Raw genomic sequence first — 144,179 nt, 5'->3', positions numbered from 1 at the left:
TCTCGGTGTCATACAAACTTGAAATTTGGCACGACCATTCTATAGGTCCTAAATAGAATTGAATAATCAAGTTGTCACCCCATTACTTTTCTTATTTATGACCTAAAGAATGGTCATGGCAAATTGAAGTTAGAGAATTAGATTAGGTACATTACATAGGAAGTCACTTACTTTTGCATCCTCGCTTTAAACTTTTGTCCTGTTTCTCCAATGTTAGCGCAAAATTCGCTATTCGATATACTGTGTGTTCCAAATTTGTTAATAATAATGTGCAGGCCTGGAGAGCCTTTCAAAGACCACAAGTCTACATCATGTGTCCCCAAAAGAGTCTGAAACTTTATTCACGCACGTAAAGTTTAAATAAAATCTCAACACAGGAAGTAAAGTAATTTAGGATACAGTTACATTATTTAGTGAGCTGATAGGTCATTCTCAGAGGGAGGTATTTGTGAGGTAGCTTGTGAGGTCATCCATCTGGGAGGAACTTCGGTGAGCACGCTCAGTTCATTCTTGAATTTGGTCTCAAGAGAAGAACATCCTGTTTCTCCTCTCTGCTTGTCGAAGACAAAGACATTTCTAGATAGGTTTCTGCCAGTTAGAACCGGTTTGACCAGTTCTTGGACACACAGCACTGCTCCTCCAATTCTTGTGGAGGTGGGGGGGGGGGCGATGTTCCCTTCCCCCAAAGGATTAGATCATACACAAAATACAGTATATTCACAGTTGACAACAGAAAATACATACAAAATGGTGAACCTATTGGAAATCTCCCACACCAACATAAAGGCCCCCAACAGGACATTTACTACACAGAATCAGGTACACAACATCAGACATTTGGTTGGGGTAACACAGCCTCACTACCCCTGGGGGGAAGGGAAGGTGTGTGTTTGCTCCCACAAGCACTGGGACACTATCTGCCACACAGCCTCACACCAGAACGATTCAATTAGGACATCACACAGCTCGGAACTACTGCAACCAGAGCGTGGCTGCCATTTTAAATCAGTCCACACCACAGCAATTTCAACCAAACTTGGGGACAAATTTGGTGAGGACAACACAGCCCCACTACCCCTGGGGGGAGGGGGGGTGTAGGATGTATGGATGTGTGCATGTGCCACCATAACTCATGAACGCCTGGAGCAAATTCAACCAAACTTGGTATATATATGACTCCTACCATGGGGACAAATTTGAAGGGATAAGACAGCCCCACTTTCCCTAGGGTGGAGTGGGGGGAATGCCAGAATTACAGACTACCTCCTCCTCATAATACACTAATCTATTACACAGACCTCCTGCTCCTCAGATAATAATATATTACACAGACAACCTCCTCCTCTGCTCCAACCACCACACAGCTTCCCACCAGCACTAAGCCACTATGTACCACACAGAAGTGAGCCAAGCACCCTCTCTTATGAAAGCTGTCCAAAAGGAAATCTGTGTTGCCCATAGCAACTAATCACAGCGCAGTTTTCATTTTACCTCAGCAGTATAATAAGTGAAAGCTGAGCTATGATTGGTTGCTATTGGTAACAAAAATTACAGGGCAAGTCAATGGGTTTTTGATTTTTAATTACGCCAGTATTACACAGACCCCCTGCTCCTCAGATAATATCTTACACAGACAACTTCCTCCTCCTCAAATACTAATATTACACAGATGACCTCCTTCTCACGCAGTAATATATTACACAGACGACCTTCACCTCATATACCAATATATTACACAGATGACCTCCTTCTCACGCAGTAATATATTACAGAGACGACCTCCTCCTCATATACCAATATATTACACAAATGACCTCTTCCTCATATACCAATATATTACAGAGACGACCTCCTCCTCATATACCAATATATTACATAGATGACCTCCTCCTCATATACTAATATATTACACAGACGACCTCCACCTCATATACCAATATATTACACAGATGACCTCCTTCTCACGCAGTAATATATTACAGAGACGACCTCCTCCTCATATACCAATATATTACACAGATTACCTCTTCCTCATATACCAATATATTACACAGATGACCTCTTCCTCATATACCAATATATTACACAGACGACCTCCTCCTCATATACCAAAATATTACACAGATGACCTCCTCCTCATATACTAATATATTACACAGACGACCTCCACCTCATATACCAATATATTACATAGATGACCTCCTTCTCACGCGGTAATATATTACACAGACGACCTCCTCCTCATATACCAATATATTACACAGACGACCTCCTCCTCATATACCAATGTACTACACAGATGACCTCCTCATATACCAATATATTACACAGATGACCTCCTTCTCACGCAGTAATATATTACAGAGACGACCTCCTCCTCATATACCAATATATTACACAGATGACCTCTTCCTCATATACCAATATATTACAGAGACGACCTCCTCCTCATATACCAATATATTACACAGATGACCTCCTCCTCATATACTAATATATTACACAGACGACCTCCACCTCATATACCAATATATTACACAGATGACCTCCTTCTCACGCAGTAATATATTACAGAGACGACCTCCTCCTCATATACCAATATATTACACAGATGACCTCTTCCTCATATACCAATATATGACACAGATGACCTCTTCCTCATATACCAATATATTACACAGACGACCTCCTCCTCATATACCAATATATTACACAGATGACCTCCTCCTCAAATACTAATATATTACACAGACGACCTCCACCTCATATACCAATATATTACACAGACGACCTCCTCCTCATATACCAATATATTACACAGACGACCTCCTCCTCATATACCAATATATTACACAGACGACCTTCTCCTCATATACCAATATATTACACAGATGACCTCCTTCTCACGCAGTAATATATTACACAGACGACCTCCACATATACCAATATATTACACAGACGACCTCCTCCTCATATACCAATATATTACACAGATGACCTCCTTCTCACGCAGTAATATATTACACAGACGACCTCCTCATATACCAATATATTACACAGACAACCTCCTCCTCATATACCAATATATTACACAGATGACCTCCTTCTCACGCAGTAATATATTACACGGACGACCTCCTCATATACCAATATATTACACAGATGACCTCCTCCTCATATACCAATATATTACACAGATGACCTCCTTCTCACACAGTAATATATTACATGGATGACCTCCTCATATACCAATATATTACACAGACGACCTCCTCCTCATATACCAATATATTACACAGATGACCTCTTCCTCCTCATATACTAATATGTTACACAGACGACCTCTTCCTCCTCATATATTAAATCAGTACACACACACACACACACACACACACATATATATATCTATATATATAAAATTGAATGTATGTCTGTCTGTGTGTGTGTCTGTTTGTCCTTTATGTGCTACTACACCATTCATCCGATCGCCATGAAACTTTGGGAAGTTGTTGAGTACACTCCTGGGAAGATTATAGGCATGGTACATCTATCCTATGATAAATGGCGCGCGTGCGAGTGTCGTCGACAGTTACGCCCCCCCACGTAGATCGTTCGATTTCCATCATTGCCACTAATTCTCTCTCTTCCCGATGTCGTAGAAACATGAAATTTGGCACGAGCACTGATTATGTCATAAATAGGAAAAATTAATGGGTCCCAGCTCGATTATTTAATTCTAAGCGCTAAAGAATTAGCGTCCAAATTTTACGTATTACGGAATCTAATTCTCTCACTTCACGATGTAATTTGGCATGGGCATTGATTATGTCATAAATAGGAAAAGTTAATGGGTCCCAACTCGATTATTCAATTCTAAGCGCAAGAAAATTAGCGTCCAAATTTTACGTACGGAATCTAATTCCATCACTTCCCAATGTCATAGAAACTTGAAACTTGGCACGAGCATTGATTATGTCATAAATAGGAAAAGCTAATGGGTCCCAACCCGATTATTTCATTCTAAGCACCAAAGAATTAGCGTCCAAATTTTACGTACGGAATCTAATTTTCTCACATCCCGATGTCATAGAAACTTAAAATTTGGCACGAGCATTGATTATGTCATAAATAGGAAAAGATAATAGGTCCCAACTCGATTATTCAATTCTAAGCGCCAAAGAATTAGCGTCCAAACTTTGCGTAGTACGGAATCTAATTCTCTCACTTCCCGATGTAATTTGGCACAGGCATTGATTATGTCATAAATAGGAAAAGTTAAAGGGTCCCAACTCGATTATTCAATTCTAAGCGCAAAAGAATTAGCGTCCAAATTTTACGTACGGAGTCTAATTCTCTCACTTCCTGATGTCATCTATATATATATAAATGAATGTCTGTCTGTCTGTCCCTTATGCATTACTATGCCATTCATCCAATCGCTATGAAATTTTGGGAAGTTGTTGAGTACACTCCTGGGAAGATTACTGGCATAGTACAACTATTCTACGATAGGTGACGCACGTGCGAGCATCATCGACAGTTATGCCCCCCAGACAAAGATCGTTTGATTTCCATCTCAAGCACGAAAGCAAAAGGCATTACGAGCAACGGGATGCGTGCTCAACTACAAAATGATGCATCCGCCGAATGTTTCGCAAGACAATTGCTGGATATTGAGAATGCTGAGGTAACATGAAAGCTGCGCTGTGATTGGTTGCTATTTCTTATACTGCTGAGGTAAAATGAAAGCTGTGCTGTGATTGGTTGCTACTTCTTATACTACTGAGGTTACATGACAGCTGTGCTGCAATTCGTTGTTATATATTATACCACTGAGGTAACATGAAAGCTGTGATGTGATTGGTTGTTAAATATTATACCGCTGAGGTAACTTGAAAGCTGCGCTGTGATTGGTTGTTATCTAGATATATAAAAACGAATGTATGTATGTATGTCTGTCTTCGCAGCAACGCGCGACGGGTAAGCTAGTCTATATATATAAAATTGAATGTATGTCTGTGTGTCTGTTTGTCCTTTATGCGCTACTACACCATTCATCCGATCGCCATGAAACTTTGGGAAGTTGTTGAGTACACTCTTGGGAAGATTACGGGCATAGTACATCTATTCTATGATAAATGGCGCGTGCGAGCGTCGTCAACAGTTACGCCCCCCCCCCCGCGTAGATCGTTCGATTTCCATCATTGCCACTAATTCTCTCACTTCCCGATGTCATAGAAACATGACATTTGGCACGAGCATTGATTATGTCATAAATAGGAAAAGTTAATGGTTCCCAACTCGATTATTCAATTCTAAGCGCCAAAGAATTAGCGTCCAAATTTTACGTACGGAATCTAATTTTCTCGCTTCCCAATGTCATAGAAGCTTGAAATTTGGCACGAGCAATGATTATGTAATAAAAAGGAAAAGCTAATCGGTCCCAACTCGATTATTTAATTCTAAGCGCAAAAAAGTTAGCGTCCAAATTTTACGTACGGAATCTAATTTTCTCGCTTCCCAATGTCATAGAAACTTGAAATTTGGCACAAGCATTGATTATGTCATAAATAGGAAAAGTTAATCGGTCCTCACTTGATTATTCAATTTTAAGCGCCAAAGAATTAGCGTCCAAATTTTACGTACGGAATCTAATTTTCTCACATCCCGATGTCATAGAAACATGAAATTTGGCATTACCATTGATTATGTCATAAATAGGAAAAGTTAATGGGTCCCAACTCGATTATTTAATTCTAAGCGCCAAAGAATTAGCGTCCAAATTTTATGTACGGAATCCAATTTTTTCGCTTCCCAATGTCATAGAAACTTGAAATTTGGCACGAGCATTGATTATGTCATAAATAGGAAAAGTTAATGGGTCCCATCTCGATTATTCAATTTTAAGCGCAAAAGAATTAGCGTCCAAATTTTACGTAGGGAATCTAATTCTCTCACTTCCCAATATCATAGAAAGTTGAAATTTGGCACGAGCATTGATTATGTCATAAATAGGAAAAGCTAATGGGTCCCAACTAGAGATGAGCGAACATGTCCGTTACGGACACATCCGCACCCGGACACCGGCTTTGCCGAACACTGCAGTGTTCGCGCGTAAAGGTCCGGGTGCCGCCGGGGGGCGGGGAGATGCGCGGCGGCGCGGGCGGCAGTAGCGGGGAACAGGGGGGAGCCCTCTCTCTCTCCCTCTCCCCCCCCCACTCCCCGCCGCACCCCCCCGCGCTGCCACGGCGGCCCCCGAACTTTTTTCGCCCGAACACTGAAGTGTTCGCAAAGTTCGGTGTTCGGGCGAAAAAGGGGCGGGGCCGAACGTGTTCGCTCATCTCTAGTCCCAACTTGATTATTTAATTCTAAGCGCTAAAGAATTAGCGTCCAAATTTTACATAGTACGGAATCTAATTTTCTCACTTCACGATGTAATTTGGCACGAGCATTGATTATGTCATAAATAGGATAAGTTAATGGGTCCCAACTCGATTATTCAATTCTAGCACCAAACAATTAGCGTCCAAATTTTACGTACGGAATCTAATTCTCTCACTTCCTGATGTCATCTATATATATATATATATAAATGAATGTCTGTCTGTCTGTCTTTTATGCATTACTACACCATTCATTCAATCGCCATGAAACTTTGGGAAGTTGTTGAGTACACTCCTGGGAAGATTATAGGCATAGTACATCTATCCTACGATAGGTGGCACGCGTGCGAGCATCGTCGACAGTTATGCCCCCCAGACAAAGATCGTTTGATTTCCATCTCAAGCACGAAAGCAAAAGGCATTACGAGCAACGGGATGAGTGTTCAACCAGAAAATGATGCATCCGCCGAACGTTTCGCAAGACAATTGCTGCATATTGAGAATGCTGAGGTAAAGCTGTGCTGTGATTGGTTGCTATATATTATACTGCAGAGGCAACATGAAAGCTGTGCTGTGATTGGTTGCTACTTCTTATACTACTGAGGTTACATGAAAGCTGCGCTGTGATTGGTTGTTATATATTATACTACTGAAGTAACATGAAAGCTGCACTGTGATTGGTTGTTATATATTATACCGCTGAGGTAACTTGAAAGCTGCGCTGTGATTGGTTGTTATCTAGATATATAAATAAAACAAATGTATAAATGTTTGTCTGTCTTCGCAGCAACGCGCGACGGGTAAGCTAGTATATATATATACACTTATTTAAATTCTTCTCATTTCTAAAAATAAAATACTGGCATCACCGGGTAATCAGCTAGTAATAAATAAGATGTGTGCTCCAATAATAAATACACTCCTAGAAGAATGCATATACCACCAGCAATGAGAAGATATGCCAGAACTTAAGAAACATAATATAAAGCCAGTGCCTTTTTATGTATTTTATTATGTAACGTTATAACATTTTCACATATTCTCTAGTAGGTTGTGGGATGCGCCATTCTTATAGCATTATAAAGTCACTAAATAATAGATATCACAAAATAAAGTTATTTACTATCCACAGGACAAAGATAGGTGTTACATGTGTTCACTACACCTACATCCATTTCAGTGGGATTGCAGGAAATAGCAACGTTCAAGCACTCGGCTCTGTGCAGAAGTCCCACTGACGTTCATTATGCACATGCGTAACCACTGCTTCATTCATATGGGCACCTTAGGAGGTTCTTGTGATTTGTGTGACTTCCTCAGATCAGATAGTTATCTCTTATTCTGAAGATAGGGAATATATTCATTTTATGGGAAAACCCCTTTATGTATGTTGGAGAGAAAATGCTGCATGCGCCATCCAATCAAAAGTAATTGGTATAAATGTATAAATATATTACAGCTGTTAAGATCAGCATAATATTTTGAATACAAATGTTTTACTGTTCAATAGTACTATGTCTGTAACCCTCCATTATTAATACCCATCTGTCTACGTTCATGATGCTGAAGATTCATGTGGCATGGGCCATAAACTTTTGGGGGGCTTGATTGACGTGATATATCATAATAAACAAGCTCTACTACAGGTTGTAGGACATCAATCAAACAAGAAAGGGTGCGTATTGGAGCCAGGCTGTATGACTCTTTAGCATCACAAACCGCCAAACTGATGTATACAAATTACAAAAGAACATCTGCATATCGAAGAACTAAACTGTGAAGGTACACAATAAGCTATGGCTTATTGGAATATCCCAGCGTGGCACACTGGCACTTACATCTGATTGGAAGCAGCGGGGCACAAATACTGCAGGCTTTCTCTTATCATACCCAATACCTTCAACTTCAATGCAGCACTGTCTATTACAAGTAGAGCCCCTTCATTCATAGAACCTCGACCTCTTCAACACTGTTGGAGCCATGTCCTTGGCACACAGAACACATTGATGCCATAGACCTCATTACTAGAGATGAGCGAGCATACTCGATAAGGCAAACTACTAGAGCGAGTAGTGCCTTATTCGAGTACCTGCCTGCTCGTCTCTAAAGATTTGTCTGCCAGCGCGAGTGACAGGTAAGTTGCGGCGGTGAGCAGGTGGGAGTGGGGGGAGAGAGGGAGAGAGAGATCTCTGCTCTGTTCCTCCCCACTCTCCCCCGCCGTTCCCCGCCCCCTGCCGGCACGCGAATCTTTAGAGATGAGCGGGTAGGTACTCGAATAAGGCACTACTCGCTCGAGTAGTTTGCCTTATCGAGTATGCTCACTCATCTCTACTCATTACCACTATGGTCACCGCCCAATATTCGTGGCTGAAATCCTACATCACATATGGCTACTAAATATTTCTCCTCACCCTTGCTGCATCATTACTCATCACATTATATCACACACATATCTGCATAATCACTTCATATTTTACATCCAGAACATATCAAACTGCAACCCCAAAACCCTTAACTAATTGCGCCAAACATAATTACATTAGTATTAATTCAGTCACAACGTGTCCATGACCACCCTGGCAAGGGATTTAAGTAATATAGTTCAGGGGGTATTATCACAAACAGTTCTTACAGCATGCTGCAGCTTCCAGCTGCACAGAAATATTTCTGTTGACACCGCTGCAGCCGTGTCACACATGGCAGAGAGGAAGACTCCCTCTTCTCCCACGCACTGCAGGGTTTTTCACACTGGTGGTCTGACCAGTCCACATCGGGTGTTGCCTCTTTGGCCCCCAAGTCATCAAGGTGCTTCCGATTCCGTATCTTCTGCCCTTGGTCATCAGGGCCCCTTTTTCTGGCACTGCAGCCTCAGCATGGGGTCAACACTGCTAAGACCACTTTCACTCACAGTTGCTGCCATCATGTTACTTGTCCTCTGAATGCCTGGCCCATCTCTGCTCCGACTCTCCTTGCTGCTGCATCCACCGCTCTGTTGCACAGCTTCTTTTCCTTTTATATCTGGACACAATGAATGCTGGCTGCATCACCATTGGTTAAGGTTTAGCCTCATCCATTAGCCTGCTTTCTGTCCTCTTTCTGAACCTCACAAATGAAATATCCTGCTTGTGCCCCCCAAAGAAAATGTTCCTTTAGGATCTCAACAAAGCAACAGCGTCCAAACAAAATAGTGCCCTTTCTGTGACCCTCATAAATTAATACCCCCTTAGTACCCCCATTATGTAATAGTACCCCCTCGTGTTCCCATCAAAGTAATAATTTCCCCCTAAAGCTCTTTTTGTTTTCCGACAGCTCATAATTTCCTCAGCCCGTCTCTGCACTTTTAAGTCTTTTTAATCAGCTGGCTCCTTTTTACCTCTGTGAGTTATATCAGCAATTTGATATCTTCAATCATCATCTTCTGTCTGCTCTACACCAGCTGATTAAAATATTTATGGTATAGATCATGTTAGTGTAGCAAAGAGGAATTGCTGCCCCCCTAGGCATAGGGGCCTAGTTGAAAGGGCAACTACTACAACTGTAGTGTCCCTGAACAACATCCTGGACTCCTCCATAATTGTCATACATGTGCGTCTTATGTAGATGCACTGTGCAAAACTGCCATGTCTATTTTCTGTATGTGTTGCATAGCTGCAGCGTCTGAAGGGTTAACTCCCCTAAAATCATTGCCTGTCAGCTCTGCTGCATGCTGAATGTATCTATCTTATAGTGTCATGTAGTACAAGTGAGGTTATAAAAGTGAGTGTCTGAGAGCGGGAAGAGGTCTTTTGTAGCAGGTAAGATGGAACCCTGCTCTATGTGTTGGAGCAGGGTTCCATCTTACCTGCTACAGAGTGCTAACATAGTACCTCATGGGAGCACAATCAGCTTCCATATTGGTGAAGATGGAAGAGGAGGAACGACATCCCATAGCGTATGAAGTGTGGATGTAGAGGAGTGAGCACCGTCCAGAGAGAGAGAGCACACGAAATCCAAATTGTTACTGAACCAGGTACCTGTTTTCATTGCGGCAGCTATTTTTCCTGTGTGACCGTCCACCAATGGGATCACCACACAGAAGTACATGATTTTCACTACCATGCAGAGAATGTGCGGTGTGTATTTAAACTAAGTCTTCTTCTAAGTAATTTTGTCTCGCCAGAGAGTATTTGGACATGATCTTGCCTTTTTACCTCCTCTGGAGTATATTTTGTGTCCAGGACCGGTGACATAGATAACGTGGGCTATAGGGCCGTATTGTTCCTGTGTATTTCTCCTCCCAACCTCTGATCTTCTGCTTGTAACTGCTGCCATCAATCTACCTGTAATTACCTGTATGCAAAGTTAAATTGAGTAAAGTTTTATCGGGCCTCAACTGTTCCTGAGGCCCCGAGGTACGACACACTTGTCCAGTGTTTATTAATCCGCATGTATGAATGCCGGTGCGTGAAACGGTGGCATCACAAACTGACAACTACTGCTCCCCCTCATCCTGAGGACTACTGGCTCTATCCTTTGCTGCGGTAACTCTCTCCGGGACCAGAAGTTGGTAAGTGCGACTGTGACAGGTCTACGCGCTATGCCCTTCCAGCTCCAGCCGGATGCTTGGGTGGCGAGTCATTTCTCTGCAGTATCCCATGCTTGGGTATTGCAAAAGTTTGGCGTCTCTAACAGGACGTTGCAAAGTTGGCCTCACGATCAGCTTACTACATAAGGTTGGCCTCCCGAACAGCCTATTACACAACCCCTATGGGTAAACCATTGGAAAACATAGATCATGTCTTTTTTGCATGACCCTGAGTCCCTCTGTACAAGCAATGCCTATGATTAATGATGTCACAGAGTTCCCGGGCAACCACTGAAGAAGCAGCACTTCTGCATTTGAAAGCACAATGCTCAGTATGAGTGCTGTGTTCTGGCAATTTTAGTGACAGGTAACTATCAGTGTGACAGCCCTTTCCTGCTGATGACACTGCAGGTAGGAGTACAAATTGCCAATTAAGTCAAGAAGCAAAATTAACAGGCTTCCAGCACAAGGTGGCTGTTTTATTAACCTGTTAATTTACATGTGATGGTTGGCAAGGGTCATAGGGGTGGTATGAGATAGAAAGTGCTAAAATGATAAAACACAAAAAAAGCTATTAAATTTACTTTTGTGAAATGTGAGTTGCTGTCTTTCTGAAATCAAAAAATGTGAAAGAATAAAAACATATGAAACGATTTGACTTGCATGTCAGAATTCCTTCTGCCTGCATGACGTTTTCATTGCAAATGCAGAAACAAATGAGACATTTTTTATTTTTTTGCATTATTTGTGTCCCCCAGTGACCGGTCTGTACACAGCGGTTACATTTGTGTTCTACTTTAGAGAAAAAAATTATGGTGAAAAGTTCTTCTGTGAGTTTCTAAGGTGCTTCCAGCCCATTGTTCAGAATCATTGTCAGGTTAAATTAAGGAGTACGGGCTACATGAGTGTAAAAAAATCAATACTTGATGGAAGATTGCTCCCCGGAAAATCTGTTTTGATTCCAGGATTAATTCGCGACCAAAGGCTTCAGCAAAATGACATGCCATTAGTCAGAAAATGAACACATTCTACCCTTGAAATTGGATGGAAATATGTCAGGTGCCTGACCTATTCATTTGCTTTGCTCTCTGGGCACAAGCTGTAGGTGTGGTTCAACATCCACAACAGCTCCATTTAAAGTAGGATATGAAAAGGAGAGGCCCACAGTGAATTCAAAGTATTCTCCAGGCCATTGTTGTAAAGCATTTTCAAATTCATTCCGTCAAGGTAAATGCATCTCTATACAAGGCCACACTCTCTAGTGTTTTCAAAATCTTAGAATAAACCATAATAACAATCTGAAAATAAAGCCTGGATTGTTTGTGCATCATAAGAGCATTTGCATTATTAATGACAATGCAATGTGTTTGTTATTATCAGAACAGCTTCTTTTCTTCCAACTTGCATCTATTGATTTTGTAAGGAAACTTTTTGAATACAGGAAAAAAGCAACATAATTTTACATACAGTATGGGTATTTCAGTGAATGATTCCATATTTAGACTTACCATATAGATAGATGAAATAAATTCTGATTAACAATAAAAAATGTTAAGCTTTCCAAGGAAACATTCATACCTTATCTCAGTTTTATAATAGTCAGAACATTTGAAACAGTCCACCTAACATTTTCCACAGATGTACACAACTGTATTCCTATACATTTGCATATGTTTGCTATAGAGTCCCATACAGTTGTACTGAAAAACATAGATTGCTACGTTACTCAATGTGCTTAAGGGAAAGATCTTGATTGAGTCATATGAAATAAAGGAAACACTCCAGGTTGAATTAGTCCTGTTTGTACTTGTAGAGGAGTGCATGTGAATAATCTGCGGAAATGTATGTAACACATTGTTAGATTGATCTGTGCTGGATTCATGTACATTCAATCTCATACTGTTAGATTTGTGTTTATTCAGTCAGTGGATTTGTTATAGAGTTATTGTAGATCAGAAAAAGGACTACCTGACTACTAGATTATTGTAACCAAAATCCAGAACTACTGCCTAATGGATTAAAAGACTTCAGGAGAGCTTCAATTAAGGCCCATTTACATGGCACGAATGTCGGGCAAACGATGCCTGACACTCGTCCCTGTGTGTACTCGCTCCTGTGCCATGCTAGCTTGCTCAGCAGAGAGCTGGAACGGCTGGAGATTTCACTCCTCACTCTCCCCCGCCCCTCTCCATTCACTTAACACAGAGGCCGTTCAAGACTGAATGGCTGCTGTTTACATTGAATGATCATCATTCAGGATTTTATGCAGCTTAACTCTCCTCCAGCCTCTCGCCTCCCTGCTGAGTGAGCCAGCGATACTCACGCCTGTGCAGCAGCACAGGAGCGAGTACACACAGGGATGAGTTTCGGGCATCATTTGCCCAACTTCGTCCTGTGCAAATGGGCCTTTAGTAATCATTCAGGGAATGACACTGTAGCATGGATTCCATTTTAGTGGATTAAAAGATTTCAGGGAAGTTTCTGTTAGTAGTCATTCAGGGAAGAACACTGCAGCTCATCCAGGATGGGCAATCAATATAGTAAATGATTGGGGGATCACAGTGAAGATCATGCTTAAGCATTCTGGCAAATGGGCACTACTGAAGTACCAAAAGATATTTAAGAAAACAGGTATAACAAAGGTGAGATGTCTGGATGTGGGAAAGAAGAAAAAGTTTGAGAGAGACTGTAAAGGTTAGATATCAGATAATGATTTAAAAAAAGAAGTAAATGAGTGAAATCACCACAGAAAGTGTGTGCTGGAGGTTACAAAGAAGTTGAATTAAAAGGATGTTTTGTGTACAGTGACTTGAATTTGACTGAGAAAGAGGAGAGAAGTGGAGATCAAAACAGTTTCAGTGAGTTTGACCTTGCCCCCTCCTCTACTGACTCCTTCTAACAATGTGATGATGCAGCAGGGCTGGACTTGTACTAACTGTGGCCAACAGGACCCTCCTACTGCTGACTATTGCATTAACTGTCATGGATCTCATCTAGAGGGACCAAGACTTCTAGTCCTTGCTTACCCTATGGTCACAACAACTAGAGGATTACGACGAGATGCAGGGGCAGATGGACAAAGATGAAATATAGTTTTAAGCCACACTACTTATAAACCCTGAATGCCAGCAGACCAAATGGCCCTGGATAAGGGATTGCCTAATCCCAGAATTAGCCCTATGGGATTTTCTAAGCAAATACAGACTATTGAAACAAGATACACTACTTAGGCCTCCTTCACTACAATAGGCCTCCTTCACACAGGCGACATGGCATCACAGTGAGAAAATCGCAACGATATCACATCACTGGTCAGTGAGATATCACTGCGATTTCTCACTGTGATACCACGATTTTGTAGCGCTATAAATAGCACCACATACAAGGGTTTTCGGGAGGAGGGGCTTGAAATATTAGGCCTGCTCCAAAAATATGCCATAGCTGCAGGGAGAAAAAAGGATACATGACCTAGAAGCACTTACCTGGGTTCCACCGTAGCTTCTTCTTGATCCCCGGCACTCTTCTAAGCTGAAGCTTAGATAATCACAGCCAGCGCTCAAAGAATGGCTGTGATTGGTTCCTCAAGCACTGACTGTGATTGGCTAAGCATCAGCCAATCACAGCCAGCGCTTCCAGGAGGAGGGGATTTTTCAATCCCCGGCCAAAAAATATGAAGAGAAACAATGCCAGGGACAGAGAGGAAGATGCAGCCGCATCGGACATCACATCCAAGGTAATGCATGTGTTTTTCTTTATTTTTGCCTTCAGTTAGCGCTTAGTTTAAGCTTTAGCATTAGCATTACCTACTGTCAAAGTTGGATCGCACCTCACAAAAATTGTGTTTTCGCGCGATGAGATGCAACAGAGAGGAAGGCTTCATAGGGAAACATGGGCTACAAAATCTTGTGATTTATAGCATTGTCGAAACTCAACAAAATTGTGCGACTTTGTTGCCCATGTGAGGGAGGCCTAAACCCCATGACTCTTGACCACATCACATGAAAAAAGGAGAATCTGTCACAGACTTTTACACCAGACTACAGATTGCCTGGCTGGGCATGGGGTTTAAATTAGACTCAACAGCAGCTGAAAAAATTCTCCACAGCTCATTTCTAGATGGACTTAATGAATCCATCTGGAAATCAGTGCTTGTAGCCAGACTGGGGGCTAAGACTATAAAGGTTAGTGACTTGCTGATTGTCTTCCGGCCTGCAGAATATACATGGAGACAGACAAAGACATCTGGAACATTTGCAGTACAAGATCCCAGATCACACTGTGGCCAGTTTACTAAATGTAATGGCCCTCCTCAGTAGAGCAGAGCTCCAACACAGTCCAAATGTTGCAATTGCCAGCAGATGGGCCACTGTGCTCGCAGTTGTCCAAAAGGCCATCCACAGGAGCCACATGGTGGTGCCCAAAGCCATTTGGAAATTGGCAATCTGAATGTATCGCACCCCCTTATTGCACCAACCTTCCTATAAGTGGAGAGACAATATATTACAACCACCCTCACCCTACAGGGAAGTGAACCCATCAGTTGCTTAGTGGTCACTGGAGCAGTCAGATCAGTTTTAAGGGATCTCATGTGCGAACAGAATTGCTTTCAGGGGTGGTGGCATATGGGATGGGACTAGAAGGAAAAAAGATGGAGCGACAAGAGATAAAACAATTAACTGATACCTAACATGATGCTCAAGACATTGTAGGTAGGTTTGTGGTGTCATAGACCTGCCCAGTTATTCTATTAAAGACAGACATACTTACAGCAATACAAGTGACTTGTATTGGTATCAAGGTGACTAGCCCTCTAATCAACCAAAAGTTAACTATTTGTGTTGTGCTTACTGTTATAGATTCTCAAGAAAATCTATCCGCCTATATGGAACAAGTTCTTGCATCGGTGCCAGAGCTACTGGGAGCTAAAGACAAAATAGATGTTTGATGACTGCCTGTCAGTCCAGTAGATGTAAATTTCAAACCTGGTGTGCAACCTCCCAATATCAGACAATACTCTTTTAATGCTGCCCAGTAAACCAGTATTCATGAGTAGGTCAGGCCTACCTCGAAAAAGGGATAATAAAAGGAATGTCATTTCTCTTACAACACTCCATTGTTTCCAGTCAAGAAAAAGGTTTCCAAAGGGCAAACTCAAATATTTTACATGTTCCATGACCTGCAAGCAATGAGTGCTGTCATGATTGTAAACACTCTATTGGTACCAAACCCACACACCTTGCTGTAGCACCTAAATTCAGAGTTACTCCCATAAAACTATATATCAATCTGCTCATCTCCTCCTGCTCTATAACATCATGCCTGCAGCTTGGATAGTATGTTCAATCTGACAGGCTCCCTTAAGGACTCACTCGCCTGCGTATTACATGGTGTTAAAAACCCATTGATTTCTACTGGGCCACCCTTACCTGCATTTTTTCATACTTGTATTGTGCAGCATGTAACATAGTATGTAAGGCTGAAAAAAGACATATGTCCATTCATTTCAGCCTATTACCCTAATGTTGATCCAGAGGAAGGCAAAACAATCCCAATGAGGTAGAAGCCAATTCTCCCCATGAAAGGGAAAAAAATGCCTTCCTGACTCCAATCGGAATAATCCCTGGATCATCAAGCCCTGAAGTTATTAAAGGGGTTGTCCCGTGCCGAAACGGGGTTGTTTTTTTTTCAATAGGCCCCCCGTTCGGCGCGAGACAAACCCAATGCATGTGTTAAAAAAAAAAACGTTTAGTACTTACCCGAATCCCCGCGCTGCGGCGACTTCTTCCTTACCTTAGCAAGATGGCCGCCGGGATCTTCACCCATGATGCACCGCGGGTCTTCTCCCATGGTGCACCGTGGGCTCTGTGCGGTCCATTGCCGATTCCAGCCTCCTGATTGGCTGGAATCGGCACACGTGACGGGGCGGAGCTACGAGGACCAGCTCTCCGGCACGAGCGGCCCCATTCACCAGGGAGAAGACAGGACTGCGCAAGCGCGTCTAATCGGGCGATCAGACGCTGAAATTAGACGGCACCATGGAGACGAGGACGCTAGCAACGGAACAGGTAAGTGAATAACTTCTGTATGGCTCATATTTAATGCACGATGTACATTACAAAGTGCATTAATCCGCACGACCCTGTGTCCACAGCGCACACAAAATTTTTTCCCTGGGCAGCGTTCAGCTGGCCTCATGCCACACGCTTGCTTCATAGCCACACCACCCTCATGTCGATTTATAAGTGCGTCTGCGATGAGGAGGAACCAGAGACACACACTGCAGAGGGTTGGCAGGGCCAGGCAGTGACCCGCTTTAAAAGTGTGGGTGATAGCCCACAATGCTGATGACAATTGATGATAAATTAACGTACGATCATCATTCCAATCCCGTGCCACCTCTGTCACAAAATTGTCAGGAACCGCAAACGTGGTACATAAAGGGGACTCAGGTGCCAGCACTTCTACACATCTCCACAATGCAGCAGCACATACTAACACCAAAGATTGGTTTGAAGCAGGAGGCATCGCAAAAGTAGCCACCGCAGATATACAGTGACCCTGTAAAAGTCTCATGAAATCACTGACGCTTCCTGTGAATGCTCCAATCAAGTATCTCGGATATCAGCCTCCACCTTGTGTGACCCAAGGTGCCGTGAGTTACATAGCAATGGAAAATCCATGTGTCCCCACACACTTCATTCTGTGTAGCTGTCAGATAGCTGCATAGGCGAGCCCATGAAACTCAAAGACTGTTTTACACATAAAGAAATCAGAGCGCCCAAACATGGCAGAGTTTCACCCCACCAAAGACCTCGGCTCACACCCTCAGTAATCGTGGGCATAAAGCGGACTCGGATGCTAGAACAGCTGTGAACGTCTCATTAATGCAGTAACGCTCCTTTTGTTTGGCCCAAACCACTGTCTCAGATAACTGTGGTAACACAAGAGCAAATATATGTTGCCCAGTGCTGATCCCCAGACTCCAAGCAGGAGGAGGAGGTGGCATAATAAGCCCGAGAAACCATGACCGAGGTAGGACCCGCAATACTCTGTGTGGGAAGTATGTGAACGGGCCCTGGGTCAGGCTCGGTCCCAGCCTCCACCTTGTGTGACCCAAGGTGCCGTGAGTTACATAGCTATGGGAAATCCACGTGTCCCCACACACTTCATTCTGTGCATGTGTCAGGCAGCTGAACATCGCTATGGGAAACCTTTGTGCACCCACAGTATAGGCAGACCACTGAAACTTTTCTGTTGCAAGAATATAGGCGAACCCCTCAAACCTTTCAGTAGCAAGTGTATAGGCAGACCCCAGTAACATTTCTGTAGCAAGAGTATAGGCGGACGCCTGTAACATTTCTGTACCAAGAGTATAGGCGAACCCCTCAAACCTTTCAGTAGCAAGTGTATAGGTGGACCCCTGTAACATTTATGTAGCAAGAGTATAGGCAGGACCCCTGTAACATTTCTGTACCAAGAGTATAGGCGAACCCCTCAAACCTTTCAGTAGCAAGTGTATAGGTGGACCCCTGTAACATTTATGTAGCAAGAGTATAGGAGGACCCCTGTAACATTTCTGTAGCAAGATTGTAGGCGAACCCCTTAAACATTGGTATACCAAGAGTATAGGCGAACACCTGAAAAAATGTGGTTACCAAGAGTGTAGACGAAGGCCGGAAAAATTAGTTAGATAAACAATATAGGCAAAGGGCCTGAAAAATTGGTGTACCAAGAGTACAAGTGTACCCCTGAAAAATTGCTCAACCGCGAGGGCAGGTGAAACCCATAAATATCTTTTAAAGATACAGCTTGCTGTTGCCTAATTTGTAACAGAGCCTGGAGGCAGCCGTCCGAAAAAATTAGCTTCAGTCAAAGTATAAAAACATTTGAAACTTTGAAAAATTGTAGAAATCTTTTAAACAGAGCCTTTTTGGCCACAGAAAAATTGGCAGTTCAGCGTGATGACATGCTGTTTTAGGAGGAGGAGTAGGAGGAGTAATAATATCCAAGAGTGATTGACGAAGCGAATTCCCCCTTTTTTTGTGGTGATAGAAGATGCATTTTTCTCCTGTTGCAGCGAAAAGAATCATTAGGTTCTGCTGCTTTCCGCCGGTGGAAAAGAGAAGTCTGGGGAAATCCAGCCTTTGTTCATCTTTATAAGTGTAAGCATGTCGACACTGGCAGTGATGATTGCCCCAGCTGTACTAAACACCCTCTTTGACAAGACGCTAGCAGCAGGGCAGGCCAGCACCTCCAGGGCGTACAGCGCAAGTTCATGCCACGTGTCCAGCTTTGACACCTAATAGTTGTATAGAGCAGAGGCATCACGGACGACGGTGGTACAATCAGCTACTTACTCCCTCACCATCTTTTTACAGTCCTCCCTCCGACTCCTTGGAGAGTGTTCCCCTGCCTGCTCTGGACATGCTGCCTGAACCCCGTGCCTCCCCTGCTAGTCAGAACTGCGTCTTCTGCTGCTAGTGCTGTCAGATGGGAACTTTAGCATCCCTTTTTCCACCAGGGCTCTGTGGTATTGCATCACTCTCGTACCCCTTTCCTCTTTGGGAATGAGACTGGAAAGGTTCTCCTTATTCTGTGGGTCGAGAAGGGTGTACACCTAGTAATCCGTGTTGGCCAGAATGCATCTAACGCAAGGGTCATGGGAAAGGCAGCATAACAAGAAGTCAGCCATGGGTTCCAGGGTCCCAGTACGCAACACATCGCTGTCCTCACTAGGAGGATGACTTTCAGGATCCTCCTCCTTCTCCTGTTCCAACCGCAAAGCGTCTGCCTTTATGCTTAGCAGTGAACTTCTCAGCAGGCAAAGCAGCGGGAGGGTAACGCTAATGATGGCCGCATCGCCGCTCACCATTTGGGTAGACTCCTCAAAGTTTCTGAGAACCTGGCAGGTGTCTGCCATCCATGCCCACTCCTCAGTAAAGAATTGCGGAGGCTGACTACCACTCCGCCGCCCATATTGTAGCTGGTATTCCACTATTGCTTTATGCTGCTCGTACAGCCTGGCCAACATGTGCAGCGTAGAATTCCAGTGTGTGGGCATATCACACAGCAGTCGGTGCTCTAGCAGCTGAAACCGACGTTGCAGGGTCCTCAGGGTGGCAGCGTCTGTGGTGGACTTGCGGAAATGTGTGCAGACGTGGCGCACCTTGCCGAGCAGGTCAGACAAGTGGGGTAGTTTTCCCGAAACCGCTGAACCACCAGATTGAAGACATGGGCCAGGCATGGCACGTGAGTGAGGCTGCCGAGCTGCCACCAGGTTACGGCCGTTGTCACACACGACCATGCCCGGTTGGAGGCTCAGCAGCGAAAGCCAGAGGTCAGTCTGCTCTGAAAGAACCTGCAACAGCTCGGGGCCACGTGCCTCTTGTCACCTAAGCTGATTAGTTTCAGCACAGTTTGCTGATGCTGTGCTGCCGCTGGCTACTGACTGCTGGTGACGTGCTCACCCTTCTTAATTGAGAGGTGGAGGTGGCGGAGGAGGAGGTTGCATAAAACGCTGCAGATGCCAGCACTGAGGTAGGACCTGCTATTCTTGATGTCGGTAGGATGTGAGCGGTTCAAGGCTCTGACTCGGTCCCAGCCTCCACCAAGTTCACCCAATGTGCCGTCAGGGAGATATAGTGTCCCTGCCTGCAAGTACTTATCCACATTTCCGTGGTTAAGTGGACCTTCCCAGTAATCACATTGGTGATGGCACGGTTTATGTTGCGGGAGACGTGCTGGTGTAGGGCGGGGACGGCATACTGGGAAAAATTGTGGCAACTGGGGACCAAGTAGCGTGGGACAGCCGCCGCCATCATGTTTTTGAAAGCCTCCGTTTCCACAAGCCTGTACGGCAGCATCTCCAGGCTGATCAATATGGCAGTGTTCACTTTTAAAGCTTGTGCATGCGGGTGGGTGGCAGCGTATTTCGGCTTTCGCTCCAACGCTTGTGTTAGTGACAGCTAAATGCTGCACTGAGAGACATTGCTGGATGGAGTGCAGGACTGTGGAGGTGAGGGTGTGGGTGCAGGCCGGGAGGCGCTCGTGCCTTCATCCTGGGAGGGGGATTGGATCTGTGTGGCAGGTTGTGGCACAGGGAAAGAGGGAGTGGTGTGACCCGGAGGCGGTGAATGGCCTTCGTCCCACCTCGTGGGGCGCTTGGCCATCATATGCCTGCGCATGCTGGTAGTGGTGGCTCCCCGGCTGATCTTGGTGCGACACAGGTTGCACACCGCTGTTCGTCGGTCATCCGCGCTCTCACTAAAAAACATTCACACCTTTGAACACCTAGCCCTCTGCACAGAGGCTTGCCACGAGGAGGTGCTTTGGGAAACAGTTGGGGGATTCTTTGCTCTGGCCCTGCCTCTACCCCTGGCCACCTGACTGCCTCTTCCAACCTGTCCTGCTGCTGCACTTGCCTCCCCCTCTGAAGACCTGTCCTGAGTAGGTGGGGTCAGTCACCTCATCGTCCAGCTGCTCTTCCTCCGAATCCTCTGTGCGCTCCTCCCTCGAACTTACTGCCCTTACTACTACCTCACTGACAGACAATTGTATTTGATCATCCTCATCCACAAAAAGCTCTTGAGACAGTTGCCGGAAGTCCCCAGCCTCATCAGCCGGACTCCGGGAACTTTCCAAAGGTTGGGCATCGGTTATGACAAACTCCTCAGGTGAGAGAGGAACCGTTTTTTCCCACTCAGGGCAGGGACCCAAGAACAGTTCCTGGGAGTCTGCCTGCTCAGAATATGTCATTTTCATGGAGTGAGGAGGCTGGGAGGAAGGAGGAGCAGCAGCCAAAGGATTTAGAGTTGCAGTCCCTAGACCGGGAGTAGTGGACTGCGTAAAAGACTGGGTGGTCGATACATTGCTGGACGCGTTTTCTGCCATCCACGACAGGTCCTGCTCACACTGCTCTGTTTGTAATAAAGGTCTACCACGTGGACCCGCAAATTGTGATATGAATCTGGGGAGCCCAGAAACTTGCCTCTCTCCTAATCCCTCAACAGCCGTCTGTGATTCAGCCCGCCCAGGAACTCGGTCTGTGCCCACACCCTCACTTGGACACCCACGTCCACGTCCTCGACCCTTACCACTACTCCTCATTATGGCGGATTAAGAATAGAGCAGGGCCCAAATAAATTACCCCACTTTACAGCACTGACAACTGGGGCTAATTAACCGCACACAGAGACTTCTAGATAGCAGAGGCTCTATGCTGTGACTTGAAAAAATTAATCCGCTGTCTTGCGCTGATACCTAGGAGTCATTTAGAGAAGACTCTAAAGCCAATGGATAGTGTTGGTAACTGCGGTTATCTCAACCCCCCCAAGGAAAGGATATTGTTAGATGCTCTGCACAGTGGCATAGCTGAAATACTTTGCAGTGGCCTAGAGAATATATGAGTACTGTTTCACAGTGAGACCTCTGTGTAATGCACTGCTGACATAGAACGGTATAACTGAAATTGTTTGCAGTGGCCCAGGAAATATTACAGTACTGTTTCACGGTGAGACCTCGGTCTAATGCACTGAAGACTGAGAATGCTATAACTGAAAGGCTGAGAACAGGCCTACATGCGTAAAAAAAAAAGGTGCACTACTGCTCCCAGCCAGTCACAACTGTAATGCACACGATAAGGAGTAGCATTAAGAAGGACCGTTGGGGTTCTTGAAGACAGGATAATACTCTAACACTATCCCTATATAAGCAGCTCTTTCCCTCAACTCTGCCTAATGCACTACAGACTGAGAATGCTATAACTGTAATGCTCTGCAGAGGCATAGATGTTTTAAAAAAAATGGTGCACTACTGCTCCAGCCAGCCACAACTGTAATGCACGCAATGAGGAGTAGCCCTAAGAAGGACCGTTGGGGATCTTGAAGACAGGATCCTACTCTAACACTATCCCTATATAAGCAGCAGCACTTTCCCTAACCTCTGCCAGCATGTGTCTGAGGCGAGCCGCGGGCGAGACCAGTTTAAGTATTTGGCGGTCACCTGATCGGCCCAGCCACTCACTGCTGTTTGCGGGCAGAGGGCTGGCACGTCATAGCAGGGTAATGGTAATGCCTTCCCCACATGTTTATTGGCTAGAAAATGGTGCTTAACATGCGGGGAAGGGGAATTCAATTGACTCGAGTGCCTTGTACTGGAGTAATAAGCATCTCGAGTACCCTAATACCCTAATGCTCGCTCATCTCTTATTCTAACATATAATATTATATTGCTCAAGAAAAGCGTGCAGGCCCCTCTTGAACTCTTATCGAATTTGCCATCACCACATCCTCAGGCAGAGAGTTCCATAGTCTCACTGCTCTTACAGTGAAGAACCCCCTTTTATGTCGGTGTAGAAACCTTCTTTCCTCTAGATGTAGAGGATGTCTCCTTGTTACAGTCACAGTCTTGGTTATAAACAGATCATGGGAGAGATCTCTGTACTGTTAAATGATATAGTGATACATAGTAAATAGGCCACCTTCCTTTTTCTAAACTAAATAATCCCAATTTTGATAACCTCTCTGGGTATTGTACCCTACCCATTCTGTTAAAGGGGTTGTCTCGCGAAAGAAAGTGGGGTTATACACTTCTGTATGGCCATATTAATGCACTTTGTAATGTACATCGTGCATTAAATATGAGCCATACAGAAGTTATTCACTTACCTGCTCCGTTGCTAGCGTCCACGTCTCCATGGTTCCGTCTAATTTCGCTGGCAGCTTGCTTTTTTAGACGCGCTTGCGCAGTCCGTTCTTCTGCTCTGAGCACGAGCCGCTTCAGCGTGCTCGCCGCTACAGCTCTTCTGCACATGCGCAGACGAGCTGTAACTTCTCGGGAGCGCGCTGGAGCGGCCATTCTGCTACCATCCTCTCTTAGAGGAAGGTGCAGAAACTTGAGCCACCCAGCAGTGCCGAGAAGCCGCCCAGCAGTGCCGAGAAGCCGCCCAGCCGCCCAGGTAAGTGATGGGTCGGGGGTGACGAGTGACTTACTGGCCTGGGCCCCACCGCTGGGCCCCGGGGCCTACCGCTGTGGCCCGGGGCCTACAGCTGTCGCGAGGGGACTGCCGCTGGGCCCCGGGGCCTACAGCTGTCGCGAGGGGACTGCCGCTGGGCCCCGGGGCCTACAGCTGTCGCGAGGGGACTGCCGCTGGGCCCCGGAGCCTACCGCTGTGGCCCGGGGCCTACATCTGTCGCGAGGGGACTGCCGCTGGGCCCCGGAGCCTACTGCTGTGGCCCGGGGCCTACAGCTGTCGCGAGGGAACTGCCACTGGGCCCCGTAGCCTACCGCTGTGGCCCGGGGCCTACAGCTGTCGCGAGGGGACTGCCGCTGGGCCCCGGAGCCTACTGCTGTGGCCCGGGGCCTACATCTGTCGCGAGGGGACTGCCGCTGGGCCCCGGGGCCTACAGCTGTCGTGAGGGGACTGCCGCTGGGCCCCGGGGCCTACTGCTGGGGCCAGGGGCCTAGCGCAGGGGAGCCGGGGCCTAGCACGGGGGAGCCGGGGCCTAGCACCGGTTACCTGCTGCCTGGCGGTGGGTGACTGTGGCCCAAGAGCGTGTGCCGTGGTCGGCCGCGTTCAATCCCGAGGCCCGGTCGGTGGCTGTGGGGTCTGGTCGGCGGCCACGGTGGGTCCGGTCGGTGGCTGCGGGGCGTCTGGTTGTCAGGGAGACACAGCTGGTAGCGTCTCGGGAGCGCGCACGTCGGGCTACAGCAAGCGCGGTGCACCATGGGAGAAACCCGCGGTGCACCTTGAGAAAAGAATCGGCGGCCATCTTTGGGAAACGTTTTATAAGTTGCTGAAACACAAGAACTGTGAGTAGAAACCGGCTTTAAAACCCATTTACACGTGTGCATAGTAATGTATGCTTAAGAAGGGGGACTGGGCAATAAAAAAATTACACCCTTGCCTCGAGACAACCCCTTTAATTACTTTAGCTGCCCGGCTTTGTACTCGCTTAAAGGGGTTGTCCCGAGGCAGCAAGTGGGTCTATACACTTCTGCATGGCCATAATAATGCACTTTGTAATGTACATTGTGCATTAATTATGAGCCATACAGAAGTTATAAAAAGTTTTATACTTACCTGCTCCGTTGCTAGCGTCCTCGTCTCCATGGTGCCGACTAATTTTCGCCCTCCGATGGCCAAATTAGCCGCGCTTGCGCAGTCCGGGTCTTCTCCTCTTCTCTATGGGGCTCCGTGTAGCTCCGTGTAGCTCCGCCCCGTCACGTGCCGATTCCAGCCAATCAGGAGGCTGGAATCGGCAATGGACCGCGCAGAAGCCCTGCGGTCCATGAAGACAGAGGATCCCGGCGGCCATCTTCAGCAGGTGAGTATGAAGACGCCGGACCGCCGGGATTCAGGTAAGCGCTGTGCGGGTGGTTTTTTTAACCCCTGCATCGGGGTTGTCTCGCGCCGAACGGGGGGGGGGGGGGGGGGTTTAAAAAAAAAAAAACCCGTTTCGGCGCGGGACATCTCCTTTAAGCTTGGATATGTCCTTTTTAAGTAGCTGTGCCCAAAACTGTATGCAATATTCCATATATGGTCTAACCAGTGACTTGTAAAGAGGAAGAACAATGCTCTCGTCATGTGCCCCTAGGCCTCTTTTGATGCACCCTGACATTAGTTGCTCCAGTAAAGCTCACAGTTAACTAAAATCGCCAAGTCCTTTTCCATAATAAAAATAGAGTAGTGCCACAGAGGTAAAGAAAATCAAATACTCAAAAGTATATAGGGAAATTAATAAGGGGACTTACCTGAGGTGGACAACTGGAACCCATATGATAGGGACCAGACCTCCACACCTGCAGTCCTAGGATTACGGATGACCAGTCCTCCTATGCCACCAGAGGCATCCAAAAACAAGAGAGCTGTAGAGGAATCCAATAAGCTCCCAAGGAGTTTTGAAACATGAAAACAAAAGTGAATAATGTAAAAAGAACTCCGCGCTCATAGGGTTACTGACATTTCTAAATTATGTTCAATTAAAAAGAATAATAGTTGTTACCACTTACTTTGAAGCGGGGGGTGTACAGAAGCCCCTCCTAGTAGTAGCAACCAGAAATCTTAAATGCTTGGTATCAATTGTAAAAACAGAAACAATAATTTTTACCACTTACTTGAAGAAGGGGTATGTGGTATTGAAAACTCTTAAAAAGGTGCGTTTGACATACAGAAACGCGTTGCCTGCCTGTTCTATCGTTGCTACTGTCACTTGTTTGTCTGTTTTGAAAATAAATTTATGGACCTGATGCCAAGTGTCTAAATCCTGTGGTTACTACTACTAGGAGGAGGCTTCTGAATACCACACCCCCCTTCTTCAAGTAAGTGGTAAAAATTATTAGTTCTGTTTTTACAATTGATGCCAAGCATTTAGGTTTTCTGGTTGCTATGACTAGGAGGGGCTTTTGTACATCACGCCCCCCTCCTTCAAAGTAAGTGGTAACAACTATTATTCCTATTCTTGTTAATTGAACACAATTTTGAAATGTCAGTAACCCTATGAGTGCGGAGTTCTTTTTACATTATTCTCTTTTCTTTCCAAGTCCTTTTCCATGTCAGTGTTTCCTATTGTTTTCCCATTTAGTATGTAATCGTGACACGTATTTCCTCTGACCATGTGCATAACTTTACATTTATCAGTATTAAACCTCATTTGCCACATTCCTACCCCCAACTTATCCAGATCGTCTTGCAACCGCCTTGCGTCTTCTCCTTTGTTAATATCGTTACATAATTTTGTGTCATCTGTAGAGATGAGCGAACACCAAAATGTTCGGGTGTTCGTTGTTCGGAACGAACTTCCCGCGATGCTCGAGGGTTCGTTTCGAACAACGAACCCCATTGAAGTCAATGGGCGACCAGAACATTTTTGTATTTCGCCGATGCTCGCTAAGGTTTTCATGTGTGAAAATCTGGGCAATTCAAGAAAGTGATGGGAATGACACAGAAACGGATAGGGCAGGCGAGGGGCTACATGTTGGGCTGCATCTCAAGTTCACAGGTCCCACTATTAAGCCACAATACCGGCAAGAGTGCCCCCCCCCCCCCTCCCAACAACTTTTACTTCTGAAAAGCCCTCATTAGCATGGCATACCTTTGCTAAGCACCACACTACCTCCAACAAAGCACAATCACTGCCTGCATGACACTCCACTGACACTTCTCCTGGGTTACATGCTGCCCAACCGCACCCCCTCCCCCCCCACAGCGCACACCAAAGTGTCCCTGGGCAGCCTTCAGCTGCCCTCATGCCACACCACGCTCATGTCTATTTAGAATTGCGTCTGCCATGACGAGGGACCGCAGGCACACACTGCAGAGGTTGGCACGGCTAGGCAGCGACCCTCTTTAAAAGTGGCGGAGCGATAGCCCACAATGCTGTACAGAAGCAATGAGAAATAGAATCCTGTGCCACCGCCATCAGGAGCTGCACACGTGGGCATAGCAATGGGGAACCTATGTGCCACACACTATTCATTCTGTCAAGGTGTCTGCATGCCCCAGTCAGACCGGGCTTTTTAATTCATAGACACAGGCAGGTACAACTCCCTATTGTGAAGTCCCTGTCGACCCACAGCATGGGTGGCTCCCTGGAACCCACCGGCGGTACACAAAAATATCCCATTGCATTGCCCAACACAGCTGAGGTAGTAATGTCGTGCTTAATGCAGGTGGGCTTCGGCCCACACTGCATGCCCCAGTCTGACTGGGGTTCTTTATAAGTGTACAGATGTAGTAAAAACTCCGTGTGCACATACAGCATGGGTGGGTGCCAGGAAGCCACCGGCGGTACATAGAAATATCCCATTGCATTGCCCAACACAGCTGAGGTAGTAATGTTGTGCTTAACCCTTTCCAATCCAATTTGTATATGGTTTTCCTAGGGGGCTTACTCTTTTTCTGCCGTTATACAACGGCGCTATATGCTGGCTAAAGCCAGTACTGCATGAGCTGACACGTAGGATAGGCTCCGACAGCAGAGAGGCTGGCAATATACAGTAAGAGAACCCCGACGGACGTCTACCAACAACGGAGCTGTACAGCCTTAAACCCTAATGTTTTCACAGGTCACACAGTGGACTGGAAAGGGTTAATGCAGGTGGGTTTCGGCCCACACTGCATGCCCCAGTCAGACTGGGTTTCTTTATAAGTGGAAACAGATGCATTTATAATTCCCTGTGGACCCACAGCATGGGTGGGTGCCAGGAAGCCACCGGCGGTACATAGAAATATCCCATTGCATTGCCCAACACAGCTGAGGTAGTAATGTCGTGCGTAATACAGGTGGGCTTCGGCCCACACTGCATGCCCCAGTCAGACTGGGGTTCTTTAGAAGTGGACAGATGTATTAAAAACTTCGTGTGCACCTACAGCATGGGTGGCTCCCTGGAACCCACCGGCGGTACATAAAAATATCCCATTGCATTGCCCAACACAGCTGAGGTAACGTCAGCTGTAATGCAGGTGGGCTAAAAATTAATTTGATTACACTGTAGGCGAGGGCCCACAAAAATTGCTGTATCAACAGTACTAATGTACATCCCAAAAATTGGCCATGGCCAGCCAAGAGGGCGGGTGAAACCCATTAACCGCTTTGGTTAATGTGGCTTAAGTGGTAACTAGGCCTGGAGGCAGCCCAGTGTAACGAAAAATTGGTTCAAGTTAAAGTTCCAACGCTTTTAAGCGCATTGAAACTTATAAAAATTGTTCAGAAAAATTATTTGAGTGAGCCTTGTGGCCCTAAGAAAAATTGCCCGTTCAGCGTGATTACGTGAGGTTTCAGGAGGAGGAGCAGGAGGAGGAGGAGGAATATTAGACACAGATTGATGAAGCAGAAATGTCCCCGTTTTGGATGGTGAGAGAGAACGTAGCTTCCATCCGCGGGTGCAGCCTACGTATTGCTTACGTATCGCTGCTGTCCGCTGGTGGAGAACAGAAGTCTGGCGAAATCCAGCCTTTGTTCATCTTGATGAGTGTTAGCCTGTCGGCACTGTCGGTTGACAAGCGGCTACGCTTATCTGTGATGATTCCCCCAGCCGCACTAAACACCCTCTCCGACAAGACGCTAGCCGCAGGACAAGCAAGCACCTCCAGGGCATACAGCGCTAGTTCAGGCCACGTGTCCAGCTTCGACACCCAGTAGTTGTAGGGGGCAGAGGCGTCACCAAGGATGGTCATGCGATCCGCTACGTACTCCCTCACCATCCTTTTACAGTGCTCCCGCCGACTCAGCCGTGACTGGGGAGCGGTGACACAGTCTTGGTGGGGAGCCATAAAGCTGGCCAGGCCCTTAAAGACTGTTGCACTGCCTGGGATGTACATGCTGCTCGATCTACGCACATCCCCTGCTACCTTGCCCTCGGTACTGCGCCTTCTGCCACTAGCGCTGTCGGCTGGGAATTTTACCATCAGCTTGTCCGCAAGGGTCCTGTGGTATAGCAACACTCTCGAACCCCTTTCCTCTTCGGGAATCAGAGTGGGCAGGTTCTCCTTATACCGTGGATCGAGCAGTGTGTACACCCAGTAATCCGTCGTGGCCAGAATGCGTGCAACGCGAGGGTCACGAGAAAGGCATCCTAACATGAAGTCAGCCATGTGTGCCAGAGTACCTGTACGCAACACATGGCTGTCGTCACTAGGAAGATCACTTTCAGGATCCTCCTCCTCCTCCTCCTCCTCCTCCTCCTCCTCCTCAGGCCATACACGCTGAAAGGGAGACAGGCAATCAGCCGGTGTACCGTCAGCAGCGGCCCAAGCTGTCTCTTCCCCCTCCTCCTCATCCTCCTCATGCTCCTCCTCCTCCTGTACGCGCTGAGAAATAGACAGGAGGGTGCCCTGACTATCCAGCGGCATACTGTCTTCCCCCGCCCCCGTTTCCGAGCGCAAAGCAGCTGCCTTTATGGTTTGCAGGGAATTTCTCAAGATGCATAGCAGAGGAATGGTGACGCTAATGATTGTAGCATCGCCGCTCACCACCTGGGTAGACTCCTCAAAATTACCAAGGACATGGCAGATGTCTGCCAACCAGGCCCACTCTTCTGAAAGGAATTGAGGAGGCTGACTCCCACTGCGCCGCCCATGTTGGAGTTGGTATTCGACTATAGCTCTACGTTGTTCATAGAGCCTGGCCAACATGTGGAGCGTAGAGTTCCACCGTGTGGGCACGTCGCACAGCAGTCGGTGCACTGGCAGCTTAAAGTGATGTTGCAGGGTGCGCAGGGTGGCAGCGTCCGTGTGGGACTTGCGAAAATGTGCACAGAGCCGGCGCGCCTTTACGAGCAGGTCTGACAAGCGTGGGTAGCTTTTCAGAAAGCGCTGAACCACCAAATTAAAGACGTGGGCCAGGCATGGCACGTGCGTGAGGCTGCCGAGCTGCAGAGCCACCACCAGGTTACGGCCGTTGTCACACACGACCATGCCCGGTTGGAGGCTCAGCGGCGCAAGTCAGCGGTCGGTCTGCTGTGTCAGACCCTGCAGCAGTTCGTGGGCCGTGTGCCTCTTATCGCCTAAGCTGAGTAGTTTCAGCACGGCCTGCTGACGCTTGCCCACCGCTGTGCTGCCACACCGCGCGACACCGACTGCTGGCGACATGCTGCTGCTAACACATCTTGATTGCGAGACAGAGGAGGAGGAGGAGGAGGAGGGTGCTTTAGTGGAGGAAGCATACACCTCCGCAGATACCACCACCGAGCTGGGGCCCGCAATTCTTGGGGTGGGTAGGACGTGAGCGGTCCCAGGCTCTGACTCTGTCCCAGCCTCCACTAAATTCACCCAATGTGCCGTCAGGGAGATGTAGTGGCCCTGCCCGCCTGTGCTTGTCCACGTGTCCGTAGTTAAGTGGACCGTGGCAGTAACCGCGTTGGTGAGGGCGCGTACAATGTTGCGGGAGACGTGGTCGTGCAGGGCTGGGACGGCACATCAGGAAAAGTAGTGGCGACTGGGAACTGAGTAGCGCGGGGCCGCCGCCTCCATGATACTTTTGAAGGACTCCGTTTCCACAACCCTATACGGCAGCATCTCAAGGCTGATGAATTTTGCTATGCGGACGGTTAACGTTTGAGCGTGCGGGTGCGTGGCGGCGTACTTGCGCTTGCGCTCCAACAGTTGCGCAAGCGACGGCTGGACGGTGCGCTGAACTACACTGCTGGATGGGGCCGAGGACAGCGGAGGTGAGGGTGTGGGTGCAGGCCAGGAGATGGTCGTGCCTGTGTCCTGAGAGGGGGGTTGCATCTCAGTGGCAGGTTGGGGCACAGGGAGAGAGGCAGGGGTGCAAACCGGAGGCGCTGAACGGCCTTCGTCCCACCTTGCGGGGTGCTTGGCCATCATATGTCTGCGCATGGTGGTGGTGGTGAGGCTGTTGGTGTTGGCTCCCCGGCTGAGCTTTGCGCGACAAAGGTTGCACACCACTGTTCGTCGGTCGTCAGGCGTCTCTGTGAAAAACTGCCAGACCTTAGAGCACCTCGGCCTCTGCAGGGTGGCATGGCGCGAGGGGGCCCTTTGGGAAACAGTTGGTGGATTATTCGGTCTGGCCCTGCCTCTACCCCTGGCCACCGCACTGCCTCTTGCAACCTGCCCTGCTGATGCCCTTGACTCCCCCTCTGAAGACCTGTCCTCCTGAGTAAGCGTTGCACACCAGGTGGGGTCAGTCACCTCATCGTCCTGCTGCTCTTCCTCCGAATCCTCTGTGCGCTGCTCCCTCGGACTTACTGCCCTTACTACTACCTCACTGCAAGACAACTGTGTCTGATCGTCATCGTCCTCCTCACCCACAGAAAGTTGTTGAGACAGTTGGCGGAAGTCCCCAGCCTCTTCCCCCGGACCCCGGGAACTTTCGAATGGTTGGGCATCAGTGACGATAAACTCCTCTGGTGGGAGAGGAACCGCTGCTGCCCAATCTAAGCAGGGGCCCGAGAACAGTTCCTGGGAGTGCTCCCGCTCCTGAGCAGGTGTTATTGTAGTGGAGTGAGGAGGCTGGGAGGAAGGAGGAGCAGCAGACAGAGGATTCGGATTGGCAGCAGTGGACGGCGCAGAACTGCGGGTAGACGATAGGTTGCTCAAAGCACTTTCTGCCATCCAGGACAGGACCTGCTCACACTGCTCATTTTCTAATAACCGTCTCCCGCGTGGACCCATTAATTGGGCGATGAATGTGGGGACGCCAGAAACGTGCCTCTCTCCTAATCGCGCAGCAGTCGGCTGCGACACACCTGGATCAGGAGCTTGGCCTGTGCCCACACCCTGACTTGGCCCTCCGCGTCCTCGGCCGCGTCCACGTCCTCTAGGCCTACCCCTACCCCTCAGCATGCTGTATTACCAGTGATTTGATTTCACAGGCAGGAAATAAATTGGCGCAAGACTGCAGGCCAAATATAATTTTTGCCCTTTTTTGAAAACGAAAGGCCCCACTGCCTCTAGTGAATGAATAATCTAAGTTTAATAACTGTGCTGTTTTCCTGCTAATGTGTCACAGAACGTGAGGGTAGCAGAGTTATTAACTGTGGCAGAGCAGGTATTTTTTTTCCCAATTAAGGAAAGCAAATGGCGAAGCCAGGAGTAAAACGTAGCTGGGTGTGTATGATTTTTAAAGGTGTCACACGCAGCCGACACGTGTCCACCGCCCTTAGGACGGACAGAGGCCGGACAAATAGAATTATTTTCCGTTTTTTGGCACCAAAAGGCAGCACTGCGTATATTCCATGAACATGAGAAGTTTAATAACTGTGCTGTGTCCCTGCTAATGTGTCACAGAACGTGAGGGTAGCAGAGTTATTAACTGTGGCAGAGCAGGTATTTTTTTTCCCAATTAAGGAAAGCAAATGGCGAAGCCAGGAGTAAAACGTAGCTGGGTGCGTATGATTTTTAAAGGTGTCACACGCAGCCGACACGTGTCCACCGCCCTTAGGACGGACAGAGGCCGGACAAATAGAATTATTTTCCGTTTTTTGGCACCAAAAGGCAGCACTGCGTATATTCTATGAACATGAGAAGTTTAATAACTGTGCTGTGTCCCTGCTAATGTGTCACAGAACGTGAGGGTAGCAGAGTTATTAACTGTGGCAGAGCAGGTATTTTTTTTCCCAATTAAGGAAAGCAAATGGCGAAGCCAGGAGTAAAACGTAGCTGGGTGCGTATGATTTTTAAAGGTGTCACACGCAGCCGACACGTGTCCACCGCCCTTAGGACGGACAGAGGCCGGACAAATAGAATTATTTTCCGTTTTTTGGCACCAAAAGGCAGCACTGCGTATATTCTATGAACATGAGAAGTTTAATAACTGTGCTGTGTCCCTGCTAATGTGTCACAGAACGTGAGGGTAGCAGAGTTATTAACTGTGGCAGAGCAGGTATTTTTTTTCCCAATTAAGGAAAGCAAATGGCGAAGCCAGGAGTAAAACGTAGCTGGGTGCGTATGATTTTTAAAGGTGTCACACGCAGCCGACACGTGTCCACCGCCCTTAGGACGGACAGAGGCCGGACAAATAGAATTATTTTCACTTGTTTTACAAGCAAAAGGCAGCACTGCATATATTCAATGAATAATAACTGTGTTGTGGCCCTGCCTATACAATTCTTTCCCTGCAGTATCAATGGAGGGTGCAATGCTCTGCAGAAGCGATTTTGAGAAGCAAAAAAAAATGCAGCACAGCTAACAGCAGCCTGGACAGTACTGCACACGGATAAATATGGCCCTAGAAAGGACCGTTGAGGTTCTTGAAGGCTACACTCACTCCTAACACTCTCCCTGCCTATGCAGCACTTCTGTCCCTAATGCCAGGTGCAACGGTCTGCAGAGGCGATTTTGAGAAAAAAAAATTGCCACTGCTAACAGCAGCCAACACACAGCTATCAGTGGCCCTAATAAGGACCTTTGGGGGGTCTTGAAGCCTACACTAACTACCAATTCTTTCCCTACAGCAGCTCCGGTACAAACAGCACTGTCCCTCATCTAAATCACACGGCATCTGAGGCGAACCGCGGGAGGGGCCGACTTTTATGTTCGGGTGACACCTGATCTTCCCAGCCACTCACAGCAGGGGGGTGGTATAGGGCTTGAACGTCACAGGGGGAAGTTATAATGCCTTCCCTGTCTTTCAATTGGCCAGAAAAGCGCGCTAACGTCTCAGGGAAGGAAGTGAAAATAACCAGAACACCGCATGGTGTTCGTTACGAATAACGAACATCCCGAACACCCTAATATTCGCACGAATATCAAGCTCGGAAGAACACGTTCGCTCATCTCTAGTCATCTGCAAATATTTATATTTTACTGCACAATCCTTCTACCAGGCCTTTAATATATTAAAAAGGTTAGGGCCCAAAACAGACCCCTGTGGTACCCTACTAGTAACGATGACCTAATCAGAGTGTGTACCATTTATAACCACCCTCTGCTTTCTATCACTGACCAGTTACTCACCGACTTACACACATTCCCACCCAGACCAAGCATTCTCATTTTATATACTAGCACTTCATGTGGCACAGTATCAAATGCTTTGGAAAAGTCCAGATACCGAAGATCCAGTGACTCCCCGATCCAATCTAGAACTTACCTCCTCGTAGAAGCTGATCAGGTTGGTTTGACAGGAGCGATCTCTCATAAACCCATGCTGATACGGAGTTATATAGTTGTTTTCCTTGAGGTCCTCCAGGATGGCATCTCTCAGAAACCCTTCACACATTTTACCCACAATAGAAGTAAGACTTACCGGCCTGTAGTTTCCAGGTTCACTTTTTGACCCCTTCGGGAATATCGGCATCATATTGGCTACACGTCAATCCAGTGGAACAGACCCCATCACTATAGAGTTGTTAAAAATAAGAAAGCATGGTCTGTGTACCACATTACTTGATTCCCTTAAAACCCGGGGGTGTATGCCATCGGGACCTGGCGATAGGTTAATTTTAATCTTTTTAAGACGGCTGTGTACTTCTTTCTGGGTTAGACTATGAACAGTTAGTGAAGTTTACTTTATCACTCTGTATGTCATCTGACATTTCATTTTCCTGTATGAATACACTGGGGAAAAAAACTATTTAATATGTTTGCTTTCTCCTCAACACCCCTTATTATATCTCCTACATTATTTATTAAAAGTCCAACACTTTCAGTATTAATCTTTTTACTATTTCTATAGTTAAAGATCAGTTTAGGGTTAGTTTTACTCTTTGGCAATAAGTCTTTCGTCTCCATCTTTGTCTCTGTTTATCTAATTTTTACATTATTTATTTTTTCCTTATAGGTTTTTAGTGCTTCTTCGCTGCCTTTTCGTTGTTTTAGTAGTTTAAACACTTTATTTGTTGCTGTTTATTACCCCCTTAACATCTTTATTGAGCCGCATTGGTTTTCTTCTATTACCAAGCCTTTTATTCCTGTAAGGTATGAACCGCTCACAGTAAGTAATTAGGATGCTTTTAAAACGTTTCCCATTTATTGTTTGTACTCTTATTTTTGCGGACATTATCCTAGTCAATAAGGTTAAGGGCATCAGTAAGTTGAATGAATTTGGCCTTCCTAAAGTTTAGTATTTTTGTAGCTGTCCTTTAAACTCATTCTTGAAGCACAAGTTGAAATTAGAGATGAGCGAGCACCAAAATGCTCGGGTGCTCGTTACTCGAGACGAACTTTTCGCGATGCTCGAAGGTTCGTTTCGAGTAATGAACCCCATTGAAGTCAATGGGCGACTCGAGCATTTTTGTATATCGCCGATGCTCTCTAAGGTTTTCATTGGTGAAAATCTGCAAAACCCAAGAAAGTGCTGGAAACGACACAGAAACAGATAGGGCAGGAGAGGGGCAACATGTTGGGCTGCATCTCAAGTTCCCAGGTCCCACTATTCAGCCACAATAGCGGCAAGAGTGCCCCCCCCCCCACCAATTTTTACTTCGGACAAATCCTCAATAGTAAGCCACACCTTAGCTAAGCACCACACTACCTCCAACAAAGCACAAGCACTGCCTGCGGGACACACCGCTGCCTCTTCTCCTGGGTTACATGCTGCCCAACCCCCCCCCCCCCCCCCTGCACGACCCAGTGTCCACAGCGCACAACAAAGTGTCCCTGCGCAGCCTTCAGCTGCCCTCATACCACACACTGGCCTTACAGCCACACCACCCTCATGTCTATTTATAAGCGCGTCAGCCATGAGGAGGAACCGGAGGCACACACTGCAGAGGGTTGGCAGGGCCAGGCAGCGTCCCTCTTTAAAAGGGGCAGGACGATAGCCCACAATGCTGTACAGAAGCAATGAGACATCCAATCCTGTGCCACCTCCGTCAGGAGCTGCAAACGTGGGCATAGCAATGGGGAATCCATGTGCCACACAGTATTCATTCTGTCAAGGTGTCACATAGCTCAATCCACACTGCAAGGGGAAAGCTGTCAGCGCTCTGCCCTCTACCCAAGTCAGTCAGTGTCTTTGTGCCAGACAGGTCAAACACCGCGATGGGAACTAAGTTTGCACCAACAACATAGGGGGGTCCTAGGAAGCCCAAGACATAAGCAAAAAATTGATCTGAGCGGCCAAACATGGCAGACTTGCACCGCGCCCACGACATAGGCCTCGGCCCACAGCTTCAGCAGTCCTAGGCAGGAAGCGGAATTTCACTGCACCCAGGACATAGGCCTCTGCACAAACCCTCAGCAATCGCAGGCCTACAGCGGACTCCAATGCTAGCGTAGCTGTGCACGTCTTATTAGCGCTGTATTGCTCCTGTAGGTTGTCCCAATGCAGTGCCATGGATAGTAGAGCTAACGTCAGATTAAATACAGGTGGGCTTCGGCCCACACTGCATGCCCCAGTTAGACGGGGAGTTTTTATAAATAGTCACAGGCAGGTACAACTCCGCAATGGGAATTCTGTGTGCACTGATAGCATGGGTGGCTCCCTGGAACCCACCGGGGGTACATAAATATATCCCATTGCAGTGCCCTGGACAGCAGAGCTAACATCAGATTAAATGCAGGTGGGCTTCGGCCCACACTGCATGTCCCAGTCAGACTGGGGTTTTTTATAAGTAGACACAGGCAGGTACAACTCCCTATTGTGAAATCCGTGTGGACCGACAGCATGGGAGGGTCCCAGGAAGCCACCGGCGGTACATAAATAAATCCCATTGCATTGCCCAGCACAGCTGAGGTAACGTCAGATTAAATGCAGGTGGGCTTCGGCCCACACTGCATGCCCAACCTGACCGGGGTTTTTAATACATAGACACAGGCAGGTACAAATCCCCTATGCGAAGTCCCCGTGGACCGACAGCATGGGTGGCCCCCTGGAACCCATCGGCGGTACATAAATATATCCCATTTCAGTGCCCAGCACAGCTGAGGTAACGTCAGATTTAATGCAGGTGGGCTTCGGCCCACACTGCATTCCCCAGTCAGACCGGGGTTTTTAATACATAGACACAGGCAGGTACAACTCACTAATGTGAAGTCCGTGTGGACCGACAGCATGGGTGGCTCCCTGGAACCCACCAGCGGTACATAAATATATCCCACTGCAGTGCCCAGCACAGCTGAGGTAACATCAGATTAAGTGCAGGTGGGCTTCGGCCAAGAATGTTTTCATAGTTGGAGGAGGAGGACGGGAAAGTTTGTGAGGCAGTACGTGTCCTGTCCCAGTGTCCGTGGTTATATGCACCTTCCCAGTGACCGCGTCGCTGAAAAGTTGTCGCGCCTGTGGAACCTAGTAGCATGGCCTCGCCACCATCATGTCTTTAGGAAGCCCCCGTTTCCACTACCCTGTAACATTGCAGTAGCAGCAGTATAGGCAGATCCGAGAATTAGTAACATTTCAGCGGTAAGAGTATGCACAAACCCCTGTAACATTTCATTGGCAGCAGTGAGGACAGACCCCACTAACATTTCATTTGCAGCAGTATACACAGACCCCAGTAACATTTCAGTAGTATCAGTATAGACAGACCCCAGTAACAGTAACATAGAAGCAGTATGGGCGAAGCAGCAGATTCACATTTCCCTGGCAGCAGTGTAGGGAGAGCGTAGTATTGGTAAGATTTCAGTAGTAGGAGTATAGACAGGCCCCAGTAACATTAACGTAGAAGCAGTATGGGCAAAGCCCACTATTAGTTACATTTCTGTTATAGCAGTATAGACCTGCCCCAGTAAGATTTCCGCTGAAGCATTATGGGCAGAGCCCAGTATTAGTAAAATTACAGTAGTAACAGTATACACCAACCAAGGTAACATTTCAGGAGCAGAAGTATCGGCAGACCGAAGTAACATTTCTGTTGCTGAAGTATAGTCAGACCCCTGTAGCATTACTGTGGCAGAAGTATAGGTAGGCAGAACAGAGTTGGGAAGTTTACCATCAGTTTGTCCACCAGGGCCCTGTGGTATGGCATCACTCTCAAACCCCTTTCCTCTTCGGGAATGAGAGTGGAAAGGTTCTCCTTATACCTGGGGTCAAGCAGTGTGTACACCCAGTAATCCGTAGTGGCCAGAATGCGTCTAACATGAGGGTAGTGAGAAAGGCATGCTAACATAAAGTCAGCCATGTGTGCCAGGGTACTTGGACGCAACATATGGCTGTCCTCACTAGGACGATCACTTTGAGTATCCTCCTCCTCCTCAGGCCATACACGCTGAATGGATGAGAGGCAAGCTGCATGGGCACCCTCTGCAGTGGGCCCAGCTGTCTCTTCCTCCTCAGGCTCCTCCCCCTCCTCCTCCACGCGCTGAGATATAGACATGAGGGTGCTCTGACTATCCAGCGATATACTGTCTTCCCCCGCCTCCGTTTCCACCCGCAAAGCATGAGCATTTATGCTTTGCAGGGAACTTCTCAAGAGCCATAGCAGAGGAATGGTGACGCTAATGATTGCAGCATCGCCGCTCACTATCAGGGTGGACTCCTCAAAGTTTCCAAGCACCTGGCAGATATCTGCCATCCAGGCCCACTCCTCTGTAAAGAATGGAGGAGGCTGACTCCTACTTCGCCGCCCATGTTGGAGTTGGTATTCCACTATAACTCTACGCTGCTCATACAGCCAGGACAACATGTGAAGCGTAGAGTTCCACCGTGTGGGCACATCGCACAGCAGTCGGTGCACTGGCAGATTAAACCGATGTTGCAGGGTGCGCAGGGTGGCAGCGTCCGTGTTGGACTTGCGGAAATGTGCGATGACCCGGCGCACCTTGCCGAGGAGGTCTGACAAGTGTGGGTAGCCTTTCAGAAACCGCTGAACCACCAAATTAAAGACGTGGGCCAGGCATGGCACGTGCGTGTGGCTGCCGAGCTGCAGAGCCGCCACCAGGTTACGGCCGTTGTCACACACGACCATGCCCGGTTGGAGGCTCAGTGGCGAAAGCCAGCGGTCGGTCTGCTCTGTCAGACCGTGCAACAGTTCGTGGGCCGTTTGCCTCTTCTCTCCTAAGCTGAGTAGCTTCAGCACGGCCTGCTGACGCTTGCCCACCGCTGTGCTGCCGCGCCGCGCGACACCGACTGCTGGCGACAAGTCTTGATTGTGAGGTAGAGGTTGCGTTGAAGGAGGAGGAGGAGGAAGGTTTAGTGGAGGTGGCATACACCACCGCAGATACCAGCACCGATCTGGGGCCCACAATTCTGGGGGTGGGTAGTACATGAGCGGTCCCAGGCTCTGACTCTGTCCCAGCCTCCACTAAATTCACCCAATGTGCCGTCAGGGAGATACAGTGGCCCTGCCCGCCTGTGCTTGTCCACGTGTCCATTGTTAAATGGACCTTGGCAGTAACCGAGTTGGTGAGGGCGCGTACGATGTTGCGTGAGACGTGGTCGAGCAGGGCTGGGACGGCACACCGTGAAAAATAGTGGCGACTGGGGACTGAGTAACGCGGGGCTGCCGCCACCATCATTTTTTTGAGCGCCTCAGTTTCGACCAGCCTGTAGGGGAGCATCTCCAGGCTGATCAATTTGGCTATGTGGACATTTAAAGCTTGAGCGTGCGGGTGCGTGGCGGCGTATTTGCGCTTGCGCTCCAACGATTCTCTTAGTGACAGCTGGACGCTGCGTTGAGAGACATTGCTGGATGGGGCCGAGGACAGCGGAGGTGAGGGTATGGGTCCAGGCCAGGAGATGGTCGTGCCTGTGTCCTGAGAGGGCGGTTGGATCTCAGTGGCAGGTTGGGGCCCAGGGGGAGAGGCAGTGGCGCAAGCTGGAGGCGGTGAACGGCCTTCGTCCCACCTTGTGGGGTGCTTTGCCATCATATGCCTGCGCATGCTGGTGGTGGTGAGGCTGGTGGTGGTGGCTCCCCGGCTGATCTTGGCACGACAAAGGTTGCACACCACTGTTCGTTGGTCATCCGCCGTCTCAGTGAAAAACTGCCACACCTTAGAGCACCTTGGCCTCTGCACGGTGGCTTGGTGTGAGGGGGTGCTTTGGGAAACAGCTGGTGGATTATTCGCTCGTGCCCTGCCTCTACCCCTGGCCACCCCACTGCCTCTTCCAACCTGTCCTGCGGCTGCAATTGCCTCCCCCTCTGAAGACCGGCTCTCAGTTGGCTTATCACACCAGGTGGGGTCAGTCACCTCATCGTCCAACGGCTCTTCATCCGAATCCTCTGTGCGCTCCTCCCTCGGACTTACTGCCCTTACTACTACCTCACTGATAGACAACTGTGTCTCATCATCATCGTCCTCCTCACCCACTGAAAGCTCTTGAGACAGTTGCCGGAAGTCCCCCGCCTCATCCCCCGGACCCGGGAACTTTCCAAAGGTTGGGCATCAGTCACGACAAACTCCTCCGGTGGGAGAGGAACCATTGCTGCCCAATCTGGGCAGGGGCCCGAGAACAGTTCCTGGGAGTCTGCCTGCTCCTCAGAATGTGTCATTTTCATGGAGGAGGCTGGGAGGAGGGAGAAGCAGCAGCCAAAGGATTCAGAGCTGCAGCAGTGGACGGCGTAGAAGACTGGGTGGTCGATAGATTGCTGGATGCACTTTCTGCCATCCACGACAGGACCTGCTCACACTGCTCGGTTTTTAATAAAGGTCTACGACGTGGACCCAAAAATTGTGATATGAAGCGGGGGACCCCAGAAACTGTCCTCTCTCCTATTCCCGCAGCAGCCGGCTGCGATTCACCTGGACCAGGAACTCGGCCTATGCCCACACCCTCACTTGGGACTCAGCGTCCTCGACTGCGTCCACGTCCTCTGCCCCTACCCCTCAGCATGCTGGATTAAGAATCGAGCAGAGACAGAGCGGTGTAAAAATGTTTGTGAATTATTGCCGCGTAGTTGCTGGCTGCCAGCGGTAATATAACCCTAAATGAAGCCAGAGATAAATTATAAGGAAGGATGCAAGCAGGACTAGCAGTGTACTATGCAGTTGAGATTCACCTCCAGTCCCACAGGCCACGCAGTAATGTGCAGTGGGTTACTAGCAAACGTAAAAAAGGAGTCCTTTTTTAAAATTAGTTTTTTTCCAATGCGATGCAGGCAATGGAACGTGTATTGGACTCTTCCTCTATGACTGTCTGGCACCGTACACTGCGCCGGCAGCTGTCTGGTAATACAGAGCGGAGAAAAATATTAGTGCTTTTTAAACGTGCACTTGGATGCAGAGAGCGCTTACGTTACACTAACTGCCCCCAGCAAAAAATGACACTGAAGGCTGAACTGATGCCTTGCAGTGCAATGCTGAGGTACTACAACTCCCAGAAACCATGGAGTAAATGCACAGGTAGACAGGATTCCACACTACCACTGTCCCTGCCTCACCATGCTTCCCCTATACTACTTAGTACAGACTGCAGCCTGAGAACGCTATAGCTGTAATGGGGCTACATGCCCGATATACCAAAAAAAAAAAGGCAAACTGCTCACAGCAGCCATAACAGTAATGTACTAGGTGAGCTGTGGCCCTAAGAAGGACCGTTGGGGTTCTTGTAGACGCTAACACTGTCCCTATAGCAGCAGCAGCAGCAGCAGCACTTTCCTTGATCTCTCCCAGTGTGTGTCTGTGGTGAGCTGTGGGCGGGGCTAATTTAAATACTCGGGGGTCACTTGATCTCCCCAGCCACTCACTGCAGGGGGGTGGGATAGGGCTGGAACGTCACAGGAGGAATTTGTAATGCCTTCCCTGTGTTTCTATTGGCCAGAAAAGGGCGCAAATTACTCAGGGAAGGAAATGTAATTGAGTCGAGTGCCGTGTGGTGCTCGTCTCGAGTAACGAGCATCTCGAACACCCTAATACTCGAACGAGCATCAAGCTCGGATGAGTGCGCTCGCTCATCTCTCGTTGAAATGTATTATATTATGGTCACTATTTTCCAGGTGCCCCCCCCCCCCCCAACCTGTCCCCCTGTTATTCTGCCAGATTTGTTGGTTAGTATTAAGTCCAAAATGGCCGTCCCTCTAGTCGGGTCCTGTACAAGTTGGGTAGGGCAATTATCTTTAGTAATTGACAGAAAGTTGTTACCTTTATGGGATCCGCAGGTTTCATCTTCCCAGTTTATATCTGGATAGTTTAAGTCCTCCATAATAATTACCTCATTGTGGTTTGCTGCTTCATCTATTTGCTTTAATAATATATTTTCAGTGGCTTCTGTTATATTTGGTGGTCTCTAGAAAACCCCTACAAGGATGTTATTGTTGTTTTCCCCTCCATGTATTTCCACCCATAGAGATTCCATATGTTCAGCTCCCTCCCATATAAATTGCCGCAATGTGGGCTTTAAACAGACTTTTACATAAAGACAAACCCCTACACAGTTTTTACAATCCCTTTTGAACAGACTATAACCCTGCCCAGTCACAGCTTCCATCAAACCAGGTGTCGGTTATTCCCACTATGTTGTAGTTTTCCTTAGACATTATTACTTCTAGTTCATCTACTTTATTGGTCAGACTTCTAGCATTAGTCACCATACAGTTTAGAAGGGTTTGGTTATTCTTTATATTAAGTGTATCCCTATTAACTGTTCAGCCTGTTCTAACCCCTCCCACCTTTCCACCTCCATTTTCATTACTTAGAGGGGCAGGTAGTATACACAATGATCTGGGACTATCTCTCTGGTTGCTCTCCCCCCAGTCTCTAGTTTAAACTCTCCTCCAGCCATCTTCTCCCCCAGCACAGCTGCATCCTCCCCATTGAGGTGCAGCCTATCCTTACAGTAGAACCTGTAGCCAACAGCAAAGTTAGCCCAGTTTCTCAGAAACTCAAAATCCCTCCTTCCTAACAGCAACTTGTTTACCTCCCTAATCTCCCGCTGCCTTTCTATTGTGGTATGAGGTATAGGTAGTATTTCAGAAATCACTACTTTGGAGTTCCTTACCCTAAACTTACATCCTAGTTTCCAGAAATTGTTTTTAAGGACGTCCAACCTACCTCTAACTTTGTCAGTGATGCCAATGTGTACAATGACCACTGGACCCTCACCAGCCCCTCCCAGTAATCTGTCTATCCGACCCATGATGTGTCGAACTCTAGTGCCAGGAAAACAACACATCGTTCGACGATCCAAGTTTTTGTGGCAGATTGCTCTGTCTGTCCCCCTAATAATTGAGTCCCCCACTACCAGGACCTGTCTAGCCTACCCTGCACTCTTATTCCCCTTCTTACTGGAGCAGACATCCCTCTAGTGGTCAGAAGGCATGTCGTTCTGCATCAGTGCTAATCCTGTAATGGCATCCCTCTCATCTGCCAACTGTGCAAACCTGTTGGGGTGTTCCGGTTCAGGACTAGCCTCCCTGGATCTCTTCTCTCTACCCCTCCTTCTGTCACCCAGCTAGTTGCCTGATCATCCTGCCCTCCTGAACTACCATTCACCCCCACATCTACCCCAGCAAGTGCCAGCTTAGTTACCAGTAAACTCCTATCCATATTGCCAATGGATTTCAGTGTTGCAAGCTGTTCATTTAGATCCAGGATCTGGGCTTCCAAATGCAGAACACGCTCACATCTCGTACAGCAGCATGCGCCCGGTTGTTCAAGGACGTCATACATGGCACAAGATGCACACTGGACGGCATTGTCAATCATGGCGCGCATTCTAAATGGGGATCGTACAGATAGATTCGATGAGAGTAGTAAATGCAAAAATCCAAATAAACAGTAATTTTATTAGTAAATGTGTTACTTTTTTAAAGTCCCTGAATCCAAAGCCCCTAATCCCAAGTCACACTTATGACACAGTACAATTTGACCACAGTACAGCTGTCAGACACTCACTCATTCAGCTCGCACGCTCACTTAGAGATGGATCGAAATAGCACTTTAGCGCTTCTGTTGCTGCTATTTCGGTGTGTATCACGCATCTAATACGCACCAATATAGGTTAAGATTTAAAATACACTGCAAATATGTATGTACATGCATATTTGCTGAGTACTGTATATTTTATGCACATGAATTCGTGGGATAAATATGCCCGTGTGAGTGAGCCCTAAACACATACTACTTTGTAAAATTGTCTGTCACATTGTATGTGGATGCAAATAGATAATTTGAGTTTGGGTTTTTCAAGAGGGTGATGACATTTTGGTGGCATCCAGTTAGAGGTCTCAGAATATAGGAATATTTATTTCGTTCATGTTTAGATGGTGCAGTTGGTCTAGAGTTTAAAAAACTTAGCAAAGAAAAAAAGTAATTCAAAGCTCTTAGTAGTGATTATCAATAAGCAGGGGTGGCTTCACACGAGCGTGTTTTTGTGCGTACATACACTACCGTTCAAAAGTTTGGGGTCACATTGAAATGTCCTTATTTTTGAAGGAAAAGCACTGTACTTTTCAATGAAGATAACTTTAAACTAGTCCTAACTTTAAACAAATGCACTCTATACATTGCTAATGTGGTAAATGACTATTCTAGCTGCAAATGTCTGGTTTTTTGTGCAAAATCTACAAAGGTGAATAGAGGCCCATTTCCAGCAACTATCACTCCAGTGTTCTAATGGTACAATGTGTTTGCTCATTGGCTCAGAAGGCTAATTGATGATTAGAAAACCCTTGTGCAATCATGTTCACACATCTGAAAACAGTCTAGCTCGTTACAGAAGCTACAAAACTGACCTTCCTGTGAGCAGATTGAGTTTCTGGAGCATCACATTTGTGGGGTCAATTAAACGCTCAAAATGGCCAGAAAAAGAGAACTTTCATCTGAAACTCGACAGTCTATTCTTGTTCTTAGAAATTAAGGCTATTCCATGCGAGAAATTGCTAAGAAATTGAAGATTTCCTACAACGGTGTGTACTACTCCCTTCAGAGGACAGCACAAACAGGCTCTAACCAGAGTAGAAAAAGAAGTGGGAGGCCGCGTTGCACAACTAAGCAAGAAGATAAGCACATTAGAGTCTCTAGTTTGAGAAACAGACGCCTCACAGGTACCCAACTGGCATCTTCATTAAATAGTACCCGCAAAACACCAGTGTCAACATCTACAGTGAAGAGGCGGCTGCGGGATTTTGGGCTTCAGGGCAGAGTGGCAAAGAAAAAGCCATATCTGAGACTGGCCAATAAAAGAAAAAGATTAAGATGGGCAAAAGAACACAGACATTGGACAGAGGAAGACTGGAAAAAAGTGTTGTGGACGGATGAATCCAAGTTTGAGGTGTTTGGATCACAAAGAAGAACGTTTGTGAGACGCAGAACAAATGAAAAGATGCTGGAAGAATGCCTGATGCCATCTGTTAAGCATGGTGGAGGTAATGTGATGGTCTGGGGTTGCTTTGGTGCTGGTAAGGTGGGAGATTTGTACAGGGTAAAAGGGATTCTGAATAAGGAAGGCTATCACTCCATTTTGCAACGCCATGCCATACCCAGTGGACAGCGCTTGATTGGAACCAATTTCATCCTACAACAGGACAATGACCCTAAACACACCTCCAAATTGTGCAAGAACTATTTACAGCAGAAGCAGGCAGCTGGTATTCTATCGGTAATGGAGTGGCCAGCGCAGTCACCAGATCTGAACCCCATTGAGCTGTTGTGGGAGCAGCTTGACCGTATGGTACGCCAGAAGTGCCCATCCAACCAATCCAACTTGTGGGAGATGCTTCTAGAAGCATGGGGTGCAATTTCACAAGCTTACCTCAACAAATTAACAGCTAGAATGTCAAAGGTGTGCAATGCTGTAATTGCTGCAAAAGGAGGATTCTTTGACGAAAGCAAAGTTTGATGTAAAAACAATGTTATTTCAAATACAAATCATTATTTCTAACCTTGTCAATGTCTTGACTCTATTTTCTATTCATTTCACAACGCATTGTGGTGAATAAGTGTGACTTTTCATGGAAAACACAAAATTGTTTGGGTGACCCCAAACTTTTGAACGGTAGTGTACGTGCGCACCTATGTACGCGCAAAAACACGCGTGTATGCAGGTCCATGCACCGCCTTCAATGGAGCGGCGGCTGCTGCCGGCGGCTCCATTGAAGACAGTAGTCTGCCGGCACCCCTGAATTGTTTTTCAGGTAAGGGCTTTACATATAAGCTCTTCCCTGAAAAACAAGAATTTAAGTGTAAAAAATAAGAAAAAAACGTACCTGTCCAGTGCTGCTGTGTCCCCGCGGGGATGAAGAACACATCTGCTGCATGCGGCAGATGTTTCCTTCATTCGCGCAAGGAAAAAGAATTCCCTGCTGCACCTGCCACATCTGTGACAGATGCCGCAAAGGAATTCTTCATCCCTGCGAGGAATAAAGAATTCCCTACCACAGCTGTCACAGATGACAGCTGCAGTAGGGGATCCAGCTGCTGGCATCCTGTAATTATTTTTCCGGGAAGGGCTTTAAATATAAGCCCTTCCCTGAAAAACAAGAAAAAATGGTGATAAAAATAAAAAAATACTCACCTTTCTTTAGCTGCTGGTGCTCAGCCCCGTCCAGCCGGATCTTCTCCTGCACTGCTCGGAGGAGTATTTAGCTGAATGGGCTGCTCCTGATTGGCTGAGCACTGTGACCAATCAGAGGCAGCTCTCAGCTATTAAATGACAGCTGAGAGCTGCCTCTGATTGGTCCCTGCGCTCAGCCAATCAGAGGCAACACTCACACATTCATGAATTCAGCTGGGGTATGAATTCTTTATTTCCCGCAGTGATGAAGAATTTTTTTGCTGCATCTGTAATAGATGTGGCAGATGCAGCAGAAAATTCTTTTTGCGTCACGGTAGGAACACAGCAGCGGCGGACAGGTAAATTTTTTTTTTTTTTACACCAAAATTCTTGTTTTTCAGGGAAGAGATTATAGGAAAAACAATTCAGGGGTGCCAGCAGATCATTGTTTTCAATGGAGCCGCCGGCAGCAGCAACGGTTCCATTGAAGACAAAGCGTGCATTCCTTATGGTGCACACATATCATATCTTTGCAGGCACGCACCTGTAAAGTACGGACATGTGCACACACCATAGGGAATGCATTGGTTCTAATAAAATCGCGCCTTAGTGCGCGTATGCACCTCAAAAACACGCCTGTGTGAATACACCCTAAAAGTGTGTTTTCAATGCTATAAAACTAGTTTTAAGATATTCAGTTTTTCTTTTGAGTTTTTTTCTGTTTTATTGACCTAATCATGAGGAACCCTTTTTCCTGTTCGCTAAATAGTAATTTTGTGCAGTTAGTTTTTATTTTCGCAGCAGGAGCTTTTAGTATTGTGTGCCCTTTAATCCAGAATTTTGCTGAGGAAGAACAGAAGGAGTCTTAAGTGCTAAAAAAACGTTTGACAACTATCCTTTAAAACAACAGGTCAAAGCTCTACAGTCACCTTTAAGCCTTGCACAATATATACGTATTAGGAGAAATTCCCCATTTTACTCAGAATCTAAAACAAAGCTTTTGGTTGTAAGTGAAAGAAAGAAAACCATAAACTCCTGAAATGAACATCAGCTACTGGAATGCATGTATAATCTGACAATCACAAGCACAATATGTTGTTCTGGAAGTCTCCTCCGATGGCTGCAAACCTCAAAACGGTTATGTTAAAAGGGGTTTACAGGGTTACAAAAGCTTAGCTACTTTCTTCCAAAAACAGTGCCAATGTCCACAGCTTTTGTGGCATTGCAGTGCAGTCCCATTAAGGCCCCATTCATATCATGTTTTTGCCATATAGCACGTGCATCGGGAAAGCTCTCGAAGGACATGCTAAAGGTAGCATTAGGTCCATAAATCAAATGGAGGCAAAAATGGTGTCCTTATGGTCATATTTATCAGTATATCACAAAAAAGAGAGAACAGAACTACCGGAATTCAGTAAAAAGAAAAAGTATACTGCGCGGTATGGTTTTTAAACATGGAGGCCTATGGGCGAAGGACTCCAATGTATAGCATCTGTCATAGGTATGTGTTAGACACACATGCTTTCAGTTTTTCCTGATGTATACATTTAACGGATGCCTTAATAATGGGTGGGTGAAAGATGCCATAGAGTTGCATCAGTCACCCCAGGCTATTATGGCACCTGTTTAATATGCGAGTCAGGAAAAGCTCATAATGAATACGTTACATAGATGCAATAATAGTATATGAGTGACTTTTAGGCTTGCCCCAATGTGTACCTGGAAACAAAAATTAGTTGTGAATGAGGCTTCACTTCACAACAGTAGATACAGCTCACAGGACAGCTAGAAGAAAGCAGTCCTGTTTACTAATCATATGCAAGCCTAGGAAGAAAAGTCCTTAGAATCACCCATGTCCACCAAGCCACTCTGACACTGGATGAGCTACTAATGATTACCTATAAATACCTGAGGAGTAGAGATGAGTGAGTATATTCGCTAAGGCACATTACTCGAGCGAGTAATACCTTAGCCAAGTATCTCCCCGCTTGTCTCTAAAGATTCGGGGGCTCACCTGTCACCCGCTGTCCCCCGAATCTTTAGAGACGAGCGGGGAGATACTTGGCTAAGGCACTACTCGCTCGAGTAATGTGCCTTAGCGAGTATACTCGCTCATCTCTACTGAGGAGTAAACTGCCAAAGCATTGGAATGCATGAAGAGGTTTTTACATTTCTGAAATGCATTACCCAATGTGGTTTCCATGGAACAATTTCCTTAAACTTCTCTTAAAAAGTCACCAATGCAAGTTTTATATATTGAGAAGATATTTATGCAATCGGTACACTACACATATGTAGGTTTTTTGTCCAGACTCAGCCAGTCTATAACACAAACTTTTCAACTCTGAATTTAGAATTCCACTCATTAGTTCTTACATTTGGATAAGACAGCAGGACAAAGACTGAACACTTCCTGTTGTGGGGTCATCATAATAAAGACAGGTACTGAGAAGGTACAGGTCCATAAAATGGAAGAATCTGTCTCAAAATGGCCGATAGATACAAAATGGAGCATTATAAGATGTAAATAAGCTTGTGTGTAGTGAAACAATAATTAAATCAGAGATAACTTGCAGAGCATGGCTTTCGGTGCAATGTCTAATGATTTGGGGGGTTTTTTCTATTCATCCGAGAACATTTGCCTGGTACAGTCGCTATCAAAAGAAACTCCCCCACTCCTGAGCTATGGGAAAGGAGCAAATCGTGCTGATAACACGCTGCGATCATCCAAGCACCAGAAGGGAGGATGGGAAAACGTCCGGGAGGAGTAATCATTTGAAGGACATTTCACATATTTATTCTCACTGCGCTGATAGTTAAACAAAGCACAATTCTTGATGTTTTTTCTAACCCCATGACTAATGATGACGTATTGCTTTCCTGTATTTAGAATTATACTCAGTCAATAAACGCTCAGAGTACGTTCGCCTTAAGCAGAGCGAGCTATATACTTGCCGTGGCTCTCTCTCCGTATCTGAGGAGAACTGGAAACCGACTCTTGTGTGGTTCTTGGCCTCCGTGCTGCAGCGGATACGAATTGATTTGGAACCCAAGACTTGAAAGGTTAATGTGACCTAGCGGTCCTTAACAGTACGATTGCAAGAAAAAGTATTTGAACCCTTTTTGCATTAATTATAAAATGTGGTATGACTGTAATCCACAAACTGTTGTACTGTTCCTGTCTTTCATTGGGAACTTTAAGTACACCTCCAAAGTGTATGGATAAATTTGAAGCTGTGCTAATGACTTCTCCAAGAGCTAATTGGCAAAAAGGCATTCAAATTAAAAACATTAAATCAACATTGTGGATTTCACAGGTACCTTGTCCATTCAATAAAGTCACACAAAGCCTGGCTACTGACAAATCTGTTCTTCTCAGGAATGATTGTTTATTGTGAACCGTGTCTTGATGCAAACTACCTACAGAAAACATCTGAAGATGTGCAATAGAGATGCATGGAGCAGGAAAAAGCTATAAAAACATTGAAGAAGACCGGGGTGTATATCAATCCATGCTTACAAAAATTATCTACAAATGGAAAAAAAATACAGGAATGTTTCTACAATTCCTATGAGTGGGTGTCCTCTTAAGATCACTACAGTGTGCATTTCTGAAAGAGGTAAGAAAGAACCCAAGGGTAGCAGAATAAGGCTCTTTAAAAGACTCTACAAACTACAATAACCTCTGTTGATGTGTCCACTATTAGAAAAACAATGAAGAAGAATGATGTTCATGGAAGGACATCCCATTGAAAACCTCTGCTTCAAAAACATATTTATATATATTTGGATGTGGAAATCCAGAGTCCCGCAATGAATTTCAATGCTTTTGCAGTTTACTTTCCAGGTATTTCTAGGTAATCATTAGTAACTCATCCAGTAACAGAGTGGCTTGGTGGACACGGGGTGATCATAGCAGAGTAACCAAGTTTCATCAACAGTCACAAGTCATTGCAAAAAAGTAGCGCTGGATTCCTCAAAACGCTTCAAAATCATCTTCAAAACATGCTCCCTCGTGTGCGCTTCTGGTAAGCGGTCAAACATTTCTGGCACCCACTTGGCTGAAAGCTGGTACATATCCAATTGCTCATGAATTCAAACTTCAAACATCTGGATATCTGCAATGTCTCGGCTGTTGTTTTCAGTGAGATTTGGCTAATTTCCTTTGGTGTTTTATTCTATGTGAACAGGAACTCCATGATGCCTCGCAGTTCAGTGCTGGAGAATCCCACATTTTTCTCTGTAACGCTTCTTTAAGTGATGTGAAAAAAAAAAAGAAAAAATTGTACTATTATCTTGAAAATTGGCATGTAAGCCTATAAAAGAACACAGTTTATAGCAAAGGTACAATTGAAGTGCTGACCACAAGGCCTCCATACTCAAACACGACCATCAACTGCTCCCAAACAGAGCCTGGATTCGTCGTTAGAGAGGCCCCTGGGTCAATATTTTGCAGCACAATGCGGTCCCGCGACAAGGCCAGGAATTACTGACACCTCTATGGTTGTGCCAATCTGGTTTAATTGTTGACACCAGGGGCCTGTTCTCCATCAATGAACATAGCTTGAAAAAACAAAATAGTATCTCAGCGCCTCACATATCAAACCAATAAAAAATTATTGTAAATAGTGAGTATCCAGTCACCTGGTGCACAGTGAACTCCTCTGCATAGAGGAGTCACCGGCACCCGAAGTCCACGATCACTTGCAAATATTCCTGGTCCACTATCCTAAATCCTTCGGAGAGACGTCCCGGGGTGAAAGCCCTCAAAGGGCTTTAGATATCCAAATCGGTATATAACAAGAAAAAGTACCCCCGCGCTCCGGAACCAGGATACAAAGTTTTATATTAATATTAACAATTTATTTTTGCCATGCCTTATCACAGCGATGGGCAGTACTGTGGGGGGACACAAGTTGTGTAAAAAAAAGATTAAAAAATGAATTAAAAAAAAATTTTAAAAACAGGAAAAAAACCTTTTTTATGCTTTTTCTCATATTAGCATAAAAACAGGTTAAAAAAATGAAAACCCCACATATTTGGTATTGTCGCGTCCGTATCCTAAAAACGCAATAAAAGTGATCAAAAAAGCCGTATGGACCCCAAAATGGTACCAATAAAAACTACAGCTTGTCTCGCAAATAATAAGCCCTCACAGAGCTCTGTACAAAAAAAATTAAAAAGTTACAGGACTTTGAATGCAGCGATAGAGAAAAAAAAAGATTTCCAAAAAAAGGGTTCTTATTGCAGAAAAGTGGAAAAAGCTAAAAAAAAACGTAAGAATTTTGGTATTGTTGTAACCGTACCGGTCCGCAGAAAAAATGGATTGTGTCATTTATGCTGCATGATTAACGCTGTAAAAAAAAAAATCTATGGCAGAATTGATGCGTTTTCTCTCCCTGCGATCATAAAATAAAAAAAAAGTTTTAGAATATAGTTAATGTACCCAAAAATGGTACCAATAAAAACTACAGCTCGCCACGCAAAAAACAATCCCTTATACTCCCGCGTCGACGGAAAAATAAAAAAGTTATGACTTTTGATAAATGGAGAAGAAAATCCGCCAAAAATCATTGCGTCCTAAAGCCCAAAATAGGCCGTGTCATGAAGAGGTTGAGGTTCACTATGGACACAAGTCCCTTGAGCTTACTATAGCTATAGCCTGACATCTAGCGATAAATCTGTCATGACATCCTGTTTTGATGGAGTTCCAGCCAATATTGCTCCTGTTTCTAGACCCAACAAGGCAGAGATGCTGAATACGTTTCGTAATTGCTTCTAATTCATTATTTCAGTACAGTTCACGCACACTTGCTGTTTTGTTTTTATAAGTTTGCCTCTGTATATGAAAAAATTGGGAGGTACAATAATCTACGGTTAGCTAAGTTTTGGAATTACCTATAAAGAAGAGTTAAAGTTTCACTTGCTAGTAAGAGAAATATTACAAAAAAAATGTGATATCTGCGTTGTCTCATCTGAATGATTTTTTCTAAACAGAAATTAAAAATGTTCTTTTAAAATTGTGTAGTAGCCCAGAGTTAACAGGGCCCCTCCATAATGTTAAAAGTTTGTCCTGTGCATTGTCAGTGTCTTCTACGTTGTATGTATTTGATGTGTATTGCACCTCTGCAGCACTGAATGGGTTAACGTCTGGGTTATGTCTGGGAAATGTATCTTGTTGTATTTCACGTGACTGTGTTTTACATATATGTTGGTGAGGATGCTAAGTCAGCAGTCTTGCAAGAGTTTTCCAGTTAGTAAGTTAGGAAGAGACACAGACGCTGTCTGTGTGGTACAGAATGGAAGAGGCCGAGCAATGGTCTGAAGCCTGTCCTGGGCCCACACTACCAAGGATGCGCCAGTGCTGCTATCCGCACTGAGAGTGAGAGAGAAGGACACCAGAAGCGTGAATGATGACAGATAGAGAGTAAGAGAGAAAGAGAGTTTGCCAGGAGCAGGATCTCACAGATAACTGGGACTGTGGATTATCTGGACTACCCCAAGAAATCCTCCCTGTCACACCACCTTCTGAACATGGGAAGTGTTTCTGAACTGTTACTATTCTTTGTTGGAATTAAAGGGGTTGTCCTGCGATAGCAAGTGGGGTTAAGGCAGAAGACCTCTGCGGCGCGAGCACGCCGGAGCGGCCCCTTCAGCGCAAGTGCGTCTAATCCAGGGAGAAGGCAGCTTTGGTCGGCGCCATGGAGACGGGGACGCCAGCACCGGAGGGGGTAAGTGTATAACTTCTGTATGGCCAATATTTAATGCACGATGTATATTACAAAGTGCATTAATATGGCCATACAGAAGTGCTTAACCCCACTTGCTATCGCGGGACCCCTTTAAGTAAACGGATATTACCGACTGTTCCCAGTTTGTCCAGAAAGTTAACTCTGTGAGTGGACTACTTTATTTTCACTACAAGATTCACCGCAGAGGAAGGAACGGTGGCATCACAAGTAACAACGGACTTTAAGGTAACCGCTAGTTACCCTTTTCCTGCAACCTCCCCCAGCAGTAACTTGGATGGTCCTGAGCTACTCTCAGGGGAGGAGATGGTAGAGCCACAGTGACAGTAATACTTTATCTACCCTGTCATCTCCTCGGCTGTGGGCCTGCTCTTCAGAAGCTGGAATTGTCTTATTTGCACTGGTTGTACAGTGTTTTAAAATTTACAGTGAGCTGTAAATTACTATAAAAAAACTATAAAAACTTCAGACTACGAATATTTATCTTTAATTTAAAAAAAAAAAAAAAAAAGTGATATGTTTAAGGTCAAAAGGAGAAGAGTTGTGGCCAACCCCCAGCTACATCTATACAGGAGTTAAAGCTTTATAATATTCACTGAAGCTTGTGTCGGCTGTAAATGTGCACGGAAATTACAGCTGATGAGTGAAGTGGAAGTTAATTATAGATTAAAGAGGTTCACAGTTACAGAGCGTTTTCCACTAAACGTAAGTGGAAAATGTAAAAATGATGATTTTCAAACAACTGTAAATACCACTTGTAAGTCTGCCAAAAAAGGGGTTTTGTAGGAATAAAAAAAATGAATAAAACGGCTTAAACTTAATAAAAAAAAAAAATCCACACTTATCTTGGTGGCATCCAGTCCAGTACTGCAGCCCCAATGCCCACCGTATGGAACCCGGTAGAAGTGGCAGGCGGTCAATGTGGTGTTCATGGTGCACGTGACCACTCAGCCACTGACAGGCTTCAGCGGTGATTCTTCTAGGGCCATTTCTTCTAGGTTCTGTGGAGCAGGCACTGGGTCTGCAGCGCCGGAACAGGAGGTTTTAAGCCTTTAATTCTTATTTTTTTCAAGTTATGGAAAACCCCTTTAAAAGAGAAGCTGAAATCTTGTGAGGAAGGGGTAATATTATAAAGATTGAAATAAAATCAGGCAATTGATTATATATTTGATTTAAAAAGGAGGGAACCACATTCAAGCAGCTGTTATAGGAAACTAATGCCCACAACCATGCCAAAATGCAAGACACAGAGTGACGGTTCTGTGTATGCTCTACTAATGTCCACAATGTAGGTATTATTGTATCTTGACACCACCAGGAAGTCCTGGTGGAGCCAGGATTGACAGGGGGTGACGCCCCTGTACGTGATTGGCTGCTGAGGTGATTCGGCTGTAGGTCCTGGAAGGGCACTGCAAGGGACTTCCCAGGCGGTGGACAACTATCGCGGACTGCAGCTTTCCCGGTGGACTAGAAGCGAGGATTGCGGCAGCATTGAAAGCAGTGAGGGGAAGAGCGGCCGTCAGGGAAGACACAGGTGGCACGCAGCTGACAGCCAGCTGCCGGGACGAAGCACAGAGCCAGCGGCCATCCGTATTTCCCAGCGGAGGACCAGAAGTTAGGAGTGTGGCAGCATTGGGAGCTGTAAACTGTGAGTGGGGAGCAGCCGTCAGGGAGCACAGAGGCGGCGGCCACCACGGAGCTGATCGCTGCAGCGTGTGTATTGCTTTGTGCCTGCCCTGCAGGCTTAGGGTAAGGGTTATTTTCTTCTTTGGCCTACATTATTAGATGTTCATGCTGCCATGTTACAGGAGTGCTTGGCAATCATATGCCTGCGCATGCTGGTTGTGGTGAAGCTGGTACTGGTGGCTCCCTGGCTGATCTTGGTGCGACACAAGTTGCACACCACTGTTCGTCGGTCGTCCACGCTCTCACTGAAAAACATCCACACCTTTGAAGACCTAGGCCTCTGCAGGGTGGCTTGGTGCGGGGGGGTGCTTTGGGAAACACTTCGTGGAGTCTTCGCTCTGCCCCTGCCTCTACCCCTGGCAAACGCACTGCCTCTTCCAACCTGTCCTGCTGCTGCACTTGCCTCCTCCTCTGAAGACCTCTCCTCAGTTGGCTTAGCGAACCAGGTGGGGTCAGTCACCTCATCGTCTAGCTGCTCTTCCTCCGAATCCTCTGTGCGCTCCTCCCTCGGACTTACTGCCCTTACTACTACCTCACAGATAGACAACTGTGTCTCAGCATCATCGACCTCCTCACCCACTGAAAGCTCTTGAGACAGTTGCCGGAAGTCCCCAGCATCATCACCCGCCCCCGGGAACTTTCCAAAGGTTGGGCATTGGTCACGACAAACTCCTCAGCTGAGAAAGGAACCATTTTTTCCCAATCAAGGCAGGGGCCCGAGAACAGTTCCTGGGAGTCTGTCTGCTCATCAGAATGTGTCATTTGCATGGAATGAGGAGGCTGGGAGGAAGGAGGAGCAGTAGCCAGAGGATTCAGAGTTGCAGCAGTGGACGGCGTGGAAGAATGGGTGGTCGATACATTGCTGGATCCATTTTCTGCTATCCACGACAGGACCTGCTCACACTGCTCAGTTTGTAATAAAGGTCTACGACGTGGACCCAAAAATTGTGATATGAAGCTGGGGACCCCAGAAACTTGCCTCTCTCCTAATCCCACATCAGCTGGCTGCGATTCTCCAGGACTAGGAACTCGGCCTGTGTCCACACCCTCACTTGGACCTCTGCGTCCTCGCCCGCGTCCACGTCCACGTCCTCTAGGCCTGCCCCTACCCCTCAGCATGGTGGATTACGAATAGAGCAGACACAGAGCGGTCTGAATAATTATGCAATTATTGGCGTGCAGTTGGAGGCTGACAGCGGTTATGTAACGCACACTGCAGTCCCCAAAAAATAATACACAAGGCTGCAAAAAGGCCTAGCTTGGTAATAGTGAGGCAACTCCCAGCAGCCACGCAGTATAATGCACACGGTCACAGGTAGACCTAAGAAGGAGCTTTTTTCAAATTTTTTTGAAAAAGCTAACAGCCTAGAGAGTGCGTATATGTCTTTCCCTCTATCAGGGGCTGTCGCCGCATGCTGTGCATGAATTTGCAGGCACACACAGAGCGGTGTAAAAAAATATGCAATTATTGGCCTGCAGTTGGAGGCTCACAGCGGTTATGTAACACACACTGCAGTCCCCAAAAAAATAATACGCAAGGCTGCAAAAAGGCCTAGCTGGGTAATAGTGAGGCAACTCCCAGCAGCCACGCAGTAAAATGCACACGGTCCCAGGTAGCCCTAAGAAGGAGCTTTTTTGGGGTGCTTGTTGACAGGATTCTACACTACCACTGTCCCTGCCTCACCAGTACTGCCCCTATACTCTGTATAATTGGCTGCAGACTGAGAACGCTATAGTCTGCACAGCCCAAGATGGAAAAAAAATTGTGCAAAACTGCTCCAAGCAGCCAAAACACTAATGCACACGGTCAGATGTGGCCCTAAGAAGGACCGTTGGGGTTCTTGAAGATGCAAACAGTAGCCTAACACTCTCCCTGTAGCAGAAACAGCATTCTCCCTAATCTTTTCCAGCGTGTGTCTGGAGCGAGCCGCGGGCGGGACCGCTTTAAGTACTCGGCGGTCACTTGATCTCACCAGCCACTCACTGCAGGGAGGTGGGAAAGGGCTGGAACGTCACAGGAGGAAGTTCGGCACATTCGCAGCACAGAAGGCCGCCTGCACACGAGACTTTGGACAAGTATGCAGGGGTCACCTCCGAGGCACAGGGTTGAATTCCACTACAGCAGGGGTGTCAAACTCATTTTCACCGAGGGCCACATCAGCCTTATGGCTGCCTTCAAAGGGCTGATTCTAATTGTAAGACTGTATAGTAAAACTGAACCCCAAAGCGGCCTGATTGGTAATAAGGCCCCCCATAGTGTCCAGTGGTGCACACTAATATATATATATATATATAGACAAACGCAAACTATTACACACGCACATGCACACACTATTACGCACACATGCGCACAGACGCACACTATTAAACACACATGCGCATAGACGCACACATGCGCACACTATTACGCACACACGCACACTATTACTCACACATGCGCACAGACGCACACTATTACGCACACATGCACACACTATTACGCACACTATTACGCACACATGCGCACAGACGCACACACATATGTGCACAGATGCACACTATTATGCACACATGCGCACAGACGCACACTATTACGCACAGACGCACACACACATTTTATATGTTTATATATATTTTTATATATTGTGAGACGGTGACCGGCAAGGTGCTGGAGGGCAGGTATATTTTGCCTAGGATGCTCTCCTATGCTGCTTTGGGGAGCGCTTGGGCAGATACGTGCCACCGAGCAGCCTGGGCTCGGTGGAGGAAGCCGGCAGTATAGTGTTAGTAGCATTAAGCTACTAACACGTTGTAGTAAGTAAGTGGCTCCAAGCCGCATAATCCGGGCCGGCTTTTCCTGGAGTGACCAAAGTGAAGGGTGGGATGGTCACTCCCACGTACCAGGTGGGGCTGGTACCAGGCCATATAAAGCCTGGGCCTACAGGAACTAAGGGGAGAGCTGAGACCTTTGCAGGTCTGAGAGTCCTGGCTGGCTGTGTGCAGGAGCCATTTGTTTACCAGTACGTAGACAGAGACGCTACATGTATAGTAAGTGCTCAGACGAGCAGGATTTACGTTATGTTTGCCTGATGTTAAGGCCTGTATTTTGCTTTTGTTTGCTTGGAAATAAACCCAGGCAAAGCCTGGACTAAAGACTTTATCCCGTGTGTCACTGACTCTGACTGCTTATGCCCAGGTTGCTACCGATCCTAAACGCTAATCCCTCACAATATATATATATATATATATATATATATATATATATATATATACACGCACACAAGGACACTTCTGTATACACATTTTTATACTTACCTGCATACAATATGGTCCCACTGGCAGGTGTACCGGCTGCTCTCAGTCCTTCTTGGACCCCTGATGTCTCCCAGGCCTGCGGCCATGAGCAGAGGAAGGGTCGGTGAGGGGAGGTCAGCACTGACCAGGCTCTCACCCTGCATCTGCTTCCTCCTCAGCGTCGCTCTCATGTTCTCTGCAGTCTTCTTCCCTCCTCCGCGGCCGTTGTCACTCTGCAATCAGCCCCCCTCCACTACTGTCTGCACTAGACAGTACAAGCCGATAGAAGATCACCTACTGACAGCAGCACAGAGGAGTGAGGGAAGTTACTGCACAGTCGGTGGGCCACTGCAAATGAGTCGGCGGGCCGGATTCGGCCCGCGGGCCTTGTGTTTGACACCTGGGCACTACAGCATCCCGAAGCCGGAATCCGACTCGTTCATGTGCAGGCGGTCTTAAATAGACTTTTCGAATTATGGCAATAAGTGGAAACATTAGGGAAGTGTTGAAAATTTTGCCCAATTTCCAGGGAAAATTCAAGGTAAGAATGGATATGTCTGTAGATCAAGGACACCCTGATAGGTTGTCATTAGCAGCCATATTGCAACATCATGGCCTACAAAAGCACATGATCAATTATTCAAATTAGGACTTCTTGCTACAAAATGTATACCACGCCCACTGCTGCCATTGTATCTGTTCTCTAAATAGAGGCATGACATTATTTTAGCATGTGGAGCAGTGAAGGAACTGAACCCGCTCTACATAAATAAAAGGCTGCATTCAAAGCATGCAATGCAGAACCTTCATTCTATATTTTATTAAGCCTTGCACATGACCCTGTATATACTAGCCTGACGTTATTGGTGAACTTTGCGGTTCAGTTTACTGTTATAGAGACACGGAACAAAGTAGAAATTAATATTAATTAAGCCAATAATTTTATTAAATTATACACAATTAAATATTTTATAAGGAAATGTCTGTATCAATATCCTCCGTGCTAAAAGAATATTGTTTCATTACAATTCTACTTCCCACAAACCTATGGAGACTCATACTTATACATATCTTAGTTATCATTCTGGTAGACATTTACAGTAAAAATGACTAGAAAAAATATAGCAAAAAATAAGCATTAAGTTTTTTTGAAGAAATGTGTTCATATCAAAATGAAAACCTGCAAGACTTGTATTAAATACATACTTGTTTCTAAAGAAATGCGGTAGTGCCATCTAGTGGATATTTTAAAGAAAGTCAAGTGATCTAGCAGAATTTAGACGTCCGGGACAAAAGAATATATATTGTACAGGGACATAAAAAATACATAACTATGCCTTATTTTGCCAGGATGTCAAAGAGTTTTCCAGCTTCCGTGGCCGGATATTGTAGCCTCCTGCATTCATTATGAAGGATACGGATTCAGAATGCAGCCAACTCTCCACTGAGAATGGGCACCAGAGAGTCTTGGCTTGAATCCCGTAAGTCAGACTGCTAGTAATCAAGGTTTATTGCCAATTTAGCTGCTGTAAAGTGAATCATAGAAAGCCCTCTTTGAAACGCTTTCCACTTTTATTCTCCTCTTTTCCAATACTTCACCCTAAAGTAATATTCGGACAAAAGCAGCTAAAACACATTGTATAAAACACGTCAGTCTTTTGCGGACTGCCCATAGAGGATAAACATTCGGACAGTCCCAAATCCTATCTCTGCACTAATGCCTCACAACGTCCGGCAGAGACTTCTCCCGCCACATCTCTACTCCAATGACAACTGGGGTCACAGGAGAGCAATCAGCTTAGACTCTGGACAGTCAGTCCCAGTGATCACAACTTACTGCCCCTTCCTCCTCTGAGCCCCTTTATTCTTTGCATTGTGATCCAGCTGTCCTAAACAAATGAGGTCACAGAGCCTTACCCGGGGACCCACGAAGACCAATCAGGGCGCTCTCTAGGCCTGTGATTTCTGTGACAGTAAATCACAGTGATCATAGAGTAGTTTATCTGTAAATTAAAAACAAAAACTTTAGAAAGTTTACACTATTTCCCTTGACTCACAGCCGGTCACAACTCTACAGGATACACATGACACGCATATACTGTCTTCTACACAATAACGCTATAGTCATGTGGTCAGAGATGCAGTGACGATCTTCAATATTGCAAAATAATGCAAGTCAATGCAATCACGTCGCAGCTGGCAAGTTTCCATGCCCATAATGCACGGATCTGAAGAAATCCAAAATGTCTGTTTTTTGCAATTGGTGTGCCATGGTTGTAGCAACTTACAAGCCGTAACACGAGCACATGGGCTTGCATTATGTTGTGCTGTCGCAGAGCTAGAGTTATCTTTGGCCACACAACCTTTTTCATATCTCATCTGTCTTAGGCTCCATTCATATTTCTGTTATTCTTTTCGGTTACGGAAAATAAGGAAGAAAAAAAAGGTCTCAGCTTACAGCATTTTACCATTTAAAAATATTGCAGTATGTTGCGCTATTTTTGTGATGGAGAGCCAGGAATGAAAGCATGTTCTTATACAGCTTTAGGGTAAATCCACACATGGTGAATTTAACTGGATTTTCAGTACATAAGCGATTCCAAAAATTTTTTAAATCCCAGTGTTAACTTGATTTTCTGGATATAAAGTAGGCACTTGATGGCCCTTATAGGGAGGGCTCATATGTGAAAATCCAATAATATGCTTTCTCTACCGCCACTTGTAAAAATGAAGAGTTTGGGGATAAAACTACAGTATGTGGGAAAAATTGTAATTTTAATTTTCACGGCACAATGTTACAAATTTCTCCGGACACCCGTGAGGTCCAAATGCTCAATGCACCCCTGGATAAAATTCCTTGAAGGGGTTAAGCTTCCAAAAAGCGGTCACTTTTGAGGGGTTTCCACTGTACTTCTATCTCAGGAGGCTTTGTCAGTGTGACATAGCAACCAGGCATTATTACAGCAAAATCTGTCCTCCAAAAACCAAATAAAAGCAGTTTAAGGCCTCAGTCAGACGGGCGTTTTATGTGCGCATGGTACCTGCGTTTGTGATCCTCATGTATTAAAAACCAGTGCTTTTCAATGGCAGCGGTCATATGCCCGATGTTTACCTGCGCACAAAAATGTGCCGCGGTAAGTATAAGGCAGCGGATTTTAAAACGCAAGTAACTGCGGCATCCGTCTTTTTTGGATGTGAAACCCCTGGATGCTGTCACATCCAGGGGTTTCACCTTGTGCTCAACGGAGCCAGCGGCAGCAGTGCAGACCCCATTGAGAACATACAGTGAAGATTGCAATCCTCTGGCACAGCTGTGGCATAGGAGTGCGATGTTCTCCCATTAAATTCAAAGGAGCCGGTGCTATAGCCGGCTCCATTGAAAACAATGGGCTGCTAGCAAGCCCTGCAGTGATTTTTAGGGAAAATCAGAGGCAGCACTCAGCTACTGAATGACAGCTGAGAGCTGCCTCTGATTAGTCACAGTGCTCAGCCAATCAGAGGCAGCAGGGCTTTTAAAACCCGGCCTGCGGAAAGCACTTCAGAGCAGTGCAGGGAGAGGACCTGGATGGATGCTTCTAAGCCCAGCAGCTGCAGAGAAGGGAATATATATATTTTTTTATTTTTTACACATTTTAGGGATGATTTTTCAGGGAAGGGTTTATATTTAAAGCCCTTCTTTGAAAATCACTGAAGGGCTTTCTGGCAGCCCATTGCTTTCAATGCAGCCGGCTGTAGCACCAGCTCCATTGAATTAAATGAAAGAACATCGCGACAGTGTTCAGTGACAAGGGGACTCCCCGTGGAGATGAAGAAATCCTCTTCCACAGCTATCACAGCAGTGGCATAGGATCGCAATGTTCTCTGTATGTCAATGGGGCCGCTGGCGCCACTGACCAAAGGTGAAACCCCTGGATGTGACAGCATCCAGGAGTTTCACATCCAAGGAATCCCCTGCTGCAACTGTCACAGCCGCAGCAGGATATAGCGGGCAGCGCACTTCATGTGCACAAAAACGAGGCCAAGTGCATTTTTTTCAGTGTGACGCCCGCTTCAGTCACATGAATTTTTTTAGTCATGCAAATTGCACACATAAAAACACCCGTCTGACTCAGCCCTAAGTCCACATTTGGGACTTTGGAGAAATTGGGCAGCAAGCCGTGAAGGGCTTTTTTCTCTTCCTGCCTCTCCTGAAAATGAAATATTTGAGACTAAAACCACATATTGTGGAATATAACCCAATGTTAAACTCCTCGAAACACCAGTGGGGTCAAAATGGTCACATTGGCCGTAGATGAAGTCATCGAGAGGTGGAGATTCCAAAATGTTTTTATTATGTGAGATTCCTTATGTTTTGTAACCTAATCGCCTCTGTAACCCTAAAATGTTGCCTAGAAAACACCATAATAATAAGGAGGAGTCCAACTCCACAAGGTGTTCCTTCAATTTTCAGACCTTTGTTTGAGTCATCTTGTGTACTTCTTTCACTTCAATGGGAACTCTGCCTCTTGTACCCCGTGTGATCACTGCAGGGGGAACAGAGTTTATGTTTGATCATTAAAGCTTGTTTCCGGAATGCATCCTACACTGCATGTACCTGGCACCGGATGTACCTGGCGCCGGATATACCTAGCACTGGATGTGCCTGGTGTGGGATGTACCTAGCACTGGATGTACCTGGCGCGGGATGTTCCTGGCGCCGGATATACCTAGCACTGGATGTACCTGGTGCGGGATGTACCTGGCGTCGGATGTATCTGGCGATGTATGTACCTGGCACTGGACGTACTTGGCACTGGATGTACCTGGCACGGCATGTACCTGGCACTGGATGTACCTGGCGTGGGATGTACCTGGCGCTGGATGTACCTGGCGCCGGATGTACCTGCCGCCGGATGTACCTGGTGCCGGATGTACCTGGCACCGGATGTACCTGGCACCGGATGTACCTGGCACTTGGCTTATGAACAGCTGGATAACTGAGCAACCTGCCTAAGAAATTGTTAAATTGCAGGGTTTCCATGACTGTGATTATAGCTTAGGACACCCTCCTCATCTGGGTGGTCGGCTGTCCCTATATGCTCATGTAACTGGTTACATCGCAGGCCTGTACACTCAGACGCCCAGGACAATTAGTAACGGCACCAGACAAGTGTCCCGCGTCCCACTAATATCTGTGCTAATAATGGCTACATTAGAACATCTTCAGACGTCTCCGTGATCCGTGTGGCACTAAAGAGCATCAAATAGCACTTTATGCTGATGGTTATTCTAGTTCTGACTCAGCCAATCACTTCCCTGTTAGCAAAGAACAGAAGTGAAACGTTTTCTGTGGTTTCTTCTTACAAGGTTAATACTTCTAAATCACAAATCCTTCATGTTGGTATTAAAAACTCCTAAATTATCGACCTCCAGCAGAAATGTTGTTCGGTTGAATGTAACCCCCCCCCCCCCCCCCCCCCTCATCTAAACAGTTTGATCCCAATTTTAACCCCCTCTCCTCATCTGTTATAATGAACTGAGCTCAGTAAGACGTGTGGGATCTCTGGGCTGGGGAAGATTCAGCCATCACAGCGATGATTCTCCCAAAGATACTTTACTTTATACTCAATCTTCTTTTTTCCTTACCAACTTCCTACCTCAAAAACATTCAAACCACTTGCATGAGTAGCCGAGAGCAGGGAGATGTCATATGTCATCGGGGCCGCAGTACGTGGTCACATGATCATCATTGTCCAATGGGTAACGGCAATCATGTAAAGTAAAAAAGAAAAGCTTAAGTTACATCTCCCCTCATGAATCGTATCCATGAGGGGAGATGAAGTTACGTACCTAAAGCCCCTGGATTTATCAGCGGACCTTACTCCGGCTTCTACGCATGCGCCTGTTAGCAAAATGGCGGACACATGCGCAAAAGCTGAGTATTGTTGGGGTAATTTAAATTCTTCCTGCTCCTACATAACGGAGAGCCTGGAGATTTCACGGGGGGGGCACGGAATGCGGTCCCTGGTCATGTGATCTCCGTTATCCAATGGATAACAGCAATGATGTAAAGGTAAAAAAAAAGTTTCACCTCTCGTCAAAGATTAGATCCATGAGGGGAGGTGAAATTACTTACCTAAAGCCTGCTGTGATGTCCCCGGACAGGATCTGCATCTGTAGACCTTTTCCCAGCTTCTGCGCATCCTCCCGTTGCAAAATGGCGGATGCAAGCGCAGAAGTGCAACAGGTCCAGGGCGGACTATAGAACGCCACTGCTGCAAGCCCACTTACCGTGGGTATGGCTGGAGGCCTAGTCCTTTGTCACGGAGTAACCGAGTGGTAACACAGGGGGAATATTTATGGAAGTCTATATGTATATCATGTCATGACGCCTCCGTTCCCACACCATTATTTTCCATGCAGCGCAGTAATAAACACTGGACAAGTGTGTCCTACCTCGGGTCCTCAGGAACCCGAGGTACGACTGCTGGGGTCCAGTAAAACTTTACCTGAATAAACTTAGCATACAGGTGATTACAGGTAGATTCACGGCAGCAGTTACAGGCAGAAGCTCAGAGGTTGGGAGGAGAAATACACAGGAACAATACGGCCCTATAGTCCACGTTATCTATAGGTCACCGGTCCTGGACATGAAATATACTCTGGAGGAGGTAAAAAGACAAGATCCTCTCCACATACTCTCTGGGAAGACAAAATTACGTAGAAGAAGACTTGGCTTAAATGCACCCCGCATATTCTTCGCGTGGCTGTCACAATCACGTACCTCTGTGTGGAGATCCTATTGGCGGACAGCCACACAGGAAAATAATGCCTGTAGTGTGAATGGGGACCTGATTTGTGTGAAGAAGAAGGTTGGGGGTTGTGCGTTTTCTCTTTCTCTCAAATGGACTCACTCCTTCTACATCCACTTTATATGCACTACGGGTAGTCGTCCCTCCTCTTCCATCTTCACCACCATGGAAGCTGAGGGTGCTCCCATGCAGCTCTGTTTTAGCTCCAAGTAGCAGCTAAGATTGAACCCTGCTCCAACACAGAAAGAAGAAGCCCCCTTCCTGCTCTCAGACACTGACTCATTAACCTCACTTGTACCACATGACACTGTAAGATAGATACATTCAGCAGCAGACAGAGCTGACAGGCAATGATTTTAAGGGAGTTACCCCTTCAGATGCTACAGCTGTGCAACACATACAGAAAATAGACATAACAGATTTGCACAGTGCATCCACATAAGACAATACATGTATGACAATTATGTAGGGGACCAGGATGTTGCCCTGGGACACTACAGAAGCTAGGGAGGGCATGGGAAATTTAAAATCTCCTTGCTCCTGGCTACTAAAGGTACAGATTAACATATTACAGTTGAAAATGTGGAAAAATTAGATTTTTTTCAAAACTTTCCTAATTTTAATAAAAGTACACAATATTCATCGGTCTATTTTTACCACCTGAATGAAGCACAATATGTGGCGAAAAAACAATGTCAGAATCACTTGGATATGCAAAACCTTTACAGTTATTCTATATTAAAGTGAAATGTCAGATTTCCAAAATTTGGCCCGGTCATTAAGGTGCAAATAGGCTTGGTTCCCAAGGGGTTGTCCAGGGTTAGAAAAACATAGCTGCTTTCTTCCAAACACAGAGCCACCCTTGACAGTAGGGTTGTGTGTGCTATTGCAGGTCAGCTCCATTGAAGAGAATGTGAGTTAAGCTGCAATACCAGACACAACCCACAAACAGAAGTGGCACTGACTTTAGAAGAAAGCAGACGTGTTTCTCTATCCCTGGAAAACCTCTTGAAAGGGGTTCTGCCAGCTTGCATTCCCTGTCCACATGCCGTAGATGTAATTCCAGGATTAAAGTCTGTGGGAAAAAAGTGCAAGAAATCTCACCAATGTTCTGCTGTTAAAAATGCTATAAAAACTGCATTATTTGACAAAATCCGCAACTGTGCTTCATCCCGCAGCCTAATTCTGCCAGTAAAAAGCATCCTAAAGGGATTAATATTCTGTCAGGCTCAAAAGTTTTCAGACTCAAACTTTGGTTTTCACAAAATTTCCTGCTTCAGTGTTTTCAGATCTTTAAGGCTACAATCACAAGGGTGAGAATCTCGCATGAGTTGTGTGTTGTGAGACGCACTAAACGCGCACAAATATGACCTCCATTCTTGTGAATGGACTTATTCACATGAGCGACATGTTCTATCTTGTGGCGCTCCCTCGGAATGCTTCACTCATTGTTTTCAGCAGGACCTTAAAAGACGTTCCATGCCGTGCGATGTGCATGCCAACGCAATGTTTCCAGTTATAACTATGGGAAACCCTTGTGATCCCCTGACGAGCAGGAAATATGTGCCTGAGGATCGCAACTCCACAGAAGCAACGCAAGGAGATTTTGAATGTAAAATGCCTCGCATCAGCATGAAAAATGCACATTGACAAGCGTGATACCCGACCTTGCTCAGATGTCTCTATGGCAGTGGTGGCGAACCTATTGCACGCGTGCCAGAGGTGCCATGGAGAGCCCTCCCTGCTGGCACGCACTGCCGTCGGCCACTCACCACTTTAGTGAATACCGGCAGGGGCCACGGTTCCATGAGAGGAGCAGAAGAGAAGTGGTGCTTCCACGAGGAGGAGGTAAGTATATGGGAGTCAGGGGGCACTATTACTGCTGGGGCTATTGTGGGATGTCACTATTGCTACTGGGGCCACTGTGAGGTGTTACTACTATTACTGGGGCCGCTGTCGGATGTCACTATTACACTGGGGCACTGTGGGGTGTCACTATTACTACTGGGGCTGCTGAGTGATGTCACTATTACTACTGGTGACTGCTGTGGGATGTCACTATTACTACTGGAGGCTGCTGTGGGATATCCCTATTAATACTGGGGCAGCTGTGGGGGTCACTATTACCATTGGGGTCGCTGTGGGAGGTAACTATTACTACTGGGGGCCACTGTGGGGGATTACTATTATTACTGGGGCCACTGTGGGGGGGGGTCACTATTACCGCTGGGGCCACTGTGGGGGGGTCACTATTACAGCATATTCTATTTTGTGCAGAAAATTCGCCTAGACAGATTACAGTGCAGTCAATGGAAGCGATCCGTCCCGCGATACTTCCACAGTGAGCACAACTGTGGCAGAGGTCTGCAAGGCTATCCCATTGCTTTCAATGGGGCCAGCGCTGCTGCCGCCCCAATGAGAGCAGTGGGTTGCAGACAAAGGGCTTGAAAATCATCCCTAGCTATGAAAAGAGATAAAAAAATAAATTTACTCACCTTGAAGAGCCGTGCAGCTCTTCACTGCGGCCCGGCAGTTGCCTTCTGGCTTTTGGAGGCCGGGAGTTGAAAAATTCCCAACTTCAAAAAGCGCTGCCTTTGATTGGCTGAGCGCTGTGACCAATCAGAGGCAGTGCACAGCAGTCATTGAATGACCGCTGAGCGCTGCCTGTGATTGGTCATAGCGCTCAGCCAATCATAAGCAGCACTCAGCCATTCATTGAATTCCCGCGGGGATGAAGGAATTCCCTGCCATTGCTGTCACAGATGTGTCAGGGGAACGCAGTGTATTCCCTATGATTTCAATGGGGCAGGCGCTGCTGCCTCTGGCCCCATTGAAAGGAATGGGTGATAGCACAGATTTTTCTTAGCGCTGCGAGGCTTGAATGCACAAATCGCAAATGAGTATGAAACCACTGAAAATCATTGGCTTCATAATCATGCATTTTCACTCGCTCTCGCATCGCAAGAAAACCCATCGCTAGTGGATTAGAGCCCTAAGTGTTGTGTGGCTTCTGCCAATAATGTACTGGAATTTACAGATAAGTAAAAGTCCACTTCTGGGGCTATAAATGTGTTAAACAAAAATAAATTAATACAAATAAAATTAGTGAAACAAGAATAATTTTTTAAGAAACTACTTTTATTAATTAAATAATTGGCACAAATATAAAAGCAAACAGTTGGAAACAAGGTCCGGCCTCCTCCACCCCTCAATAGCCGGCCAGCTCTCATCTTATTTGCCCGTCGCTGATGTCAATACCAAGAAATGCCATAGCAGAGGGGCAAATATAAAACTACGCTCACCGGTAATCGGTAAATGTAATTGTATTCCTAATATCTTATGAAGTATAGATATAGTGTGACACTATACATATAGTACCATAATATCGTATTCTAAGCATGTGGTGCGCCCGGTCCGGCACATCCTAATGCCAAACATTTATATTCCTGGAAACAAAATGTTATAGTAATTAAAAAAATAACATAAAAGGTCCGGCCTCCTCCACCCCTTAATAGCCGGCCAGCTCTCACCTTATTTCCCCGTCGCCGATGTCAATACCAAGAAATGTCATAGAAGAGGGAGAAATGTAAAATGACACTCACCAGTAATCACCGGTAAATGTAATTGTAACATTTGTAATATGTTATGAAGTATATGTATACGGTAACACTATACATATAGTATCACATCATCATCCTATTGGGCATGTGGTGCGTCTGACATGGTCAGGCACATCCTAATACCCCACATAAAAAAAAAAAAAAAAAAAGGTCCGGCCTCCTCCACCCCTTAATAGCCGGCCAGCTCTCACCTTATTTCCCCGTCGTCGATGATAATACTAATAGTTGTCATAGAGGAAGGGGAAATATAAAATTACACTCACCAGTAGCCACTGGTAAATGTAATTATATGTTTAGTAATTTATGCAGTATATATAAAGTGTAACACTGTATATATAGTACCATAATATCAATATACTCGGGGCATGCGTTGCGTCTGACATGGTCAGGCACATCCTCATGCCATACATATTAAAAGAAAGAAAGGTATACCACCTGTATGCCAGATATAGACACCCTGGCAGTTATCATCCAGCTTGATCTGATGGAATTGCTGGGCTGCTCCTGATGACGTTCTCGGCGTTCTTCTGCTTCTCTTGATGGTCTTCTTGGGGCTTCAGAGATCTGGCTCTGCTGATCTTAAAGAGCCGGTGTGCTGTCCGGGGTTTTCCAGTTAGTTCTGACAAATGAAAACCCTGTGAATAAGGCCTGGTGGTCTGCCGATATGGCGGAGTGGTGGGCTTCTGCTGCCTCCATCCTCTCGAGATTGAATGGTCTGGAGCCGCGCCGGATGTTGTTGGACTACAAGAAGAGGAAGCAGAGGGATTAGCTGGTATGGTAACTTCAAAAAGAAAAACTAATTCCAATATAATTGTATCACCCGAAGACTACCTGCACACGGACAAATGTAAACTTGTGCCTGAGATTCTTGGACGCAGCTCACATCAGACCGCACCCAGACATCATCCATGTACTGTCCGATGTGCGGGACATCACACATGTTTATGTGCTATTCTTGTTCAAAAATCAGACAAGATTAGGACATGCTGCAATTTTTTTTACCATGGACTATTTGTCCAAGTAGTAAACATCCCCTGTAAATATATCCATTCCCATGAATGGGCTTCACAATCGGTCTGAAAGTCAGATGAAAAAATCTTCTGTATGAAAGTGGCCTAAATAAGGTTACTGGAAGTTATCACTGATACAGAAATTCAAGTGCTTTTCCTCTTAGGAAAAGGATATCACATCCTAAACATTCAAGACATATACAGTATATAGACCAAGAAAGCTCATGGAGGTGGTATTAGGGTCACCGCCCATGTCTAACGCCACAGTGAGGCTTCGGCATCTGCTACTCAGCTTCGTTAGCACTACTATGGTGCTATAACATACAAAGCTGAACCAATACAATCTCCGCACTTCTACTTACTGGTACAGGGATGTGTGGTGGTCGCATCCTCAGGGATTCTACCAAATCCCAATTTATATGCTGGAAAAACTTCTGGGCTCTGATGTCACCGTGGATCCCTAAGCGCTTCGTAGGATCTTCCCGGAGGAGCTGAAAGGGAAACAAATTTAATCTAGTGGTTTGAAGTATTATTACTGCCGTGGTCTAGTATAACATGTATTACATAGAGAATATATTCACCTTCTTGATGATGTTCTTCGCCTCGATGTTGGAGGCATTAAATCGTCCTCGATGATACTTGGACCTGCTGGTAACCATGATATTTAGAATGATACCTAAAGCATACCAGTCGATGGCAGCATTGTACTCCTCCCCGCTCAGCATCTCAGGAGCCATGAAGCCCGGTGTTCCAGCATATCCGGAGGCTGTGCGGTCTCCATAGATGTCCTCGAGGGCCAACCCGAAGTCGGCGATCTTTAGATGGCCCGCTGAAGTCACCAGGATGTTATCCGGCTTGAGATCTCTGTGAAGTAGAGGAAAACAATGGCTTATTCCCATTCATACTGCTAAGAGGGAATCCGTCACATTAGCTGGTTTGCTTTATAAGTATATGAAGATGTTACCTAATGTTACCTAATGTGCGCACAAACACTCATAATTAATATACCTAAGTATGTTTTATATCAGATTCCAAACCAGCCTCTATAATATGATCTGGGATTACAGACCGGGCCTGAGTCTATTACACCTAAAGAAGACAACAAGAATATATTTACCGGTGGACGATGCCCTTCGCATGCAGGTGTTGGATACCGCATACAAGTTCCGCTGAGTAGAAACTGGCACGAAGGGAAGAGAAGATAATTAGTATCCGGAGGCTGACAGAAAGCTCTGAACAATACATAGTACAGAACAGAAGGGCAGAATATCTGAGCATGTGATGTATTACTATAGACTGGAGGGATCACACATCTCATTCTTCATGCTACATGTTCTCTAGTCCTATCTTATTCCACATACTAGAGACATGGGGTTAAGGACTCCTGCACAGGGCAGCGCCATATGTGTGACACCCTATAGAGCCTTGAGAAGATATAGTATCCACCGTATTTCCGGACGGCAAAACGCAGGCACTATAGGTGCGGACAAATCTCCGCACCTGCCAGAGAAAGAACATATTGCTGGCAATGGAGCTGGTCATGCGGAGATTCGTCTGCATGCGGTGCGGGCATTTTGCTGTCTGGCAATACGGGCGGATCGCCGCCTGTGTGACTAAGCCCTTAGGGCTTTTACCCACTAGCGATATTTTTCCCAGCGATGATTATGATTTTCAATGGTTTCATACACATTTGCGATTTTTCACTCTAGCTTCATATCTCAGAGAAGAAATCTGCAATATCGCTCAGTGTTTTCAACGTGTCCAGCGGCAGCAGCGCTAGCCCCATTGAAAACATAGGGAGTATATCGCTGACTTCTGCTACAGCTGTGGCAGGGGTTTCCTTCATCCCCACAGGGATCGGGGATGAAGTCAGCGATATTATACCATTGCTTTCAATGGGGTCGGCGCTGCTACTGACGACCCTATTGAAAGCTGTGGGTTGTAGGCAACCCCCACAGCTTGATTTTCGGGGGAAAGCTTGAAATATAAGCCTTTCCCTGAAAATCATTCCTAAGCGGTGAAAAAAAAAATTATATACTCACCTCTCTGCCGCTCAGGCACGTCCTCCAACTGGCTCCCCTGCACTGCTGTCAAGCTTAGACAATTACAGGCAGCGCTTAGCTATTCATTGATGAGCTATTCATTGATGAGTATAACACTGCATCATTGGACCTTGTACGTGGGCAGGAAGGCTAACAATCTAAAGGTTCCTTTACACGGGACTACTATAGGTTGCATAAGCACCCAACAGCCATTCCACGAACAGCCACCCAACTATCGCTCCTGTGCTTTACAAGGGGTGATAGTCGTTCTGTGAATGGAGATGGGGCAGTTGGAGATCATTCTATCCCGCCACCTCCATTCACAGTTCTGCTAAAAACCAAACGACTCTGACCAGTGAGCGATTTCTTGCTCAGTACCCAGTACACGGGGCGGCTATTGCCCAAATTTGTTGTTTCCAGAGATAATTGCCCCGTGTAAAGGTAACTTTACTCATGTCCTCGTTATGTATAAACTGTAGTGAGCTGTTAATTAGCCTACGACTACATTACCGTGCACAGGGGCTGTCGAGACACCCCTTCCGCTGTAGAAGTTCATCGAAGTCTCCGCAGTTGATGTACTCCATTCCGAGCAGCACCAGGTCCTGCCATACAGAACAAAGATACAAGAATGTTGATGTCTATCATCAAGTTAGTTCAGAAACTTTTTTTTAGCCATGAGGGCATTTTTTGCTAGAAAAGTTGCATTTTTAATGTTATCATTTAGTTTACTATATAATATATTGTAACATTTTTACACATTTAAGTGGGGCGGAATAGGAAAAACACAATGATGCCATTTTCTTGCAGATCTTACAATATTCATGGTGCTGTGAGAATGGCATAATGTTGTTCTATGGGTCGGTACGAAGATGGCGATTAGCAAGCTTATATTAGTTTTTATTAAGTTTTACCTTTTTTAACATGGAATACCAAACTTTCAAAATTCTTATCACCAGAGGGCTATTAATTAAATTTCTTTTATGACACCAAAACTGTATTGAGCTTTCATTGGCTGCCGTTGTCTCGTAATTTCCTGTGATATCATGTGTCACAACAATCACCTGGACCACAGCGGGCTGCAGCGCTGGATCCCGGAGGCTGCATAGGGGTAAGTATATCTTAATGCAGGGGGTCTTATTGAAGAGGGATTGTCCAATAACTGGACAACCCCTTTAATTTCAAGTGACACAGGCTGCCATTTAGAATGCTATGTGAGAGAAATACAATGAGAGCAGCCTGTATTGTGGAGAGGGGGGTCTGCAGACCCTCAGCTTAGGGGCCTCATCACAACAATTACATACTGTGCTTCCCCGAAAGTAGCACCTATCCCGATAAGACCTACTCCGGTTTTCGGGGGAGGCTTGAAATATATGCCTTCCCCCAAAAATAGGACCTAGCTAACCTGCTTTAAAAAAAATCAATACTCACCTGGTCTGCAGCGTCCTGATTCCTCGCGATGGTCTCCGGCGGCGCTGCGCCAAACTGCAGTGTCCTCTCCGTCTGACATCTCATCCATTGTGGATGTCAGTCAAGGTCAATGAGTGACGTCCACAGGAAAATCTGCACCAAAGTCTGCAAAATGTTTGGTGCAGATTTACTCCACGAAGTTTGCAAAAACCCTTAGGCTGCGGTTACATGGGGCGGATATCCCGCAGAATGTTAGCAGCGGGACCGCACAGAAACTTCGCAGCTTGAAGTCCCGCAGGTTATTAAGCAGCCTATTCCACTACATCCATAGAATGTCGACTCCCTTATCCCTGTACAGATATACTAGGACATTAATAAGCATAGCATTGTACACCTACAAACTGAATAGTGGGCATCCAATCTAATACAGTTATAGTATATTTAATGGCCCTCAATGCGGCGGGGCCCATCCTGACTATTGCTATGTCAGCCTCAGATCTCTGTGTATGGACATGTCTTATTGTTACACGCTCACAGATACTTTGTATCACTACAGCATCAGGTACATATACTGGTGGTTGTTCATTTGGAAGTAGTCATAGATGTACCTTGGTCTGGAAAGCAAATTGTCCATGTAGAAGAAAGGGGCTGCCAGATGCCAGTTGTAGCACCCGCCGCTCCACCATCACGCGGTCCTCTCCTTCGGTAAGCAGGCTTCTCTTGGCGATGACTTTCACAGCAAACTTCTGGTGAGTAGAGTTGTTTTCTGCCAGCACCACCTAGAAAAACAGTCATTTATAAGGAATCTTCATGACCTTAAAGAGGACAAATAGAGAAAAACCCCAACTAATATGAAGGCTGGATTCTCTCTGCAGCTTTGCAGTGCGGATTCTTCAGCACAGCTCCATAGCAATTTACAGCACAATGCGTTTGGATGGAGATCTATGTAAAAGCAGTGAATTACATTTGATGCAGTAGTGTTGTGGGCGGAGCAAAAAATATGGGAGAAAAGAAGCATTGTAGTTACATTTTACTAACAGTCTCAGACAGATCATGCAGCTTTGTCATAATTAACCTTTGTAATATTTTACTATAGTAGAAGTATCACACATGCTGTAGACTTTGTATTGTGGACCATGGGGGATGCCGCAGTACATAAACTCCTGCGTTAGAGCAATCACACAGAAGTGCTTGGATGCATCACTTGTCTTCATTGCACTCTTCTCCGATGCATCTTGTATATATAATTAGGTATACCTGATTGATAAGGCTAGGATACCCCTTGAGTATCATCTAAATTAAGTCATTATTTAAACAATCCACATATACTACAAAAAATCCATATGAAAAACTTAACAGGTTGTGGATTTTCAAATCCTCATTATTTCAAAACCTCAGAATTTTCTCTAGTTTTCACCCACTTAATGTACTGTATATAGGGTGGATTCAGCTGCAATTCCACAGCAAAACCTGTTTCAAAATCCAGACACCGTATATGTGTAGACACATCCTAATGCCATATATACATGTGAAAGTCAGTCCATCCAATAGCCCAATCTCCATATTTCGGCCTCACACTGATATTAAATGAGAATACCACCACAAATATAGTAAGTATGCTATAATACAAATATTTATTAACCCATTAAAAGGGTTGTCGGGGACTTTTACTATTAGTAAAAGCGCTGATAGCGCTGCCAACATTGTAGCAGCCTGGGTTGGTATTACAGACAGTGAATTCAGTGGGCGCTGTGCCTGCAGTACCAACCCAGGCCTCTGCATTATGGGCAGAGCTGTCTGCTTCCGGCACTGACAGCAGGTCCAGTTAATAGCTCTATTCACTGCACAGATGATTTTTGGCTTCATATTATGTCTATAAAACTTTTGATTCGTGTATTTTTTTGGGGGGTGGGACCCAGAAATGTCACCATTGTCCTTTGGGTTTTGTTTTTACAGAGTTTACCATGTAGTATAAAACATGTGAACACATTATACTCTGAATCAGCACAATTAGAGCAATACCAAATTTATATAGTTTAATGTTTTACGACTTTTGCAAAGAGGGGTATACATTGAACTCACAGGGCCGCACAGCAAAACTCAGAATGCTATTAGGGACCGCATATCTATAACAGCAGCTCAGCGCTAGTATACCTCTAAACAATACAGTCCTCATAATAACGAGATGCTAGATTCTACACAGTGATAGTGATTGCAGTGCTGTTACCTTCAGTGATCACATCTGACATCTCCTTTGATTGATGACTCCTGGTTTTGTTGTTCTTTGGGCCTAGACTGCCATGGAAATTTCATCTTGTCAAGATTCATCTCTGCCCACTCCCCATCCTACCACTAGCTTTCATTAATATGGCCCCAGAAGGTACTGTTGTCCCCTCTGTGGTACCTACAAACTACTGGTGTCCCCTCTGTGGTGCCACAAACTACTGATGTCCCCTCTGTGGTACATGTAAACTACTGTTGTCCCCTCTGTGGTGCCACAAACTACTGGTGTCCCCTCTGTGGTGCCACAAACTACTGGTGTCCCCTCTGTGTCCCTACAAACTACTGGTGTCCACTCTGTGGTGCCACAAACTACTGGTGTCCACTCTGTGGTACATACAAACTACTGGTGTCCTCTTTATGGTACATACAAACTACTGGTGTCCTCTCTTTGGTGCCACGAACTACTGGTGTCCTCTTTGTGGTACATACAAACTACTGGTGTCCACTCTGTGGTGCCACGAACTACTGGTGTTCTCTTTGTGGTACATGCAAACTACTGGTGTCCTCTTTGTGGTACATACAAACTACTGGTGTCCTCTTTGTGGTACATACAAACTACTGGTGTCCTCTCTTTGGTGCCACGAACTACTGGTGTCCTCTTTGTGGTACATACAAACTACTGGTGTCCACTCTGTGGTGCCACGAACTACTGGTGTTTTCTTTGTGGTACATGCAAACTACTGGTGTCCACTCTGTGGTACATACAAACTACTGGTGTCCTCTTTGTGGTACATACAAACTACTGGTGTCCACTCTGTGGTGCCACGAACTACTGGTGTTCTCTTTGTGGTACATGCAAACTACTGGTGTCCCCTCTGTGGTGCCACAAACTACTGGTGTCCACTCTGTGGTACATACAAACCACTGGTGTGCCCTCTGTGGTGCCACAAACTACTGGTGTCCCAGACCGCGTGGCAGAGGTGATGTATACTTTTTAAATTTTTTTCTTTCTTCAGTTACAGCTTATTTTCGCGGTTGGGCTTATATTTCTGCCCCCCCCCCCCAAAAAAAATCCTTGCATGTGATGCTACAAAGTCGCGTATTGCCACAAGAAGACACAGCGATATGGCATGGTGCAGCGATGCGATTTTCTCAGCGCTATGCCTTGTCGCCCGTGTGAAGGAGGCCTTACACTAAGTCTTCTTCTGAGTAATTTTGTCTTGCCAGAGAGTATGAGGACAGGATCTTGCTTTCTTCCCTCCTCCAGAGTATATATTGTGTCCAGGACCGGTGACATATAGATAACGTGGACTATAGGGACGTATTGTTCCTGTGTATTTTTGCCTCCCAACCTCTGAGTTTCTGCCTGTAACTGCTGTCGTGAATGTACCTGTAATTACCTGTTTTTGCAAAGTTAAACTAAGTAAAGTTGTACCGGGCCTCAACCGCTCCTGAGGCCCCGAGGTACGATACACTTGTCCAGTGTTTATTACTCCACCACAAAGAAAAAACGGTGTGGGAATGGTGGCGTAACAAACTAACAACTACTACCCCCCTCATCCTGAGGACTACTGGCCTTTCCTTTGCTCCAGGACCAGGAGTTGGTAAGTGCCACCATGACAGGTCCACGCACTACACCCTCCCAACTCCAGCCGTATGCGTGGGTAGCGAGTCATTCCCCTGCGGCATCCCACCATGGGTGTTGAAAAACCATTTCCATTTTTTTTCATTACCCATTTCTAGAGAAATAACTTTAATTTTTCCATCCACATAGCCGTATAAGGGCTTGTTTTTGAGGGACAGTTATATTTTTTAATAGTACCATTTTGTGGTAATATAATGTGTTGCATAACTTTTATTAACGTTTTTTGAGGGTAATTGAAAAAAAAAAAAGACATTTCGCCATTGTTTTTTAGATTTCACTTTTCAGCATGCAGGATAAATAATGTGATAACATTCTCTGGGTCGGCACGATTCTGACAATACCAGAATTTTATTGTGTTTTGCTATATTCGTACAGTAAAAAGACTTTTGCTTTTCTGTCGTCACCTTCCAAGAGCTAGAATGTTTTTAATTTACCACTAACGGAGCTAGGAGGAATAGCTAACACTGGGGAAGAGAGAGTATTCAAAAAGATCTAAAAAAGCCTGAACAGTGGGCGGTGAGTAACAGAATGGTATTTCTACATCCTACATCTGGGCAAGAAAAATGAAGAAAGCACATACAGAATGGGAGGAATTGGGCTAAGCAGCAGCACATGTGAAAAAGACTTGGGTATGCTAATAGATCATAGACTGAACATGAGTCAACAATGTGATGCAGCAGCCAAAAAGGCAAACACAATTCTGGGATGTATTAAGAGAAGCATAGAGTCTAGATCATGTGAGGTCATTATCCCCCTCTACTCTTACTTAGTCAGACCTCATCTGGAATACTGTGTCAAGTTCTGGGCACCCCACTTTAAAAAAGACATAACTGGAGCAAGGTCAGATAAGAGTTACCAAGATGGTGAGCGATCTGAAAATCATGTCCTATGAGGAACGTTTAAAGGATCTGGGAATGTTTAGCTTGCAGAAGAGAAGGCTGAGAGGAGACTTAATAGCAGTCTACAAATATCTGAAGGGCTGTCACACTGCAGAGGGATCAGCCCTATTCTCATTTGTATAAGGAAAGACTAGAAGCAATGGGATGAAACTGAAAGGGAGGAGACACAGATTATATATTAGACAGTGAAGGGGATCAATGAGTGGAACAGGTTGCCACGGGAGGTGGGGAGTTCTCCTTCAATGGAAGTGTTCACACAAAGGCTGGACAAGTATCTGTCTGGGATGATTTAGTAAATCCTGCACTGAGCAGGGGGTTGGACTAGATGACCCTGGAGGTCCCTTCCAACTCTACCATTCTAGGATTCTATGAGGGCTTATTTTTTTGCAGAATGAGCTTTAGTCTTCATTTATCCCCTTTTTTGAGAAATATAATATTTTGATCCCTTTTTATTCCACTTTTTCTATAATTTTAATAAAATCTGCAGTTCTGGCATGTCCTCTTTTTTCCAGCTGTTCACAATATGTCAACCCATTATATTGGGCAAAAATAGTGACATTTTCAATAAATCAAAATCTATAATTAGTTTATCGGCACATTATAGATAAAACAATATGTGTTTTTATTTATTGGTGCGAGTCAATAACTCACAAATCCACCAGACATATATAGAGGCGGCATACAATATCATGTTATTCAGACATATAGAATAAATAAAACACCACATAGCATAACAGCGCATCACAAATAGTGTATATTTACATGTCAACGCAGGAAAGCAGATACATTTGTAAATCTGTTTAGACATACGAGACTCATGACAACGTTTATTATTATACTAACCAAGCGTATATGTAATATGTCTGATGCAAATAAGGCATGTCATAATAAATGCATACAAAATGTGGATACCAATCATTCAATATGATAGTTGAACATGTATATAGTATAAATATCACGTGGGTACCGTACCATGTCATATTACATTATTGTACAGTGGAAAAACAAGATCATTCTCTCCATGGCGGCGAGCGCAGTTGCACATACCGCTGTGTGAAACCGCCCTAATAGGGCATCTCAAATCCATCCCACTAAGATCAAATATGCTTGAACACCACAAAGATGCTAATAAGCTCTAAAGGGCCCTAGGAAATCATGATAAAGCCATACCCTCCAGAGAGATTCCATTATAAGATCACGCGGCGGCATTAGGAGTCACATGACACAATCCAAATTACATAGATACACATTCCAAAAACACTAAATATGGCAAAACATTTACAGAGAGTCCAGAGAGGGGTAAATACAAAATGGTCATGCAAAATAAGATAATACAAATGGGAGGCCAAGACAGCAGAGAATACTTAGAATTTAACCCCCGCCCCTCCATCATCTCCCCACAGAGCAAAGTAGAGTCCAAACATGATCGTAGACAAAAGTTGGTCAGTTAATCCAAAAATCCTGAGGACCGTCATAGTCCAAGTCTGAACAGTCCAATTAAGACCAAGGAATTGTCTTCGGAGCCCATGAAGTCCAAGATCACAAAGTTCCTTCAGCTTAAGGGACAATCCACCAATGATTCCAAGACCTGACAAAGCAGGGCCAGAAAGAAAGCAGAACTCCAGCGGTCAAAGAGTATTACCGACGGATCCCAAAGAGGCGGAAAAAGCCCCAAATAGGTGACCTGAGGGAGAACAGAGAGGAGACCTATAACAAATATATATACAGATGTAAGTGCCAAAACAGATCTAACACAAGGGATCCTGGGAATAAGATCAATGAACAAATAGTCAGAAAAAGAAGAATCTGCGCTCAAAGATGGAGTGAGCTGAGGACGAATTCACATAGAAATAAATAGTGAGGTATGACACTTACTTGAAAGGAGGGGGGTATGATGCACAAATGCCCCCTCCACAGAGTGTCCTCAACAAAGTACAGAGCTATGCTCCAAGATGCATAGTAATAGTCCAGGAGTTTTCAAGTCAAAAGAAACTTTTTTAATAAGGCAACGCGTTTCAGTGCAACAAAGCACCTTTCTCAAGCCATACATATACAATAAAAGTACAGTGTATACAAGTATTTATACATTTCACAAAGACTCACCCTTCCCATGTTTGATAGTGCCGTGTGTTCAGCGTCCCTGGGAGTGGGCGTTTGTTGATGACGTCAGCAACATTGTGCAGTGTGCTGACGGAACTATATGACCTTTATATTGTTACGTTCCCTAAAAGGGAATAAGATCATCATGGATCCCCGATGGGACAACGATTGGCACCTAAAATATCCACCTGGATTCATAGTTTTTACGCGGGTCATTATGAATGCAGCAATAGTAAGGGGGAAGGTCTCACACGGGCGGATTCTAATGGCGGAATCTGCGATCGCCTTCCGTGCGGAGCCCATAGAACATGCTGAAATAGGATTGTAGAAATGGGAATATTCCTTTAAGAGGTCCGGTCTGTCGTATCAATTAGTTTAGAGGGTCTGAAGGAATTTGTATTCAAGGGCTTTGAGGTGGTCTGTATTTGTTTAGGGGGTTGTGCCTGGAGTTGTATAGATACATATATACTCGTTTTGGCAAATTCTCTGTACAAATACAACTACATGGATATATATTTGTTTGTTTTATTCTATCATTATTTGGACTGTTGACTAATTATTTTATGTTAGTAGATGATACAGAATACATTTTTTGGAGCAAAGCATATTTCCAAATACAAACTGGCGCAATTGTAGCACACATAGTAGTTTCATGCAGGAACTGACCCATTTTGTGGTGCAAAATAAACTATATGAATAGAGAAGTTTAAAAAAATGTTTTTGCCTTTATTTTATGTGTTCAGATGAATAATTTGACGGCGGACTCATTTGTATATATTAGTAAATAAAGCAGAATTTAATTTGTGGTGCAAACATTTCAGAATACAAATTGGCGCATACTTTGGCACATTTTTCCTATTTTGGTGCCTCGTAAATTGTGGCAATTTTACAAGTTTGTGCTTAACCTTTGTAAATTTGCCGCAATTTAGGACTGTCGAGTTCCATAAACAATTGGTGCAAATGCGCCAATAGTTTATAAATGAGGGCCGATGGATAAATCTGCACCAAAGGCCACAAGAATATCTGCCAGTTGACTTTGGTGCCCATTTCCTCCACAACATGTGACCGCACCCTGAGGGCGCTTTAGCAAGCAGATGATTTGCTGCAGATTTTCCGCAGCTAAAAAAAATGCAGCAATTCCACACCAAAATCCACGTCAAAATCTGCACCATGTGACATGGATTTTATGTGCATCCACAGCAGATTTCCTCCATTTGAAGGAGTGAAATCTGCTTCAATCCCCACCAACTAATTCTGCGCCTTTTGCCGCCTATTTTGGTGCAAATTTGCTGCAGACTTTTTTAGCAGCATAAAATCTGTAGCAAATCCCCCACATGAGAACTCATCTTAAGGCCTGATGTCCACGGGCCCGCACGGTTCCCCCATACAGAATCCTGCAGTGGATCCACCTGGCCCGTAGACATGAGGCCAAAAAATACATTATACTCACCTGTCCGGGTGAGTGTCGCTGTCACTTCAGTCCATATCAAGCATAGTGCCACACTTTGTATATTGGCTTTGCCTGGTATTGCAGTCTGATTTGCTCTTAGGCCATGTGACCGATGAACATAACATGACTGGCCTGGGAAGAGGCTGCAGCATTCACCCGAGTGCATGCCCTCTTCAATCAACTGATCGCTGGAGAGTCCAAGCAACAGACCCCACTCATCTGATATTGATAGGCTATCCTGGGGACAGGGCATCAATATTGTAGTCCCAGAAAAACAATTTAAATGTGTCGCCCCATTTGGAATATCCCTCAATGGTCATGACTCCATCATCGTAGTAGTTCTTGTGTTTGCCTGGGTGCCATGTACTACAGCATTCTCTGCAAGGACACACGAGCGGCCACAATAAGCATTATAAGCAATATCAGCTGACCATTGGCGCAGCAAAATTCTACACAAGAAATGTCCTGATGGGTGAATGTCATGTACTGCAGAGTCTCAGGGCTCAAACAGAGGAGCGTGATGGCCGCAAAACGCGACAAAACCAAACCATTGATGTCAATAGTTTAATTTTGACTAGAGTGATTCTGGCGTAATATTACTACAAGCGAGAAAAGATAGGTCTTCCCAATCATTCTCACACACACGGGGCGGGACCGATCATTCTCACACACACGGGGCAGGACCGATCATTCTCACACACACGGGGCAGGACCGATCATTCTCACACACACGGAGCGGGACCGATCATACTCACACACACGGAGCGGGACCGATCATTCTCACACACACGGGGCAGGACCGATCATTCTCACACACACGGGGCAGGACCGATCATTCTCACACACACGGGGCAGGACCGATGATTCTCTCACACACGGGGCAGGACCGATCATTCTCTCACACACGGGGCAGGACCGATCATTCTCTCACACACGGGGCGGGACCGATCATTCTCACACACACGGGGCGGGACCGGTCATTCTCTCACACACGGGGCAGGACCGATCACTCTCACACACGGGGCAGGACCGATCACTCTCACACACGGGGCAGGACCGATCACTCTCACACATTGAGCAGGACCGATCACTCTCACACATTGGGCAGGACCGATCATTCTCACGCATTGGGCAGGACCGATCAGTCTCACGCACTGGGCAGGACCAATCATTCTCACGCATTGGGCAGGACCGATCATTCTCACGCATTGGGCAGGACCGATCATTCTCACGCATTGGGCAGGACCGATCTTTCTGCTTTTCTTAACCACGTGCAGTAGGCCAAAATTTAAAGGGTAAAGGAAAAATAACTTTTTTACTGGTTCATGCGCAAAGATGCTCCGTGGCGGCACGTGTATTTGTGCATGCCCTTCTGTGTATTAAAGCCCTCAGAAGCAGTAACTGATATTTTGGTTCAGTACATGATTTCTAACCTGTCCGAAACTACCCCGGCCGAGCACATGATGGAAAGTGAGTCTTCTGATGTCATCCAAGGTTGTGCTGCCGGGGTGCGATGGCCGAGCACCGATGTCTCCTACAAGGAAGAGAAAAGGGAGACATTAGGAAGAATGGACAATTTGCAGGTAGCTACAATAATAATATCACCGATGTAGAAGCATTGTAAACCCACATTATTGAGGATAAAGTGCCGGTTTTAGGAGAATACTGAGATTTTGGATAAAAATACATAATACCTGTTATCGATAAAAATGTGATTGTTCCCAGCAAGAGAAACCAAGTAATTTTATAGATATGATACCTTGTAATGGCTAACAAAAATACATGATGTTACAGCGAGCTTCCAAACCAACGCAGGTTCTTCTTCAGGCTTAAATGGAATCAATCCAAAGAGCCATGAATATTACTGATGAGGGAGTGACAGATTTATGGTCCCTGAATTACTGTTGGGGGGTCACCAGGCTCACAAGATTACCTGGTTTCTCTTGCTGGGAACAATCACAGTTTGCTCTACTGGCAAACACCGGACCAAACCGTTGTTCTCACTTTTACTGATGGGGACACACTTTGTTTCACAGTTTTCTCATTTATATTTGGTGAATCCTTAACCCTTAAACGCCATGTAATCATGAAGGGTGTATAAAGTGGGATCAGAAGCAGAGTGCGCACCATACCTGACAGCTATCGGCTGTTTTGGACAGCTGTCAACCATCGGCAACTGTTTACACACACTCAACTTTCATGCGGCATCTAAATAGTTACCGTATATTCCGGCATATAAGACGATCTTTTAACCCCCAAAAAATCTGCTCTGCAGTCGGGGATCGTCTTACACGCCGGGTATACAGTTGTCCGGAAAAAGAAATGAATACTCACCTCCCGCGGCGCTGCTACAGGCTGTCTCTCCTCTGTGCACACCGGCAGAGCATTGCTTTCTGCAAGCGGGGCTTGAAATCAATGACATCATTGAATGGTTGTGATTGGCTAACGCAGCACCAGCTTTCGTTGGCTGACACCGCCTGAGTTAGCCATTCAGAGCATTAGCATTCTGCAAGCGGGCCATTCAAGCCCCGCTTGCAGAAAGCAATTCTCTGCCATTGTGTACGGGGGAGTGAGAGTCTGCAGCAACGCCGCCGGAGAAGAATATTCATTTTTTTTTCACACTGTATTCCCGGCATATAAGATGAAAAGTCGGGGGTCGTCTTATACGTCCCTTCGTCTTATATACCGGAATATACGGTAAATTACCAACATCCAGAAGGAGGCCAACGTCTTCCCTATCATACCCCCACTCCCACAGAATGCAATCATGGGTACCAATGGGCTAGCATTGCAACGTGGAGACTATTAGTATATATTGCAATACTCAACTGATCATGAGTTCAAGTTCCCCATGGGGACTATTATAAACATTTACTAAACTTTTTTTTTAATAGTTTTATAAACAGCAAAAGGTTCAAAAAACCACCAGATTTTTGGTCTTGCTGGGTTTGTAAAATTCCGAACTGTTAAAATATTGTACCATTCGCCCTGTGAACACTGTAAAAAAAGTACAGAATGCCAGAATTACTTTTTTTTTTGTTCAGCTTCCAAAAAATAGCGCTCACAAGATGTATGTACCCCAAAATGGGGCATTGGGATCGTTCGTAATCCCGTGACAAAGGATAAATATCTTTTAGTGGACACATTCGGTCCATCTCTGACTGTTCACGCATTAGAAAAGCTAATTAAACTATTCTCCCTCCTAAACCAAGGCCCTCTTGTTACTTTACCATTTTTGAAAAAAGCCAAAAGAAGCAGAGAAAGTGGAACTGCGGCTCAGAACCCCTAACAAATCTCTTCTCATCTATAACCCCATCGATGTACTGTTTATTACATGGGCCAGTTACAGCTTTTGATACAAAGTTTAAAGGATTTGTCCGTCCGCGCAGAGCGACATTTTTTAGAATAATAATACTTTCTCTTCACTAAGCATTGAAAAACCGCATACATGGGTTCAAAACGCCAGGCATATTACCAGTAATGTCTCTTACTTTGTAAACTGAGGTTGCAATCCCACAATGCCCTGCGCCTCCCCCCTCTGTGTGCGCGCTACCGCTGAAGGCAGGATGCGGTGAACAAAAAAAGCAGTCTCTCCTGGCCCCACCCACCTCCACTGAACTCATCCGTAGTGTCCTAGGCCCGCCCAGCTCCTACCAACCTCAATTGAACCCATCCGTAGTGTCCTGGGCCGTTTCGTGACCCCCCCCCCCATAATTGCCCCAGCGGTAATAGTGACCCCCCATAATTGCTCCAGCGGTAATAGTGACCCCCCATAATTGCCCCAGCAATAATAGAGACCCCCAATAATTGCTCCAGCAGTAATAGAGACCCCCAATAGTTGCCCCAGCAGTAATAGAGACCCCCAATAGTCGCTCCAGCAGTAATAGAAACCCCCAATAGTCGCCCCAGCAGTAATAGAGACCCTCAATAGTTGCCCCAGTAGTTATAGTGACACCTGACCCCATCCAACCCACTTATCCTTCAGCTGAGGACAGTCGGTCGGTGAACGCAGCTGTGAATCGGCTTCAGAGCTATTAGGAGGAGGAGGCAGACAAGAAAGAAGCTGCAATGAGGAAGCGATGGACTGCGCGTTCCTCAGAAGCCGACAAGCCGGCTCAGGTAAGTATATAGCTTCTGTATGGCTCGTTTACAAAGCACACATTATATTACAAGGTGCTTTGTAATGGCCATACAGAAGTGCTTACAGGCACTCATCAGGGCCGGACAACCCCTTTACCAAGACTGCATTCACCTGCATTAGGGCTCAGTTCAGGGTTTACATCCCTCCGCTCTGTTTTTGGAGGATAGAAACAGAAAAAAAGGATCTGATCTTTTTTTCCATTGAATTTATTGGAGTTTCAAAAAAAGAAGAAAAAAAAAAAGAAGGAACAGAAAGTAAACAGACAGTAAACAGACGTCTCCCATTTGTTTCCATTCCGGCAGGTTTGTTTTTTTAGCGGGAAAAATAACGCTGCAGAATGCACTATTTTTCTATCCAAAAAGCATTCTTTAAGTAACAGAATAGCTTCACCTTGTAGTTAGTCCCACTTGTGTATGAGCATCCATAGGTGTTCTGGCCCTCCATGCCCCCCAGCCTGTAGTTCCCTACCTGAGCTCCGGGGGTCTTCTGTCTTTTCCTCTTCTTTCTTGATTGCAGGGTTCTCCTCCTCACTTGAGTCCAAGATAAGGATCACCTCCGCTTCTCCACATCCTCCTCCTCTCTGGCCTTCATGATGTTCCTCCTGCCAGATCTGTCCTGAGCCAATCCTCCTCTTCCTCCCATGGCTCTTCTTCAGAGACATCTCCTCATCTTCCGATGAATCAATGACGTCTCTTCTCCGCTTCCCTCCTCTTCTTACAATCTCCTCCTCCATTTTTAGTCGCTGCTGCATAAAGCTGCTCTGCATCCAGTCTCTGACAACTGTCACCTGGACTGCCAACTGCCACTCAGGATTCAAACTGCCCGCATGCCGCTGGTCATGTGACTGATAACTGACCAATAGCAATCACTTATATGCGCTATATACTGTATACATGAAGCGTCATTTCATCTCTACAGGAATTCTTCACAGTCTTCATGTATCAATATAAACTCTAATGGTCTTCATTCCGATGTCTCCATCCATTTGGTCATCCTTTTATGTCATTGATTAAACCAGCTAGTCATAGCAGAGACAAAGGGTTTTACGTTTTTTCTCTGTGTTTTATGACCACATTACCCCTGATAACGTTTTTACTGCAGTGTTTTTCAGTTTTTTTTATTCTTTATTAAAAAATAGCCTTATGCAGCAAAAACTATTTTGGCAGGCAAGTAAAAAAAAAAAATAGGGCAATAAAACCACCAGAAGGGTAAAATCGCTTCGATGTGTTTGGTCCTTTAGAGGGTTGAAGGGGTTTCCAGGAAAATACTACTGATGGCCTATTTCCAGGATAAGTCATCAATAGCTGATCGGGTGGGCTGCACCACTGGGGATCTGGGCGATCAGCAGACTAGGCGCCCGCTGTCACAGGGATATAAAGCAGAAGCAGTTCGCTCCAACCGCTGTGTATTTGCCCAGAAAACCCCTTTAACCCCTTCGCTCTATAGGGCATAGATTTGCATCCTCTGGGGTCAGGGTATGTATGAAGGGAGATCGCGGGATGACTGCCCTTCATACAGTGCTGGTGGCGGCTGTTTATTATAGCCGACAACCGCTTTAGCCAGCCACATGGCTGAGCGGAGCCATTAACCCTTTAAATGCCGCTGTCAATTCTGACATTGGCATTTAAATCTCCCGAACGGCCCCGTGCAAAGAGATCATAGGGAGCAGTGCGGATGTCACGGCAGCTGAGGCCTTCTGAAAGGCCCCAGGGATATCTTAGCAGACTGCCTATCAAGCCATCTCTGTGGGGTTGGCTTGATAGACCGCCTGCCCGAATGCAATATGATGTGATGCTTTGTCATTTTTGCTGCACTTTCTGTACCGTAGAAACAAGAGGCACTGCAAGATGGCAGAATGTCGTTTTTTTCCCATTTTGCTCCACTTACAATTTTTTTAAAGTTTTTTTTAGTACATTATATGGTACATGAAATAGCACCATTGAAAAATACAACTCGTCCCACAAAAAGCCAGCTCTCAGATGGCGATGGATAAAGGAGTTATGATTTCTTAAAAGGGGGAGGGAAAAAAGAAAATGGAAAGAAAAACAAAGGGGCGCCTGGTTAGGGGTTAAAGCACTGCTCCGGTAGGTGCGCATACTGTATGTAGTACGGCTTTAATGCCCTTTATTGCCATTTTTGTCTAGATGTGTTTTGCTGCAGATCGAACTGACTGCTTAGCTGATAATTACGTATGTTCTTTCATATTTTACTTTAATCTCTATTAGTGTTTTACATGACGAGAAAGAGCGGCTTGAATCAGGAGATCTCTTCATTTATGAAAGAATGAAGGAGGGCAGACCTTCTGATGGTTTCTGCAGGGCTCGTTGCTGAACCTGAGGACCACAACTGGTTAATATGGAGAGGTGAGCGGACGGATTCCTCCTAAAAGGAAAATAAAAATAATTGCCGTAAAATGAAATGAAAACAACCACAAAACATAAAAATACTAATAAAACAGGATGCTACTAATCTCATGGTTTGTGTCCTTAAAGGGAACCTGACATCACGTTTGGGCCACAAACTACGTTATGGGGTCCAAAATTGACCGAAGTGGGGGGGATGTTGTTTTCGATCCACTGAACGCCCCGCTGCTGCGTTGTGTCTGATCTTTATTCATCTGGTGGGATTCTAATCATTTCAGACCGGTTCAGCAATAGGGGATACAGCTTTCATCACAATTCATGATTACATTTAATCTGCCTGAACAAGTATTCCATCTTCTCCATTACGCATCTCTCCCACCATCAATTGCTAAACTCACTCTGTATAAAAGCGGCGTACGTCTGGAAATCTCCTTCGGAGGGTGAACTTCTGCATACGCGGAGATGGGAGTCGCATCTGCAAATGTCCAGTGCTTACAGGTAATTTGTAGATTAACCCCCAGCAAGCTGGGTGCTAATTTTACCGACATTGGAAGGACGGAAGACCGAGTCAACGTTGAGCCGGCTTCCTGAACCATGCGGGGATTGAACCTGCAAGCTTGGGCCACCGCCTGGTATGATAGTCCTGCCCTCTCCTAGCTTCTATGGTGGCAGGTAATGTCCTTTATGGTCCCTGGTTATGGCTGGAGCTCTAATATATGAGATCTCATGGGGTGCACGGCATATATGGGGGTGCTGTCATTGTCCCAGGTCTGGTGTTAGTATAACCGGAGCAGTGATTGCAGGTCTGTCTCTGCTGGGTAGTCCGCCATAGAGTTGAATTCCTGGAAAGTGTATTGGTCATGGATGGAAACTACTTTAGTAACTTTAATAAGTGCAGACTATAAGTAAGGGTGGTTTCACATCTGTGGATTGTTTTGTTTTTTTTGCTCCGTTTAGGAAGCAGAAAAAGGGAATCCCGGACGGTTCCGTCCCTGGGCGTACCTCATTGACTATAGTGTGGTCCGCCTGCATTTCACACAGCTGCCTGGATGGAAGAAAAAGCGCAGCATGCATGGTTTGATAGGCAATCTTCAATCACAGCCCTAGGGCCTTTCAGAAGGGCCCCAGCTGCTATTGCAACAGCACATGGGGCAAGCCGGGAGTCCTGAACATCGGTCAAGTCATTTAAGGGGTTAACAGCTGCGATGAGCGGCGCAGCTTATCGGTGCTGTTGCAGGCTGGTGTCAGCTGTAAGAAACAGACAGCACCTGCATTGTATGGAGTGGGATCGACCCATAATCCTCCTCCATACACACCCCACCCCTGCAGGACGTAACTGTATGGCTTGTAGCGTTAAGTGATAACATGTACATCCTTCTGTAGAATATAACAGTATTAGGGGTCAGTGAGATGAAAACATCCCGCTTCTCACCTGAATCTCTGATAGACCGCTCCCTGGATTCCAGTTTCTCCATAGATTCATGTTCCCGGGTCACTCGTACTGCGAATCCCAGACCCTTGAAGACCCTCAGGGATTTGGACCTCACTGGAGACGCTGTAGTTTCCGTCAGGATTATCAGCCATTGATTCAGTAATGATACGTCGTCTTCTGATCCTCCCACTCCGCACTTCCATGTAATCTAAAAATTTCTCCAAACTGAGTGACTACTTCCTCTCTCCAGAGATAAGCAGACTTCTCATTACCACAGGGACAGCCTGGGCTTTACTGGAAGGTGAAGCACAGCCAAATGCACATGAGTTCTAGTAATAAACGGACTGGAGAGTCTATTGCGGAAGCGGAACATTCCCATTATTAGTAGACTCTTGCAGAGTGAAGGTTGTTTTTATGTTATACTTAAAGGGGTTGTCCCGCGCCGAAACGTTTTTTTTTTTTCAATAGCCCCCCCGTTCGGCGCGAGAAGATCCAATAGCTGTAGGTACAGGATAAAATAATCAGACATTACATGTACAACAACATGAAGCCGCAGTATGGATATCCATCTGATATATTGTCACATGGGCTCATCAGAAGGTTCTCCTACTCTCTCTACATTACCTTTCCTCCTCAGTTTTAGTTTCCACCACAGCGCGGCAGTAATAATCATCAGTATGGACACAATGATACGAGCAGCGCTGGTCCCGGCCGAGGACTCTACTGCGGAAATAACAGAAATGCAGAATTATAGAGAGCATAGACTTCTTCATAGTCAATATTAACTATTCTTCACCTATCTGTAATTTCTTCAATAACTTTGCCTTCATCAATTTGGAGACAGCAATTTGTAAGATTAGATGGACCCCATACACTTCCTTCAGATGCTAACAGATAATCTACACCCAAGTGATTCCGATATATTCCAGGGTGTAGCTGGTTATTCTGTTGTGCAAGCATCTTTAAAGCTTTTGCCCCTCCTGGGTCAAATCTCCAGACTCTGGGATCTCCGTGTCGGGCTATCACTGCAGTTTTCTTCCTGGACAATACCTGGCACTTTCCTAGCTGCCACCTCTCGCCCCCTCATCTCCTGCTACAACTCATCTTTCTCATTTCCGATCTGCTGTTGGTTCTTCAGTTGCTTCTCTACCGATCCTTGTGTGAAGTCTGCCTCTGCTGTTTGCCGGCGCAGATCCTTGCAGACCATTTTTCTCCTCCTCTTCTTGAGAAATAAGAAGCAGGAGGATGAAGATGGAAGAAGCTTGATGGCTCAGTGGCCAGCACTTCTGTATTGTCCTACTGGGGTTCTAGGTTCATGTCTGACTACAGACAACATATGCATGGAGTTTGTATGTTCTCGGTGTTTATTTCTTCTTTCTCTTCTCCTTATCCGCCTCTGGAGAAGGAAGGAGTGTGGTATCTCAGTTGTTAGCACTGTTGCCTTGCATCGCTGGAGTCCCAGTTTCAAGTCTGTCCAAGGACATCAACTGTGTTGAATTTTTATCTTCTCTTTGTAATCCTTATCCTGCTCTGAAGAAGCCTGGTGGCTCAGTTGTTAGCACTGCTGCCTTGCAGTGTTGCAGTTCTAGGATCAAATCTAAACAATGGCAAAATCAATGTAGAGGTTTCCAAGTCCATGCAGATGTTGTTCTTGACCTTGATGAGATTTGAACCTAGGATGATAGCACTGCAAGGCAACAGTGCTAACCCCTGAACCACATTAATTAAAGAGCCACCATAACATTCCAGCATGTTCCGTAGATGTGCGATTGTATTCCCATTCAATTTGGGGGCATATGGGACCTTCTGAAGGGCAAATGAGTGAATCTAACTTTTACTCCCATTGACTTTAATGGGAATTAGGATCAGGTCGTCCCGATTCCCTATTTTTGGAAAATCAGGCCGATCATTCCGGACTCAATTATTCCAATAACCGCTCATCACTACGTCTGACATTAGCAGTGATCACTTTTTATAACTATATGTATATACTCAGACATTAGTAACAAGCTGCCTTCATACACTGTGACCAGACGGAAGTCTTCCTGGAGAGGCTTTAGAGATTCATACTGGACTCTGCATGAAGTCCCGCTCTGTCCTCGGTGGATATTATGGTCACGATGCTGTCCATGCTGGACCTTCCATCTGAGTTCCTCCGGGGTTCATCCTCAGATATCTCGCTACCCCTGAACCATTTAATGCTGATGTCTACGGGGTAGAATCCAGTGATGGGGCGGTGCAGGGCGCTCTTCATTCAGCACAGCGGTCTCACCTATGGAGGAGCTGATAAACATGGGAAGACAGTTAGCATTTTCACACAGATACAATATTTGAAATATATTGTGGGACATGAAGAGGAAGATTTACTAAGACTGGTGTCTTATATGCTGGCGTTACTGCAATGCCTGTGGGTGTTAGATGGGACTAATTTATTAGGAGGCACCTGTAGAAGTCACAGCCAAAAACAGAACCCCAAATCCAGAGATTCAATGTAGAACCACGGTTGATATTGCTGTGCGGTTGTCAGCAGTGTGGCGCACTTCCACCCTGCACCATTATTGTGTCCGAGCTCCCGGGACAGATACATGTAAGACCCTGTACATAGTACAGCTTTCACTGCTGACCAAATATACACTAATCAGGTAAAATGTATTGTACTGCATATAGGAAACAATTCAGGCTCGGTGCTAGATAGGCTCAACTGTAGCAAGTTGTGCCAGGCAGCTGCTACTAAGCCCATAAGATCATGGGATGCAGATGACAAAAACATCACAATGGAGACTTCTGCTGCTATTTTACATTTTATAGTAGTAGCAGCAAAATTATCTGTCATGTGTAACTTCGCTTTACCGCTGAGGTCACGCGGTTCGGCACGGCACGCAGCCAAAGCCCCGCCCACCTGTGTTAGCCAAGGATTGTACAGTTTTACCACAAAATCGTTCATCCATTGGCTGCCACTGGTGGGTGTGGCTTAGCCACATGCGGACAAGTTGGACCGTGTCCTTGGCCTACTTCTTCTCTGCACCAGTTCTGACAGATCTCCTCATAGTTTTCATTACTTTTATGTAATTATCTGACCCGCAGATAAAACATTGTGTCCAGCGTTGGTCTCTGGGATCTAAAGGTAGTCTGGCAGCAGTTTTACCCCCCAAAACTTCTGAAAGTTGCCCCTGCCCCACGATCACAAGTGCCCCGGAGGCTGTCTCTTCATATGCAGGGCCTCGGCCCGCCGCCCCTTACCTCCGCGTCTCCTGATTGGATCTCACGGCCATGCACCCCTCATGATAATCACCTGAGGTCCCGATGTGCCCTCCATCACTTTAGCTCAGATTTGGTTCAGGACTGCAATCTCTTATAAAAATAAATACAATACAATAATATGACATGCCGGCACCAAGGCCTTCACTCACTGCAACGCACATCGCAGCCACTGGGTGGCAGCAACAGACACACATAGGATAGAGATCTTGTGACAAATTATTGCAAACTCATGTTGTTGCGACACACATAAGCAGACATGTCCAGTATGCACCCCGGATAGTTATGGTACGTGGTTTGTTTCATACATACTGATGGCCTCCATCATCCTTCTACAGGCCCTGGGGATCTGCTTACTCTGGATTAACCCCTTAACGACCAGCCCATAGTGTTTTACGTCCTCCCGAAGTGGGCTCTATTCTCTGAGGACGTAAAAACATGCTTCCTGCAGAGAATAATGCCCCTCGGGCTGTGGACGTGACAGCTCCATGCTGTCGGTGTCCGCAGGTAGCTGACAGCATGGAGCTGTCATCCCGGGCTGTTCGGACACCCCCCCGGCATTGCGATCGGCGCTATGCAATGGATAGCGCCGATCGCAAAAAAAGTAAATAAAAGTACACAAAAGTTAAAGATTCAGCTGCTCTGATGGATCGGATCCATCGGAGCAGCTGAAATTACTCACCCAGGTCCGGCACGCTGCTCCCCGCACTCCTGCCGCTCCGGGGCCCGAAGCCGGTCTTCTGCACATGCGCGCCAGGCGGCATTACGTCAGCCGCATGCGCAGAAGGCCCGGCGGCGCGGGAGATTTAAAATCTCCTGGCTCCCGGCTCCTGTAGGTAGCCGGGAGGCAGGAGATGTCAGCGGGGACTGCGGTGAGCGGTCCCCGGTACCGCGATCGCCGTTATCCAATAGTTAGCGGCGATCGCGAAAAAGTTAAAAAAAAGTTTTTAAAAAGTCAGTTTCACCTCCCCTCATGGATCGGATCCATGAGGGGAGGTGAAAATACTCACCCCCAGTCCTCAGCGGTGTCCCGATGTCCCGGGACCCGAATCCCCATCTGCGCATGGGCGCCCGATGATTGACATCGGGCGCGTGCACAGACGGGCTCGAGCCCCGGGGAATTTAAAATCCCTCTGCTCCTGGCTGCCATGTGTAGCTAGGAGCAGAGAGATTATACCAGGGACATGATCACTGTTATCCAATGGATGACAGTGATCATGTAAAGTGAAAAAAAAAGTGTAAAAAAGGAAAAAAAAGTTTTTAAAAGTGTAAAAAGCGTACGTTTCATCTCCCCTCATAGATCATATCCGTGAGGGAGGATGAAAGTACGTACCTAAGGCCCCCAGATTTATCCGCGGACCTTACCACAGCTTCTGCACCCGCACCCGTTGCCAAAATGGCGGGCGCATGCGCAAAAGCTATGGATTGCCAGGATAATTTAAATTCTCCCTGCTCCTGGCTACAAAACGTAGCTAAGAGCATGGAGATTTCACGGGGGGCCGCGGTGAGCAGTTCCTGATCACGTGTTCGCCATTATCCAATAATGCCGATCACGTAAAAGTAAAAAAAAAATTTGAAGTTTCATCTCCCCTCACTGATGCGATCGGTGAGAGGAGATAAAACTTTTTACCGGAGACCTCCGTATTTGAATCCCGACGCGATCTTCCTCCGTGGACCTTCCAGGATTCTGCACATGCGATTGCCGGCAAAAAGCCGGACACATGCGCAGGAGTCAGGGAGCCCAGGAAACTTAAAATCTCCTTGCTCCCAGCGACCAACGGTCACAGAGAGCCTGGAGCAGTGATGGGTGGCCTCGTTGAGCGGTCACCGGTCACGTGATAAAAAGGTAGCGATCCCCCTTAGGCCGGTCTCACATGACCGGATAGGAATTACGGATTCTGCATGTGTCTGATCCGCGCTAATACGCAGATCAATCGCATTGGATTACACAATTCCGCTCACATTAGTGGGTCGGAATTGCGTAATCCACTCGCAGAAAAGAGAACGCAGCAGGTTCTATTTTACTGCGGATATCGGCAACATAGAGCCCATTGTGCTCCATGGTCGCGGATATACCCGCAGCCCATACGCAACTACATTGTATACGGGCTGCGGGTACCCGCGTCATCGCTAAGCGATGGTGCGGGAAATACAAACAAAGGTGTACTGTGCATGACCGCCTGTGTGAGTAGGCAGTTATGCGCAGTACATTACGCAGCCGTACGCAGGGTCACAGCCGGGCTCACAGATGGGATCCGCTGTGGGCCTCCGCAAGCGGATTCCGCCTGCACCCGCGTGAGCCCGGCGTTATTCAGACCGCTACCTGTGATACGTATTTTACAAGAAGCCCCGGGAACGCTCGCCTTCCTGTAGTTCCAGGAGCAGCTTGTTGAGCGCCTGCTGTGTGAGACCGCCGCACCTCATCAAGCTTACGGAGACTCACGGAACGCCACTTTTTACACCCCATACCCACCACTGAGGTCATGAAATACCCCCAAAAAGCATGAGAGGAGGGGGGGGGGGATACCCGGTTTTATTGCCCCATGGGCCCATTCCAACCAGCCTCCGTGATTACACCTGTCTTCGGAAATACTACACAGTTCACATTTTTACTTTTATCTAAGATTTGCGAACGCCAAAAAGGGCGCGGAGGGGGGGGGGGGGAATTTTTAGGGAGTCAATCTTTATTCTGTACAAATAAGCAATGGGGCCTGGAATTTATTCAGTTGTGCCCTAAAATCCAACAGGTGTTCCGTCCTTTATAGGCCTTGCCATGCGTCCTGTAAGTAGATTAGGGCCACAATGGGTATGTTTCTGAACACGGGACAAACGGGGGTATCCATTTTGGGGTGAACGTCTTCATTCCAATGTGCACTGTACAAAAAAAATGTTTTTAAATTGAAAAAATTGCCAAAAAAATTGAAAATCGTAACTTTTTCCTTCTGCTTTGCTTAGATTCATTCAAATACTGTGGGGTCAAAATACGCAGTACACCCCTAGATGAATTCGTTAAGGGGTCTAGTTTTCAAAATGGGGTCATTTGAGGGGGTTCTTTATAGTTTTGGCCGCTCAATAGCTCTATAAGTGGGCAATGGGGCCTGAAATTTATTCAGTGGTACCCTGAAATCCAACGGGTATTCCTTTCATTGTAGGCCTAGCCATGGGTCCTGTAAGTCTATTAGGGCCACAATGGGTATGTTTCTGAACACGGGACAAACAGGGGTATCCATTTTGGGGTGAAAGCCTTCATTTATATGTGTGCTGTACAAAAAAAACTGTTTTTAAATTGACACAATAGCCCAAAAAATGAAAATCCTATTTTTTTCCTTTTGCTTTGCTTGAATTTATTCAAAAACTGTGGGGTCAAAATATGCAGTACATCCCTAGATAAATTCGTTAAGGGGTCTAGTTTTCAAAATGGGGTCATTTGTGGGGGTTCTATATGGTTTTGGGCGCTCAAGAACTCTACAAGTGGGCAATGGGGCCTAAAAGGACTTCAAGCAAAATCTATGTTCTGAAAGCCACCGATTACTCCTTTTATTTTGGGCCCCGTTGTGCATGCCGACATAAGATTAGGGCCACAATGGGTATATTTCTGAAAACAGCACAAACAGGGGTATCCATTTTGGGGTGTAAGTCTTCCTTCATATGTGTGCTGTACAAAAAAAGCTGTTTTTAAAATGACAGAATTGCCAAAAAAGCAAAAATCCAAATTTTTTCCTTTTGCTTTGCTTGAATTTATTCAAAAACTGTGGGGTCAAAATACGCAGTACACCCCTAGATAAATTCGTTAAGGAGTCTAGTTTTCAAAATGGGGTCATTTGTGGGGGTTCTCTATGGTTTTGGGTGCTCAAGAACTCTACAAGTGTGCAATGGGGCCTAAAAGGACTTCAAGCAAAATTTGTGTTCCGAAAGCCACCGGTTGCTCCTTTCATTTTGGGCTCCGTTGTGTATCCAGACATAAGATTAGGGCCACAATGGGTATGTCTCTGAACACGGGACAAACAGGGGTATCCATTTTTGGGTGCAAGTCTTCCTTCATATGTGTGCTGTACAAAAAAAGCTGTTTTTAAAATGACAGAATTGCCGAAAAAACGAAAATCACAATTTTTTCCTTTTGCTTGGTTTGAATTCATTCAAAAACTGTGGGGTCAAAATATGCAGTACACCCCTAGATAAATTCCTTAAGGGGTCTAGTTTTTAAAATGGGGTCATTTGTGGGGGTTTTCTATGGTTTTGGGCGCTCAAGAACTCTACATGTGTGCTATGGGGCCTAAAAGGACTTCAAGCAAAATTTCTGTTTTGAAAGACACTGACTACTCCTTTCATTTTGGGCCCCGTTGTGGACTCAGATATAACAATAGGGCCACAATGGGTATATTTCTGAACACGGGAGAAATAGGGGTATCCATTTTGGGGTGTAAATCCTGATTTTCATGTAAACTATAGGAAAAAAATATGTCTTTAAAATGACAGATTTGCAAAAATATGAAATTTTACTTTTTCTCCTCTAAATTGAATTAATTCCTGAAATAAAACTGTGGGGTCAAAATACTCATGACACCCCTCAGTGAATACATTAAGGGGTGTAGTTTTTAAAATGAGGTCATTTGGGGGGGTATCTATTATTCTGACACTCATGAGCCTTTCCAATCTCGGCTTGGTATAGGAAAACAAAGTGTTCCTCAAAATGCTAAAAAGTAATGTTAAATTTGTACGTCTCCTAAATAGTTTAAAAAAAACGAAAGTTTTTCCAATGTGCGCCCAAAATAAAGTAAACGGGTGGAAATATAAATCTTAGCAAAAATTTCTATATTATGTTTGCACATATTTAAGATATTGCAGTTGGAAATGTGAAAAAATGACGATTTTTTCAAAATTTTCCCAATTTTGGCGCTTTTAATAAATAAACACAATTTCTATCGGTCTATTTTTTCCGCCTAAATGAACCACAACATGTGGCGAAAAAACAACGTCAGAATCGCTTGGATATACAAAACCTTTCTGGTGTTTTTCCATGTTAAAGTGACACATGTCAGATTTGCAAAATTTGGCCTGGTCATTAAGGTGCAAACAGGCTTGGTCACTAAGGGGTTAAAGAGCGATCCCTGACAATCAGCTCATCGTCCGGCCCGCTGTCAGTGCAATGAGGCCAGACATAGTCATTGGTCCGGGGAGGAAGTGTAAGTGCTGCTTCGCTCCAATTTAAATCAATGGGGGCAATGCTTCATATAACACTTCTGGCTCCTGATTATGGACCGGACATTAGTCAGGACCAAAATGAGGAGCAGAAAGTGTAACAGAAGTGAAGCGATCCCGTTGAGTTCAACAGGACTGAAGCTAGCGCTTACACTTCCTCTCCTGACCACTGATGACGGGTCGGACGATGAGCTGATCAACTGGGATCCCAACGAAAAGAAAGAAGAAAAAAAAGGAGATTGTTTTTTATGCGCAGTTAGAATGTGAATAGCAGCAGAGCGATGTTCTGCATGTGGCTGCTTGGAATCGAGGAGAATTGGAAGGGCTTTCATGGATGCACAAGGAACAAGAAGGGATCTGGGGATAAAATAACCATAGGTGTGTCTGCGAATGAAATACTTCCATTCCCATTGTCACTGCCGCTCCCACTTAGCTGTATTGTTGACACGTTATTGAGAAAAAGTGCAGCAATCAGTCAAGGTCCAGCTTAGGCCAATAATTGTATATACTAAAAAAGTATAATATATTAAGGAAAACCTATAAAGAAGAGTCCAGTGAGGCGACACATAGTAGTGACCCGAGGGGCCTTAGTGGCATGCATGGGCTCAGACGTATCCTGCCTCTCTGACTACTCAGTAATACACAATAGCGTTTCTCTACTACGCACTCAATCAGGACAGGATGAGAACAGTGACGCAGTGACGTCTTATATGCGTCCATTATGAATAGAGGAGAGACGGAAAAGGCTTTTATGGCTGTAGAAGAAACAGGGGATTCAGTAAGGAGATATAATAAAAACAATCTCAAATAAACTATTAAAGCACAAAATGCTGCACTGTCTATAGTGAGCGGGGATATGTATGGGAACATAAGATGCCGCGATGTATCCCAATATCCTCCAGTGCTCCGTCATCCACTGCTCACATGAAACAATCCATTGCTGCGGCATCCAACAAGTAGATATGAGGTTTAATATGAGATTTAGGCCACCTGCACACAGGCGGAAATCCCGCGGCGGTATTTCCCGCGGGATTTCCGCCACTGAAAGTTTGCATAGGAGTGCATTACAATACGCACTCCTATGCAGACGGCCGCGGTTTGGCCGCGCGAAATCTCGCGCGGCAAACAAACCGCGTCATGTCCTATTTTTGTGCGGGGCACGCACTCACCCGGCCGCCGGCTCCGGTCTGCGCATGCGCCGGCTGCGCGGCAGCCGGCACATGAAAGAGCCGGGGCCGCCAGGCGCGGGTGAGTACGCGCTCGTCCCTGCAGGCTCTCGGGTCGGGTCCCGCGGCGAGAATTCTCGCTGCCGGATCCGACACGCTCGTCTGCAGGCGGCCTTAGGAATAGATATATTTTAACATATTTATTGAAGACCTGTAACTAACCCGGGCGTGAATGACTGGAGTGCGGATCCACCCACATCGCTGTTGGAAAGGCTGCAGAACGAGCCAAAACGCCTCCAGCTCCTTGTCTATCTGTCTATGTGGTGTGTCTTCCCTGAAATAAAGAAGATTTTAGACATTGAAGCGACCTTTTTTCTTCGTTTATAGATCAATTGTGGAGGACGTATCCAGAGGAGAGGTCACCAGTTGTAGAAGACCAGAATACTCCTTTAGCTATAGGTAGATGGTCATACACATTTATATTTCTTCAGCCTCTCTAACATATAGGATAAATCACTGAAAATAACTGACTTACCTCCAATGTCCGACCTGACCTCCTTCCTTTTACACTAAAACCCAAGTCCTTTTCCATATCAGTTTTCCCCAATGGTTTCCCATTTAGTGTGTAATGAAAGGGAAGGTGTCTTGAAATATAAGCCCTCCCCCAAAAATAAGCTGTACACTACATGAAAAAAAGAACAAAAGTCTTCAGAGTCGTCCCCGGCGCTGACTCAGCATCTCTTCCTCGGGCTCGAATGCCCCGCTTCCAGCAAGAGATTGTTCTGATTGGTTCATCAAGCGTCGTGCCTCAGGCAATCAGAGACCGGGCTCTAAACCAATCACAACCATTCAGTGATGTCTTTCTCTGAATGTCTTTGATCAGTTTAGACCCTTGGCTCCGATTGAGTCAGCCACGGTGCTCGATGAACCAATCACAGCACTCTCTTGTTGTAGGCAGGGTATTTATGCTCCGAGTACAATGAACCCTGCCGCAGCGCAGCAGCTCAGCGTGAGGGATCCAGACGCAGCCTGCTAAATAAGTATTTAGACCCCCCCAAAAAATAAGACACTGTACCTATTTTGAGGCAAAAATTAGTATAAGACAGTGTCTTATGTTTGGGGAAGCACGGTACCTGCCCATGTGCATAACCTTACATTTACCAGCGTTAAACCTAATTTATCACTTCTCTGCCCCAACTTATCCAGGTCCGTGTGCGGCTGCATTCTGTCCTCTCGTGTTAATTACTTTACATTGTTTTGTATCTGCTATTTTACTGTACAATCCCCCACAATGCAGTGAACGGTGACCCAATCAGAGCATGTACCATTAACCCTTTACAACCCAATTTCCCAGTGACCTGCACACTCCCCAACTCTCATTTAGGCCGGCTGCACACAGGTGTATTTGCATTGCAGAATCCGGAGTGGGCGTCCGCCTCCGCATCCCGCAGCAAAAACTGCCCATAAACATGCTAGTGAAAATCGCTTTTTCCTGTCTGCTCCGAGCAGTCTACCGGCTCCATGTAAAGTCTCTACAGTCTGCACTCCGCACCCGCACCACCACTCAGCCAAACTTTTGGCAAGTCACTGATTTCTGCATTGCGTCTGACCGCCGCGGCTCGCAGTCACTCATGTGCTGTACGGATTAATTCCCCCAATATTTATACTTCCCAAGCCGTCGCTTAGCGATGTCGTGGGTAACTGCGGCCCATATGCAATGTTAATTGCGCTGCGATTTATGCTCCACTCGCCAAATACGCAATTTGTATCTGCGAATGTGAGACAAAAAATGAAAGTACATGCCTTCAATGTGTGCGATTTGCTGTGGATCCTGCAAGCGGACGCCCATCGGGGATCCACAATAGGAATGCAGTAGTGTGAGGCCGGCCTTAGGCCGTCATACTGGAGACACATTTCTGTAGTCTACAGGTTTGGGCACTATATGGCCAGAAGCCCAACTACAGGGTGAACACTCCCAACTGATAGCATAGGGAGCAGAGGGGACATTTGGCGGGGTTTTCCCGATACTAATCCAATGGGAACATTTGCTGATAAGTTTCCGACTGCTAGGATCCCCAGCGATCCCAAGGAATGGGCTACTGAACATTCTGAAGTGACGCGCATGCGCACCGATGCTTATCGGGTCTGAACAGCTCCACCAGAAACAGTGCAGTGCTTGAAGTCTATTGCCTGCTGCAGTCCCATTGACATGCATGGAGCCGTGTTCACATCTGCAGCCACTGCTGCCTTCATGGCAAGATTCAGGTTCTCGGGATCAGACGCCATCCCAGGAGTCAAACTTATCAGCAAGTTACCCCCCATCCTGTGGAAATGGTATCACCTGTCTTCATGGAACCCCTAGAGGGTGTAGAACCCTTTTTATCATCTTGTCTGCAGTCGTTTCCTGCTCCGCACTAACAGACCTCTAAGGCCCAAGCTGTTTTTTTCCGCCACGGCCCATCGCGGTGTACGGCGGTGATATTGTACCGTATGGCAGTATCTCACACGCACCGCCATGCGCCGTCTTCCCGGTGTCACTTTACCACAGCACGTATACATGCTGCCGCACGCATTGTACTTGTTCGTGGGTGCTGTTGATTACGTGCCATAGAGAACAAGGGCGCTATCGCACAATCCGCAGCTAAACAGAACATACTGTGTTTTTGCATTAGCATAATGTGTAATTCCTACATGCAAATGTGAGCGAAACTGTGTGAGACAATGCATCTGATGGCCGGTGATTAGTGCCTATCACGCCGGCGTAATAAGTGGGAGCCCGGCCTACACTGCGATTTTCGAGCTCTGATGCTCTGTTTTCATGCATTCTGGCGCTTTTTAACACACACCTTCACCAGTCACAATGATGGGCTGCATGAGGAAACATGGTCAAGCGCTGTAACATGCGTTTTCGGATGTGGTGTTTTGCGCACGCATGTGTGGGAGGGGTTTAAGACTTGGATTTTGGTGCAGATTTGTCTGTGGCTGATTTTTTTCACGTCTTGGGCATCCTTGGGCTGAATGCCCACGGCCATATTTGCACTGCGGGATCCGGAGCGGGCGTCCGCCTGCAGATCGCGCAGCAAATACTGCCCATAGCATGCTACGGAAAATCGCTTTTCCCTGCCCACGAGTGGAAATCAACAGCGATTGTTACTGCTCGCGGGAAGAAGATCGCAGCATGTTCTATTCTGTGCAGATTCCTGCCTAGACGGCTTCTATTGAAGTCTATGAAAGCTGCCCATCCCGCAGCCCTTCTGTAGTGAGCACTGCGGGAGTATCGTGAGAATCCGCGTCATAGCCCATCGCAGCCACCTACTGGGAATGTGCGCCGGAGCGCCGGCCAGCACATCCGCAGCACAGAGCCCGCAGCGCCAGACAGGTATGCAGGGGTCAACGCCGGGGCACAGGGTTGGGTTCTGCTGCAAGATTTCGCAGTGGGAATACGACCCGTCCACGGGCAGGAGGCCTTAAAGGGAATATCAAGTAAAAAGTCTGATCTCAGGAAACACTAATTTCCAGAAGGAGAGTCTCTAGAGACCTCAAATACCTTGGAGACTCTTCTGTTAGCAACATGTTAGAATCCAAGCAATCCCTGAGTTTTGGTAAAAACCCTGCAGCATCCACTGCGACTCTCCGACTGCCCCGCACCTGGCAGTGCTGGCACTTACTGACAGCTTCACTTACTACCGGCAGCAGGCAAGAGCAGATACAAGCAGCACTACCCAGCAGATGTCCCTACAGACCCGCATGGCACAAGATACTGGTACTGTTGTATCTTGACACACCAGAAGTGGTGGGTGGAGACCACAGTTAGGCTGCTTGACAGCCAGGTGACGCCGCCAGTGCCTGATTGACCGGCTGCCGTGCCATGGTGCGTGGAGCGGGTGACTTCTCCTTGCTTCACCACTACCATATTTAGTGCACTTGTTGGCGTTGCCAGTGCAAATGATGTAGTCGGTGTGCAGCAGTCGGCGCCTTCCAAAATCCCCGCAGGAAAATAAAAGTCTAGTTGGCAGCAGAGGGGGCATGTATATTAGCCTCTTACTCCCCACTTCTACATGAGCCAAACCAAATAACCAATCACCATGAATGAGTAAATCCAAACAACCTATCAGGTTGCAAATGGTGTGCATTTGGGGAGTAATATAGATTTAGGCCCCCTGTCTACTGGCATTGCGGTATCCCGCAGTGAACCTTCGCCGCGGCAGCCGCCTGGTAGCAGGAGCCGCCACCGAATCTACCTCGGTCAGCCCTATCTGATAGATAGGCTGACTGCGGAGAATCGGGTCAATTTGCAGCACCTTCCAAAATCCCTGTGGTAAATGTAACTGTGTGAGATGTCATACGTAGTGCCAGCTCACACGGTGGTAGAACGTTACCTAATACACATACAGCCTGTGAGTGAGCCAGGAGGCTGTGGTCACACATTGCAGATCTTCCACAGAGCAAAACAACTCCCCCAGGTAAAACAATGACAACTAGAAAGCACCATAAGTGAGAAAGTCCTGCTGGGACCGCTAGTAAGTTGTGTCAGACATAAAATCAGACAATAGATGCCAAGCGGCACTTACTGTGAAGGAGGGGGCACTCCGCTTCCATCTTCACCGCAGGGAGGCTGATGGTGCCCTCATGGGGCTCTGTGTTCAGTGGCAGACCAGATGGGAGACCCTTCCCAGCTCTCACTCCCTTTTATACCCTCTCTCATACCACATGACAAGACAGACTGATACATTTACATGCAGGCTGTGGAGTTTATTAAACATTTAACCCTTCTAGCGCTGCAGCTGAGATGACAGGACAGGTTGGCACAGCGCACCCACATAAGACATACATGACATTTATGGGGGGACCAGGATGATGTGCCGGGCCTCTACAGGTTTTTATTGGTGCCACTTTTGAGTACATAAGACTATATTGTAAAACTTAATTTTTTTATGATAAGGGTGCCTGCACACGAGCAGAATTTCAAGCGCGTGATTTTAGGCACATAATCCGCCCCAGACCGCAGCCAATATACTCCTATGAGGATCCGCAGTTGTCCCCAGACGGACGGATGTGTATCGCGTTTTTTCACGCGAGTGAAAAAATCTGCGACCTGTTCTAATTTGGGTCGGATCATGCGCGTGAAGCCTCCAATACAAGTGAATGGGTGCGTTTTTTCACGCAGTACATCCGGAGTGCAGCTGCGGATGGAGTCACTGGTTGCTATGACTACAGGAAGTAGGCATGGTAGGAGGCGTCCCAACACACAGCACAGAGCTTCACAGGCACATTTCAACTGCAGATCTGTCCTTTCAGTCCCCTCATCTACCAGAGAGCAGCCAGCAGACACCAGCCAGGGTGCACCCAGTACCTCCTTTTTTTCCTGGGGGGCTCTTCCTCCTCCGTTACCGCAGTACGTCCGAAAAAAGTTACATGGATCAACCATGCCCACAAAGACATCTGCTCACCGGGTGAAAGCATGTTGCCAGAATAATTTAACGGTGCTCGCACAAAACAGAATCTGGGTGTTGGTTTTTAAGCTGTTTTCCAGGGAATGGGCAGTTCTCTAGGGGTTGGGTTTACAATAAGGGTGTCTTCCGGATTTTTCTGCGCGTTTTTTTCCGCAACACATCCGCGTATATCCGCACGTGATTTTTCACGCATCCGCACCTATCCGCAAGCACATTTAGGTACCATACGCGCGTGAAAATCCGCGAGTGGAATCCGGAACGCTCGTGTGCAGGCGGCCTAACAAGGAGAAAAAACGCATCAATTGTTTTTTGTTTTCAGCTCGTTAATCACGCAGCACAAATGACACAACACATCTTTTCTGCAGGTCGGTACGATTATGAAGATACCAAAATTCTTATTATTTTTAGGTCTTTCCACTTTTCCGCCTTACAAAAAGCCTTTTTTGGAAATGATTTTTTTTTAAGTCGCTGCATTCAAAGTCTTATAACTGTTTTATTTTTCCATGGGCGGAGCTCTGTGAGGGCTTATTTTTTGCAAGACGAGCTGTAGTTTTTATTGGTACCATTTTGTTGTCATGGCAACCCGTCAGGCTCTCCACGATTACATCACAAGAGTCCAATGACGTTAGATGCCTGCAGTTTGGACAGTGTGTTCTAACACAAAGACTCCCCGTAAGTTGTACAGCACATATATACCCCAAAACAGTACTAATAAAAACTGCAGCTCGCCATGCAAAGCACCAGCCCTCACATGGCGATGCCAGCAGAACAAATACAAAACGTTATGCTTTTGAAAAGTGAATATGAAATTTCAGAAACAAAAAAAATATTGCCAAGTCTTAAGGTCTAAATAGGCCCCATCATTAAAGGGGTTTTCCCATTTTGGCTTTTCATAGCCAGAAAGGGAAAACCTGGCCCCTCCATTCTGGCCCCAGAGCTGAGCGCAGCGCTGTTCCCGGAGCGCCCACTGAAAGTCAACAGAAGCTAAGAAAAACAAAGTGTTGCAGTGAGCTAGGCTGATTCTGTAACTTGGCCCGTTACACAAATGGTGCAGTGCGCTGTACTACACTGTTTCTGTAGCGCCCATTCACTTCAATGAGCACTACAGAAATAGCACTTGTCTCTGTCCGTAGTGAGGCGCCCCAAGGATGTCTAACAACCTCCTAACTAGTTACACCGAGGTAGTGAGGTGCCCCAAGGATGTCTAACAACCACCTGATTAGTTACACCGAGGTAGTGAGGCGCCCCAAGGATGTCTAAGACCACCTAATTAGTTACACCGAGGTAGTGAGGCACCCCAAGGATGTCTAACAACCACCTAACTAGTTACACCGAGATAGTAAGGCGCCCCAAGGATGTCTAAGACCACCTAACTAGTTACACCGAGGTAGTGAGGCGCCCCAAGGATGTCTAACAACCACCTAACTAGTTACACCGAGGTAGTGAGGCGCCCCCATGCCCAGCACCTTGTGAGCCAAAGCCAGGAGCAGAGAGAAAGTATAATGGAAAGATTAACATGTCTCCCCTATAATGGACCCGCTCCTGGCTCCGGACCGCCAAAAAAACCGAACACAAAAACCACCGTGCGAAATCGCTCCCAGCTGGTACACAAGCTAAATCCATCTATACACAGGTGCCAGTAACCAGGGGTACCACCTGGTTACCGGGGGTCTTACCATCCTGTAGAGCTTCACCTGTACCCTGCGCCGGCAGCAGCACAGGACTTGGTGTTGGCATCTGCTGGGCACTGTTCCTGCTGGCATGGCATCTGCTGGGCACTGTTCCTGCTGGCGTGGCATCTGCTGGGCACTGTTCCTGCTGCCGTGTCATCTGCTGGGCACTGTCCCCACTGCCAGGTTTCAGTTGCCTCCGATCGGATGAAGGTAAAGGCAGCCCCTGCGTTCGCTTCTCTGGTGGTTCTCTACTGACAAGTCCTCCTCTGATACAAGCGTTCACACGATGTCCTCTGCAGCTCCTCCTGGCTGGCGCTTCTGACAAGTCCTCGGCTGAAGCGCAGGGGATTCCAGACATCTCCCTATCTATTTACACCAAGGTAGTGAGGCGCCCCAAGGATGTCTAACAACCACCTGACTAGTTACACCGAGGAAGTGAGGCGCCCCAAGGATGTCTAACAACCAACTGACTAGTTTCAAAGAGGTAGTGCGGCCCCCAAAGATGTCTAACAACCACCTAACTAGTTACACTGAGGTAGTGAGGCGCCCTAAGTATGTCTAAGACCACCTAATTAGTTACACCGAGGTAGTGAGGCGCCCCAAGGATGTCTAAGACCACCTAATTAGTTACACCGAGGTAGTGAGGCGCCCCAAGGATGTCTAACAACCACCTAACTAGTTACACCGAGGTAGTGAGGCGCCCCAAGGATGTCTAACAACCACCTAACTAGTCACACCGAGGTAGTGTGGTGCCCCAAGGATGTCTAACAACCACCTAAATAGTTACACCGAGGTAGTGAGGCGCCTCAAGGATGTCTAACAACCACCCAACTAGCTACACCGAGGTAGTGAGGCGCCCCAAGGATGTCTAAGACCACCTAATTAGTTACACCGAGGTAGTGAGGCGCCCAAGGATGTCTAACAACCACCTAACTAGTTACACCGAGGTAGTGAGGCGCCCCAAGGATGTCTAAGACCACCTAAATAGTTACACTGAGGTAGTGATGCGCCCCAAGGATGTCTAAGACCACCTAATTAGTTACACCGAGGTAGTGAGGCGCCCCAAGGATGTCCAACAACCACCTAACTAGTTACACCGAGGTAGTGAGGCGCCCCAAGGATGTCTAACAACCACCTAACTAGTCACACCGAGGTAGTGTGGCGCCCCAAGGATGTCTAACAGCCACCTAACTAGTTACACCGATGTAGTGAGGCGCCCCAAGGATGTCTAACAACCACCTAACTAGTTACACCGAGGTAGTGAGTCGCCCCAAGGACGTCTAACAACCACTTGACTAGTCACACCGAGGAGGTGAGGCGCCCCAAGAATGTCTAACAACCTCCTAACTAGTTACACCAAGATAGGAAGGCGCCCAAAGAAGTGTCTAACAACCACATAACTAGTTACACCTAGGTAGTGAGGTGCCCCAAGAATGTCTAACAACCACTTGACTAGTCACACCGAGGAAGTGAGGCACCCCAAGAATGTCTAACAACCTCCTAACTAGTTACACCAAGGTAGTGAGGCGCCCCAAGGATGTCTAACAACCACATAACTAGTTACACCAAGGTAGTGAGGTACCCCAAGGATGTCTAACAACCTCCTAACTAGATACACCGAGGTAGTGAGGTGCCCCAACGATGTCTAAGACCACCTAATTAGTTACACCGAGGTAGTGAGGCGCCCTAAGGATGTCTAACAACCAGCTAACTAGTTACACCGAGGTAGTGAGGCGCCCCAAAGATGTCTAACAACCACCTAACTAGTTACACCGAGGCAGTGAGGCGCCCCAAGGATGTCTAACAACCACCTAACTAGTTACACCGAGGTAGTGAGTCGCCCCAAGGACGTCTAACAACCACTTGACTAGTCACACCGAGGAGGTGAGGCGTCCCAAGAATGTCTAACAACCTCCTAACTAGTTACACCAAGATAGGAAGGCGCCCCAAAGAAGTGTCTAACAACCACATAACTAGTTACACCGAGGTAGTGAGGTGCCCCAAGAATGTCTAACAACCACTTGACTAGTCACACCAAGGTAGTGAGGCGCCCCAAGGATGTCTAACAACCACATAACTAGTTACACCAAGGTAGTGAGGTACCCCAAGGATGTCTAACAACCTCCTAACTAGATACACCGAGGTAGTGAGGTGCCCCAAGGATGTCTAACAACCACCTAACTAGTTACACTGAGGTAGTGAGGCGCCCTCAAGGATGTCTGTCAACCACCCCACTAGTTACACCGAGGTAGTGAGGTGCCCCAAGGATGTCCACCAACCTCCTAACTAGTTGCACCGAGGTAGTGAGGCGCCCCAAGGATGTCTAGCAACCACCTAACTTGTTACACCGAGGTAGTGAGGTGCCCCAAGGATGTCTAACTACCACCTAACTAGTTACACTGAGGTAGTGAGGCGCCCCAAGGATGTCTAACAACCACCTAACTAGTTACACCGAGGTAGTGAGTTGCCCCAAGGATTTACAACAACCACCTAACTAGTTACACCGAGGTAGTGAGGCGCCCCAAGGATGTCTGACAACCACCTCACTAGTTACACCGAGGTAGTAAGGTGCCCCAAGGATGTCTAACAACCACCTAACTAGTTACACACAGGTAGTGAGGCGCCCCAAGGATGTCTAACAACCACCTCACTAGTTACACCGAGGTAGTGAGGTGCCCCAAGGATGTCCAACAACCACCTAACTAGTTACACTGAGGTAGTGAGGCGCCCCAAGGATGTCTAACAACCACCTAACTAGTTACACCGAGGTAGTGAGGTGCCCCAAGGATTTACAACAACCACCTAACTAGTTACACCGAGGTAGTGAGGCGCCCCAAGGATGTCTGACAACCACCTCACTAGTTACACCGAGGTAGTAAGGTGCCCCAAGGATGTCTAACAACCACCTAACTAGTTACACCGAGGTAGTGAGGCGCCCCAAGGATGTCTAACAACCACCTCACTAGTTACACCGAGGTAGTGAGGTGCCCCAAGGATGTCTAAGACCACCTAATTAGTTACACCGAGGTAGTGAGGCGCCCCAAGGATGTCTAACAACCAGCTAACTAGTTACACCGAGGTAGTGAGGCGCCCCAAAGATGTCTAACAACCACCTAACTAGTTACACCGAGGTAGTGAGTCGCCCCAAGGAAGTCTAACAACCACTTGACTAGTCACACCGAGGAGGTGAGGCGCCCCAAGAATGTCTAACAACCTCCTAACTAGTTACACCAAGATAGGAAGGCGCCCCAAAGAAGTGTCTAACAACCTCCTAACTAGTTACACCAAGGTAGTGAGGCGCCCCAAGGATGTCTAACAACCACATAACTAGTTACACCAAGGAAGTGAGGTACCCCAAGGATGTCTAACAACCTCCTAACTAGATACACCGAGGTAGTGAGGTGCCCCAAGGATGTCTAACAACCACCTAACTAGTTACACTGAGGTAGTGAGGCGCCCTCAAGGATGTCTGTCAACCACCCCACTAGTTACACCGAGGTAGTGAGGTGCCCCAAGGATGTCTAACAACCTCCTAACTAGTTACACCGAGGTAGTGAGGCGCCCCAAGGATGTCTAACAACCACCTAACTAGTTACACCGAGGTAGTGAGGTGCCCCAAGGATGTCTAACAACCACCTAACTAGTTACACTGAGGTAGTGAGGCGCCCCAAGGATGTCTAACAACCACCTAACTAGTTACACCGAGGTAGTGAGGTGCCCCAAGGATTTACAACAACCACCTAACTAGTTACACCGAGGTAGTGAGGCGCCCCAAGGATGTCTAACAACCACCTGACTAGTTACACCGAGGTAGTGAGGCGTCCCAAGGATGTCTGACAACCACCTCACTAGTTACACCGAGGTAGTAAGGTGCCCCAAGGATGTCTAACAACCTCCTAACTAGTTACACCGAGGTAGTGAGGCGCCCCAAGGATGTCTAACAACCACCTCACTAGTTACACCGAGGTAGTGAGGTGCCCCAAGGATGTCTAACAACCATCTCACTAGTTACACCGAGGTAGTGAGGCGCCCCAAGGATGTCTAAGACCACCTAATTCGTTACACCGAGGTAGTGAGCCACCCCAAGGATGTCTAACAACCACCTAACTAGTTACACCGAGATAGTAAGGCGCCCCAAGGATGTCTAAGACCACCTAACTAGTTACACCGAGGTAGTGAGGCGCCCCAAGGATGTCTAACAACCACCTAACTAGTTACACCGAGGTAGTGAGGCGCCCCCATGCCCAGCACCTTGTGAGCCAAAGCCAGGAGCAGAGAGAGTATAATGGAAAGATTAACATGTCTCCCCTATAATGGACCCGCTCCTGGCTCCGGACCGCCAAAAAAACCGAACACAAAAACCACCGTGCGAAATCGCTCCCAGCTGGTACACAAGCTAAATCCATCTATACACAGGTGCCAGTAACCAGGGGTACCACCTGGTTACCGGGGGTCTTACCATCCTGTAGAGCTTCACCTGTACCCTGTGCCGGCAGCAGCACAGAACTTGGTGTTGGCATCTGCTGGGCACTGTTCCTGCTGGCGTGGCATCTGCTGGGCACTGTTCCTGCTGGCGTGGCATCTGCTGGGCACTGTTCCTGTTGCCGTGTCATCTGCTGGGCACTGTCCCCACTGCCAGGTTTCAGTTGCCTCCGATCGGATGAAGGTAAAGGCAGCCCCTGCGTTCGCTTCCCTGGTGGTTCTCTACTGACAAGTCCTCCTCTGATACAAGCGTTCACACGATGTCCTCTGCAGCTCCTCCTGGCTGGCGCTTCTGACAAGTCCTCGGCTGAAGCGCAGGGGATTCCAGACATCTCCCTATCTATTTACACCAAGGTAGTGAGGCGCCCCAAGGATGTCTAACAACCACCTGACTAGTTACACCGAGGAAGTGAGGCGCCCCAAGGATATCTAACAACCACCTGACTAGTTTCAAAGAGGTAGTGAGGCCCCCAAGGATGTCTAACAACCACCTAACTAGTTACACTGAGGTAGTGAGGCGCCCTAAGTATGTCTAAGACCAACTAATTAGTTACACCGAGGTAGTGAGGCGCCCCAAGGATGTCTAAGACCACCTAATTAGTTACACCGAGGTAGTGAGGCGCCCCAAGGATGTCTTACAACCACCTAACTAGTTACACCGAGGTAGTTAGGCGCCCCAAGGATGTCTAACAACCACCTAACTAGTCACACCGAGGTAGTGTGGTGCCCCAAGGATGTCTAACAACCACCTAACTAGTTACACCGAGGTAGTGAGGCGCCTCAAGGATGTCTAACAACCACCCAACTAGCTACACCGAGGTAGTGAGGCGCCCCAAGGATGTCTAACAACCACCTGACTAGTTTCACCGAGGTAGTGAGGCGCTCCAAGGATGTCTAACAACCACCTGACTTGTTACACCGAGGTAGTGAGGCCCCCAAGGATGTCTAACAACCACCCAACTAGTTACACCGAGGTAGTGAGGCACCCCAAGTATGTCTAAGACCATCTAATTAGTTACACCGAGGTAGTGAGGCGCCCCAAGGATGTCTAAGACCACCTAATTAGTTACACCGAGGTAGTGAGGCGCCCCAAGGATGTCTAACAACCACCTAACTAGTCACACCGAGGTAGTGTGGCGCCCCAAGGATGTCTAACAACCACCTAACTAGTTACACCGATGTAGTGAGGCGCCCCAAGGATGTACAACAACCACCTAACTAGTTACACCGAGGTAGTGAGGCGCCTCAAGGATGTCTAACAACCACCTAACTAGTTACACCGAGGTAGTGAGGCGCCCCAAGGATGTCTAAGACCACCTAATTAGTTACACACGAGGTAGTGAGGCGCCCCAAGGATGTCTAACAACCACCTAACTAGTTACACCGAGGTAGTGAGGCGCCCCAAGGATGTCTAAGACCACCTAAATAGTTACACTGAGGTAGTGATGCACCCCAAGGATGTCTAACAACCACCTAAGATTTTACACCAAGGTAGTGATGCGCCCCAAGGATGTCTAACAACCACCTAACTATTTACACCAAGGTACTGAGGCGCCCTAAGGATGTCTAACAACCACCTGACGAGTTACACCGAGGTAGTGAGGTGCCCCAAGAATGTCTAACAACCACCTAACTAGTTACACCGAGGTAGTGAGGCCCCCAAGGATGTCTAACAACCACCCAACTAGTTACACCGAGGTAGTGAGGCGCCCCAAGTATGTCTAAGACCACCTAATTAGTTACACCGAGGTAGTGAGGCGCCCCAAGGATGTCTAACAACCAGCTAACTAGTTACACCGAGGTAGTGAGGCGCCCCAAAGATGTCTAACAACCACCTAACTAGTTACACCGAGGCAGTGAGGCACCCCAAGGATGTCTAACAACCACCTAACTAGTTACACCGAGGTAGTGAGTCGCCCCAAGGACGTCTAACAACCACTTGACTAGTCACACCGAGGCAGTGAGGCGCCCCAAGGATGTCTAACAACCACCTAACTAGTCACACCGAGGTAGTGTGGCGCCCCAAGGATGTCTAACAGCCACCTAACTAGTTACACCGATGTAGTGAGGCGCCCCAAGGATGTACAACAACCACCTAACTAGTTACACCGAGGTAGTGAGGCGCCTCAAGGATGTCTAACAACCACCTAACTAGTTACACCGAGGTAGTGAGGCGCCCCAAGAATGTCTAAGACCACCTAATTAGTTACACACGAGGTAGTGAGGCGCCCCAAGGATGTCTAACAACCACCTAACTAGTTACACCGAGATAGTGAGGCGCCCCAAGGATGTCTAACAACCACCTAACTTGTTACACCGAGGTAGTGAGTCGCCCCAAGGACGTCTAACAACCACTTGACTAGTCACACCGAGGAGGTGAGGCGCCCCAAGAATGTCTAACAACCTCCTAACTAGTTACACCAAGATAGGAAGGCGCCCCAAAGAAGTGTCTAACAACCACATAACTAGTTACACCGAGGTAGTGAGGTGCCCCAAGAATGTCTAACAACCACTTGACTAGTCACACCGAGGAAGTGAGGCGCCCCAAGAATGTCTAACAACCTCCTAACTAGTTACACCAAGGTAGTGAGGCGCCCCAAGGATGTCTAACAACCACATAACTAATTACACCAAGGTAGTGAGGTACCCCAAGGATGTCTAACAACCTCCTAACTAGATACACCGAGGTAGTGAGGTGCCCCAAGGATGTCTAACAACCACCTAACTAGTTACACTGAGGTAGTGAGGCGCCCTCAAGGATGTCTGTCAACCACCCCACTAGTTACACCGAGGTAGTGAGGTGCCCCAAGGATGTCTAGCAACCTCCTAACTAGTTACACCGAGGTAGTGAGACGCCCCAAGGAAGTCTAACAACCACCTAACTAGTTACACCGAGGTAGTGAGGTGCCCCAAGGATGTCTAACAACCACTTAACAAGTTACACTGAGGTAGTGAGGTGCCCCAAGGATGTCTAACAACCACCTAACTAGTTACACCGAGGTAGTGAGGTGCCCCAAGGATTTACAACAACCACCTAACTAGTTACACCGAGGTAGTGAGGCGCCCCAAGGATGTCTAACAACCACCTGACTAGTTACACCGAGGTAGTGAGGCGTCCCAAGGATGTCTGACAACCACCTCACTAGTTACACCGAGGTAGTAAGGTGCCCCAAGGATGTCTAACAACCACCTAACTAGTTACACCGAGGTTGTGAGGTGCCCCAAGGATGTACAACAACCACCTAACTAGTTACACCGAGGTAGTGAGGCACCCCAAGGATGTACAACAACCACCTAACTGGTTACACCGAGGTAGTTAGGCGCCCCAAGGACGTACAACAACCACCTAACTAGTTACACCGAGGGAACACCAGCATCCCGGTAACCATTATTAACCATCTCTGTTCCTCCGGTCATCATTAGATTCTGATTCTTTATATAAAAGTAACAGTTATAAAATAACAAGTAACTATAAACCAAATCTGATTAACAGCAGCCGCCTCAACCACAGACTGCATACAGTGGCTACCTCACAGCTGACAGACTGCATACAGTGGCCATTTACCTCACAGCTGACAGTCTACATGCAGTGCTCAGCTACCTCAGCGCAGCACTCAGTCACCTCAGAGCTCAGTTACCTCAGTGCAGCGCTCAGTTACCTCAGCGCAGCGCTCAGCCACCTCAGAGCTCAGTTACCTCAGAGCTCAGTTACCTCAGTGCAGCGCTCAGTTACCTCAGTGCAGCGCTCAGTTACCTCAGTGCAGCGCTCAGTTTCCTCAGTGCAGCGCTCAGCTACCTCAGTGCAGAGCTCAGTTACCTCAGTGCAGCGCTCAGTTACCTCAGTGCAGCTCTCAGTTACCTCAGTGCAGCGCTCAGTTACCTCAGTGCAGCGCTCAGTTAGCTCAGCTCAGACATGATACCATTAATAACACAAAATTGTTAAGCAGACATACATTCCCCATCATCACCCTGACCAGCCCTTTCTTTACAGCCTAGTAAGGGTTAACACTAACACATTTAAAACTGACCAATCTACCTTAGGGGGCACTCACACGATGGCCCCCATGGCCAGCCCCTTGTGAGCCAAAGCCAGGAGCAGAGAGAAAGTCTAATGGAAAGATTCACATGTCTCCCCTATAATGGACCCGCTCCTGGCTCCGGACCGCCAAAAAAACCGAACACAAAAACCACCGTGCGAAATCACTCCCAGCTGCTACACAAGCTAAATCCATCTATACACAGGTGCCAGTAACCAGGGGTACCACCTGGTTACCGGGGGTCTTACCATCCTGTAGAGCTTCACCTGTACGCTGCGCCGGCAGCATCACAGGACTTGGTGTTAGCATCTGCTGGGCACTGTTCCTGCTGCCATGGTTTCTGCTGGGCACTGTTCCTGCTGGCGTGGCATCTGCTGGGCACTGTTTCTGCTGCCGTGGCATCTGCTGGGCACTGTCCCCGCTGCCAGGTTTCAGTTGCCTCCGATCGGATGAAGGTAAAGGCAGCCCCTGCGTTCGCTTCCCTGGTGGTTCTCTACTGACAAGTCCTCCTCTGATACAAGCGTTCACACGATGTCCTCTGCAGCTCCTCCTGGCCGGCGCTTCTGACAAGTCCTAAGCTGAAGCGCAGGGGATTCCAGACATCTCCCCAGCTATTCCTCACTGCCACTTCATACACGCCGACGCTGCAGAAGGTCCTCCATCTTCACAGAGGATCTGAAGCTGTGACAGGAATGGTGAGGGAAGCTGACAGGAACAGGGATCTGTCACCGGGATGCTGCATGCTGCTTTCTTTCCAGATGATGATGGCCCACATCTCTGCACCTCCATATCTCCCTGTTGCTCCTCTCAGCTTGTTCCTCTGGACCAATCACCAGCCACTGTCAGGCCACCAGATTCTGCCTGACAACCACAGGCATTTCCCGCCATTTTTCTTTAGCCAATCAGCTGCTGCTGCCAGCCACTCCATCACTGGGCAGAACTCACTCTGTGCCATCTCATCTGACCCAGTAATGACCTTTGTAACATATCATGGTAAACCAGAAAACCTCCTCTATAGAAGGTGACATATCATCCATCCATCATGTACATAAAGCTCCCAGATCCCATGAGGCTCCACAGAAGGTGACATATCATCCATCCATCATGTACATAAAGCTCCCAGATCCCATGAGGCTCCATAGAGAGTGACATATCATCCATCCATCATGTACATAAAGCTCCCAGATCCCATGAGGCTCCATAGAGAGTGACATATCATCCATCCATCATGTACATAAAGCTCCCAGATCCCATGAGGCTCCATAGAGAGTGACATATCATCCATCCATCATGTACATAAAGCTCCCAGATCCCATGAGGCTCCATAGAGAGTGAAATATCATCCATCCATCATGTACATAAAGCTCCCAGATCCCAGAGGCTTTCCCTCTAGAGATGAGCAAACGTACTCGTCCGAGCTTGATACTCGTTCGAGTATTAGCGTGTTCGAGATGCTCGTTACTCGTAACGAGCACCACGCGGTGTTCAGGTTACTTTCACTTTCATCTCTGAGACGTTAGCGCGCTTTTCTGGCCAATAGAAAGACAGGGAAGGCATTACAACTTCCCCCTGCGACGTTCAAGCCCTATACCACCCCCCTGCAGTGAGTGGCTGGCGAGATCAGGTGTCACCCGAGTATAAAAATCGGCCCCTCCCGCGGCTCGCCTCAGATGCGTTGTGACATAGAGGAGGGAAAGTGCTATCTTGTTGGAGCTGCTATAGGGAGAGTGTTAGGAGTATTTTAGGCTTCAAGAACCCCAACGGTCCTTCTTAGGGTGACATCTAACCATGTGCAGTACTGTGGAGGCTGCTTTTTGCAGTGTTGCACTTTTTTTTTTTTTGGTATATCGGCCGTGCAGAGCATTGCGCCCTGCAGTACTACTCCAGGGCCAGAAGCGCTTAGGCAGGGACAGAAGACATATTGATTGAATATAGGCAGTGGGCCTTTGCAAAAAAATTTGGGGAAAAAAATCTATTTGGGCTGCCTGTGACTGTCCTCAGTGTTCTGGGTCTCTGCTGGGTGTAGTAGTTCTCCAAATTCATACGCAGCCAGCTAAGTGTTACAGCAGGCTTGCGCAAAATTATTTCCTGGCGTTCCGTAAGCGAAGTCCGCCTTCAACCACAGGCCAATAAGCGGCACATTTAATTACAGCGTTCTGTTTCTGCACTACTGGTAATACAGCATGCTGAGGGGTAGGGGTAGGCCTAGAGCAGTGTTGGCGAACCTATGGCACGCGTGCCGGAGAGGGCACGCCGAGCCCTTTCTGCCGGCACGCGTGCTGTTCGCTAGTATCACCCGCTCCTCCGCACTGCAGCTCAATAGGAGAGCTTCCTCCCCTGTCAGAAGTACAGGCGGGCAGTTCAAATCCAGAGCTGACGGCAGCCTGAGGTGAAGGGGATTGCCGGCACACGCTGTTATCTAGCAGCTCCTCGTTCCCCCCTCCCCTCCGCACAGCAGCCTAATCAGAGCGCTTCCTCCCCTGTCAGAACGAAGGCGGGCAATTCATATGCGGAGCCGACGGCAGCCTGCACTCAGTGTGATTGTCCTGTGAGCAGGGTGGAGCGGAGCTGGAGTGCAGCAGTAAGGAAAACCTGGGCGGAGGTTAAAAGGAAGACCAAGACGATAGCTGCCTGGGTAATGGAAGATAACAGCACGTACTGCAAAGATAAGGGCAGCATTAGTATAAGATCCTGTAAGAAACACCTGAATGTACAGAAGCTTGAGGAAGAAAGTAACTGACAGAAGGGTTTCACTTCTCAGCTCACCAACTGCCCGCTGCACACATGAGCACGGGCGGATTTGCACTGCGGAATCTGGAGCGGACATCCGCCTCCGGATTCCACAGCAAATACTGCGCAGACACGCTGTGGAAAATCACTTTTCCAAGTCCACGAGCGGAAGTCAATTGCGACTTTTCGCTCGCGGATGGAAAATCGCAGCATGTTCTATTTTGGCCAAACGCACACAGCGGATTTGCATTTCGGAGTCCACAGCGGGCGTCCACCTCCGGACTCCACAGCAAATACCGCCCCATAGCATGCCAGGGAAATACGTGGTTTCACTTCCATTAACAGAAATTGCAATTTTCTGCTCGCAGAGGATAAATCGCAGCATGCAGCAATTCTGTGAGGGCTACGCACGGACGGCTCCATTGAAGTCAATGGAAGCAGTTTGTCCTGCACCCATTTTGCAGTCATGATTGCAGAATGGCCACAGGACCCGTGTCGACGCGACATAATCTGTACTGCGCATACGTGCTGTCTGACACATCCGCTGTACAGATTATGAAGAATCCAGATAGGTACGCGGAGGTCACTGGCCAGGCACAGGGTTGGATTCCGCTGCGGGATCTGACCCAGCTGTGTGCAGGTGTCTCAAAGGTCACATTTAACCCCTTAATGACGCCGCCCCTTTTTTCCATTTTCGTTTTTTCCTCCCCCCCCTTTTAAAAAATCGTAACTCCTTTATTTATGCATCGACGTCACTGTATGAGGGCTTGTTTTTGTGGGACGAGTTGTGTTTTTCAAGAGTGCTATTTAACGCACCATATAATGTGCTGAAAAACTTTTAAAAAATTCTAAGTGAAGTAAATGAAAAAAAAAATACATTCCGTCATCTTTCGCTGCATTTTGATTCTACGGCGCACAAACTGCAACAAAAATGACCTGTTACCTTTATACTATGGATCAGTACAATTACTGCAATACCAAACTAATAGTTTATTTTTTCTGTATTTTTATTTTTTTTCAAACACATTAAATTTTTTAAAATTAAATAGCATTACATCATACTGTGATCTGACAGGCAGCCTATCAAGCCATCTCACACAGGAGGTGGGCGTACGGGACACCCAAACATCGTTAGCAGGAATTTAAAAGTTGCTGCCAATTGCATCTACTGCCCGTGGGATTCAGCTGTAGTAAACAGCTTTCACCCACGCTGTATGAAGTGAGGTCGCCCCGCAATCTCTCTTCATACATACCCCGCACCTGCGTGACCTAAATGTACGTTATATAGCAGGAAGGCGTTAATAAGCGAACTGTAAACATATCGGTGGGGTTCACCCGGAGTGGTATTCTGCAACATTTACAGTATTGGCAAAGTTGACAAGAAAATCTCGTCCACAAGCTGCGGAAATAACCCGGACAAAACATGTGCGAAACTGACTTGTGGTGCGGAATTTAATCTGCGACCTGTCAATTTTATCGCTGTCTTTGTTGCACAGTTCACCCCTCTCAATGAGGGCTCACACCCACTTGTGTTTTTTTTAACGCTGCGATATCGCTGAGATTGTCAATGGGACTTTCTAATGTTAAAAACACATCACAAGTTGGTGCTTTGTGATTTTAGTGCAATGCGCTTTTAACATTAGAAAGTCCCATTGACAATCGCGTTAAAAAAACACAGCGATATCACAGCATTAAAAAAACGCAAGTGGGTGTGGGCCCTAAGCCTACCTTATCTCTGCCTACACAACTGAGCTGAAGACCAGAGTAGGCCATTTAGGGTGAAAACAGATGGCCGTATGCGCACCCCCACTCACCAGTACAGGGCGTGGGTGCGCCTGAATGAGGGCAATTTCTTCCCTTTTGCTGGTCATTCACACTCTGCACCAGAGCGCAGGAGTTGGAAAAAAACTGTGGGAAATTAGGCATTGCCCGATCTTCCCCGCACAACCTATTTACTACAGAGCAGGGCTAATCTTTTCTCGGCCATAGTATTAAAGGGCAAGTAAAGAACTAGTTAAAACAAAACCACTGAAATCCATTGGCTTCAGTGGGTTTTTTGTCCCGTTATACGGCCGTGTATATTACAGCAGCATAAGGGGGGAAAGCATGTTCGCCTAAAAACTACCCCTAAGGGTTAAAACAGAAGGCCATATGTGTAATTATGTTCGCCACTACAGAGCATAGTTGCGCATGAACCGTTTGTTTTTTTTTAATCAGGCCATTCAAACTCCTCTGAAACCGCCCTTCTGGTTACATTGCCGTATTGGCACTTTGCAATAAATAAGTCGGTGTTGGGTTGCAAATTGGGCACTCAGTCTCTAAAAGGTTCGCCATCACTGGCCTAGAGGATGTGGATGCGGGCGAGGACGCGGAGGCCCAAGTCAGGGTGTGGGCACAGGCCGAGCCAGTGCGGTGGCCAGGGGTAGAGGCAGGGCCAGACCGAATAATCCACCAACTGTTTCCCAAAGCGCCCCCTCGCGCCATGCCACCCTGCAGAGGCCGAGGTGCTCTAAGGTCTGGCAGTTTTTCACAGAGACGCCTGACGACCGACGAACAGTGGTGTGCAACCTTTGTTGCGCCAAGATCAGCTGGGGAGCCAACACCACCAGCATGCGCAGGCATATGATGGCCAAGCACCCCACAAGGTGGGACGAAGGCCGTTCACCGCCTCCGGTTTGCACCACTGCCTCTCCCCCTGTACCCCAACCTGCCACTGAGATCCAACCCCCCTCTGAGGACACAGGCAGTACCGTCTCCTGGCCTGCACCCACACCCTCACCTCCGCTGTCCTCGGCCCCATCCAGCAATGTCTCTCAGCGCAGTGTCCAGACATCGCTAGCGCCACTGTTTGAGCGCAAGCGCAAGTACGCCGCCACACACCCGCACGCTCAAGCGTTAAACGTGCACATTGCCAAATTGATCAACCTGGAGATGCTGCCGTATAGGCTTGTGGAAATGGAGGCTTTCAAAAGCATGATGGCGGCGGCGGCCCCTCGCTACTCGGTTCCCAGTTGCCACTACATTTCCCGATGTGCCTTCCCAGCCCTGCACGACCACGTCTCCCGCAACATTGTACGCGCCCTCACCAACGCGGTTACTGCCAAGGTCCACTTAACAACAGACACGTGGACAAGCACAGGCGGGCAGGGCCACTATATCTCCCTGACGGCACATTGGGTGAATTTAGTGGAGGCTGGGACAGAGTCAGAGCCTGGGACCGCTCACGTCCTACCCACCCCCCGAATTGCGTGCCCCAGCTCGGTGGTGGTATCTGCGGCGGTGTATGCTTCCTCCACTAAACCACCCTCCTCCTCCTCCTACGCAACCTCTGTCTCGCAATCAACATGTGTCAGCAGCAGCACGTTGCCAGCAGTCGGTGTCGCGCGGCATGGCAGCACAGCGGTGGGCAAGCGTCAGCAGGCCGTGCTGAAACTACTCAGCTTAGGAGAGAAGAGGCAGACGGCCCACGAACTGCTGCAGGGTCTGACAGAGCAGACCGACCGCTGGCTTGCGCCGCTGAGCCTCCAACCGGGCATGGTCGTGTGTGACAACGGCCGTAACCTGGTGGCGGCTCTGCAGCTCGGCAGCCTCACGCACATGCTATGCCTGGCCCACGTCTTTAATTTGGTGGTTCAGCGCTTTCTGAAAAGCTACCCACACTTGTCATACGTGCTCGGAAAGGTGCGCCGGGTCAGCGCACATTTCCGCAACTCCAAGACGGACGCTGCCACCGTGCGGACCCTGCAACATCGGTTTCATCTGCCAGTGCACCGATTGCTGTGCGACGTGCCCACACAGTGGAACTCTACGCTCCACATGTTGGCCAGGCTCTATGAGCAGCGTAGAGCTATTGCGGAATACCAACTCCAACATGGGCGACGTAGTGGGAGTCAGCCTCCTCAATTATTTACAGAAGAGTGGGCCTGGTTGGCAGACATCTGCCAGGTCCTTGGAAACCTTGAGGAGTCTACCCAGGTGGTGAGCGGCGATGCTGCAATCATTAGCGTCACCATTCCTCTGCTATGCCTCTTGAGAAGTTCCCTGCAAAGCATAAAGGCAGGTGCTTTGCACTCGGAAACGGAGGCGGGGGAAGACAGTATGTCGCTGGATAGTCAGAGCACCCTCATGTCTATATCTCAGTGCGTTGAGGAGGAGGAGAAGGGGGAGGAGCATGAGGAGGAGGGGGAAGAGACAGCTTGGCCCACTGCTGAGGGTACACATGCTTCTTGCCTGTCATCCTTTCAGCGTGTATGGCCAGAGGAGGAGGAGGAGGAGGATCCTGAAAGTTATCTTCCGAGTGAGGACAGCCATGTGTTGCGTACAGGTACCCTGGCACACATGGCTGACTTCATGTTAGGATGCCTTACTCGTGACACTCGCGTTACACGCATTCTGGCCACTACGGATTACTGGGTGTATACACTGCTCGACCCACGGTATAAGGAGAGCCTTTCCACTCTCATTTCCGAAGAGGAAAGGGGTTCGAGAATGATGCTATACCACAGGGCGCTGGTGGACAAACTGATGGTAAACTTCCCATCCGACAGCGCTAGTGGCCGAAGGCGCATTTCCGCGGCCCAGGTAGCAGGGGAGGCGCAGAGATCAGGCAGCATGTACAGCGCAGGCAGGGGACCATTCTCCAAGGCCTTTGCCAGCTTTCTGGCTCCCCAGCAAGACTGTGTCATCGATCCCCAGTCAAGACTGAGTTGGCGGGAGCACTGTAAAAGGATGGTGAGGGAGTACGTAGCCGATCGCACGACCGTCCGCGGTGATGCCTCTGCCCCCTACAACTACTGGGTGTCGAAGCTGGACACGTGGCCTGAACTCGCGCTGTATGCCCTGGGGGTGCTTGCTTGTCCTGCGGCTAGCGTCTTGTCAGAGAGTGTGTTTAGTGTGGCTGGGGGAATCATCACAGATAAGCGTACCCGCCTGTCAACCGACAGTGCCGACAGGCTAACACTCATCAAGATGAACAAAGCCTGGATTTCCCCAGACTTCTCTTCTCCACCAGCGGACAGCAGCGATACCTAAGCAATACGTAGGCTGCACCCGCGGATGGAAGCATCGTTCTGTATCCCCATCAAAACGGGGACCTTTTCGCTTCATCAATCTGTGTATAATATTCCTCCTCCTGCTTCTCCTCCTGAAACCTCACATAATCATGCCGAATGGGCAATTTTTCTTAGGCCCACAAGGCTCAGTCATATAATTTTTCTAAGCAAGTTTTATACGTTTCAATGCTCATTAAAGCGTTGAAACTTTCACCTCAACCAATTTTTATTTTAACTGGGCTGCCTCCAGGCCTAGTTACCAATTAAGCCACATTAACCAAAGCGATTAATGGGTTTCACCTGCCCTCTTGGTTGGGCATGGGCAATTTTTCTCAGGTACATTAGTACTGTTGGTACACCAATTTTGGGGGGCCCTCGCCTACAGTGTAATCCAATTAATTTTTAGCCCACCTGCATTACAGCTGACGTTACATCAGCTGTGTTGGGCAAAGCAATGGGATATATTTATGTACCGCCGGTGGGTTCCTGGCACCCACCCATGCTGTGGGTCCACAGGGAGTTGTAAATGCATGTGTCCACTTCTAAAGAACCCCAGTCTGACTGGGGCATGCAGTGTGGGCCGAAGCCCACCTGCATTAAACATGACATTACCTCAGCTGTGATGGGCAATGCAATGGGATATATTTATGTACCGCCGGTGGCTTCCTGGCACCCACCCATGCTGTGGGTCCACAGGGACTTCACAATAGGGAGTTGTACCTGCCTGTGTCTATGAATTAAAAACCCCGGTCAGGTTGGGGCATGCAGTGTGGGCCGAAGCCCACCTGCATTTAACATGACATTACCTCAGCTGTGATGGGCAATGCAATGGGATATATTTATGTACAGCTGGTGGGTTCCAGGGAGCCACCCATGCTGTGGGTGCACACGGAATTCCCATTGCGGAGTTGTACCTGCCTGTGACTATTTATAAAAAAAAGCGGTCTGACTGGGGCATGCAGACACCTTGACAGAATGAATAGTGTGTGGCACATAGGTTCCCCATTGCTATGCCCACGTGTGCAGCTCCAGATGGAGGTGGCACAGGATTGGATTTCTCATTGCTTCTGTACAGCATTGTGGGCTATCGCCCCGCCCCTTTTAAAGAGGGTCGCTGCCTAGCCGTGCCAACCCTCTGCAGTGTGTGCCTGCTTCTCGGGTCGCCCATTGACTTCAATGGGGTTCGTTACTCGAAACGAACCCTCGAGCATCGCGAAAAGTTCGTCTCGAGTAACGAGCACCCGAGCATTTTGGTGCTCGCTCATCTCTATTTCCCTCCTAACTGTCCCTCAAGCCTTACATTACATCTATCACCAAAATTACATTAAAAACATTTTTTTAAATCTAAATAGCAGTTTTCTATTCATTTCACTTCCCCAAAAGAGAAATCAAGTTTATCAAGTTTTACATCCCTCAAAATGGCACCAATAAAATGGCACCTACAAGTTCTTCCACAAAAAAGCACTCACTTCTTCATTTACATATTATGGTACATTTTTTCTACAGCAATTACAGCACCAAAATAACATAATTTTTGCAAAATTGGGGCAAAACTGCGGCATTTCGATGCCTTTTAGGACTCCTTCACAGGAGCGTGCGGTAAATCGCCTGCAGATAGGGGGTCTCACCACTCACAGACCCACCGATGTCCTTCTGCCTGTCAGCTCTGGGGGGGAGGAAGGGGGGGGGGGCGGCTCCTGCCCCGCAGTGACACCATTGTGAATAGGATACCAGCCAAGAAAGTCCTCCATACATGTCAGTGGGGCAGATGGACAGACCCAGCTAACAGTAGCCCCATGTACAATGTGTGAAGTGTCAGCACCCCCGTGTGACTGGCTATCAGCAGCCCCATGTAAAATGCGTGGAGTGTTAGCGCCCCTGTGTTCCTGGCTATCAGCAGCCCCATGTGAAGTGTTAGTGCCCCCGTGTGAGTGGATCTCCAGCATCCCAATGTAAAGAGTGTGGAGTTTTAGCACCCCTGTGTGATCGGCTATCAGCAGTCCCATGTAAAGTGTGTGAAATGTTAGCACCCCTGTGCTCCCAGCTATCTGCAGCCCAATGTAAAGTGCAAGGAGCATCAGCGCCCCGTGTGACCAGCTATCAGGAGCCACATATAAAGTGCGTGGAGTGTTAGTGCACCTGTGTGCCCGGCTATCAGCAGCCCCATGTAAAAAGCGAGGATTGTCAGGGCCCCTGTGGGCCCGGCTATCAGCAGCCCCATGTAAAGTGCGTGGAGTCTTAGCGTCCTTGTGTGCCCAGCTATCATCACCCCCATGTAAAGTGCGTGGAGTGTCAGCGCCCCGTATGATTGGCTATCAGCAGCCCCATGTAAAGTGTGTGGAGTGTTAGCGTCCCTGTGTTCCCGGCTATCAGCAGCCCCATGTAAGCGGAGTCTTAGCGCCCTTGTGTGCTCGGCTATCAGCAGCCCCATGTAAAGTGCATGGAGTGTTAGCGTCCCTGTGTTCCCGGCTATCAGCAGCCCCATGTAAAGTGCATGGAGTGTTAGCGTCCCTGTGTTCCCGGCTATCAGCAGCCCCATGTAAAGTGCATGGAGTCTTAGCGCCCTTGTGTGCCCGGCTATCAGCAGTCCCATGTAAAGTGCATGGAATGTTAGCACCCCTGTGTTCCCGGCTATCAGCATCCCCATGTCAAGTGTGTGGTGTCTTAGCGCCCCTGTAAGCTTGCCTCTGCAGCGTCCCTGTGTGAAGTGCGTGGAGTGTTAGCGCACTTGTGTGCCCGGCTATCAGCAGGCGTCCTCCTGGTTCCGTGTTTTCCCGCTCGGTCGCCGGGTGACATTGCGTATAAACAGCGCACAGATGTGATATAATTGTGTACAGCGGTTTATACCCCGCCGTACAGAACAGTCCACCCCATGTAATACAACACGCTGCGCTCTATGTGTGTATTGTATGCAGTGAAGACAGAAGAACATATTCCACGGGGGCCCCACACACAATACACTGCTGTGAAGGGGCCCCGGGGAAGATGAAGGTACCTCACAGACAACGGCCATACTGCCTGTCAGCCTCTATCTCATTTATATGTATTTGTACATCTATCTCATATATCTACGGCTGGTATGAGTTATACACAACAGTGTATGCTGTGCGCCTCACGGGCTATGAGTGACTCTATGTGGGGTTCAGGGCTGCGGCCGCCATTGCTGGTCTTATTATAATGGAAGCCATAGCAGGTCTTACCTCAGTGTAGTTTATCATTGGCGGCAGTGTATGAGGAGCCTGTCTGACGTCAGGGCAGCTCCTGGGGGTCCTTATGTGTCAGCTGTGGGCAATCATTGGCCATCTTGGTCAGATATGTAATCTGGTTGTATGATACGGCCTACTCAGTACTGACAATACAACTACACCGCTCTGCAGCCCTACATGACCCCTGCGGTTGGGCTCTGTGTTGCCCGGTGGCTTAACTGCGTCACTGAGGTTGGATATTTTTGCGCTGTGTAGTTTGTTGTCATAGCAACTTACGACTAAATCTTCAACCCCATCGACCGCAGTGAGTGTGCGGTTGGAGGACGACACAAGATCTCTGGCCGCACGGCTACAAGCTGCTGTGTCCCTCTACACTTCAAGCGCCCCACCACCATGACTAATACATACTGTACCGAGTACATATCCATAGTCCAAAGCCCCAGGCACACCGCCATGTTTGTGCGCACAATACGTGAATTTCATGGGCTCGTTCACATGTGCGCGTATTTGGCATACTCAATAAAATATGAAGCCGTTCCTGCGCATTTGTGCGCGGAGGGAACATTTTAACCCCATGAAACGATCGGCTGTTTAGATGGCGGGGAGCTCTGACGCCTGTTTTTTTGCACATGCCGAAAGTACTATAAATTACACCGATACGCACACAAATACGCAACTCCGTTCACGAATATGCTTACACTTGTGACTCCGACCGGAGACGCTACACACTGGTCTGAATGGGCGGCGCTGGTTCCTTGGGTGGAATGTCTCAGATGCACAGAGTGAAGCTGGTAATCCCAGAAACTGGTGTGGCCATCTTTATTTCTGTATCTCCTATCCACAGGAGCCCCCGTGAACGGCGCGCTCTGAACACACCATGTGACCGAAGTAGCGGTGTGCCTGCTTGAGCGCCATTCCATTCCCTTCTATGAGATGGAGGGAGCTTGCTCAGTCACGTGTGCACTGCTGCTCCTGTCCATGAGACATGGGGGTGCTGCTCTCTGGACCGCTAGGGGTCTCAGCAGTTGGATCATCAGACATTTATTCTTTATTTTGTGGGGTTTTCTAGAAGTGAATTAACCCCTTGAGAACTTATTCACAGGAGCGTATATCAGTCGCTGTTTTCACAGCCGGCCGATATACGCTACCATCTGATGCATTGGATTCCAATGCATCAGATCACAAAGACGTATTCCCGCGGCGTAAAAGCGCCCAGCTGGGCAATATAGTGCCAGGTGCCTTTACACCAGGCAGGGAAGATAGTCCTGGAACTATCTTCCCGTCCAGAATAAGTCGTCCGCTGCATAGACTCCTATGGGAGCCAATGACAGCGGCCAGAGAAGGGAGGTGGGAGGGAGTTTAACAGCATGACTGCTAAACTCCCTCTCTCTTCCTCTCTCCTCCCCACCAGCTGTTTGCAATGGGAGGGGGCAGGGCTAAGTTCCCATTGTTGGCTGTGGACAAGGAGAGGGGGCGGAGCTGAGCTCTGCAAACAGCCAGGGGGGAGGAAAGTGGCAGAGAGTCAGCTAGGGGGAGGGAAGGGGGAGTTGGCGTAGGAGAGCTAAAACGTCTCCCAATGTCATTGCGGCCTCGGTGTATATGCACCGTGCCTGTGCAGTCTAAACAGGCGCGCAAACATTAGATTTGTGCGCCCATTCACGTGTTTTTAAGGCAGCGGCGGGCGCACATAAAAACGCCTACGGCCATGTGAAAGAGCCCAAAGGATGCATTCTGACAGGCAGTCTAGCAAGACATGCTACAGGCACACCTTGATGACATTAACCCTATAAGGACATGGCTTTTATTTCCATCGTTTTTCCCCTCTCCCCGCCCCCCTCCCTTTAAAAAAACTTAACTTTATTTTTCTAATCAATCGCCGTGGCTGTCTGAGGGCTTGTTCTTCGCGGGATGAGTTGTAATTTATAATGGTACTTATTAATGTATCATATAATGTACTGAAAAACTTAAAAAAAATTAAGTGGAGTCAAATGGAAAAAAACTAAATTCCACCTTTTTAAGTGCATCTTGTTTCTACGGCGTGCACACTGCAACAACAATGGCGTGTTAATTCTATTCAGTGGGTCAGTGCGATCACTATAATAACAAACAGATATATTTTTTGCTACACTTTTTATTCAGAGATATTTAATGTTTTAACATTTTCTATCGCCGTCTTTTGACCGCAATAACTTCTTATTTTTCTGCTGACGCGCTTGTCTGAGGGCTCATTTTGTGCGGGACGTCCTGTGTCCATTGGTGACATTTTTTAATACATACAACTTTTTAATTGCTTTTTATTACTTTTTAACTTAGAATGACTTTTTTTTACAATTTTTGGAGACTGGGTGACCAAAAAAGCAAAATTCAGGCGTTCTTTATTTTATTTTTTCTGATGTTCACCGTGCGGGGTAAATGCGTTACTTTGATAGATCGGACTTTTACGGACGCAGCGATAACAAATGTGTTTTGGTTTTATTTAGATTATTTTATTATAAATATAGCAAAATTTTTTTTATAAACTTTATTACTTTTTTTTTCTAATAATTAGTAAAACTCTTTTACTTTTTTTTTAGTCCCAAGAGGGGACAAGAACTTGCATGACGGCTCCTGTAGTATGATGTGCCATAGCATTACATTATACCGTGATCTTACAGGCATTCTATCAAGCCATGCCATAGGTATTCTGTCACGACAGCCCTCGGGCCTTTCAGAAGGATGCTTGCTGTCATGACAACCGCACGGCAGCCCGTGATCTCATAGCGGGTGGGGGAGGTCAGGACATTTAAATGCCGATGTGCATGGAGTGGGATTGGCTTCCGATCCCGCTCTATGCTAATCCCACAACCAGAGGACGTAACTGTAGGTTTATTTGGATGAAGGGGTTAATGAGTCTTCTGCTTGATGGCTCATTAACCCCCAGTATTTGATTGGTGTGGTTCTGTTGCTGAGTACCTGCCCCCCTCCCCCTTCCCTTCATGCTCAGCTGATTGCTAGGGTTGATTAAATGAAACTGTGCCTGCAATACCATCCCAGAAGGGTGCTGCAGTGTACGGAGATCCAGCAACACAGCGGCTCCACACACTGGTGCTGTGTCTGGTGCTCAGCGGGTCCACATGCTGGTGCAGAGGCCTGGGGCTCAGCGGGTCCACGTGCTGGTGCAGAGGCCTGGGGCTCAGCGGGTTTTATTTAGATTATTTTATTATAAATATAGCAAAATTTTTTAAATAAACTTTATTACTTTTTTTTTCTAATAATTAGTGAAACTCTTTTACTTTTTTTTTAGTCCCAAGAGGGGACAAGAACTTGCATGTCTCTGACGGCTCCTGTAGTATGATGTGCCATAGCATTACATTATACCGTGATCTTACAGGCATTCTATCAAGCCATGCCATAGGTATTCTGTCACGACAGCCCTCGGGCCTTTCAGAAGGATGCTTGCTGTCATGACAACCGCACGGCAGCCCGTGATCTCATAGCGGGTGGGGGAGGTCAGGACATTTAAATGCCGATGTGCATGGAGTGGGATTGGCTTCCGATCCCGCTCTATGCTAATCCCACAACCAGAGGACGTAACTGTAGGTTTATTTGGATGAAGGGGTTAATGAGCCTTCTGCTTGATGGCTCATTAACCCCCAGTATTTGATTGGTGTGGTTCTGTTGCTGAGTACCTGCCCCCCTCCCCCTTCCCTTCATGCTCAGCTGATTGCTAGGGTTGATTAAATGAAACTGTGCCTGCAATACCATCCCAGAAGGGTGCTGCAGTGTACAGAGATCTAGCAACACAGCGGCTCCACACACTGGTGCTGTGTCTGGTGCTCAGCGGGTCCACACGCTGGTGCAGAGGCCTGGGGCTCAGCGGGTCCACGTGCTGGTGCAGAGGCCTGGTGCTCAGCGGGTCTACATGCTGGTGCAGAGGCCTGGGGCTCAGCGGCTCCACACACTGGTGCGGAACTCTGGTGCTCAGCAGGTCCACGTGCTGGTGCAGAGGCCTAGTGCTCAGTGGGTCTACATGCTGGTGCAGAGGCCTAGTGCTCAGCGGGTCCACACACTGGTGCGGAAGTCTGGTGCTCAGCAGGTCCACATGCTGGTGAAGAGGCCTGGGGCTCAGCGGGTCCACGCGCTGGTGCAGAGGCCTAGTGCTCAGTGGGTCTACATGCTGGTGCAGAGGCCTAGTGCTCAGCGGGTCCACACGCTGGTGCAGAGGCCTGTGCTCTGCGGCTCCAAACACTGGTGCGGAAGTCTGGTGCTCAGCAGGTCCACATGCTGGTGAAGAGGCCCGGGGCTCAGCGGGTCCACGCGCTGGTGCAGAGGCCTAGTGCTCAGTGGGTCTACATGCTGGTGCAGAGGCCTAGTGCTCAGTGGGTCTACACGCTGGTGCAGAGGCCTAGTGCTCAGTGGGTCTACACGCTGGTGCAGAGGCCTAGTGCTCAGTGGGTCTACACGCTGGTGCAGAGGCCTAGTGCTCAGTGGGTCTACACGCTGGTGCAGAGGCCTAGTGCTCAGTGGGTCCACACGCTGGTGCAGAGGCCTGGTGCTCAGCGGGTCCACACGCTGGTGCAGAGGCCTGGTGCTCAGCGGGTCCACACGCTGGTGCAGAGGCCTGGTGCTCAGCGGGTCCACACGGTGGTGCAGAGGCCTGGTGCTCAGCGGGTCCACACGCTGGTGCAGAGGCCTGGTGCTCAGCGGGTCCACACGCTGGTGCAGAGGCCTGGTGCTCAGCGGGTCCACACGCTGGTGCAGAGGCCTGGTGCTCAGCGGGTCCACACGCTGGTGCAGAGGCCTGGTGCTCAGCGGGTCCACACGCTGGTGCAGAGGCCTGGTGCTCAGCGGGTCCACACGCTGGTGCAGAGGCCTGGTGCTCAGCGGGTCCACACGCTGGTGCAGAGGCCTGGTGCTCAGCGGGTCCACACGCTGGTGCAGAGGCCTGGTGCTCAGCGGGTCCACACGCTGGTGCAGAGGCCTGGTGCTCAGCGGGTCCACACGCTGGTGCAGAGGCCTGGTGCTCAGCGGGTCCACACGCTGGTGCAGAGGCCTGGTGCTCAGCGGGTCCACACGCTGGTGCAGAGGCCTGGTGCTCAGCGGGTCCACACGCTGGTGCAGAGGCCTGGTGCTCAGCGGGTCCACACGCTGGTGCAGAGGCCTGGTGCTCAGCGGGTCCACACGCTGGTGCAGAGGCCTGGTGCTCAGCGGGTCCACACGCTGGTGCAGAGGCCTGGTGCTCAGCGGGTCCACACGCTGGTGCAGAGGCCTGGTGCTCAGCGGGTCCACACGCTGGTGCAGAGGCCTGGTGCTCAGCGGGTCCACACGCTGGTGCAGAGGCCTGGTGCTCAGCGGGTCCACACGCTGGTGCAGAGGCCTGGTGCTCAGCGGGTCCACACGCTGGTGCAGAGGCCTGGTGCTCAGCGGGTCCACACGCTGGTGCAGAGGCCTGGTGCTCAGCGGGTCCACACGCTGGTGCAGAGGCCTGGTGCTCAGCGGGTCCACACGGTGGTGCAGAGGCCTGGTGCTCAGCGGGTCCACACGGTGGTGCAGAGGCCTGGTGCTCAGCGGGTCCACACGGTGGTGCAGAGGCCTGGTGCTCAGCGGGTCCACACGGTGGTGCAGAGGCCTGGTGCTCAGCGGGTCCACACGGTGGTGCAGAGGCCTGGTGCTCAGCGGGTCCACACGGTGGTGCAGAGGCCTGGTGCTCAGCGGGTCCACACGGTGGTGCAGAGGCCTGGTGCTCAGCGGGTCCACACGGTGGTGCAGAGGCCTGGTGCTCAGCGGGTCCACACGGTGGTGCAGAGGCCTGGTGCTCAGCGGGTCCACACGGTGGTGCAGAGGCCTGGTGCTCAGCGGGTCCACACGGTGGTGCAGAGGCCTGGTGCTCAGCGGGTCCACACGGTGGTGCAGAGGCCTGGTGCTCAGCGGGTCCACACGGTGGTGCAGAGGCCTGGTGCTCAGCGGGTCCACACGGTGGTGCAGAGGCCTGGTGCTCAGCGGGTCCACACGGTGGTGCAGAGGCCTGGTGCTCAGCGGGTCCACACGGTGGTGCAGAGGCCTGGTGCTCAGCGGGTCCACACGGTGGTGCAGAGGCCTGGTGCTCAGCGGGTCCACACGGTGGTGCAGAGGCCTGGTGCTCAGCGGGTCCACACGGTGGTGCAGAGGCCTGGTGCTCAGCGGGTCCACACGGTGGTGCAGAGGCCTGGTGCTCAGCGGGTCCACACGGTGGTGCAGAGGCCTGGTGCTCAGCGGGTCCACACGGTGGTGCAGAGGCCTGGTGCTCAGCGGGTCCACACGGTGGTGCAGAGGCCTGGTGCTCAGCGGGTCCACACGGTGGTGCAGAGGCCTGGTGCTCAGCGGGTCCACACGGTGGTGCAGAGGCCTGGTGCTCAGCGGGTCCACACGGTGGTGCAGAGGCCTGGTGCTCAGCGGGTCCACACGGTGGTGCAGAGGCCTGGTGCTCAGCGGGTCCACACGGTGGTGCAGAGGCCTGGTGCTCAGCGGGTCCACACGGTGGTGCAGAGGCCTGGTGCTCAGCGGGTCCACACGGTGGTGCAGAGGCCTGGTGCTCAGCGGGTCCACACGGTGGTGCAGAGGCCTGGTGCTCAGCGGGTCCACACGGTGGTGCAGAGGCCTGGTGCTCAGCGGGTCCACACGGTGGTGCAGAGGCCTGGTGCTCAGCGGGTCCACACGGTGGTGCAGAGGCCTGGTGCTCAGCGGGTCCACACGGTGGTGCAGAGGCCTGGTGCTCAGCGGGTCCACACGGTGGTGCAGAGGCCTGGTGCTCAGCGGGTCCACACGGTGGTGCAGAGGCCTGGTGCTCAGCGGGTCCACACGGTGGTGCAGAGGCCTGGTGCTCAGCGGGTCCACACGGTGGTGCAGAGGCCTGGTGCTCAGCGGGTCCACACGGTGGTGCAGAGGCCTGGTGCTCAGCGGGTCCACACGGTGGTGCAGAGGCCTGGTGCTCAGCGGGTCCACACGGTGGTGCAGAGGCCTGGTGCTCAGCGGGTCCACACGGTGGTGCAGAGGCCTGGTGCTCAGCGGGTCCACACGGTGGTGCAGAGGCCTGGTGCTCAGCGGGTCCACACGGTGGTGCAGAGGCCTGGTGCTCAGCGGGTCCACACGGTGGTGCAGAGGCCTGGTGCTCAGCGGGTCCACACGGTGGTGCAGAGGCCTGGTGCTCAGCGGGTCCACACGGTGGTGCAGAGGCCTGGTGCTCAGCGGGTCCACACGGTGGTGCAGAGGCCTGGTGCTCAGCGGGTCCACACGGTGGTGCAGAGGCCTGGTGCTCAGCGGGTCCACACGGTGGTGCAGAGGCCTGGTGCTCAGCGGGTCCACACGGTGGTGCAGAGGCCTGGTGCTCAGCGGGTCCACACGGTGGTGCAGAGGCCTGGTGCTCAGCGGGTCCACACGGTGGTGCAGAGGCCTGGTGCTCAGCGGGTCCACACGGTGGTGCAGAGGCCTGGTGCTCAGCGGGTCCACACGGTGGTGCAGAGGCCTGGTGCTCAGCGGGTCCACACGGTGGTGCAGAGGCCTGGTGCTCAGCGGGTCCACACGGTGGTGCAGAGGCCTGGTGCTCAGCGGGTCCACACGGTGGTGCAGAGGCCTGGTGCTCAGCGGGTCCACACGGTGGTGCAGAGGCCTGGTGCTCAGCGGGTCCACACGGTGGTGCAGAGGCCTGGTGCTCAGCGGTTCCACACGGTGGTGCAGAGGCCTGGTGCTCAGCGGTTCCACACGGTGGTGCAGAGGCCTGGTGCTCAGCGGTTCCACACGGTGGTGCAGAGGCCTGGTGCTCAGCGGTTCCACACGGTGGTGCAGAGGCCTGGTGCTCAGCGGTTCCACACGGTGGTGCAGAGGCCTGGTGCTCAGCGGTTCCACACGGTGGTGCAGAGGCCTGGTGCTCAGCGGTTCCACACGGTGGTGCAGAGGCCTGGTGCTCAGCGGTTCCACACACTGGTGCAGAGGCCTGGTGCTCAGCGGTTCCACACACTGGTGCAGAGGCCTGGTGCTCAGCGGTTCCACACACTGGTGCAGAGGCCTGGTGCTCAGCGGTTCCACACACTGGTGCAGAGGCCTGGTGCTCAGCGGTTCCACACACTGGTGCAGAGGCCTGGTGCTCAGCGGTTCCACACACTGGTGCAGAGGCCTGGTGCTCAGCGGTTCCACACACTGGTGCAGAGGCCTGGTGCTCAGCGGTTCCACACACTGGTGCAGAGGCCTGGTGCTCAGCGGTTCCACACACTGGTGCAGAGGCCTGGTGCTCAGCGGTTCCACACACTGGTGCAGAGGCCTGGTGCTCAGCGGTTCCACACACTGGTGCAGAGGCCTGGTGCTCAGCGGTTCCACACACTGGTGCAGAGGCCTGGTGCTCAGCGGTTCCACACACTGGTGCAGAGGCCTGGTGCTCAGCGGTTCCACACACTGGTGCAGAAGGCTGATGATCAGCGCTCACATCTTGAGTACCGAAGCTGCAGTTTTGCATTGTCTAATCGGCAGCCTGCCTGTCTCAGTAGGGATTTCTCAAAGATTTCTGTCACCCTCCGCAGTGTAATGCGGGGCTCACACGGCCGTAAACAGAACCCGCTGCAGGCCTCTTGCACCAGATTCCAGCTGTGAGCCTGATGGTGACCCTGCATACGGCCATTAAATTGTATTGCGCATGACCGCGTACTCACACAGGCGGTCATGTATAGTACAGCTTTTCTTTGTTTGTTTCATTTCCCGTCGATTAGCGATGGTGTGGATACCCGCCGTCCATACGCAATGTGATTGTGTATGTGCTGCAGGTATATCTGTGACCACAGGGAACAATGGGCTCTGTCGCGGGTATACACGGTAATATAGAACATGCTGCATTTTATTTTCTGCTTGAGGATTATGCAATTCCTAAACGCAAAAGTGATCGGAACTGAGTAAGTCAATGCATTTGTTTGATCCGAGTGTTACCAGGGATCATACGCTTGGGGAATCTGCAATTCAAATCCGGTTGTGTGAGAGCAGCCTAAATCGCCAATAAAATGAACATCTAACACATTTGCAGCAAAATCCAATGTCTGAACTCGCAATAACATTTCCCCCAAGGCAGGGTTCACACGGGGCGGAAATATGGCGGTATGATCCCCACATGCTGCCAGCATTAGTAAAAGTGACCCCCCCCCCAAATGGTGCCTTCAGTAGTAAAAGTTATCCCCAAATGGAGCCAGGATTAATAATAATGACCCATATGGTGCCTTCAGTAGTAAAAGTGATCCCCGCATGATACCAGCATTAGTAATAATCCCACATGGTGCCTTTAGTAGTAAAAGTGATTCCCACATGGTGCCAGCATTATTAATAGTAACCCCACATTCTGCCAGCATTAGTAATAGTGACCCCCCCCCCCCCTCCATGGCGCCTTCAGTAGTAAAAGTGATTCCCACATAGTGCCAGCATTTGTAAAAGTAATCCCGCATGGTGCCAGCATTTGTTAAAGTAACCCCGCATGGTGCCAGCATTTGTAAAAGTAACCTCGCATGGTGCCAGCATTAGTAAAAGTGACCCTGCATGGTGCCTTTAGTAGTAAGAGTGATCCCCACATGGTACCAGCGTTAATAATAATGACCCCACATAGAACCTTTAGTAGTAAAAGTGACCTCACCTGGTGCCAGCATTAGTAATAATCACCCAATATGGTGCCTTCAGCAGTAAAAGTGACCCCTCATAGTGCCTTCAGTAGTAAAAGTGACCCCACATAGTGCCTTCAGTAGTAAAAGTGACCCCACATAGTGCCTTCAGTAGTAAAAGTGATCCCCACATGATACCAGCGTTAATAATAATGACCCCACATAGAACCTTTAGTAGTAAAAGTGATCCAACATGGTGCCAGTAATAGTAAAAGTGACCCCACATGGTGCCAGCATTAGTAATAATCACCCAATATGGTGCCTTCAGTAGTAAAAGTGACCCCACATAGTGCCTTCAGTAGTAAAAGTGACCCCACATGCTGCCTTTAGTAGTAAGAGTGATCCCCACATGGTAACAGCGTTAGTAATAATCACCCAATATGGTGCCTTCAGTAGTAAAATTGATTTCACATGCTGTCACCATGCTGTGAGGTACAAATGCTCAATGCACCCCTTGATAAAATTCCTTGAGGGGGTCAAGCTTCCAAAAAGCGGTCACTTTTGAGGGGTTTCCACTGTACTGCTATCTTAGGAGGCTCTGTCAGTGTGGCATAGCAACCAGGCATTATTACAGCAAAATCTGTCCTCCAAAAACCAAATAAAAAGCAGTTTAAGGCCACATTTGGGACTTTGGAGAAATTGGGCAGCAAGCCGTGAAGTGCTTTTTTCCCTTCCTGTCTCTCCTCAAGATAAAATATTTGAGACTAAAACTACATATTGTGGAATATAACGCAATGTTAAACTCCTCGAAACACCAGTGGGGTCAAAATGGTCACATTGGCCGTAGATGAAGTCATCGAGAGGTGGAGATTCCAAAATGTTTTTATTATGTGAGATTCCTTATGTTTTGTAACCTCATCGCCTCTGTAACCCTAAAATGCTGCCTAGGAAACACCATAATAATAAGGAGGCCTCCAACTCCACAAGGTGTTCCTTCAGTTTTCAGACCTTTGTTTGAGTCATCTTGTGTACTTCTTTCACTTCAATGGGAGCTTTGCCTCTTGTACCCCGTGTGATCACTGCAGGGGGAACAGAGTTTATGTTTGATCATTAAAGCTTGTTTCCGGAATGCATCCTACACTGCATGTACCTGGCACCGGATGTACCTGGCGCCGGATACACCTAGCACTGGATGTACCTGGTGTGGGATGTACCTAGCACTGGATGTACCTGGCGACGGATATACCTAGCACTGGATGTACCTGGTGCGGGATATACCTAGCACTGGATGTACCTGGCACTTGGCTTATGAACAGCTGGATAACTGAGCAACCTGCCTAAGAAATGGTTAAATTGCAGGGTTTCCATGACTGTGATTATAGCTTAGGACACCCTCCTCATCTGGGTGGTCGGCTGTCCCTATATATTCATGTAACTGGTTACATCGCACGCCTGTACACTCAGACGCCCAGGACAATTAGTAACGGCACCAGACAAGTGTCCCGCGTCCCACTAATATCTGTGCTAATAATGGCTACATTAGAACATCTTCAGACGTCTCCGTGATCCGTGTGGCACTAAAGAGCATCAAATAGCACTTTATGCTGATGGTTATTCTAGTTCTGACTCAGCCAATCACTTCCCTGTTAGCAAAGAACAGAAGTGAAACGTTTTCTGTGGTTTCTTCTTACAAGGTTAATACTTCTAAATCACAAATCCTTCATGTTGGTATTAAAAACTCCTAAATTATCGACCTCCAGCAGAAATGTTGTTCGGTTGAATGTAACCCCCCCCCCCCCCTCATCTAAACAGTTTGATCCCAATTTTAACCCCCTCTCCTCATCTGTTATAATGAACTGAGCTCAGTAAGCCGTGTGGGATCTCTGGGCTGGGGAAGATTCAGCCATCACAGCGATGATTCTCCCAAAGATACTTTACTTTATACTCAATCTCCTTTTTTGCTTACCAACTTCCTACCTCAAAAACATTCAAACCACTTGCATGAGTAGCCGAGAGCAGGGAGATGTCATATGTCATCGGGGCCGCAGTACGTGGTCACATGATCATCATTGTCCAATGGGTAACGGCAATCATGTAAAGTAAAAAAGAAAAGCTTAAGTTACATCTCCCCTCATGAATCGTATCCGTGAGGGGAGATGAAGTTACGTACCTAAAGCCCCTGGATTTATCAGCGGACCTTACTCCGGCTCCTGCGCATGCGCCTGTTAGCAAAATGGTGGACACATGTGCAAAAGCCGAGGATTGTTGGAGTAATTTAAATTCTTCCTGCTCCTACATAACGGAGAGCCTGGAGATTTCACGGGGGCCACGGAATGCGGTCCCTGGTCATGTGATCTCCGTTATCCAATGGATAACAGCAATGATGTAAAGGTAAAAAAAAAGTTAAAGTTTCACCTCTCGTCACAGATTATATCCATGAGGGGAGGTGAAATTACTTACCTAAAGCCTCCTGTGATGTCCCTGGACAGGATCTGCATCTGTAGACCTTTTCCCAGCTTCTGCACATGCTCCCGTTGGCAAAATGGCGGATGCAACGCAGAAGTGAAACAGGTCCAGGGCGGACTATAGAACCCCACTGCTGCAAGCCCACTTACCGTGGGTATGGCTGGAGGCCTAGTCCTTTGTCACGGAGTAACCGAGTGGTAACACAGGGGGAAAATTAATGGAAGTCTATATGTATATCATGTCGTGACGCCTCCGTTCCCACACCATTATTTTCCATGCGGTGCAGTAATAAACACTGGACAATTGTGTCGTACCTCGGGTCCTCAGGAACGGTTGGGGCCCAGTAAAACTTTACCTGAATAAACTTAGCATACAGGTGATTACAGGTAGATTCACGGCAGCAGTTACAGGCAGAAGCTCAGAGGTTGGGAGGAGAAATACACAGGAACAATACGGCCCTATAGTCCACGTTATCTATAGGTCACCGGTCCTGGACATGAAATATACTCTGGAGGAGGTAAAAAGACAAGATCCTCTCCACATACTCTCTGGAAAGACAAAATTACGTAGAAGACTTGGCTTAAATGCACCCCGCATATTCTTCGCGTGGCTGCCACAATCACGTACCTCTGTGTGGAGATCCTATTGGCGGACAGCCACACAGGAAAATAATGCCTGTAGTGTGAATGGGGACCTGATTTGTGTGAAGAAGAAGGTTGGGGGTTGTGCGTTTTCTCTTTCTCTCAAATGGACTCACTCCTTCTACATCCACTTTATATGCACTACGGGTAGTCGTCCCTCCTCTTCCATCTTCACCACCATGGAAGCTGAGGGTGCTCCCATGCAGCTCTGTTTTAGCTCCAAGTAGCAGCTAAGATTGAACCCTGCTCCAACACAGAAAGAAGAAGCCCCCTTCCTGCTCTCAGACACTGACTCATTAACCTCACTTGTACCACATGACACTGTAAGATAGATACATTCAGCAGCAGACAGAGCTGACAGGCAATGATTTTAAGGGAGTTACCCCTTCAGATGCTACAGCTGTGCAACACATACAGAAAATAGACATAACAGATTTGCACAGTGCATCCACATAAGACAATACATGTATGACAATTATGTAGGGGACCAGGTTGTTGCTCTGGGACACTACAGAAGCTAGGGAGGGCATGGGAAATTTAAAATCTCCTTGCTCCTGTCTACTAAAGGCACAGATTAACATATTACAGTTGAAAATGTGGAAAAATTAGATTTTTTTCAAAACTTTCCTAATTTTAATAGAAGTACACAATATTCATCGGTCTATTTTTACCACCTGAATGAAGTACAATATGTGGCGAAAAAACAATGTCAGAATCACTTGGATATGCAAAACCTTTACAGTTATTCTATATTAAAGTGAAATGTCAGATTTCCAAAATTTGGTCCAGTCATTAAGGCGCAAATCGGCTTGGTCCCCAAGGGGTTATCCAGGTTGTCCAGGGTTAGAAAAACATAGCTGCTTTCTTCCAAAAACAGCGCCACCCTTGATAGTAGGGTTGTGTGTGGTATTGCAGGTCAGCTCCATTGAAGAGAATGTGAGCTAAGCTGCAATACCAGACACAACCCACAGACAGAGGTGGCACTGACTTTAGAAGAAAGCAGACGTGTTTCTCTATCCCTGAACAACCTCTTGAAAGGGGTTCTGCCAGCTTGCATTCCCTGTCCACATGCCGTAGATGTAATTCCAGGATTAAAGTCTGTGGGAAAAAAGTGCAAGAAATCTCACCAATGTTCTGCTGTTAAAAATGCTATAAAAACTGCATTATTTGACAAAATCCGCAACTGTGCTTCATCCCGCAGCCTAATTCTGCCAGTAAAAAGCATCCTAAAGGGATTAATATTCTGTCAGGCTCAAAAGTTTTCAGACTCAAACTTTGGTTTTCACAAAATTTCCTGCTTCAGTGTTTTCAGATCTTTAAGGCTACAATCACAAGGGTGAGAATCTCGCATGAGTTGTGTGTTGTGAGACGCACTAAACGCGCACAAATATGACCTCCATTCTTGTGAATGGACTTATTCACATGAGCGACATGTTCTATCTTGTGGCGCTCCCTCGGAATGCTTCACTCATTGTTTTCAGCAGGACCTTAAAAGACGTTCCATGCCGTGCGATGTGCATGCCAACGCAATGTTTCCAGTTATAACTATGGAAAACCCTTGTGATCCCCTGACTAGCAGGAAATATGTGCCTGAGGATCGCAACGCCACAGAAGCAACGCAAGGAGATTTTAAATGTAAAATGCCTCGCATCAGCATGAAAAATGCACGTTGACAAGCGTAATACCCGACCTTGCTCAGATGTCTCTATGGCAGTGGTGGCGAACCTATGGCACGCGTGCCAGAGGCGGCATGGAGAGCCCTCACTGCCGGCACGCACTGCCTTCGGCCGCTTACCACTTTAGTGAATACCGGCAGGAGCCACGGTTCCATGAGAGGAGCAGAAGAGAAGTGGTGCTTCCACGAGGAGGAGGTAAGTATATGGGAGTCAGGGGGCACTATTACTGCTGGGGCTATTGTGTGATGTCACTATTGCTACTGGGGCCACTGGGAGGTGTTACTACTATTACTGGGGCCGCTGTGGGATGTCACTATTACACTGGGGCACTGTGGGGTGTCACTATTACTACTGGGGCTGCTGAGTGATGTCACTATTACTACTGGTGACTGCTGTGGGATGTCACTATTACTACTGGGGGCTGCTGTGGGATATCCCTATTACTACTGGGGCAGCTGTGGGGGTCACTATTACCATTGGGGTCGCTGTGGGAGGTAACTATTACTACTGGGGGCCACTGTGGGGGATTACTATTATTACTGGGGCCACTGTGGGGGGTCACTATTACCGCTGGGGTCACTGTGGGGGGTCACTATTACAGCATATTCTATTTTGTGCAGAAAATTCGCCTAGACAGATTACAGTGCAGTCAATGGAAGCCATCCGTCCCGCTATACTTCCACAGTGAGCACAACTGTGGCAGAGGTCCGCAATGCTATCCCATTGCTTTCAATGGGGCCAGCGCTGCTGCCGCCCCAATGAGAGCAGTGGGTTGCAAACAAAGAGCTTGAAAATCATCCCTAGCTATGAAAAGAGATAAAAAATAAATAAATTTACTCACCTTGAAGAGCCGTGCAGCTCTTCACTGCGGCCCGGCAGTTGCCTTCTGGCTTTTGGAGGCCGGGAGTTGAAAAATTCCCAACTTCAAAAAGCGCTGCCTTTGATTGGCTGAGCGCTGTGACCAATTAGAGGCAGTGCACAGCAGTCATTGAATGACCGCTGAGCGCTGCCTGTGATTGGTCACAGCGCTCAGCCAATCATAAGGAGCACTCAGCCATTCATTGAATTCCCGCGGGGATGAAGGAATTCCCTGCCATTGCTGTCACAGATGTGTCAGGGGAACGCAGTGTATTCCCTATGATTTCAATGGGGCAGGCGCTGCTGCCTCTGGCCCCATTGAAAGGAATGGGTGATAGCACAGATTTTTCTTAGCGCTGCGAGGCTTGAATGCACAAATCGCAAATGAGTATGAAACCACTGAAAATCATTGGCTTCATAATCATGCATTTTCACTCACTCTCGCATCGCAAGAAAACCTATCGCTAGTGGATTAGAGCCCTAAGTGTTGTGTGGCTTCTGCCAATAATGTACTGGAATTTACAGATAAGTAGAAGTCCACTTCTGGGACTATAAATGTGTTAAACAAAAATAAATTAATACAAATAAAATTAGTGAAACAAGAATAATTTTTTAAGAAACTACTTTTATTAATTAAATAATTGGCACAAATATAAAAGCAAACAGTTGGAAACAAGGTCCGGCCTCCTCCACCCCTCAATAGCCGGCCAGCTCTCACCTTATTTGCCCGTCACCGATGTCAATACCAAGAAATGTCATAGAAGAGGGGCAAATATAAAACTACGCTCACCGGTAATCGGTAAATGTAATTGTATTCCTAATATCTTATGAAGTATAGATATAGTGTGACACTATACATATAGTACCATAATATCGTATTCTAAGCATGTGGTGCGCCCGGTCCGGCACATCCTAATGCCAAACATTTATATTCCTGGAAACAAAATGTTATAGTAATTAAAAAAATAAAATAAAAGGTCCGGCCTCCTCCACCCCTTAATAGCCGGCCAGCTCTCACCTTATTTCCCCGTCGCCGATGTCAATACCAAGAAATGTCATAGAAGAGGGAGAAAAGAGGATTTTTACTCACCGTAAAATCTCTTTCTCGTCTCGTCATTGGGGGACACAGCAAAGACCGTGGGATATAGCTTCTGCCACTAGGAGGCGACACTAAGCACAAAAAGTTAGCTCCGCCCTCTGGCTATATCCCTCCTGCCGACAGCAGGCTAATCAGTTTGTCATGCCAGCAGTTGGAGTAGCCATGCGGGAACCGAGAGACAACAATAGTTAGCAATATGACACATCAACAAAATTTAACTGTAATGAAAAACACGCAGCACCATGTGTGACTTACAGAATCCGGAGTCCGACCAGGACCACCACTGTGTCATATAAAGAAAGAGGGGTGGGTGCTGTGTCCCCCAATGACGAGACGAGAAAGAGATTTTACGGTGAGTAAAAATCCTCTTTTCTCGCTCGTGTCATTGGGGTACACAGCAAAGACCGTGGGACGTCCCACAGCCGTCCCCGAGGGTGGGTACAAAAATCATAAACGCATGCAGTCAGTTTACAGCCGTCTGTAAAACCCTTTTGACCTAGCAAGCGTCGGCTGATGCAAACGTATGCATCTGATAAAATTTAGAAAAAGGCGTGCAGGGATACCCAGGAAGCCGCCCTACACACTTGTGACACTGAGGCCCCGTGATTTACCGCCCATGAAGCCCCCAGTGCCCTGGCGGAGTGTGCCGTCACCGGAAACTGCGGTGTCTAACCTCTAACCCGGTAGGCCTCCACCACTGCCGAACGAAACCAGCGAGCAACTGTCACTTTTGATGCTGCAAGACCACGTCTCGGACCATCCGGTATCACAAACAGGGAACCCGAGCGCCGGAAGGACGCGGTCTGGTCCAAATACGTCCTCAGGCGTGGACTAGGTCTACGGTATGCAGAGCCCGTCCCCTAGGGTGAACAGTCTCTGGACACGATGGTAGTACAAGGTCTTCATTAATGTGGAAGGTTGACACCACCTTTGGGAGAAAAGACCGCACCGGTCACAGCATCACCCCATCCTGGTGAAAAACCGTAAAAGGTGGTTTTGCCGACAGAGCCTCAATCTCCGACACCCTGCGCGAAGAGGTAACCGCCACCAGGAAGGCAACCTCCCAGGACATCAGCCGCCGCGATATCTCCACTAATGGTTCAAACGGATGAGCCTGTATGGCATCCAGAACCCGTTTTAGGTCCCAGGGTGGCATCGGAGACCGAAAAGGCCGGAACCTATCCCTTAAGGGAGCTGAGGCTCAGGCCCAAGTCCAACCCGTCCTGGAGAAAAGACAAGGAGGCGAGCCAACGAGAAATGCCTCGGGTGTGCCCCCCTCTGCTCGCACCAGCGAAGGGATGTTTTCCACACCCGGTGATATGGTAAAAAATTCCATGCAGGAAAAAGTGTAATCCACGCTTGCCTGCAGAGCAAAATTTGTAATCCTCTCTATTTAGTCATATTTAAAATTGCCAGGTGTACCCATCTCTAACCAGACACGTATTGGCTGCACAGAGCCCTCGTCAGTGGTAGTGAAGTGAGCAAGCTGACAATACAGCACACCATATTCTAGTGTTTGTTCTTTGGAATTACCCGGTGAAATACTTTCAATGACGACGGCTTTCTAGCCCTAATCATTGTTGGAATAACTGGGTCTGAGAAACCCGTGCCCTCAGTACCGTGGCCTCAACCGCCACGCCGTCCAATGCCGCGTAGCCAAATTCTGGTGGTAGAGGGGACCCTGAGAGAGCAGATCTTTTCACAGGGGTACCACCAGGGCACGACTGCTACCAGGTCCACGAGTTCCGCATACCATGTTTCTTGCGGTCAATCTGGGACTAAGAGAATCACAGGTAGCCCTCCTTCCTGTTTCTCCAGAGCAGCCGGGAAATGAGGAGCTTGCGGGAAGACCTAGGGGTAATGACAACCCGTCCGGGGAGCCATTAGCGCATCTGCTGCTAGTGCTCTGGGATCCCTTGACCTGGCCAGCTAGGCTGGAAGCTTCTGTCTGAAGCGGGATGCCATCGGATCCAGTGACTCCTTTGCTGCAGGTCCCGCCCTGATGGCTTATGTAAGCCACCGCGGTCGCACTGGCATTCCCTCCAGCCGATGTG

This window comes from Eleutherodactylus coqui, chromosome 12, assembly GCF_035609145.1.
Source record: "Eleutherodactylus coqui strain aEleCoq1 chromosome 12, aEleCoq1.hap1, whole genome shotgun sequence".
In the NCBI taxonomy this organism is placed as follows: Eukaryota; Metazoa; Chordata; class Amphibia; order Anura; family Eleutherodactylidae; genus Eleutherodactylus; species Eleutherodactylus coqui.
The sequence above is the reverse complement of the archived record's forward strand: the minus strand, read 5'-3'. Positions refer to the sequence as shown.